This window comes from Trichosurus vulpecula, chromosome 8 (genome assembly GCF_011100635.1).
Source record: "Trichosurus vulpecula isolate mTriVul1 chromosome 8, mTriVul1.pri, whole genome shotgun sequence".
Taxonomy (NCBI): domain Eukaryota; kingdom Metazoa; phylum Chordata; class Mammalia; order Diprotodontia; family Phalangeridae; genus Trichosurus; species Trichosurus vulpecula.
Genome location: NC_050580.1, coordinates 70,959,660 through 71,103,838, shown reverse-complemented (window position 1 = coordinate 71,103,838; position 144,179 = coordinate 70,959,660). Strand labels below are relative to the sequence as shown.

General features: G+C 41.7%; 2 protein-coding genes across 2 annotated transcripts; both read right to left on the bottom strand.

Moving 5' to 3' along the window:
• Positions 1-52,851: 52,851 nt before the first annotated feature.
• RPS17 (ribosomal protein S17) lies at positions 52,852-60,573 on the bottom strand. The gene is made up of 5 exons (XM_036735736.1): positions 60,502-60,573; positions 60,077-60,228; positions 55,259-55,364; positions 53,358-53,423; positions 52,852-52,977 (listed from the first exon to the last, which is right to left on the bottom strand). Exons 1-5 carry the CDS (start codon positions 60,502-60,504, stop codon positions 52,897-52,899), a joined length of 408 nt encoding a protein of 135 aa, XP_036591631.1. The 5' UTR covers positions 60,505-60,573; the 3' UTR covers positions 52,852-52,896.
• Positions 60,574-66,486: 5,913 nt separating this feature from the next.
• On the bottom strand, positions 66,487-138,839 carry CPEB1 (cytoplasmic polyadenylation element binding protein 1). Its single transcript, XM_036769581.1, has 12 exons — positions 138,669-138,839; positions 129,596-129,770; positions 103,466-103,654; positions 84,059-84,285; positions 82,725-82,974; positions 79,042-79,155; positions 78,657-78,746; positions 77,564-77,700; positions 73,817-74,015; positions 71,655-71,749; positions 70,446-70,526; positions 66,487-67,954 (listed from the first exon to the last, which is right to left on the bottom strand). The coding sequence occupies exons 2-12, from the start codon at positions 129,669-129,671 to the stop codon at positions 67,844-67,846; spliced, it is 1,569 nt and encodes a 522-aa protein (XP_036625476.1). The 5' UTR covers positions 129,672-129,770; positions 138,669-138,839; the 3' UTR covers positions 66,487-67,843.
• Positions 138,840-144,179: the final 5,340 nt, after the last annotated feature.

The following is a 144,179-nucleotide window of genomic DNA, read 5'->3' as shown; positions in this document are numbered from 1 at the left end:
CTGGGAGAAAATATTCATGATATACATATCCATGACTTCCAAGTGGTCTAGAAGTCTTGTCCTCCTTAATTTCTAAATCCTGGCCCATATTCTCCATCATAGTTTTTGCCCTTCCCCCTTGCACCTACTTTTGAATTGATATCATTGTAGCAAAGTATATACTGACTTATTTTGGATCTTGTCAAGTTCTTCACAGAATTTCCCTACTTCTTTCTCCTTCTGCCAGAGATAATGGCAAGTACACTACAGTTATCTTCATGATGGTCTCTTTGCTTATGCTCACCATGAGGTGTCCTATTAAATTATGTTCCAGGGTTGCTGTTAAGTGTAGGATTGAACAAGTCCTACCATCTCTTTGATTTGCTTCTCCAAAAAAGAATCTATGAGACCTACCTTCATTTGACTACAATTTCTTAATGTCTTCTACTTTTATCTACAATGAGAATGTCAATAATGATGTGGTTCAGCTCTTCCAGTGCTGTATCAACTCAGTCATTAGAGAAAGATCTCATATTTAAAGTAAAAGCAGTTAAATACATATTTGTAGGTGGTCTAAAATCTTTTTTCCCATTCTTAACATGTTCTTCCCCATTTTCCACCAGTCTATTGCCACCATTTCGGAAGTGGAAGGAGGCTGTTGGAGACTGAGGTCCAAGTCCTCTTTTCTTTGTTTTTTAGGTTTCCAGAGTCAGGCAAGTCAGTACCTGCTGGCCAACCTACTGGTAATAAACTTCTCTGTCCTTAGCTGTCCTCAGACAGCAGATACAGTCTGTGTCCTTGATGATACCTGAAGCCTTTCCAGCTTATTAAAACCTGCCAGAGCATGTGTTTTGCTAGCATAGCCTTTGAGAACCCTGGACCACCTCTGGGAAATGATGAAGCATTAGAGTGGGGTTTTGTGAAGGAAGCAGCCACAACTGTTCTCCTCATGGACCCTTCCTACCCTGCCAAGGGTTGGGGTTACATATGAGGCCCTGTCATGTCACTAGATAAACACATGGTTCTCTTGGGCCCTTTGGTTGTCACAGCTCAGCAGTTATTACTCCTTTAAAAAAAAACATGGGAAGTCCCCATTTCCCTCCAAACCCAAGAAGTCTAGTCCTGATCCCAGTGGTTACTCCCCCTCCTGCAATGGCTGATTATATCTTCTTTTCCCTGTTGAGCAGCCTCTGTTTCCAGCTAGACAGGACAACCCTGTCATAGAGGGAAAGGAACCAGAGTGAACGGAGCTGGGCTATTTTGAGGAAACTGGCTAATAAATCCCTGCAACATGCAAAAAGCTTGTGTGTGAGACCAGAGCGAGGGCAGGAGCTAAGTGAGGCTTGGGGTATGGCTCAGCAGTGAAGCAACCATGGAAAGGAGCTGAGCCATTCTGGACTTGATCCCCGGGTGTGATTATGGGGCATGCTGCTCATACCTCCCCCTCTCTGAGATTGAAAGTCAGGTCCTCTGTCCCCCAGAGATAGGATTTAAATGTGACTCTGCTGTGTTCCCTCCCTGGAGTCTGGGACATTCACACCCAGGAGTTTGATTATGAAATTTTTTCCTTCTAGGAACATGCTTTTGTCAGTGGTGGAGGACCCTTAACAGTTAAGCCCTAGGAATGGTAAGGCTTGGCTAATTAATGACGGAGGCTTATGTTTACCTTCCTACATGATTCTTTATTTTATTGGGCCTATGATGTTAGTGATGGGGATAGGCCCTCCACAGACATTGACCAAAACCTATCTAAACCTCATTGTGGAATAGTTTTGTTCCTTCTTCCACAAAAAAAGCTATGCATGCTGTTCATTATAAGTGGTTTGTCAATGACCATCAGAGCCCCTCTGACCTTCCCCCACCTGTCCAACTGTCCCATATCTTCCCTACACTTCTATTTCTTCCACAGGAATATGGGCTCGAAGCCCACACTGACCTTCTGAATTCAGAAAGGTATCTCGACTCTTTCTGTTTGTCCTTCTGCCTCCCAGGCTCTACCACACAGCACATGGAATAGCTTGGGGATGGGAGAAGCACAGCTAGTTCCTCCTGCACCACGGGAAGGGAACTTACACTAGGAAGATTTTTGTCATCCTCACCATATTATGTGCTCTCCCATCCTCACTATTCTTGCTAGCCTAATCCATCATTCACACTTTCCAGCAAGTATAACTTCACAGCCTATGTGGGAAAGGGGGAATTTCACTGGTCACTGACAAATGGATGGGGTAAAGACTGAAGCCTGGGAACCATAAGCCATGTTCCAGACTAGGAGAGAGGCAGTGGGAATGGAGAGGGGTGGATACATCAAAACAGTATTTGAGAGGTAGAATTGACGGACATAAATGAGCAAAAAGGAGAAGACTTGCTTTTAAATTCACCTAAGTGAAGTCAACAGCCACACACTCAGCTGGTAACTATGGAGGGACCCCTTTTGTAACAAGGGTGAAGGGAAGGTTTTTTCCACTCTGCTCTCAGGAGGGCATATTGTTAGAGCCTTCCCAAGTAGAAAGAAGAATATCAGACTCCATCATACCTTGAATTAGTAGAGTATCTTTGCCTATCATCTCATCCAAACAACTTTGCAGATCTGTCAGCCATTTTCTATTGCAGGGCTAATGTCAGAGCTAAAAGGGAACCAAAAGAATATAGCCCACCCCTCTCATTTTATAGATGAGGAAAGTGAGGCCAAGAAGCCAAGGGAATTGACTTGCCCAAGGACATACTAGAAGTTAAGTCTCCTAAGATCCAGCCTTAGGCTTTTCCTGCTACATTAAATTCTCTCCTTATCTTCTCCCTTCTGCATAGGAATACATCTTTAAAGAAGTGTAAACATATCCCAAGCGTCCCAAGGTTCATGCACATCATCTTCACAAACACACATACACCAATACAAATTCAAATGTCCATACATATGCATATGTAAACGTTTGGTCTGTACCCATTATTTCATCAGCTAGGGGAATTCCTAGTATGGAAATACCCTTCATCAATGCAGATTAGCAACTCGCTTGTGCCTTATTTATTTCTTAGAGAGTCACATGGGGAAGTAAGAGCTTAAGTGACTTGTCCATACCCAGCTAGGGCTTGAACCAAGGTCTTCCTGACTCTGCTATGCCATGTGGCCTCTCCTGTATATCATATAGGCCTCCATCAAAGTCCTAGATGTAGTTCCATGTTCTTAGTGGCTATGCCCCTGGAACACCCACCCTAATAGGCCCTGTCAAGCTGGAGAGGCTTAGACAACGGGCCTGACAATGGATTGTGTGTCTGTCATTCAAGGATCAGATAAGTTCAGAGAGGCTCTTCCCTGAAAGGATTCAACCATTGAAGCTCCCGAAGAGCATCTGACAGGCATGTTCCACACTGACAAGACCATGGACCTTAAAATCTTTGAATTTACATCAATGCAGAGAACCCATGATTTAACCTCATCAATCATTCCTGCAGCTAGCAAGGAGGGGAAGTGGGTTTGCTCACCTGCATACACCTGGGAATCCTGATTATTCACAAAGAAAGTTAAAAGTACTGGGATTGAGATAGAGAAAAAATCAACGAGAGGCTTGCAGATGTAGGTAGAGCCAGAAGGGAGAGAGCTGACTGTGGAAGAAAAACTAATCATGGAAGGCAGATTCAATTTTGCTGGAAAGTAGAATTACAAGAAATAGAAAAGGTTGTGGTTTATCAAATAAACATGACTACTAAGAAGAAAAGAGAGAGGGAGAAATAGAAGGGGAGAAGGAACAACGAAGAGAGAAAATCATGTGGCACAGAGAAAGAAAACATCTCTGGCCCAATGGAGGAATATATTTTTCAGAGTTTCATTAATGCTCAGTTGGCTCTTGTGAATCATTTCTGTTTGTTCACTGACAGTATTCTGACTCTTTGATCTCAACTAATCCAGTTTTCCAGAACAGGTCTATGATTTAAAAGGAAATTCTTCTTGTTTGGTCACATCTAACTCTTTGTCCCCCTTTGGGGGTTTTCTTGGTAAAGATACTGGAGGGGTTTGCCATTTTCTTCTCCAGCTCATTTTACAGATGAAGAAACTGAGGCAAACAGGGTTAAGTGACTTGTCCAGGGACACGTACCTAGTAGGTATGTGAGGCCAGATTTGAACTCACAAAGAAGAGTCTTCCTGACTCCAGGCTCACTCTATCCACTGCTCTATCCACTTAATCTCCTGTAATTGAAAAATACTGGAAAAAAGAAGGGAAAGTTTGAGAATATACTGTGTTCTATGAACAAAGATTCCTTGGAAGTGGCACTAGGCAGAGCTGTGGGGAAACAGACACCCAGATATATTGTTGGGAGAGCTGTGAATTGATCCAACCACTCTGGAAAAAGAACTTTGATTTTGTAAGAAAAGTCACTAAACTGTTCATACCATCTGACCCAGCCATGCCCAAGAGTATCAATGACAAAAGGAACCCCTATATAGAAAATATTCATAGCAGCAAAAACCTGGAAATAAAGTGGATGTCTACCAAGGAACAGCCGAACAAATTGTAGTATATTAATAAAATGGAGTATTATTGTGTTATGAGGAATGATGAGGGGCAGCTAGGTGGCACAATGGCTAGAACACTGGGCCTGGAATCAGGAAGACCTGAGTTCAAATCCACACTCAATAGATGTATGACCCTGAGCAAGTTATTTAACCCTGTTTGCCTTAGTTTCCTTATCTGTAAAATGAGCTGGAAAAGAAAATGCCAAACCACTCCACTATCTTTGCCAAGAAAACCCCAAAAGGAGTCACAAAGAGTCAGACATAACTGAAAAAATATTAAGCAACAACAAGGAATCATGAAGATGAGATATTCAGAAAAATATGGACAGACTGACATAAACTGATGCAGAGAGAAAAGAATAAAGCTAAGAGAATATTATACATAATGACCACAATAATATTAAAAATAAAGATAGGGACTGGACCTGTGGTTTAACTGACCAGTTGAAGAAACTCCTTTCACCAGTTCAGCCCAGCACTTTCTCTTCCATTGATAGTCTTAGTGGCCTAGAGCACTGTTAGGTGACTAGCCTAGGGTCATATAGTCATTTTGTGTCAGAGGCAAAACTTGAACGCAGCTCGTCCTAGCTCTGAGAGCAGCTCTTTATCCATTATGCCACATTGCCTCCTGTAGTAGCAATTTAAATTTGAAGATCTTTCCCACCCATTAATAGACCATGTGACCTGATTACATCACAGGAAGCCTAAGTCACATGGGGTGGGAGGAGCTTCCTGACAGGAAAAGGAAGTTATGTCACAGCAGTTATGGCTGCTAATGGCCGCCGTCGTGATTGTTAGAACTGAACAGGCTGACTTAGCTGTAGTATGAGTTTGTCTTTGGGGAAGACCCCAGCAGGGGGTCAGAGAGGTTTTAGGTTGGAGAGGCTCCATGTTGTGATATTATGTATGGAATGTTTTACTGCTCTGATAGATCAGATAATGGCTTGTGGATCTGGTTCTCCATTGTCTGAATAAATGGTTTACCTCTTCCACCTTCTATGAGGAGAGCCTCGTATACTTTGTGATACAGAACTACATGGGCATTTTGACAATTATCGTCTACACTGTTATTATTGCCTTACTGATACACCTCCTCTCAATACTCAAAATATAGCAATAAAATCATGCCAAACTCAGAAGAATTACAAGGATTAATTTTGGTCCAGAGAAAAGAAAAATATACATAACTCCATCATTTGTACTGGGAAGGGGGGCGGGAGAGGTGGACTATAGGCGTAGAATGATACATATGCCATCAGGCACGGCTACTTCCTCAGATTCTGCTTAAATTTGTCATTGTTTCAAGGAATGAGTCAGTAAAGGAGAAAATAGATTAGAAATTATTCTAATGTTAAAAAAAAGCTTTAGAAAAAATGGTATAAGAGAAAGAAACAAAACTTTGCCTTATTCTCCTTCATTTTGAAAGGATCTACATACTAATATATATATTAGTAGTCTTTGCTTTAAGTTATACCTAAAATATCGAAAAGAAACTATGAAATTTACTCCCAAACCTGCAAGTCTGTAAGAAAAAGATCACTAGTCTGGAAGTCAGGGGAGTTGGTTAAAGTACCAGCTGTGCCACTTAAAAACATAGTGGACAGGCTAATTACTTCTTCTCTTTGGGCCTTGGTTTCCTCATCTGTAAAATGTGTGTAATTACACCTCACAGGATTGTTGAGTATAGAGTGTTTTATAAATCTTAAAGTTCTTTAGAATTATGGTTATTATTATTAATCTGTAAAATGAGAGGGCTGGATTAGATAATTATCCCCCAATATTACCAAATTGAGCAAGCTGTAGCAAAGGCAGTGGCCCTCTGAGAGTCATGTACTACACAGGCTGCTCCATGATAGCTTCAGGAAAATGCCTGATGACAATCACTGGTATTTATCTAGTGTTTTAACGTTTATAACACACTTTAAATGCATCGCCTCATTGGATTCTCATAACAACCCTGGGAAGAGGCAGGGTGGCCTAAAGGCTAGCCAGCCAACCTCGAAGGCAGGTAGATAAAGATTCAGGCTTGTCTCTGACTGGCTTCGTGACCCTGAACAAGTTATTTATCTCTCTGTGTCCTAGGCAACTTTCGGGAGTGATAAATTACAGAACACTTGTCAACCTATATTGGTAGAGGGAGCTCTTTATGTCAATGAGTTTCATAGGCCTGAACCAGAGCACAAAACAACTTTGTGAGGTAGGCAGTGGAACTATTTTTGCCCCCATTTGGAAGCTGGAGAGCCTAAAACTCAGAGAGAGAGAATCACTTATCCAGGGTCACGCAATTAAATGGCAAAATTGGAACCCAACCCAGAGTCTTCTGACTCCCAATCCAATCTCCTTGCCACCATTCTTCAACCCCTCCTTGCCTCTCTTTATGTTTCTTGCCACACACCTCCTGCCGGTAGACAAGAGATGGTGCTGCCTCTGTGGCTACCATTAGTGCTGTTGTTATCCCAGTCTGGAGTGCCCTCCTTTCCCATTTTTACCTATCTGGATCTCATACAGCCTTCAGGGTCCGGCTCACATCCCGCTTCCAACATGGGCCCTTCTCCCACCACGTTGACCACACAGATCTCCCCTTCTTCTAAGTTCTAATTGTGCCGACAATCAGCACCTCCCATCTGGATGCTTTTTTTCCTTATACTTTTATGTGTGTTTAGTCCCTAGATAGAATGGAAGCACCCTAAGGTAAAGAATCATGGCCCCTAATTGTCCCTGTGTTCCTCCTCCCCGACTCCCCATAATGCAGCACTTGCCAGTGGTGAGTAATCAGTAAATACGGATTGAACAGAATTGAAGGCAAAGGAGGGAGATAATCTTTCACTTGAATGAACTAGACTGATCCTGCAGGGATGCCTCCGATCTGATGAAAATAATCTATAGATACTCCAACTCCTAGCCCCTGACCCATTCTACTTACCATGTAGAAAAAACATGAGACCACACAGAGGCTGAGCACTGGTGAATGAATGAATAGCTGAGGTTTTCTAGAAAGCTGATCAAGCTGCAAGATGTCCTGCCCTTAGCGTGGGTAATTGATTAAGGTGGAAGATATCGAACTGTCATAGGAACCAGGGGGATTCCAAAGGACTTTCTAAGCATGAATATGAGCTTGAAGAAGAGGCTTCCCCTCACTTAAACCTCTACATGGTATCTAGGAGCACCACAATTTTGCTGGCAGAATTTCAAAAAATTGGGAAAGATCAGTCTTTATGACCCATTACCAGGCAATTTGACTAAGGTACAGGTCACTTGCCTGAAACTGCCTGAGAAATTATCCTGTTTAAAAACCAAGTCAAGCCCTTTTCCAAGTTCCCTAAATGCCAATCCTACTCATTTAATTGCTCAAAGCTCAGTTCTTAGTCTGTTACGGCCCGAGTTAGAGCCAAGCCCTGCCCTCCTCGGACCTCCACGCCCAGGGGCCTGCTGAGATAAACTCAGGGCTCTGAGATATGGGTGGAGCCAGGAGGAGGGGTCTCGCCTATGTTGCCTCCCTAGCAATTCCAGGTCTTTTCCCGGACCTTCTTGAGCACATGGAACTTCTGGCTCTCTGTCTGGGCTTGCCAGAGCACATGGAACTTCCGGTTCTTTGCCTGGACTGCCTGACGGCAGGGAGCTTAGGGTTAGTGCGGGAAGAGAAGGGGAGGAGAGTAGGTGGAGTTGGGGCGGTCCTAGTACCCAGGTGTCTTGATTTTACCTGTTCTTTCACCCACATAACCAAAGAATGTACTTACGTCACTAAAGATATAAAAATGCTGCTTGCTGAAATAAAATTCGGAGTCATTCACCACCTTTCGGCTCCCTCCCCATACATTGTCCAGGAGATCAGGCCCTTTGCTAGGCAAAGGCCTGGGTGTGGGGGGCTAACACAGACCCCTACGATTTGGTTGCAAGGCCGGGGACTCGCAACATTAGTCCTCTGCTCCTCTCCTTCCAAATGTTCTTCTTGGAGAACTTGCCCATTTTCATGGCTTCAGGGATCCCTGTCTCCCCACCCCATCTGGTGGTGACCCTATCTCCTATTCATTTCAGTGCAATTGAAGAAGCTCCGGTCCCATATCTCCTATGTTTCCACCTTGGATATGACTGGAGTGGTTCACACTGGACATTAGGAGGCATCGTGGTGTGGTAATAGAGCGGTGGGTTTGGAAATGAAGAATTTATATTCAAATCCTAAATCTGGTGCTTACTTTATATGTTACCTTAAAGACATTTCCCTTCTATCGGCCTCAGTTTCTTCATGTGTAAAATGAAGAGGTTGGAGGACATTATCTCTGTTTCCTTCCAACTCCAAATCTATGCTATATCCCAAACCAAATTCATCATCTTCTCACCAAAATCAGCTGATTCCCCTTGAAGTATCGCTGTTTCCAAACTAGCCTCTCAGTCATTAAAACTTGAAACCTTAGTGTCATCTTTACAGAGAAGGGAATAAGCATTTATATAGTGCCTACTGTGTGCCAGGCACCATGCTAAGCGCTTTTTTACAAATATCTCATTTGATCCTTATAACCACCTCCTGAGGAAGGTGTCGCTATTATCATCCCCATTTCATAACTGAAGAGACTGAGGCAGATTAGGTGAAATGACTTACCCAGAGTCACACAGTTAGGAAGTATCTGAGGCCAGGTCTTTCTAACTCTAAGCCTAATGCTCGATCCACTGCACCACCAGCTACCTTGTCAACTCATCCCTTTTCCTTCAACCCTCATATCCAATGGAAATAGAAAGGAAGTCGTTTCTTCCAGGAAAATTGAGAACTGGGGAAAATCCATGTTTCCTTCATTGTACAAAGTTCCAGGGTGATCCTGGTCCTGCATTGGAGTGCTTAATATCAGAGTCCTCTTCTATAGTGGCCTAATTAATCTCCAGGGCCAGGGCAGAGGCCAGGATCATGTCCATAATGTTTATCTTGTGAATTTCCAAAGCAAACATGATTATGTTCAAAACCCATCCCCCAGAGAAATATTGATAAATGTTGGGTAGACCGGGATTTGAGGGCCAGTCTTTGGAGACATCTCTCTATTTCCTTCCCAGCGGCCCAACTTTGGGCTTCTCCATCATAAAACAGGAGATTCATCATCCTGCAGGATCAGCCTGGCTACTCACACCTCCTCAGCACTCTCTGCCCATGGGACTCCTCTAAATGGAGACTGGAGCAAAGAGCTCTTCCCAAAACCTCCATTTAAACAGGGCACCCAGGTCAGCCATCTTGTCATTGTCCATCTGGCTGCACTCCTTTGGACTTTGGTATCTTCCTTCCCTCCACCTCCTTAATAAAAGGATTTGTCCTGGGAAGTTTGGATTCAGTCAAAGGGCTGCACTTGAAGTCCTCATGAGGCCTCAAGGCCACAAGTTCCTCACCTCTGACACCCAAATTCAGGAATATCATGAGCTCTAACTGGATATATGACCTAAATATAAAAAGTCATATCATCATCACAATATTATATTGAATAGTTATAAAGCATTTGACATGGGCAGTGAGTTCTGGGTGGGATATTTTTCTCCTGCCCCTCCTATTGGAGCAATAGAAAGAAGAATACAGTGTGTGCTGTCAAAAATATACAGAGAAATAGGTAAGACTAGTAACCGGGAGAGACTGGAGATTAAAGAAGAGCAGTAGTGGTAAGAGAGAGAAAGGAACATTATCCTAGAGGTTTCACCCTCAGCTGGCACAGAAAGATGGTACAAAAAGACTACAGAATATTAGTGGCTCTTCTTGCCAAAGGATGACCTACATTACTGGAAGCACCAGGAAGAAAGGGACAGAGAAAGAGAGAGGGAGAAGAAGGAGAGGGAGAGAGATAGAAAAAGAAAGAGAAGGGCGAAGGGAGGGAAAGGAAAAAAGAGAGAAGAGAAAAAGAGAAGAGAAAGGAGAGGGAGAAAAAGACGAGGGAGATAAAGGAGATCCACTAAACAAATTGAAGTCCTTGGGGACTACTGATCATTATGTCAAGGGTTCAAGATTCTCTGTTTTGGTTCCCTCCTTTTAATAAAACTTTCTTTGTTAATATCAAAAAACACTAGAGCCTTGCATGAAGGGAGTCAGCCTCAGTACACTGAGAGGTACCATAGATAAATTTGCTCAAGTCTCCTGACTTGGGGACTATGTACCAAAAAACTAAGAAAATCGCCCCAAAAATGTACCCAGGCCCTTTGGATCACAAGAGACTCTGAGACAAGAGTTATACAGGTATTCTAAAAGTCCTAGTAGAGTACCCTATATAAACACTGACACCTATAAGAGTGCTTGGCACTTAGTAGGACCTTAATAAATGCTTATTGATTTGATTGATTATCTCACGTGACCCTCAAAGCAATCCTATAAGGAAGGTGAAACAAGTAGTTTTATCCCCATTTTTCTTGTTGTTATTCAGTCATTTCAGTCATGTCTGATTCTTCATGACCCCATTTGGAGTTTTCTTGACAAAGATACTGGCATGGTTTGCCATTTCCTTCTCCAGCTCATTTTACAGACGAGGAACTGAGGCAAAGGGGGTTAAGTGTCTTGCCCAGGGTCACACAGCAAGTGTCTGAGGCCAGATTTGAACTCAGGAAGATGAGCCTTCCTGACTCCAGGCCCGGTGCTCTCTCTACTGCACCACCAGGAAACAAGTTCAAGGACATTATTAGGTTTGTCCAAGCTCCCACATCAAGTGGCAGAGTCTAGACCGGAACCAGATCTTCTGACTGTGGGTTGACCATCTTTCCACTATACTACACTGCTTCCTCTTAATTCCTTTAAGAGAAGACTGTCTCCCTCAAGCTTGAAGGCGTGCCTGGGTCCCACAGGTTGGTGAACAAGTCTACGTTCAGCCTAGTACATGATTTTGTGAGTTCTGATCTTCTCTCTTCTCTTTCCAAACTGAAGAGTAACAATCACAGCCATCGAATCATTGACGATCAGAGCTAGTCTGACTCTCTAATGTTACAGATAAGAAAACTGAGGCCTAGAGAGCTTCCACGACTTGTCCAAAGTCAATCTGTTGGCTAATGACAGAACCAGGATCTGTGAGCCCTCCATGCCTTTGATCATCTAATCTCCAGTTCTGCAATGTGTTTCTTAACGGGCAGTGACCAGAATGACAGATGCCAAGCACAGACATAACATGGGTTAATAGAAGGCTAGGAACAAAAAGGTGGTGCAGTGGATGGAACGTTAGGCCTGCAGTAAGGAAGACCTGAGTTCAAATCCAGTCTTAGACATTTTCTAGCTATGTAACCCTGGGCAAGTCACTTAACCTCTGTCTGCCTCAGTTTCCTAAACTGTAGATAATAGCACCCACCTCCCAGGGTTGTTGTGAAGATTAAATATTAAATAATAGTTGTAAAATGCTTCACACAGTGCCTGGTACAAAGGAGGCCATTAATAAATCCTTGTTCCCTTCCCTCCTCACCCCTTTTCATCCATTAATTTTCCAACAGATAACTAGAAAGTCTTAAATCTGTTCCTATAGTCTGTGAGGTGATCAATGCAGGGAACAGAAGAAGCTTCACTCTGTCGAGTTGATCTCCCCTCGAATAAGGCATTTAAATTGATCCGTTCTGCCAGTGTAGACAGTGTTAACAGGACCAATATCAAGTTGTACCAGCAGGTGGTGCCATCATCACACAGCTCCTTCCCATGACTGAAGTCCAAGGCATTTCTAGGCTTTCTTCGCCAGCTAGCCCTTCTCATTGTAGCTCCTTGGTGGTTTCATTCCCCAGCCGACTTGACTTGCCTTGCCTTCTGCCCTAGGCAGCCCCGTTTCTCTGCTGGAGAAGGTGATTTGCCTTTTCACTCAAGAATTAGTCCAAGCAGAGTGCGTAGAGCACCACCCCTGGCATCAAAAGGACCGGAGTTCAAATCCAGCCTCAGACACTTGACACGTACTAGCTGTGTGACCTTGGGCAAGTCACTTAACCCCAACTGCCCTGCCAAAAAAAAACAAAAAAAAATTACTCCAAGCATGTTAATGTTACGGTTCTTTTTTTTTTTCTTCAACCTTTAGGAAATAGACATCATTCAATCAATCACCTGGGGCATGGCTGGATTAATTGTGGTAGATGAATGTAATGGAGAATAGGAAGAAGACACCATAGGAAACCATAAGCATGAAAAATACAGGAAGGCATGGGAAGACTTATACAAACAGATAAAACTGAAACAGAAACAGAAAATACAAACCATGATTATAACAAAAATCAAAACAGAATGCTGTGTAATTATAATGACCCAGTTTAGTGCTGAGGAGGAAGTCTGAGATTGTGCCTCCCCGTCTCCTTTACAAAAGTAGAGGACTCTGGCAATGGAACACAGAATATACTATGGGACTTGACTGATTACTTGGATAATTTTGTGGAACTGCTCTCTTTTTTTCTTTTTCTCCTTCCTTTTAAAGGATGGATCTCTGGGTGGGGTAGGGCCTTAATAAATGTGCAATGATTTGATTGATTATCTCATGTGACCCTCAAAACAGTCCTATGAGGAAAGCGAATCAAGTATTTTTATCCTTATTTTTGTCGTTCAGTTGTTTCAATAGTATCCAAATCTTCACGCACCCATTTAGGATTTTCTTGGCAAAGGTACTAGAATGGTTCACCATTTCCTTCTCCAGCTCATTTCACAGAGAAGGAATTGAGGCAAACAGGGTTAAGTGACTTGCCTAGGGTCACACAGCTAGTAAGTGTGTTCAAACTCACATTTGAACTCCTTCTGAGTCCTTCTGAATCAAGGGCTGGCTCTCTATCCACTGTGCCACCTTGCTGCCTCTTGGTGGGGATTAAAAGTGACCAAATGAAAGGCCAATGGAGGTAGATTTTTGCTACCAAGGTATATATTTCCATCAGTGAACTTTTCTCTGGCTGGGCACTCTAGACAGACCAGAAAAGATTTTGTGATACCCATTATCATGGCTCACCAGAAGTGGAGAAAAGAATAAGCAAATTCAGAACAGGGACCCTAAGCAAGCCTAAGCCAAGAGTGGAATAGAGGTGAGAGCTGTGATTTCGTTACCATAGAGAAATCCCCAGATGAGAAAGTCCCCTTTGCTAATGCAGGTCAGCCCTTACTCCATAATTTAGTCTTAAGAGAGTTGCCAAGAACACTGAAGGATGTCAGAGGCAGGACTTTCTGGTTTCCAGGCCAGCTCACCTCAAAGTAAGCAGTTTTAAGTGATGGGAGATTTGGCAAATAGAATCCAGTAGGAAGCCCCTCGGAGGCACTGGCCCTCAGGCAGGTTCTTAGTCTTTTTTTTTTTTCTGTGACGGACCCCTTTGGCAGTCTGGTGAACCTTTGGACCTCTTCACTGACCCATGTTTTTAAATGCATAAATACATAGAATTAGAAACAAATTATATTGAAATAGAGTCCTCGAACTATTTTAAAAACAAAGTTCACAGACCCACAGACTGCTCTGTTGTCTTCCCACTCCTGTAGCAGGTTAAAGACCTCCCTTTTACACCTCCCCCAAAAGGCAGCCATAAGTCTCACCCAAGAGACTTAAAAGGAGGCTCTGGGAAAGAATGATTCCATTCACAGTACAGTGGGGACCAAAGATCAAGCAGTTACTTGTCTTCAGCCAAGCAAGACCTACCTTCTACCAATCTCAACACATCCGTTATCTCATTTGAGCAGGATGACAACAACCCTTTGCCATCGGTGCTGCCATTATAGTAAATCCTCCCTTCTCTAATCTTGAAACCTACGGATGTAATAATAGCTGGCTTTACGTAGCTCCTACCTACATGCCAAGCACTGAGCTAAGTGCTTTACAATTATCTCATTTGATTGTCACAACAGCCACAGGAGGGAGGTACTGTTATCACCCCCATTTGACAGGTGAGGAAACTGAGGAAAATGACTTGCCCAGGTCACACAGCTAATGTCTGAGGCAAAATAAGCTCAACTTTCCTGACTAGAAGTACGATAGTCATTTCCTTGCTGCCTGTAATGATAGTATTGATAGGAGCATATATAGTATGTGTGCATATGTATTATACACATATGTATGTGTATGCTCTCTAGGCACAAACAAGCTTTTCAGCCACGTCACCACTGCCAGGCTAGTTTCTTTATCTCCAGGGGCCAGGCAGCAAGCCCTGAAGTCACTCACCTAAAATAGATTTAGGGAAAACCAGACACCTGTTTCCTTTCATCTCAGATCCTGCCTCCTATCCCACATCCTAGAGCACACAGCTGCTCCCTCTGTCCCATTAGCCCCAATAGTACCATCATCTCACACCCTTTATTCTAGTTTTATCCCTCAGTGTCTATGTAAGTAAGGTGAATTTTAGTGTAAATAAGGTACATTTTAGTGTGTGTAAAGTGGATTTTTGTTATTTTTTTTAGAGTTCAGTTTCCTAGGATCTATGACCATAACAACCTCAGTTTCCCAGGATCCGTGGCCATAACAATCTCTGTTCCCCAGGTATTAGATGTGAGTTCCCAGGCTCATGGTTCAAAACATCTCTACTACACTTGCGCAGCATTATATAAGGATAAATAACATAAATGTGTGCTGAAACTGTAAACATCCACTGCGACTACACAGTGAAATATACGGATGAGGTGATGTAAACTTGTGGGGTTATTGCTGGCAATATGCCTTCTTTGTCTAACACCCTATAAAATAGGTGGTCAGTGGTCAGTGAGTTGGGGAACCTTTATGGTTGAATGCACAAGCTGGGATGCTGTGCGCCTTGATCGGTCCCCATCAAGGATCAGGAGGGGGTGATCTGTGTTTGCCTCAACTGGCCCCCATTGAGGCTTGAGGGGATTTAGGGGAACCCTTTAGGGTTGAATGCACAAGCTGTGCCTGTCTCAGTTGTCCCCATTGAGAGGTAGGGGTAGTTGCCCCCCACCCCCCTTCTCGAGAAGGGTGATTAGGGAATACTGTAGGAGTTTGTAGTGCTTCCGTTATCAGCAATACTGTTAGAGAAAACTAGACTAGAATAAAGCTTATTATTAACCCCTTTGAAGCTGTCTTTCCTGTCTGACCAAATCAAGAGCGAACCTGTTAGAGGCTGGAGTCCAAACCTCCAGTGCCTCCTGTGTATTATCTGTCTAAAGTCTACCAACCAGTTTTTCCCATCTCCTAGGTCCTCATCCCCTTTTGTCTTAGAAAGACAGATTTTCATATGGCATCTGACTGAATCCCCAAAGGCTTACATAACATTCATTTAAATCTCAGAGGAAATTCCAGGCAAATTCAAAGTCCCAGATCTTCACATTGGAAAATAATCTTAAATCTTCCCCTGACATTTCCTCCCAACTGCAAAATAAACACAGGGTTTCTGACTACATTTTTTAACACTCCAACAACTCTCCACAAAAGGCTTGGAAATTGGTACTGGGAAGGACTTTGGGGGTGGGGTGGGGGTCATCTAGTCCACCCTCTCATTAAAATACAAGTCCTTTCCCTACAAGTCAGATGGCAAAGAGAATCTTTAACAATCCTGGGAACGAGTGTCTGCAACACGGTTGGTTAAGGCATTTGGATTTTATTCTGTAGGCTGACCTTCCTCAAACTGGGCTCCTGCGCTTCCAAAAAGAAAAGACTTTTAAAACGTGGATGGGCACAAGAGGGAAGATTACAGCTGCTAGAAATCTCAAAGGAGCACCTGCAAGCTCGTGTCGCTCCTGTGGCTGGATCGAAAGCCCACCCTCTCTGACTGCCGGTCTCCAATCTGGGATGCTGGCACAGACGAGGACATGGGACTGACGAGGACTCAGCTGTCACTGCCCCTGTGCGACTTATCACCACCCAACCCTTTGGTGCACCCCCAGGGAAAACCAACCAGGTGCTGCTCTGTGCTGGCTCTCTTGAGGACACAACCATCTGCGGAGCATTAAGCTGAGTGCAACCAGCAGGTGTCACTGTGGAGGCAAATTTGGCTGGTCATTTGCCTTTTTTCTTTTACCTAACTGCCCCCTTCTCACTGGAAAAGGAGAGAGAGGAATGGAACCTTTCCAGAGCGTGCTTTTCTCCTTCCCCTGGGCAGCCCAAGAGTATGGTTTTACACTGGTCTCTGTTCTATTCTTCCACTTTCTTCTTCCCCTTTGGAGAAAGGTCTGAGCAGTCAGCCTCTGGCTAGCACCCTAAGGCGCTCACGCTTTATGGTGCAAATTGGCCCCAGTTCACATGGTCGTCTCTCTGCTATTTGGAACTTATATGACCAAAAATATTAATAAAATCATAACTATAAAGTTCTTCTTCCCTTCAGTTCACACCAAGCCTCAGGTCAAGATTACATCCTAACCATCAGCAAAAAGTTTTAGATCTCTGACCTGTTAAAATTCTATATATTTCCAGCCAGTCAGTGGCGCCTTCTATTTTGCCTTTCCCTGGGCCGAATATGCTGCAGGACATGTAAACAAAGACTTATAACTGAGCAAAGACATTTTTTATGTGAAACAAATCAGGAAATAAAAACAGCTTAAAGAAAGAGCAAGAAGAAATCCTTTAGAAGTACCTGCTTTAGAAGCAGGCACCAGACAGACAAAGAGGGGAGGGCTTTAAAGGCTTCACTGAAGGAATGGTGGCAAATGATGGGCTCAATCTGAGTTCTCTGTTCCCTAAAGCGGACTTGGCCCTGACACCAGCCTGCTTACTCTCAGTCCGCAGTCATGGAACTCACACTGCAAGATGCCGGCAGGGACCCAATCACCTTGGGGCCACAACCATGGCTCCATTCTCAGCTCTGTCTCCTTTCTCCTTTGACTCCTGGAGAATCATTCAAAAGTTCCTGCAATTCACCTTGACTCAGGATAAAACCAGTCTCTTCCAAGGCTGTAAGGACTACAATTCTCAGCATTCCTAGCTAGGTTTCAGACCTTTTACACCAACTACAAAGCAATTAGTCCAAACAAGTCTCACTTCTTGGTTTTACTAGTACAGGGGCCCCTAACCTGGAATCTGTGAACTCGGCAGAAGGATGGAAAGACAGATAGATAGATAGATAGATAGATAGATAGATAGGTAGATAGATAGATAGATAGATAGAATGATAGATAGTATATTTCAATATAATTGGTTTCTTTGTAATCCTACATATTTAATTTTATGCATTTAAAAACATGATTCTGAGAAGGGGTACATAGACTTCAACAGACTGCCCAAGGGGTCTGAACCCCTGCTCTCATATGTACTTTTCAGGAAAGAATAGCGTCCTAAGGAGCTAAGACCCAAAGGATGGTTTTAATGGGTCTGGGAGGACCAGAGCATAGAAGCTGTCCAAGCCTGATCCATTCCGCCTCTCCTGGGCTGACCCCAGAAGGGGTCTGCAGAACAGAAGTGCTCAGTCTGGGCAGAGCAGCTTTTGGCCCAGTGCCTGGATAGGCTCCATCTGAGAGCTGGCAGGCACAACGCTCCAACAGAGCAATAATCCATAAGTGTGGGGGTGGAGAGAGAACTGGATAGGAAGAAGACCCCAGGCAGAAAGAGAGAAGCACTCACAAGAGGAGCCTTGGTTCTCCCTCACCTATGTTTTCACCCCCAGAGCTGTCTGAGGCCTATCTTTACTATGGTCATTCCCACTGCCAAGCCCAGCTCAGTATCTGTAATTTCTCTACAATTTTACAAAATTCTTAGACATGTTAACATGAATCTTGACCTGAAAATTAACTAGTAGAGCTGAATAAAAAGGGTTGTAGGGAGGAAGGATAGGAAAGAAGGAAGGGAAAAAAGAGAGGGAGGAAGGGAGAAAAGGTGAGAGGAAGGAAGGAAGGAAGGGAGGGAGGGAGGGAAGAGAGGGAGGAAAGGAGGGAGAGAGGAAGAAAGGATGGGAAGAGAGAGAGGGAGAGAGCACTATATAATAAAAAGCACTATAATAAAAGCTATAATAAAGCAAAAAGACCTGAGGTAGGTAACAGAGCTAGAAATTGTCTCAGAAGAACAAATTGGTGGTGAGGGCAGGTCCAGAGCAAGGGAAGGTCTCCTCAGCAGCCTGGATAGGCTCAGTCTAAGCTCTGCAGCCACCAGGAGGTCAAGGAAGCTGTACTATTCTCCCAGGCATCTCTATGGGATCACTGGCAAGTGGAGGCCTCACAGGTGTGCACATAATGCCTGACATTGTGCTGGACAGAAGAAAACCAAAAGTTCTGAGTGACAGTGTAGATTTATTTTAAGCCCTATACATCATCCCTCCGGGCAAGAGTCCATGGTCAGAGTCTAAACTAAGGGAAAGGAAGAGGAAGCCACCTAAGTGCACAGATGATCCTCTGGACTTTCACAGGAACAGTGTAAGAAGGGGCACATTCTAATATTATTTTTTATCAATGAACACAATTTCAATGCTAGAAAATTCTGGCTTGTGTCCTAGACTTAGAGGTATTTAATCTGCCTCCCCAATAACCTGCCACCATCAGTCAGGTAGGTAAAGATGAACCCCGTGTTTAAGTTTGGTAAAGCTTGTTCATCTTGAAGGTACAAATGTGAGGTTTCTTTACAATATCGAAAACACTTCAAATAAACAATTATAATTTCTATCATAAAGGTGGAGGGGGGAGGTTGTCCCTCAGGGGTGGGGAACCTGCAGCCTTGAGGCCACATATGACCCTCTAGGTCCTCAAGTGCAGCCCTTTGACTGAATCCAAACTTCACAGAACAAATCTCCTTAATAAAAGGCTTTGTTGTAAAACTTGGACTCAGTCAAAAAGGCTGCACCCAAGGACCTAGAAGGCCACATGTGGCCGGGAGGCCACAGGTTCCCCTCCTCTGTTCCAGACTCCTGGAAGGAGAACCTGCCCAGAAGGATAGAGAGAGGCCAGCCTTAGCCAGTATTTCACTCTTCCACCACAGCCCACACCTGCCTCTACTAGGGGCCCTGGAAGAAAAGAGTCAGATCTGGGCCCTTTTCCTTCCATGCAGTGCTATGGCCCAGTTTGATAAGAAAGAAAGGCCTGGTCAAAGTTCCAACTAAGTCATTTTGACTATTATAAATACACAAATTATAAATAAAGGATATATAAAGAAAGACGCCATCTGCATCCAGAGGAAGAACCGATAAATAGAAGTATGTATGGAATAATTCATATATATATATATATATATATATATATATACACCTATTTGTGTCTAATGGTAGCCATTTCTAGGGTAGGGCAAGGTGAGGAGGAGGGAAGAAAAAAAGAAATGTACATAACTTTATTATATATTTAAAAGGAATATCAAGTTGTACATAACAGATTTGCAGTTTCATGTGCAATCATCTTTTTTATTATACTATATTATGGAAATGTTTATTCTATTCCATAAATTATTTTTTTAAATGTAGTATTCTGTACCCATCATCACCTACCTCTGCAAAGAAGGAACACACATTCTTTTATTTGTTCTTTGATGCCAAGCTTGATCATTATACTTTCACAGCATTCAGTTGAGAGTGAGAGAGAAATCAAGCAAGAGAGAGATCGAGAGAGAAAGAGAGAGAGAGAGAGAGAGAGAGAGAGAGAGAGAGATTGAGAGAGAATTGCAAGGATCATTTGTCCCCAGCCTGGGGCAGGAGTGGAGCCCCAGACCCAGGGAGGGTAGTAGGGGGACTGAATAAATAAATGAAAAACATTTATTAAGTGCTTACTAGGTGGCCCAATGGATATAACATTTGGTCTGGAGTCAGGAAAACCTGAGTTCAAATCCAGCCTCAGGCAATCACTAGCTTTGAGAGCCTAAGCAAGTCACTTAACCTCCATTTGCCTTAATCCACTGGTCCATGGGGTCATGAAGTCAACTCCATTATTAGGAATAGAAGGGGGGGGGGGAGGAAGAAGGAAGTAGAAGGAGGAGGGCTGCCCCCAGCCAGGCCCTTCTCCACAGAGTCCATTCCCCACCCTTATGGCGCTCCCTTACGTGGGTACTTAGGAGCTGTTGATCCCTAGGGACTCTATATCCTTAAGCTGGTCCTGATGTTCAGGCTTGGGCTGGAGCCTGAAACAAGCTTTCCTTTCGAGTCCTCTTCCTATCCATGCTCCCAGTCTTCCTTGGATAGAACATAGAATCCAGTCCTAAATGAAATGCGTCCCCCTCATCAACACCACAGACACACACACACACACAAACTCCTATACTCTCCTCAGCTCTTAGGACCCTGCCCAGTCAGTTCAGCTTTAGATTTAGGAAGAGGGTGTTGTGTGAAGAGGAAAGAGAAGGGAAATACCACAGAAATGGGAGCATAGAGAATGTTGAGAACATCCACATTGAACCAGTGACTAGGCCCCCTCAAGGTAGCACACCTGGCCCCTTCCCTGAAACTCAAACAATACATTTTAGTGCTCTCAGTATGACCCTCCTACACACCCTTGCTCAAATTGAATTCTGGGAAATCAGGTGGACCCAAAGCTAGACAGTGTCAGATTCTAGGGTAAAGCTTGGCTCCTGGAAGAGCTCTGGAAATGACTTTTCCATCAGGGCTGAACCTATAGAAGGAACTTCTGGGAGAAGAAAAGGTCATTAAATGACATTTGTCTCTAAAATAGGGGATATTTAACCTTTTCTATGTCACAGAATCTTTGGTGAAAAAAAAATAGGAAAGAAATAGTTATTAAGATTTTTAAAAAACCCAAATTCATGGACTCCAGGTTAAGAACTCCTGCTCTAGGAGAAAGGGACAGCCCATGGGAACAGAACTAAGAGCAAGCAGATTCTGTGCCCAGCGTTTTCTTAGACCTGCCTACAGGCTCTCAGGATGCTCTCACCTACTCCTGACTTTGAGCCTGATGTCCATGGTGGGGAGTGAGTCTTCTCCAGCCTCCCTAGCCTTCCCTTGCTTTCTCCTCCCAGCTCTGAGGCCCCCAGTTTATTCCTTTCCCCAGACGATAGTGTCCTTTGGGAAGGTACTACAATGGTGAGCAGAGCTAGGATCATAGATGTTAGAACTATAAGTAACCTTGGGAAGCATCCAGTCCAACCCCTTCATTTCACAGATGGGACCAAGATAAAGATCAACAATAAATAAAGAGTTAAGATGATTGACTCATGGGTCACACGGACCATAAATAGTAGAGTTGGCATTCAAAGCCAGGCCCACTGACTCCTAATCCCATGCTCTTGTCTTGCACCCCGCAACAACAGTGTTATGATAGTGAGACAGGACTGGTGACCTTTGTATCACGACTCAATCACTGATGAGCCCCATCAACTCAGGGATCTGGCACAAAAGAAGCATCACCCAGTGGGACACACCTGCCCAGCTCTATTTCTGACAGCTTAGTTAATGCTGTGGGCGTTCCAGCTGTCATCCAAGTTCATCCTCAGTTCTCCATCCACAGTGAGAGTCACCCCAGCAGCAGGGAGCCGGTTGGATGCCTTTCCAGGACTTCAGGGAATCCTTAACATGGAATCTGAGCTGCAAGGGGATGAAACCATCCTTTAGGTGTGCGTTTTAGGGGAGTAAGAGATAAGCATGGAGAAAAGAACTATTATTAAATATGCCAAGTTGTGGTTAAGACCAGGGTCTGAGAAGTACATCCCTCTAGCTGAGATCTGAGTCATGTTAGAAACACAAGGGGAGTCTCACATTGCAAGGGGGATGAGGGAGGGAATCACATGCCCTTTTTGACATAACCACACCATTCATTCAAGAAGCATTTATGATGCACTTATTGTATGATAAGCATCATGCCAGACATGGGGTGGATACAGTCAATCAACAAAGATTTTCTAACTACATGCCAGAACTGTGTTAAACATTGGGAATATGGAAAAAGACAAAGGTGTAGTCCCTGCTTTCAAGGAGTTCACATTCCAATGTGAGAGACAATATTTGAATAGCAATGTGTATACAATATACATATAGTATAAATGGACAGTAATCTTAGAGGGAAGGGACTAGCAGCAGGGAGGCAAGGAAAGGTGTCCAGAGAAAGGAAAGAATTGAGCTGAGTCTTGAAGGAAACCAGAGAAATCAAGAGGAGCAGTGACCGGGCAAAGCATTGCAGGCCTGGAGGGCAACCAGTACAAACGCATGGAGTGGGGAAATGGAGCCTCATGTGCAAGGAACAGCAAGTAGTTGGATTGTAGAGCACTTAAAGGGTAATCAGGTGTAAGAAGACCTGAAAGGTAGGAAGGAGGACTCTCAATACCAATGGGAAGGTTTTTAATTTTATTCTGGAGATAATTAAAAACCACTGGAGTTTATTTTTTTGATATATTTTTATTTACCTCAATAAATATTTCCCAATGACATATAAAAAAGTTTTTAAACATTCATTTTTTTAAATTTTGAGTTCCAAATTCTCTCCCTCCCTTCTGCCTCTCTTCCACCCCTAGAGAATAAAAATAATATATTTTCCCCAAAATATTTTTATTTATTTCATTAAACATTTTCCAATTACATGTAAATATTTTTTAAATTCTTTTTTAAAATTTTGAGTTTCAAATTCTCTCCCATGCTCCTGTCCCTGTTCTACCCCTTGAAAAGGCAAACTATGTTTTCCTGATATATTTTTATTTATTTTATTAAATGTTACCCAATTACATGCAAAAAAATTTAACATTCACTTTTTAAAATTTTGAGTTCCAAATTCTCTCACTCCCTCTGGCCTTTCCCCTCTCCTTGAGAAGGAAAGTAATTTTATATCAATTATACATGTGAAGTCTGCAAAACATTTCCATAAAAGCCATGTTGCAAAAGAAAATACAGACAAGAAATAAAGCAAAAACCAAAAAAAAAAGTGAAAATAATATGCTTCAATCTTCATTCAGACTCCATAGTTCATTCTCTGGATGTGGATAGCATTTTCTATCACAAGTCTTTTAGAATTGTCTTGGGTCATTGTATTGCTGGAAGAGCTAAATCAGTTATAGCTGATCATTGCACAATGTTACTGTCACTGTGCACAATGTTCTCCTGGTTCTGCTCACTTCACTCAGCATGTTCATATAAATCTTTGCAAGTTTTTCTGAAATCTACCTGCTCATCATTTCTTATCACACAATAGTATTCCATTACATTCCTATACCAGGTATGCACAGTTTTATAGCCTGTTGGGGATAGCTCCAAACTGCTCTCCAGAAGTTGGATCAGTTCACAACTCTACTCATGGTTTTTCCCTTTTGTTCTGTTTCTTCTTTCACAACATGACTAATGTGGAACTATGCTTAACAAAATTGCACACATATAACCTATATCAGATTGCTTGCTTTCTTGGGGAGAGGGGAGTGGAGGAAGGGAAAAAGAAAAAATTTGGAACTTAAAATCTTATAAAAGTGAATGTTGAAAACTATCTTTACATGTAATTGGAAAAAATAAAATATTATTAAGTGGGGAAAAAATAAAGGGAGCTTAAAATGAGTATGCTTCAATCTGCATCCAGAGTTCATAAGTTCTCTCTCTGGAAATGGATAGCATTTTTCATCATGGGTCCTTTGGAATTGTCTTGGATCATTGTCTTGGATCATTGACCAGAGTAACTAAGCCTTTCACAGTTGATACTCCTTACAATATTGCTGTTACTGTGTACAATATTCTCCTGGTTCTGCTCACTTTACTTTGCATGAGATCCTACAGGTCTTTCCAGGTTTTTCTGAGAGCATTCTGCTTGTCATTTCTTATAGCATAATAGTATTCCATCATAATCATATACCACAATTTGTTCAGCCATTCCCCAACTGGTGGACATGCCCTCAATTTCCAATTCTTTATCACAACAAAATGAGCTGCTGTAAATATTTTTGTACATATAAGTCATTTTCCTTTTCTTTGGTCTCTTTGGGATACAGACTTAGTAGTGTTATAGCTGGATCAAAGGGTATGCAGGGCCTTTCGATGTAGTTCCAAACTATTCTTCAGGATGGTTGCGCCAGTTCACAACTCCACCAACAATACATTAGCCACTGAAGTTTATTGAGCAGCATGGTCAGACCAGAACTTTAGGAAAGACACTTTGGCAGCTGATTGGAGGATGAATTGGAGTGAAGAGATACTTGAAGCAGGGAGACAAATGAGAAGACTATTTTAGTAGCCCAGGCAAGAGGTGAAGGGATTAGACTCAGGTAGGGAGTATATGAATGGAGAAAGGGGGACTTAAGTGAGAGATAATCTGAACATAAAAATAATGAGATTTGACAAGTTAGATATGTGGGATGAGTGCAAGTGAGAAACTGAGGATGACATTGAGGTCATGAGCCTGGGTGATCAAGAGGACAGGGGTATACTAAAGAATAACAGGAAAGTTTGAAGACAGGGAAAGAGGTCGGAGAAAATATAATGAGTTCCGTTTTAGACTTGTTGAGTTTGAGATACCTATGGAAATCCAGTTTAAGATAACCAAGAGATAATTGAGATGCAGGATTGAAACTTAGAAGAGAAATTGGGATACGATACACAGATCTGGGAACCATCTGCATAGAGCTGATCATTGAACCCTTGGGCTCTGATAAGATCAGTGAGCGTTAAAAAAAGGAGGGAGGGAAAAGAGAGAGAAGAAGAGAGAGAAAAAAAGACAGAGAGTAAGAGAGAGGAGAGAGAGAGAGAGAGAGAGAGAGAGAGAGAGAGAGAGAGAGAGAGTGTGTGTGTGTGTGTGTGTGTGTGAGAGAGAGAGAGTGAGAGAGAGAGAGAGAGAGAGAGAGAGACACCCTGGATAGAACCTTGGGAAACACTTATGGTTAGCAGGCAGCAGCAATATGAAGATCCAGCAAAGGAGACTGAGAAGAAGCTGTCAAACAGGTAGAACGAGTAGAACCAGGAGAGAATAGTGTCCAAAAAACACCTAGAGTGGAGAGAGTACCCACAAGAGGGTGATTGGCAGTGTCAAAAGCTATAGCGAACAAAAAGGATGAGGATTGAGGAAAGGCTGTTAGATTTGGCAATTAAGAGCTCTTTGGTGACAATGACATTCTTATTTTTACATAGAGATGATTAAGAAATGAGATCATTTGAGAAGGGAGAAACCCCCACCAGCTGGGGATATGGAAAGGTTTCCCAAAAAACATGGCACCTGAGTTGAGCTTTTAAGATAGCTAAGGCTTCTAAGAGGCAGAAATGAGAACATACATTCCAGACATTAGGTACCAACTGTACAAAGTCGGGGAAGCAAGAGATGAATGCCAAATTCACAGAACAGTAAACAGGCCAATTTGGCTGGAATGGAGAGTGTGTGAAGGGGGCATATTTGGAAGGTAGTCTGAAGCCAGATTGTAAATGAGCTTTAGATACCAAACTGAGAATTCTGTATTTTATCCTAGAGGCAAAAGACAGGCTCTGAAGATACATACCCTGCTTCACAAAGATTATTTTGGTGGTTCTATAGAGGCTGTCTTAAAGACAGGAAGGCCTGTAAAGGAAAACCTCAAGACTGAGAGATAGTGAGCCCCTGGAGCCTCCCTCAGTCCTTCATAGAACAAGGATGGAGCTCAGTTGAGTCAATGAATTACCCCACCCCACTTAAAAAAAAAAACTAACAAGATACTCTAGCCCTCAGACCTTTATCAGATAAGAATATCTCTGTTGGATGAATCAAAGACAATAAATAAATGTATGCCTGGCCATGCCCTGTGGGTCTTCTATAAAAGAGCAAATCAGTTTAGTTTGGAAGTGGTAAACCAGGAGAGAACAGATCCAACCAAGCTTGGGTCTCCTCCCCTTCCCCCTTGACCAGAGGACTTTGTGAATTTCAAAGGACTAGAGGATTTGGACTTCTCTTTGGTGTTCCGGAAGCATCCCTGGGGTAGTCTCTGCATAAGGAGACAAGGACAAACTAGACATGCTGAGGAAAGGCAGTTTTAGGACTTCACAAGGAGCATTGCAGAAAACTTTACTATATTAGAAGGAACTTCACAAGGGCCCCAAGAAGGGGAGAAAAAGTCTTCTACCAAAAAAAATTCAGGAACTATAAATTAGTCCCTTTGCCATATGTGCTCTAAACTCCTCTGAACTCTGTATGTGCTTGCAGGAGACTATGGCCTTAGTTTGGATGGACTTTGACCCAATATTTTGTAATATAATGCTTTATCAAATATCTATTTCTAAAAGCTAATTCTTTGGCTGACTAATTAAAATCAATGGCTAATCAATAGGGGAAACCCAGCTGTGAGGGTATGTGAATTATAGTACTATAAAAGCAACCCCTCAGCTCCTCAGGGTCCTCTAGATCCTTGAGGGGAGAAGTAGCATTTACCCTCTGGAGAAAATATTGCAATAGCCAATTCAAATGTCATAGAGCCACAGTCAGGATAAAACAAAATTTAGCAGCTTCTACATTAAAGAATTAGAGGGCTTAGAATATGATATTCCAGCATACGAAGGAGCTAAAATTACAATTATGAATCACCTATCCAGCAAAACTGAGTATAATCCTTCAAGGGGAAAAAACATACATTTAATAAATAGAGGACTTTCAAGCATTCTTGATGAAAAGACCAGAGCTGAGTAGAAAATTTGACTTTCAAATAGAAGACTCAAGAGAATCAGAAAAAGGTAAGCATGAAAGAAAAATCTCAAGGGATGCAAAAAGGTCAAACTGTTTACATTCCTTCATGGGAAGACGATACTTGTAACATGTAAGAATTTCCTCATTATTAGGGCAGTTAGAAGGAGTATAGACAGAGGACATAGTGTGAGTTTACTATAATGGGATGACTTTTTTTAAATACATTATCTCACATAAAATATGCATGCAAGGAAGAACTTTTACAGTGGAGGGGAAGATGGGAGACAGGAAATTCTTGAACTGCTATCACATCAGAATTGGCCCAAAGAGGGAATAACATACACACTCAGTTGGATATAGAAATTTATCTTGCCCTACAGGGAAACAGGAGAGGAGGAGGATAAAGAGGTGGGGGAGCTGATAGAAAGGAGGGCAGATTGGGGAAGGTAGTGGCCAGAAGCAAAACACTTTTGAAGAAGGACAAGGTGAAAGGAGAGAGAGAAGGATAAACAGAAGTAAAAATAGGATGGAGAGAAATACACAGTTAGTAATCATAACTGCGAATGTGAAAGGGATGAACTCATTCATAAAAGAGAAGCAGACAGCAGAGTGGATTAAAAACCAGAATCCTACCATATATTGTTTACAAGACACACGGTTGAAGCAGAGACACACACACAGAGTAAAGGTAAAAGGCTGGAGCAGAATCTATTATGCTTCAGCTAACATAAGAAAAACAAGGGTAGCAATCATGACCGCAGACAAAGTGAAAGCTAAAACAGATCTAATTAAAAGAGATAAACAGGGGAAACTACAGTTTGCTAAAAGGTTCCATAGAGAGTGAAATAATACCAATACTAAACATATGTGCGCTAAATGATATAGCATCCAAATTATCTTTTTTTGGGGGGGGGGAAGCAATGGGGGATGGGGGACTTGCCCAGGGTAACACAACTAGTAAATGCCTGAGGCTGAATTTGAATTCGGGTCCTCCTGACTCCAGGGCCAATGCTCCACCCACTGTACCACTTAGATGCCTCTAGCATCCAAATTCTTAAAGAAATAGTGAAATGAGTTACAAGAGGAATGAGTTACAAATGAGTTACAAGGAAATAGGCAGTAAACCATATTAATGAGGAACCTCAATTTCTCCCTCTCAGAACTGGATGAATCTAACCAAAAAATAAACAAGAAAGAAGTTAAGTAGATTAATGGGATTTCAGAAAAGTTAGATATGATAGACCTCTGGAGAAAAATTGAACACATATTAAGGCATTAAAAGCCTGACAACTAAATGCAGAACAGTAGCTCATTTTGCAGATGAGGAAACTGAGGCAAACAGGATTAAGTGACTTCCCCCAGGTCATACAGCTAGTATCTGAGACTGGATTTGAACTAATGAATATGAGTCTTCTTGATTCCAAGCCCAGTGCTCTATCCACCAGGCCACCTAGCTGCCTCACTTAAAAAAAAAAAAAACAATTAATTCCAATACTATATAAACTATTAGGGAAAATAAGCAAAGAAGAAGTCTTACCAAATTCCTTTTACAACAAATATGGTGCTGTAACCTAAACCAGGAAGAGTAAAAAGAAAAAAAGAAAACTATGGACCAATTTCTCTAATGAATATTGATGCAAAAAAGTTTAAATAAAATATTAGCAAGGAGATTACAGCAACATATCACAAAGCTCATACATCATGTTCCAAGGCAAAATATGGATTTTCAATAAAATAGAGGACTTTCAAGCTTTCTCAGTGAAAAGACCAGAACTGAATAGAAAATTTGACTTTAAACACAAGAATCAAGAAAAGCATGGAAAGGTAATCAAGAAAAAGAACAAGAAAAAGAAATCGCAAGGGACTTACTAAAGTTGAACTGTTTTGTTTACATTCCTACATGGAAAGATGATGTGTATGATTCATGAGACCTCAGTATTAGGGTAGTTGAAGGGAATATGCATATATATATGAGTGTATGTATATGTATATATGTGTGTGTGTGTATGTATATGTGTATGTGTATATATATATATATATTTGGAGAGAGAGAGAGAGAGAGAGGGAGGGAGGGAGGGCACAGGGTAAGTTGAATAGGAATGGATGATATCTAAAAAAATAAAATCAAATTAAGGGATGAGAGAGGAATATATTGAGAGAGGGAGAAAGGGAGAGGTAGAATGGGGTAATTTATCTCACATAAAAGTGGCAAGAAAAAGCAGTTCTGTAGGAAGGGAAGAGGAGGCAGGTGAGGGGGAATGAGTGAATCTTGCTCTCATCAGATTTGACCTGAGGAGGGAATACCATACACACTCAGTTGGGTATCTTACCACACAGGAAAGAAGGAGGAAGAAGATAAAAAAAGGGGGGATGATAGAAGGGAGGGCAGATGGGGGAGGAGGTAATCAAAAACAAACACTTTCGAAAAGAGACAGGGTCAAGGGAGGTCAGGGTCCCCAATTGAGAAAATGTCAAAGGATATGAACAGGCAGTTTTCAGAGGAAGAAATTAAAGATATCTATAGGAATATGAAAAAATGCTTGAAATCACTACTGATTAGAGAAATGCAAATCAAAACAACTCTTATATACCACATCTCTCCTGTCAGATTGGCTGAAATAACAAAACAGAAAAATGACAAATACTGGAGAGGATGTGGGAAAATTGGAACATTGTTACATTGCTGGTGGAGTTGTGAACTGATCCAGCCATTTTGGAGAGCAATTTGGAACTATGCCCAAAGGGCTATAAAAATGTTCATGCCATTTGACCCAGTAATACCACTTCTAGGGTTGTATCCCAAAGAGATCACACAAGAGGGAAAAGGACCCATATGTACAAAAATATTTATAGTGGCTCTTTTTGCGGTAGCTAAGAATTGGAAATCAAAGGGATGCCTACCAATTGGGGAATGGCTGAGCAAGCTGTGGTATATGAAGGTAATGGAATACTATTGTGCTATAAGAAATGGGGGTGATATGGACTTCATAACAACCTGGAAAAATCTACACGACATAATGCTGAAAGAGCGGAGCAGAGCCAGAAGAACATTATACACAACCACAGATATATGGATTCTGTGAGCACCAACCCTGACAGACTTCACTCTTCTCAGCAACACAAGGTACAAAGACAACTCCAAAGGACTCATGATGGAGAATGCTATCTACATCCAGAGAAAGAACTGTGAAGTATGAATGCAGATTGAGGCACACTTCATGCTAGACTTTTTTCTCCCTTTTTTTTCTTTTTCTCTCTTTTGTTTTTGTTTTTGGGTTGGCTTTTTTTTTTTGGTCCTGTTCCTTCCTTCTCATGATTCATTTCACTGATCACAATTCTTCTCCATAACTTGACTACTGTGTAAATTAATTCAATGAGAAGTTATACGTGAAAGTTATATGGGATTCCATGCTGTCTTGGGGATGGAGGGGGGAGGTAGGGAAGAAAATCTGGAACTCAAAATTATGTAGAACCAAGTGTTGTAAATTAAAAATTAAAAAAAAGAAAAAAAAAGAAAATTCAATAAAGGGGGATAGGTTAGGAAGGAGCAAAATACAGTTAGTCTTTCACATCATGAGTATTGTGGAAGGGTTTTACATAATGATACGCATGTGGCCTATGTTGAATTGCTTGACTTCTTAGGGAGGGTGGGTGGGAAGAGAAGAGGGGAGAGAATTTGGAACTCAAAGTTTTAAAAACAGATGTTCAAAAACAAAAAAAATAAAGAAAATAAGATACATAGGCAATGGGAAGAAGAAATTTATCTTGCCCTACAAGAAAGGAAGGGAAAAGGAGATGGGAGGGGAGTGGGGTGACAGAAGGGAGGGCTGACTGGGGAACAGGGCAACCAGAATATATGCCATCTTGGAGTGGGGGGAGGGTAGATATGGGGAGAAAATTTGTAATTCAAACTCTTGTGAAAATCAATGCTGAAAACTAAATATATTAAATAAATTAAATAAATAAATTTTAAAAATAGACTAATTCAAATGGCAAAAGGGCTCCAAAAAGCCAATGAGGAGAAGAATGCCTTGAAAGGAAGAATTAGCCAAATGGAAAAGGAGGTCCAAAAGACCACTGAAGAAAATACTACCTTAAAAATTAGATTGGAGCAAGTAGAAGCTAGTGACTTGATGAGAAATCAAGATATTATAAAACAGAACCAAAGGAATGAAAAAGTGGAAGACAATGTGAAATATCTCATTAGAAAAACCACTGACCTGGAAAATAGATCCAGGAAAGATAATTTAAAAATTATTGGACTACCTGAAAGCCATGATCAAAAAAAGAGCCTAGACATCATCTTTCAAGAAATTATCAAGGATAACTGCCCTGATATTCTAGAGCCAGAGGGTAAAATAGAAATTGAAAGAATTCACTGATTGCCTCCTGAAAAAGATCCCAAAAAGAAAACTCCTAGGAATATTGTCGCCAAATTCCAGAGCTCCCAGATCAAGGAGAAAATACTGCAAGCAGCCAGAAAGAAACAATTTGAGTATTGTGGAAACACAATCAGAATAATACAAGATCTAGCAGCTTCTACATTAAGGAACTGAAGGGCTTGGAATATGATATTCCGGAGGTCAATGGAGCTAGGATTAAAACCAAGAATCACCTACCCAGCAAAACTGAGTATCAGGCTCCAAGGCAAAATAAGGATTTTCAATAAAATAGAGGACTTACAAGCTTTCTCAGTAAAAAGACCAGAGCTGAATAGAAAATTTTACTTTCAAACACAAGAATCAAGAGAAGCATGAAAAGGTAAACCAGAAAGAGAAATCATAAGGACTTACTAAAGTTGGACTGTTTTGTTTACATTCCTACATGGAAAGATGATGTGTGCAATTCATGAGACCTTTCTCAGTATTAGGGTAGCTGAAGGGAATATACATATACATATATACATATATATATATATACATATAGACAGACGGCACAGGGTGAGTTGAATATGAAAGGATATCTAAAAAAATAAAATCTAATTAAGGGATGAGAGAGGAATATATTTAGAGAGGGAGAAAGGGAGAGATAGAATGGGGTAAATTATCTCACACAAAAGTGGCAAGAAAAAGCAGTTCTGTAGGAAGGGAAGAGGAGGCAGGTGAGGGGGAATGAGTGAGTCTTGCTCTCATCAGATTTGACCTGAGGAGGGAATAACATACACACTCAATTGGGTATCTTACCACACAGGAAAGAAGGAGGAAGAAGATAAAAAAGGGGGGATGATAGAACGGAGGGCAGATAGGGGGAGGAAGTAATCAAAAACAAACCCTTTTGAAAAGGGACAGGGTCAAGGGAGAAAATTCAATAAAGGGGGATAGGATAGGAAGGAGCAAAATATAGTGAGTCTTTCACAACATGAGTATTGTGGAAGGGTTTTACATAATGATACACATGTGGCCTATGTTGAATTGCTTGACTTCTTAGGGAGGGTGAGTGGGGAGGGAAGAGGGGAGAGAATTTGGAACTCAAAGTTTTAAAAACAGATGTTCAAAAAAAAAAAGGTTTTGCATGCAACTAGGAAATAAGATACACAGGCAATGGGGCATAGAAATTTATCTTGCCCTACAAGAAAGTAAGGGAAAAGGGGATGAGAGGGGAATGGGGTGACAGAAGGGAGGGCTGACTGGGAACAGGGCAACCAGAATATATGCCATCTTGGAGTGGGGGGGGAGGGTAGAAATGGGGAGAAAATTCGTAATTCGAACTCTTGTGAAAAGCAATGCTGAAAACTAAAAATGTTAAATAAATTAAATAATATATATATTCAGTAAAAAGTAAATTAATTAATTAATTCACTTATTCAGTGCCATACTAATCAAACTACTAAAAAAATTATTTATAGAGCTAGAAAAAGTAGAAACAAAATTCATATGGGAGAACAGAAGTTCAAGAATATCAGGAAAATCAATGGAAAAAATGTGAAGGAAGGTGGCCTAGCAATACCAAATTTCAAACTGTATTACAAAGCAATAATCATCAAAACAATCTGGTACTGGCTAACGAATAACAAATGGATCTGTGGAACAGATTAGATCTACAATGCACTGTAATAAATGACCATAGTAATCCAGCATTTGACAAATGCAAAGATCCAAACTTTGAGGACAAAAATTCACTATTTGACAAAAATTGCTGGGATGACTGGAAAGCAGTTTAGCAAAAACTAGATATAGACTAATATCTCACACAACGTAGCAAGATAAGGTCAAAATAAGTACATGCCTTAGACACATAGGGTGATACCATAAGCAAATTAAGAGAGCATGGAACAGTTTACTATCAGATCTAGGGAAAAGGGAATAATTTATGACCAAACAAGATAGAAAGCATTACAAGAGGTAAAATGGACAATTTTGATCACATTAAATTAAAAAAGTTTTGCCCAAACAAACCCAATGCAGCCAAGATTAGAAGGAAAGCAACAAATGAGTTCGGGAGGGGGTAATTTATAGCAAGTTTCACTGATAAAGCCTTCATTTCTCAACTGTATAGGGAACTGAGTCAAATTTTAAAGAATATGAATCATTCCCTCAATTGATAAATGGTCAAAGGATATCAAAACTATCTTTAGCATACGAAAAAATGCTCTAAATCACTATTGATTAGAGAAATGCAAATTAAAACAACTCTGAGTTCTTCACACCTATCAGATTGGCTAACATGACAAAAAAGGAAAATGACAAATGTTGAAGGGGATGTGAAAAGAAAATGGGACAATAACGTACTGAGGTGGAGTTGTGAATGGATCCAACTATTTTGGAGGACAATTTGGAACTATGCCCAAAGGGCTATAAAACTGTGCATATCCTTTGACCCAACAATACCGCTACTAGGTCTGTATCCCGAAGAGGACAAAAAAGGGGGGAAAGAACCTATTTGTACAAAAATATTTATAGCAGTTCTTTTTGTGGTGGCAAAGAATTGGAAATTGAGGATATGCCTATCAATTGGGGAGTGGCTGAACAAGTTGTGGTATGTGATTTTGATGGAATCCTATTATGCTATAAGAAATGGTGAGCAAGATGCCCTCAGAAAAGCCTGGAAAGATTTATTTGAACTGATGCAAAGTGAAGTGAGCAGAACCAGGAGAACATTGTACATAGTAACAACAATATTATAGTGACAATCAACTGTGAATGACTTAGCTATTCTCAGCAATACAATGATCCAAGACAGTTCTGAAGGACTTATGATGAAAAAAAGCTATCCATGTCCAGAGAAAGAATTGATTGAGTCTGAATGCAGATCAAAGCATACTTTTTTTTTACCTTTTTTTTTTCTTGTTTGTGTCTTTTTGGTCTGTATTTTCTTTTGCAACATGGCTACTGTTTTGTATGACTGCACATGTATAATCCATATCAAATTATTTGCCTTCCCAAGGAGTGGATTGGGGAAGGAGGAGCAAGAGATTTTGGAACTCAACATTTTAAAAAATGGAAGTTAAAATTGTTTTATGTGTAATTTGAAAAAAATAAAATAATTTTTTAAAATGCCCTCACCTTGAAGTCAAGAGACTTTAGTTCATAGTGTACCTCTGACACTTAGTAGTTATCACCATATAATCTCTTTGAACTTCACTTTCCCTGTCTGTATGATGGGGATAATACTTACCCTACCTACTTCACAGCATTATTGGAAGGAAATTATTTTGTAACTTAGGTTCTACTTGTGAGCAATGATCAGGTCTAGGACTCCCTGAGGACAGGACACTGAGTTTACCAAAAAGGAAGGGAGAGCCAAACAGTGGCCAGAAGCTCTTCAGGCTCTTTCTTTCCACCTGTTCTCTCAGAGACAGACTGAAAGGGATACTCATCAGCTGAGATATCCCATGAAGCTTTTGCTGAGACTCAGGTTTTGGTAGTTCAGGCCATCAAAAGGAACCAATTAGAAACTCAAATCCCAGACTCATTCAATTCAAAGTAATGTTTATTAAATGTATCTACTGTATACAAGAAACTGTACTAAGCATTAGGATTACAAAAATAGCTACCATAAACAATCTTATGAGAACTCAATCTTACATGATCCAATTTTACATGAACAAAAGATGTTTGAGGTTCACCTGGAATGTCTCCCATAGTCTTGTCAAAACTGAAGATCACCATCCCACTTTTGGTGGTGTACCAGGTTCATCAAGTTATTTGGGTGAACATTTCTTCATACCTAGAGATACGAGCCCCTACTATGTAAGAGAATTCCAAATAAAGCTGTTACTAGCACAGAGTTAGCAGAGTTTTGTCCCGGGGTGTGAAATAGGGCAAGAAAGTACTTCTTTCCCTGGAGGAACCATTGCCAATGGGACCATCATCTCCATTCCTTATTTTTATCCTCCAACAGCCATGCCACTATGTAAGCACCATTCTGGAGTCACTCCTACCCACCCCTGCCCAATTCCCATTGTCATGGTGTCTCACAGGGTCCCCTTCCCCTACAGACCCCAAGAGGGCAAGAACCAAACCATTCCCTCTCTCAGGTGGCTGTGCCTGTGGTCTGCTTGTCCCTATCACCTGTCCCTTCACCCTCAGATTTGCCCCTTGCTCTTCTCTGCATCCAGGCTAGACTTCTTCCTGCTGGGCTTATTTCTTTTATGCCTCCCTTAAATATCCTTACATTATTTTTCCATTAAAGTGATACCTCATCATGGTGTGATGGTTACCACAGAATTTCAGAGTTGAAAGGAAGCCCGGAAGCCATTTAGTCAATGTATACCTGGGACAAGAATCCCCTCTATAACCTAGAACTTGGCAAGTGGTCATCCAGCCATTGCCTAAAGCCCTATATCCAAGATGTAGGACTTGAACCCACTACAGTCTATATTCTTGTTCAGGATAGTCCAAATCAAGAGGAAATTTTTCCTTGCCTAAAACCCAAATCATCCCTTGTGGAATTTACATCCAGTACTCTTAGCTCTGTCTTTGGGAACCAGGCAGAATAAGTCCATATGATAACCCTTCAAATATTTGAGAGAGCCAAGATCTTGGCTGGGCCATTTCCTAGCTATGGGACCCTAGGCAAGGCTTTTCACCTCACTGGGCCTCTGGCTATGTAACATCTAGTAGAAAAAGTGTTAGATTTGGAGTCACAAGTCTTGGATTCAAATTTAGCTATGACATTTCCTACCTTGTTTGGGCACATCTACTCCCACCCCTTCCACTCAACTGGTTTACCTCCAGAAAGAAATATTCCCAGCTACTTCTTAATGCCAGATGAGATATGAAGTCAAATTACATAGGATTTAATTAAAACAGAACAAAAAGATAAATACAAGGAACCGAATCAGGTAATAACTGTCCTTAGCACCCATACCAAATGGCTTCTATTCTTAAATATTTCCTAAGAGCTTTAGGCAACTCCCCAATGAATCCTACTGTTTCCCAACACTGCAAAAGAACACGACCCAATCACTCATGACTTTGGTGTTGAAGATTAGTCTGAAACCACAATGCTTATTCAATCTCAGTGTGGCAGTCTAGCAAGTTTCTTTCTACATGTCACTGAGGGGGCTGACTTCTCAGATACTTGAGTTTCAGGACTTTCAGAACCAGGTCTATGCTGACCATGTCTGTGCCAGGCATTGGCGTGGTTTAGATGCAGCTGTCTATCCTTTCCATCTCTCCTATATTTACTGCTACCCACATTTTCAGCCACCTGGCTCAAACAATTTTTTTGTGGGATTCTTATAGTGATCCTGGGAACACTCTTCATCCGAAGTATGCATTGGGTAATGGTGCCACACCAAAGGCCTTCTGGGAAATGCAACCCACATACTTTCCCCATCATTTGTGAGGTTCTCTTGGCCACAGAGGTTGAAGGAACATGAAGCCCATGGACATGCCCTCTGCATAAAGAGATAAATGATCTCCGAACTCAGAGGCATTGCTGGTATTACGAAGTCCTGGGCAAGAAATTTAAGACCTTAGGGGAAGCAGCTGGTATTTTCATCACTGCTGCCAATTAAAGGTAGAGTCTTAAAAATAGAAAAGCAAACTTTGAAAGTGAACAAATGGTTAAGAGGATGTTTTCTGAGAACAGGATTTGGATTTCTCAACCCTGGCTTTAAATACAGGAGTGATGATGAGCTCTTGGCCAGGGATGGAATCTATCTAAAGACAGCTGATAATAAATATATTTGTGGAGAGGCTTGCAAATCTGATCAAGAGGGCTTTAAATTCTAAATGGAAGATCTGGGATTATCTATCATAGGGATTTATTGGTAGGAGTTCAGATCTTTAAAATGACCAATGTTCACCCAAATAGCTCAATGAACCTGAGTATAGGTAAGAGGGGTGTTACATTTACATGTGACATGTAAATCTCCAGGAGTGGGTGTTGGTCTTCAGTTTTGACAAGTCTCTGGCGGCTCTGGGAGATATGTTCTAGGAGAACCAAAAGCATCTTTTGCTAGTGTAAAAATGGGTCATGTAAGATTGAGTTCATATAGAATTGTTTATATAGATGAAATCTGTTATCTATTTTTGTAGTCCCCATGTCTGGCACAGTGTCTTGCACACAGTGCTGTTGAGTTGTTTCAGTCGTGTCAAACTCTTTGTGATCCCATTTGGGGTTTTCTTGGCAAAGACACTGGAGTGGTTTGCCATTTCCTTCTCCAGTATAGATAAGGAACTGAGGCAAACAGGATTAAGTGACTTGCCCAGGGTCACACAGCTACTAAGTGTCTGAGGCCAGATTTAAACTTAGGTCTTCCTGACTCCAGGCCCCGTACTCTATCCACTGAGCCACCTAGCTGCCACACAGTAAACACATTTAATAAAAACTATTGTGAATCGAACAGGACTGGGATTTCAGTTTCCATTGGGATCCCATTAATACCCTGAGGTACCAAAGTTATGACAAAAGTCTCAGCTTGAGGTGATGAAGGCCTGCACCAAGTGGCAGTGTCAGAGGAAAGAAGGAGGCATACAAAAGATATTTCAAAGGTAAATGCTACAAGAATTGGCAATATTTTGGAGGGGGAGTGAGGAGTTGAGGGTAACACCTAGGTTGTAAGCCTGAGTGACTAGGAAGATGGCAGTACCCTTGACACCACTAGGGAATTTTGGGAGGTGGGGAGAGTTAGGGAGAAGTAACCGGTTCATTTTGGGACTCGTTGAATTTAAGGTGTCTATGAGACACCCAGTCTGATATGTCTAATAGGAAATTGGAGACAAATCTGAAGGTCAGGAGAAAGGTAAGGGCTGGATAAATAGATCTAAAATAATCAGAATAGAGATGATCATCAAACCCATGAGGTCTGATGGGATCACCAAATGAAAGAATATAGAAGGAGAAGACGAGGCCCTAAGGGATACCTACCTGAATAAAGATGTAGCAAAAGACTAAGAAGGAGCAGTCAGCCAATAAGTAAAGAAGAAAAGCCAGAGTAGTGTTACAGAAACCTAGAGAGAAGAGGATATCGAGGATGAGAAGGTGACTGACAGTGTCAGCAGCTACAGTGAGGTCAAAAAGAATGAGGATCGAGAAAAGGTCATTAGACCTGGCAGTAATGACATCATTGGTAACTTTGGAGAAAGCACTTGCAGTTGAATAAGGAGGTTGGAAGCCAGACTGCAAAAAGTTAAGAGAATGAAAGGAAAGGAAGTCAAATAGAGGGCCTTCTTCAAGGAGTTTAGCCGAAGAGGAGAGATTTGGGACAATAGCTAGCAGGGACGGACAGATCAAGTGAGGAGGGGTTTGAGGGTGGGAGAGACATGGGCAGGTTTGTGCCCCTATCTTTGAGATTATCCAGCTCCAGTCCATCTGTCCTTCTCCATGCTTTCCATCTCAGTCACCTCGGGGATTGTTAGAAGATGCAAAAACTATGCTTTCGGATACACTTCTATAGGAGGCAACTGCGGCTTTGACTGACGTCAGACCCCAGAACTGTGTCCACTGGGGCACAATCACCATCCCATTCCACAGGACTCCATTTACCCATGAAATGAAAGCATTGGGTTAAATAATCTCCAAGATTTCTTCTATCTCTAAATGTTATAATTCTATGAACTCCTCATTCATAATGCATCACTTAGACCATTCCGCTTTCTGATAGTATTAATTATTTGGAAGTCTTTCCTTATATAGGCTTGAAATGACCCCCTGCAACCCCTACCAATTGCTCTTAGTTCTGAGGCCAAGCAGAACAATCCCTCTTCCTCAGAACAGCCCCTCAGATAATTAACGACAGAGATCATGTTCCCTGTTCCTTCTGCAGGAACTCTTTTTTCTCAGCCAGACATCCTCTGTTCCTTCCATTTTTGCCTCTAGGACCTCTAGGCCATTGGGCACCCTGTTTGCCCTCCTCTGGACATACTTCCTTTATATCAGTGTTCTTTCTAAAGTGCAGTGCCCACATCAAAGACAAAGACGACAACCAGATAACATAGCGAAATTTTAGGATGCAGCCAAAGCAGCCCTTAGGGGAAATTTTATATTGTTAAATACCTTCATCAACAAAACAAGGAACACAATGATGACCTACATGTACAAAAATAATTATAGCAATTCTTTTTTTTGTTATAGCAAAGAACTAGAAACTAAGCAGTTGTCCATCAACCGAGGAGCGGCTAAACAATTATTATGTATATGAATTTGTAATTGAATGCTGATATATTCGATGTGAATGTATATGAATATAAATTAATATTGCACAAAATCTAATGAAATGGATGATTTCAGAGAAATCTGGGAAGATCTGTATAAACTGGTGAAGACTGAAGGGAGCACCACCAGGAGAATGATTTATGCAATAACAACCACATTGTAAAGACTTTGTCAACTTTGAGAACTCTGATTCATTCAATGATCAATCACAGTTCTAAAGGCCTGATAATGAAGCATGCTATCCACCCACTGATAAAGAGATGATGAACTCAAGAGCACAGAATGAGATGCTCATTTGAGAACACTGCCAATAAAGGAATTTGCTTGTCTTGCCCCATATATTTACTATAAGGGTTTTTTCTTTTTTTTTCTTTGGGGCCAGGTGGGAGGAAGATGGGGGTAGAGAAAGAGAAAAAAAAAACCAACAAAAAGGTCATTGAAACATATGTTTTTAAATGTACAGAAAGAAGGCCAGAAAGAAACATAAGACAAATAGGACAACTTTGAACAGTCTATGTTGAATTTATTACATATTTATTATGTATTGTGATATCCACAATAGAGATTCTCAGTTTCATGAACAATTCTCTTCTGTTGTATCATATATATGGAAAGACCCATTTTGTTTGGTGCTTTAAAAAGAAAGAAAAAACCACTAAGAATTCTAGAGAACACAGAATAAAACATATCCCCTCCTTTATGGCTGAGAGGTAAAGCACAACAGGACAGAATGTTTTATACAATGTCAGAAGCAGTCATCGTGTTGAATGTTTTTGCTTAGTAGTTTTTCCTTGTCACAGGGAAGGACTCAGCCTTGACAGGCTAAAATGATTGTGATCTATAAAATTTATTAAAAAAAAAACTTCCATAAAAAAAGATAAGTAGTCTGTGTGGATGTCTATTTTATTTTTCAGACTAAGCTTGTTACATTAGCCAGGATGAGGCTGTTTTTGTTGCATACTAGATCTTCTCCTTCGTATTCTTCTAATATAATATTGATTTTGATCTTAGCTCAATAGTCTGACTGCACACAGGCAGCTAACTCAGAAATGACTCCTCCTAAGATAGTGTCAATTTTGTTTCTTGTGATGTCGGATGTTTATCACCTAACACCTCCTGTCTCCCTTCTGGAAGAAAGTGTTCATGGATGGAGGCATGAGGTTTCTGGGTAGTACACACGTCCTTTCTCATTTCTTGATCCTAAGTCAGATTTTGTAAGTGATTTTTCGCTGCCTTTTTTCCTGCAAAAATTTTTTTTTCTTTTGCTTTGAAGTCATAGAGTAGGAAAGTATATGTTGATTTCATTTGGAGAGTCTGATCGAATTCTGCATAGAATGTCTTTACCTCCTCACCTCTGAAAAGAGGTGCTGGTGAATAAGCTGCAATTTTATCCATGTGTTTTTGTTTTTGGCTGGGGCACAATTAATTCTCTCTCCCTCTTCAAGTTATTTTGTACATATTGTCTCCTTTTCCCCCTCCTGGGGAATGTTTTATTTCTGTCTTTATATACCCAGCACTCAGCACGGTGCCTTGCCTAAAGGAGGTACCTAAGAAATAATTGTCTAGTTTACTTTAGTTAAACTTCTCCACTATTAAATATTTTTAAATACTAGGATTAGTTGGATAGTGTCATCCTCCTCCACCCCTAATATTCCCCCACTTTCTGGTGACCTCGGACAAGGATCTCCTTCCTCTATACCCACAGTGTTGCCATCACCACTTAGAACGCAGAACTTTTCGCCCTTTATTTAGCCTTGGGCTTGGAGTCAGATACCCTGGCTGCATAACCATGGGCACAGAGTTTCCCTGAGCTTCAGTTTCCTCATTGGTGAAATGGGAAGGATGTTACTTGCACTACCCTACCTGACAAGATTGTTGTAACCTTCTAACACTGTAGAAACATGAATTGTTGCTGTTTCTCAGTATTCCTTGCTGCTCCAACAACAGTCACAGTAGCAGATGCCAGACCCCCAGAGACCAGGGTCCACCTTCTCGTTGGATACAAACACAAAAACAAGCATGTGCCAATAATAATCACTAAAACTAACAACTAATATTTATATTTACATAACTAATTTTTATTTAGCTAATTAAAATTTATGTAACATTTTAAGTTCTACGAAAGGTATTACATATACTATCTCATTTGATTCTCACAACAACTGGATAAGGTAGGTATTGTTATCCCCACTTTACAGATGGAGAAACTGAGGCTGAGAAAGGTTGTGACGTACCTAGGTTCACCTAGCTAGTAATGGAGTCAGATTTTGAATTCGAGGCTTCCTGATGACAGGTCAATTGGTCTGTCCACTATTCCACACATAATTAGGATGCATGGTTTAGGAGCCCCCACCTACTCTGGAGAGAGCACTAAGTTGCTATCTCTCAAAAATGTGATAAAGAATGAAGACGGCTGTAAGCCCTCCCCATTTTTCACTGAAATGTCTCCTTGGATAGAGCATCAGAAAACAGAATGGCAACAACCAAAAAGTATTCTCTTTCCCCACTGAGGCTAAATTTGACAGCTTAGGAAGGAATAGACCAGTGTTGCAACAATCCAGCTAGCAGCTGCTGTGGGGGTGAAAAACCAACAACCATCAGTTCACAGAACACTGCAAGCCCAGGTTCTTTTGATCTGCTTTACTAAGGAAAGCAACGTTAAGGGGTTAACGATCTCAATTCAATCGAACATACAAATATCATTCACTTAGTTCAGGGGGAAAAGCCACCACCCCTAACTTCAGAGCAAACACAAACAAATTACAAACATCAACAGACAGATCTTGTCTGATTCAAATCTCAATGCATAGTTACCAGAACATCCGGGCAAGCTGGAAGGCTCTCAGCTACAGCTGCCCAGAGTCTCCACATCAGTGCACCACCAAGAGCGAGAGCCCTAAACAAATAGCTCTGTCTTCCCTTTTTATGCACTCTTTAGCCATCATCAAACATCATCTAAGCAACCAGAACTTAAGCTCTTCCTGCTGGCCCTGGAGTTAGCACCTCCCCCTAGGACCTTGAGGGCTTCACGCCCACATCGGTTTAGCACCTAATAGCTAGGGGTTTGGGGCCTATCTGGGAGGGAAGATATAATCAGACCTCCCTTCATGGGCCCACCTGGAGCCCCACCTCAGTTACCTAATTTAATCAAGGACATAAAGGTCAAACTCTTCAAGGGCACTTCATTGAATAAATGCTAAAAGCCTTCCTTAATTTACGTATACAACCAGGTGGGCAGAAAGGAAAAGAGGCGCATCTTAGAAGATGCATGGGCTATGCCCCTAAAAGCCACAGAAAGACAGGATTGCCTTGATTTAGTCGCCGAATTGCATGTCTTAAATGTTTTTTTTTAATTTTCCTTAACTGTTCTAATAAAAAAAAAATTCGCCCCCAGTGCACCAGAAAAGGTGGTGTGTGCCAGGGAGATGTGAACATGAAGAAGGCTTAGCTGGCTGGGGGAAGGCTCTAGCTTTGAGGGTTCCCTTGGGGAGCAAACAAACAAACCAATAAAAACTTGCAAAGCTTTCTGCTTGGAGCTCCAGAGCCTGCAGAGTCCCGCAGAGCCGCCTGGTCCTTTCATTGGCTGGTTTGATGGCAGACATCGGTAGGGCAGGTGATGAGGCTGGAATGTCAATGAGAAAGGATGCTGTACACATGTAGCCAGGCTCCTCCTGACACTTCACGTCTGATGAGCTCAGCAGCAGGCTTCATCCCCACAGCAGCTGCTTTACAAAGCACAGGGTCATTTAAGAAGGCAGGATGTGAAGGAAGAGTAGTCAGCCAACATAAGTGATGGTTGGAACATGGAATAATGAGGCAAGTCGACAAACAATCAAGGGTGCCAAAATCGATTTACATTTGTAGAGGGCAGGTACCCGCATTGCTCCACCTCATCCCCACACACATGTTGACACTGTTGCTAGGGGTAGTTTTCTTCTTTACTGATACTTTTGCCTCTTACCTGGGCTTGAGAAGAGAGAGCATCGGTAGCTATAGGTGTCCCAGGTGGGTGTGGTCTGGAGCATCTACTCAAAGTGCAATCTCGGCATGAGCAAAGTCCCCAAGATTCTTTCATATATGCTCAGACCTATGCAGCTAGCCTGTATCTCTGCACATGCACTGGAAAGTCCTCTAACCTCTTCCCAAGACTTCCCTGGGTCCCAGCAATCCCAATTTAGGGAGTAAAATGTAAAATCATTACCATATGATATTGCATAAATGTATCACAATTGGTTAGTGCCCGCATTTCCCATGACATTCTTAACTTCAGGAGGTGTGAATTGGTCTAGTCTTTTGGAAAGAAATTTGGAACTATGTCTAGAGAGTTACCAAATGGTGTGCCCTTTGGCCCAGCAATCCCATGACTGGACCTATATGGAGAGGAGATCAAGGAATAAGGATAAGAACCCAAATGTACAAAAGTATTCACACACCCCACCTCCCCTCTTAGTTGTGGTGACAAAGAACTAGAAACTAAAGGGGTGTCCAATAATTGGAAATGGCTTTTAAAATTGTGTATACAATTGCGCAGTAAGAAACGGTGAAAGAAACCCTGGAAGATTTGGCTGAAGTGAGCAGAACCAGGAGAACAATTTATACAATAAAAACAACATTATAAATGTATACAACTTTGAATGACTTAACTCTGATTAGTGCAATGACCAGCCACAATTACAGAGGACTGATGATGAAGCATGCTATCCACCCCCTGAAAGAAAAGTGGTGGATTCAGTCTGTAGAATATATATATGTATATAAATTATGTATGATTTGTATATTTATACATAAATTTGTGTGTGTGAATTATGAGGTATGTAGTATAAATTTATGTTTACACATATGTGTGTATATATAATATAGATTTATATGTGCAAATGTATATTATAGAACATATACATGATTTATGTTTATATACACAAATGCATGTTTGCACTGTGCATATGCATACACATGTGCACACATAGATTTGTACATATATGTGCACCCACATGCATGTATATATGTCATATATAATTTATAGTTGTGTGGTGTGTGTGTGTGTGTGTGTGTGTGTGTGTGTGTGAGATTGGCAGCACAGGCCTCGAATCAGGAAGTCTTCAATTCAAATCCAGCCTCAGACACTTACTAACTGTGTGACTCTGGGCAAGTCATTTAACTTCTGTTTGCCTCAGTTGCCTTGTTTGTAAAATGGGGATAATAATAGCACTGACCTCCAGGGTTGTTGTGAGGACCAAATGAGATAACTGTAGAGTGCCTAGTACAGTGCCTGGTGCACGGTAAATGCTATATAAATGTCAGCTATTGTTAATATTACACGTATTTGTTACAAGGATTTTCCTTTTTTTTCAAATGGAGGAAGTAGGAAGGAAAGAAAATGTTTTTAAGAAAATAAATAAAATTTAATTTTTGAAAAGATTCTTATCTCTTTCTTTATTTCATGTGACCCAAAAGGAAAACACCCAGAATGCATTTACTGTCTAGAATCTGAATTTTAAAATAGACATGTAGAATTAATTTCCTTGCCACTCTTTTTTTTTTCGGAGGGAAGAAGGTAGGGCAATTGGGGTTACATGACTTGCTCAAGGTCACACAGCTAGTAAGTGTGTCAGGTGTCTCAGGCCGAATTTGAACTCAGGTCCTCCTGACTCCAGAGCCAGTGCTCTACTCACTGCGCCATCTAGCTGCCCCTCCTTGCCACTTCTCACCCTAGTAAGGATCTGAGATAGTAAAGATGAGGGTCACCCAAGTAACCTTTTAGGACAGCATTCCCCAAACTTCAGTTTCAAAGGCTATGGGGAAAAGAAAGAAAGGAACTTCCCCAACTACCCTGAAGCTCCCAATGGCTTGGTTAGCAGTTCATCAGGAATCCAGGCAAAGAAGGCTGCTTGGTATCTGCACTCCAACACCCTCCCCCTACCCCAATCTCTACACTCATCTCTTTGCTCTTGCCACCTCCATCAGATCTTTCTGGTGTCCGCCATCTGAGGAAATCTATGTGGTCCCAGGACATTCTGGGGGAGATGCGCAATTGGAGACTGCATGTAGGAGAGAGACTAGGACTGACACATAGATTGGGAAGTCACTGCATCTCTGAAAACCGATGAGATCAGTAGAGAAAAGAGAAAGAAGAGAGCCCAGTTCAGCCCTGTGGGGAACGTCCAAGCTTAGAAGGTATGAAACTGATGATGAACCAACAAAGGAGATTCAGAGGGAACAATTTAACAGGTAGGAGAGCCAGGTGACAGCAGGACTATAGAAGCCAAAGAACGAAAGTCTTTTGCAGAAAAGAGGGTGATCGACAATGTTAGAAGGAGCTGAGAGGGGGCAACTAGGTGGCGCAGTGAGTAGAGCACCAGCCCTGGAGTCAGGAGGACCTGAGTTCAAATTTGACCTCAGACACTTGACACACTTACTAGCTCTGTGACCTTGGGCAAGTCACTTAACCCCAATTGCCCTGCCTTCCCCTCTCCAAAAACAGAACAAAACAAAAAGTAGCTGAGAGGTCAGTATTTGACACAGAGAGGCCCCTGGGGTACTTTCTCTGATGTGGGCTCTCAGGACAGCTACCCCTAGTTCAAGGCAGTCTATGTACCCACTCAACACCCCACTTCCCTCCCAAAACTACAACTCATTAATCTCCCCAGTTGTGTTTATTTTTACCAGCCTACACGAAGAACATAGGGTCTAGAGACATTTATTCCAATGGAATAGTAGGTATGAAGGGACTGGAAGAGGACTTGAATAAGGAAGAAGATATTGTTAAGGAGGTTTGAAGGGCTTTGAACTCCTAAAAAATCCAGAGATTGAATTGGGGTGGGAGGGATAGAAATTTTGGAGAACTTGAAGAAAATGAGAACATGAGCTGAGGAAGAAAATGATTAAGATGGAAGGAGAAGATAGCTGATAAAGTAAGGGGGTGGGGTGGGGAAGCGGAGAGGGGGGGTAATGAGTTAAAATAAATCTGTAATTCCAGAAGAAAAGTCTGGGAGAAAAGAGAAAGGAGGCTGGGCGTGGCTCTGAAGTCACTGAGAGGTGACAAAAGGGAATTAAAGAGCTGAATGTTAGGGAGGTGCTAATGAACTTTTCTGGAAATACCCTGAAGCAATTAAACAGACTAGAACAGAAAACTTTAATCAATATGGAGAGCCAGAGAAATTTTGCAGTGACTTGCTCCATGAATGATATTTAAACATTTATGCCTTATCTAAGTGACCACTACCTTTGTTCAATGTGTACACTTGGTCTCCCTCCTGAGGGAGAAGGTGAAGGGGCCCAAGGAATGCCTCAATGCACTCCAGATCATCAGGTACAAAATAAAATCCCTTAAAACACTAGAAACAGGGCCTAAATTGGGGGGTGGGGGTGGGGTATCTAAAGATCCCAGAGGAAACTAAATCTGTGTCAGGAGGTTAGACTATGGGGGGAAAATCAGGCAAAGGAGGAAAGGAAAAAGAACCACAATAAACTTGGAGACTAGGTGGTATGAGCAGGAAGTAGTGGCTCATTCTCCAAAGAATAAGATGTATATAGAATAAGATGTAAATACACCTGTAGGTGTTATCAGGTGAGAGATGATCTACAAGGGTCAGAAGAAGACCAAAAAAAAGTGGTGGCTGTTGTGATTTCTTTTTAAAAGGTTTTTCAACCTTATAATAACAATAGAAAGGCGTATTTTCTTCCCGAGATCGGTATCCAATACATAACTGAGACTTGTCCACATAGGTGACTGCTACTCAGTTCTTATTCACACAAATGGCCAGAAGCAACCTAGAAAATATTACCAAGTCTCAAGAGAAGACACTGAATGCCATAAAGCCAAAGATAATGTCTCCATCCTTGTCACCTATTGAAGGAAAGGGATGAAGGAGAGAGAAAAGCTCTTTTGGTAAATGAACAGCTGGCCAAGAAGATGTTTGAGAAAGGACTGGATTTTTGGACCAGGGTCCTATCCAGGAGTAGAGTATGCCTAACAAAGCTGATAGGAGTGTATTTGCCTGATACCTAACTAACATCTATTGAAAAGAGCTTTAAAAAAAATAATGGGGGAGAAAAATGCCTATATTTATCCACCAAGCCAGATACTCTAGAGAGTAGCTACAGAGTAGGAAGAAGAATGTCAGAAGTTCACAAAATACAAAATTCAAGAAAGGAGTCACAAATAGACACACTGTCTCAAATGTCCATACTCAAATGCTTAGTTTAGACAGCAAGCAAGATATACTAGTGGCCCTAAGGTAAGGCGCCAAGTTTGTCTTCATGGGTATTCCAGACACTTATTGAGATAAGAACCACTACTAGAATGTGGCTCTGCATGAGTATATCTTATTCAAAGAAACAGGATGTTTAAAAAAGAGGGTGAAAAGAAGGCGTAGCATTATATATTTTTAAAATATGTTTGTGATTAAATTGAGAAATCAGAAGGGGAAATCACGTTGGAGAAAAACTAGATGAAGATTAGTGGCAGCAGAAGCTACGTGAACTATAGACCACCTAGTCACAAAGAGAAAATAGATGAAGAGTTTGTAAATACTGATCCACAGTCCAGCACAATGGGATGCCTCTGCAATGAGCTTCCTCTCACTATGAAAATCCACTTTGGCATTCAAATGAAGCTCAGAGCTAGGAAAAAAAGAAAAAATAACTAGGTGAAGAAGACAAGGCTCTCTTCCTCCAGCTTCTAGTCCACAATCTTGTCTTTATTAAGCATATCTGTGAGCAACAAAACTTCAGGGACCTCCTAACAAGCACTAAGAACGAATTAGATCTGTTCCAGGTGGTACTAATCTGTGTTCCTTTTAAAAATAATTTTATTACCTTTTGTTTTAGGTCACCTGAATTTCCCAATGTATCCCTACCTCTCCCTAGCTCCTTCCTAGAATGACTTTGTAACTTTCATTTACATAAATCTTTTATAACTTCTATTTCGTGTTCAAAACCCCCACTCCTATATTTCCAATTTTCTTACACCTTCCCTGACATGCACTCTCAGACACTCCATCTCTCTGCTCTGGACGACCAAATAGTGACCTCCCTGGAGGTTCCGAGGGCTACTGGTTGGTGGAGGGGTCTCGGGGCCCTCTCTCACCAAGAACCAACACAAAGCCAAGAGTGCATGGCCCTTACCATCTCTATTATGTCCATTTCCCCCTATTTCTAGGTAAAGGAGATTGGTGATGGTTATGACCAGCTTTTCTTGAAAGGCCAGCAGAGAGAGAGAGTTTCGCCCATTCAGCAAGTCCAGCATCAGGGAGGAACAATGTTCAGGATTCAACCAATGGGTAGCTGAGACACTGAATCATCCTGTCGCTATGTTTTTTGGACAAGAATTTGGTGGAAGTTTGAACCCACTAACCCCATGAACTAAGGTGATTTAGGGACAAGTGTCCTCTTCCCCGCCCCCCCCCCCACACACACACACAAGTGATAGGGGAGAAATGTTTGCATTTCTGTTCTTGTTAAATCTTCACAGTAAATATCTCTTTGTACAAGGTCTTGATGTTAATTGATTCAATGGAACTGGGATGTTAATCACTGATAGTTATCAGTGGAGAGAACATACTAGAATGTGTGGCTTCAGTCATACCCTAAATGTTCAAAGTTTCAACACACCTGAAGGATTAGAAGTCCTAACCTAGGAAGCCAAATTTTACCTTATGGGTATCACTGATACTTGGTGCGATGAGACATGACTATAATATTGCTTTGAATGTACATATTTAGAGGAAAACACCCACAGTGCTTCAGGGAGGTGTAAACCTTGAGAGAGGAAGAAATGTAGGAAGCCTCACTCTATAAAAGTGAATTGTTACCTAACAAAGAGTAAAAAAGAGGAAGAAAAAAACCCAGTTCATCAAAATTAATCAACACATTGGGAAGTTAGCATTATCTATAGTTTCCCACATCCATAATCCTCAACTTCTACAGAGAAGAGAGGAGGTACCTTCATGCATCTCGAATAGCTATGTGGCATAACGGATAGTGTTAGGCCTAAAGTCAGGAAAACCTTAGCTCAAATCTAGTATCAGCCACTACCTGTATGACCCTGGGCAAGTCATTTAACGTTTGCCTCAGTTTCCTCAACCACAAAGTGGGGATATTAGCATTTATGTCCAAGAGTTATGGTGAATATCAAATAGTAATAATCATAAAGTCCTTAGCATGGTGCCTGGCACATAGTAGGCACTTAATAAGAGCTTGTTTCTTACATTGGGGCCAAGACTAATTATGATGATTTCATAGTATTGTTTCAATTGTTTTGTTTTCATTTCCACTGTTGTAATCCTTGTGCATAATTTTTTGTATTTTTAAAAATATTTTCTCCCAATTACCTGTATTTAGTATACATATAAATGAGTAAACAAGAGGCCAGAATTAAAGCAGAGATATTTCCAGGCGTCGCAATCTTAACTTGAGCTTCTTCTTCTTTTATAAATAAATGGTCAGTTCTATGAAAGCCTGAGTCCAAAAGAAACGACTTTCTTTTCAGTAGCTTTTTCTAAGTCCTCAAGGTCCTGACACCAGGTTGAAGAGTCTCCCTTAACTCTGCTCCTTCTGTCTTCTTTGCTGCTGCTTCTCCCTATATGTGGCCATTGCTCAAGCTTGAGGACTTGACTCTCTGCAATCGATTTCCTCCCTCTCCTGGCTTCCATTACTGCATGTGACTTTCTAATCTGTGATTTCTGATCCTGTTCTTTCTCCAGTGATGCATCTCCAAGTAACTGCTAAATCACCATTTCTACCTGGGTATGTCCCACTTTTGCCTCAAACTCAGTGTGTCCAAGACTGATTTTTTCTTTTAAATCCAGGAGAGATGGCCCAGCATAACAGTAAGAAGGTAAGAACCCTGGACCAAGAACCTAGTGACCTGGATTCTAGTCTTGGTTCTATCAATAATTTAATGTGTGACCTTGGACTAACCATCACTCTCTCTCTGGGCCACTTATCTGCTATTCAGAGCAGAAAAGATGAATAAGTAGATAAGAAAACACCTGAGTGCCCCAATGAGTCGTCATCAGACTCAGATGAACTATATACATATCCCAAGTCACACGAAAAAAATGGCAGATGAAGAGTGATGAGTCACTGTCAACAATCTTCTAAAGACCTTGGAGAATGGGAGAGGTGACCTGGGATCGGAGAATACTGCCTTAATCTTTAAAAAATGGAGTATGAGTGGACTGTGATATCTGTAGGCCAGTAAGTTTATTTTTGATTACTGGCAAAATTCTGAAACGTAATCCCTGCCCTGACTCCCACCCCGTTTTACAGATTAAAATTCTAAGGTCTGGAGTGTTCAAGTGTCTTGCCCTAGGTCACACAGATAATAAGATAGGAATTGGGGATGGAATTCAAATCCGAGCCCTGTTACCATTACTACACCGTTACCACATTTTCTTCTTTGATGGCGGTATTATACTGTTAAGAGCAAGGAAACGCTGTAGTGGTAGTTTACCTACATTTAGCAAAAGCCATGAAGTCTCTCACCCTTGTGAACAAGGTGAAGAGATATGGGCTAGACGACTGAATATCCACATATATTCAGAGCTGGTTTAACAGCTGGACCCAGAGCATCTCAGTATCAGTTTGTAGGGATGTCTCTAGGGGAGTGTCCCAGGGATCGGTTTGGCCCTTTATGGAATGCTTTTATCACTAACAAATTAATGCCTACATGGCATGCTTGTCATATTTGCAAAACAATAAAGACAGGAGGGATAACACAATGAATAACGAGACACCTGAGCTGAATTTGAGATTGAAAATAGGAATAAATGGGTTTTAAAAATAAACTTCATAATATGAGAAGTGTAACTAAAATACTGTATGACCCTGGGCTAGTCACTTAACCCTGTTTGCCAGTTTCCTCATCTGTAAAATAAGCTGGAGAAGGAAAACGCTATCATTCCAGTCTTTACCAAGAAAGCCCCAAATGGGGTCGCAAAGAGTGGGGCTAAGGAGTAACACAACTAGAAAACGACTCTTCTGAAAAAGATCTGAAGGCTTTAGAGGGCAAATTCAGTAAGTCAATAACGGGATATAGCACCCAAGAGCTTATGAAATCTTGGGCAACTTTAAGATAAGCAGCTTTATATACGTGTGTGTACACACACATCTTAATTCACGTCACATCAACCCCCAGGGGAGTGTCTGTGAACACAGGGATTTTTATATTTTCTCTCTAGCACCAAACACACAGTAGGTACTTAATCCATGTCTGCTGGATTTCATTAGTTTCCTCTGGAGGGCATTACCATCTGCTCACAAAACTCTTTGTAAGGAGGGAGGCGGCCAGGACAGAATTCTCCCCATTTCCCACCAGCTGCCCTGCCCATCATGCAGCAACCTAGTGGTATGGCTGGGTCACATCAGCAAACTTAGTGACTTTTGGTGTGACTATACCAATCCTCACCTCTGTCAACAGATCAGTGAATCTTCTGCACCTCCTTAAACAATGTTAATTTTCCTTTTGTGATTGTCACCCAGACTGATAGAGCCTTATTTTAGATGAAGAAAAGTTTAATCTAAGGCACAGATCTAATTAGATAACTCCCTCCCCTGCTCAAGGTCCTCTGGCCTCTGCCTCCCATGCTTTCCACACATTATTCTCCTTCACACAACTCAAACAGACCAACTAGATCTTCCCTGGAATGGGAATGATCTCCCTTCACTTTGGCCTTTTAAAATCCTTTCTTTATAGCCTTGGCTCATTCCATCTCTTTTATCCAATGTTTCCTGACTTCCCCATTACTTTAGACAGGCTGTATTTACTAATCTTTCTTCTCTAAAGACTACAGGTTCCTTGACGGCAAGGACTCTGCAACACTGGTGAGGAGAGAAGAGCGAATTACAGTCCAATACCTAAATGTCTTGGGAACAGAGAATTTTCAGGAAAAGTTGGGAAAGGAGTCCAGAATAGGCTACATCTTTGAAGAATCCCAGGCCCAATATTCTGCATCAACTCCCATGAAGATAAGCAACATGTGAAATTCTGCCCATTGGGTTGATTTTGATTTAAATATAATTTCCTTTTAAGACATTCAAAAGCCCTTGAGATTAAAGGGTAACAGCCCACCCCCACAATTCAATAGCAAGAGTACCGTAATCAGAACAGATTAAAATGTAATTGGAAAATGTTTAAATACAACAAAACATAATGTCAATATGTGGCCAACAGAGATCCATTCTGTTTCGAGTTTGACACCGCTGGGCTAGCAGGAGACCTTACCTTCTATATGCACCAGTCTGGGGTTACATGTCAATAAGAGATTCTGAGTAAGGTCACAATTGCACAGCTTAGATGACTAATTTCAGGGGCCATAAATTGCATACTGTAACTTGTCCTGAAAACCCAAACTCTCTCCACATGTAGGCTTGCGAGTGCATGAAGCAGCATTTAAAAACAAGACAGCACTGTGGGGCATTCCCATGTTTATTGGAAAGAAGGCAAAAGTAAATATTAAACAGCTCCTCTTGGTGTTTTGAAGTTCATCCCAACTGTGGGCTGGGTAACTTGCAGGTTGGACAAACTGCCAAAGTCCTGGAATGATAAGAAAAAAGATTTCTAAATGTGATGCAATCGTGATTCCTTAAGAGATTCTCCTTAAGAGAAATCTCAGGAAGCTCAGGACCCACCAGTGACCTCTGACTCCCTAGTCGCGTCCTCCATGTCTGATACAGGCAAAGTACAAACCTGCTAGAAACTGTTCTAAGTGGGACCTTGAGGTGTGAGTGGAGTCGGGAGAAGGTTGCACTGAATTCTTTCTCATACTCATTACCAGGGTTAACAGAAACAGGGTCATGTTCCAAAAAGCCTGGTTCTCTCACCCACTAGCCCCTGCAGAAATCCTATAAAAGCTTCAACCTTGGACCTCTATCTGGTTACTAGTTCCTAATCCCGAAGTTCAAGATTACACTCACCAGGAGTTTCAACATTTCTTTGGTGTCAGGGTCCACTTCAATAATTTCCTGATCCAAAGCAGAGACCTAAAAAAGAGGAATGAGGTCACTCACTATCAACAAGGAAACACAACCAGATTTTCTAATGCATTTCCCACATACTTTCCCTTATCTCCACATCCATATAAAAATGTCCCTTCAATTCACCAATCATCAATTAAATACCTCTACCACATATGCCATGCAGTTACCCATGGAATAGTGAGAGAAAGCAGGCCTTAACAGTTAAGTAAGGCCTGGGTTCAATTATTCTTTTTTCACATACTGATTGTATGAACCTTGGCAAGTCATTGAGCACTTGGGTCCCAGCAACTTTCAAACTATTAAGTCACTTATCTGCATCAGGAGAGATGTTTCCACCAGATAGTACAGGTTTGCCCCTCTGCAATATGCCAGGTACCTTGCTTCTCAATCAAGTCTACAACACTGCAGTTCTGTCTATCCCAAATCACGTTTTCCCTAATTCCAAGAATCTCAAAAAGATGGGGTCACTCGGAAAGTAAAACATTTGCTTTCTCATCCTGCATGACTCTTGTCCAAGTCTTTCCATAAAACAAGGAAGAAATACTCTTTTCCTTTTGTACAATGTGTAATCAGGCTGTGCAGTTACTGAAGCGGAAAATGTGACTTCCAGGGAAGGGAGAAGGGAAGAAGCACCAACACCAAAAATGCTTCTTTGGGAATTCCCAAGTGTCCACCCCAGGAAGAACCAGAGCTCACCTGTGACTGGTCACAGCACTGTGGCACAGTGGAATCAAGAAACCTGGCTTCAATTCTAGCCCTATGTGACAATTATCAAGTCATGTAACCTCCCTGAGCTGCTTCCTCTTCTGTAAAATGAAATCATCCTTGTCCTCCCCTACTGGTGCAGAATCAAAACAAGCAGGTACCACACAGCCTAGACTACCCTCCTCACAACCCTGTGCAATGGTTAGATGGCACCTTTCACAGAGGAGCAAAGTGGCCCAAATGACCTCTTGCTTCTCCCCTACCATCCATCATCTGAGTCAATGAGCTCAGAATCAGGATTGGGTCCTCAAGAAAAGGAATCCAAGAGACAGTGGGAAGAAAAAATAGAAGACGTCCTTAGTGGTCCAAAGAACAAGCGTCACAAAAACAGGCCTGTGCTCAATAGCTGAGACCCAGGCGGAAAACGTGTTTTCGTTCCAAAGGGTAAAACCAAGATCAATGAACAGAAGTTTTTAGGTGGAATGGAATTACTAACAGAACGAACAGCTTTAAAGTAAGTCGTTCCATCCTCAGAGGTGGTTGATGGAGGCGATCTAGGAGGCTGGGGGATTTAAGGTCTTCCCATCTCTAAGACTATATGAGTAAGTAAATCTGGTCTAGGCTGCTCTACGACACAAGAAATCCAGACAACTGGGCAGAGGCACTCTTCACCTTTGTACCCCTTAAGCATGGTGTCTCACACATCATGGGGATTGTGTTGGTTAGACTCAAAAGCTAAGTGTCTCTGTGCCCCAAGCAAAGGCTAAGCATCTGCTGAAGAAAACAATTCCTTGACTAGTTGGCAAGTTAAATCAGGGTTCAGGTCCTTTCTAGAACTTAATAGTGTGACCTGAAGTAGGTTAAGAAATTCCTCAGATTTGCAGCAGAGAAATCTAGGAAGGAAAAACTAGACAAATACCCAGCAATGACAGTGAAGAGCCAAGCATGCTCAATGCTGAGGGCTTTCTTACAAGCAGGACTAGGCCCGAAAAGGTCAAAGGGCCAGAGAAAACCGCTTTAGAAAAGCCACAAAAGGAGGTTTAAAAAAGCTTATTCTCAATGCTCCGGAACCCACACCTAGTACTCTTCAGGAAGAAAAGAACCAGAGGTTGAGGGGTGACCAGGAAGCTTACCTCTGGGACATAGTTATCCCTCCTTTCTCTTTCTTCTTCCTGCAGTTTGATGGAGATACCTCTCACAGGGCCTCTCTGGATTCGCTTCATCAGATGAGTAACATATCTAGAAACCAACAGCACCAAAGTACATAAGAAAATCACTCATAAACCCGATTTCTAACACCACTTGTTATCAGCTGTGGCATATCTGAACAAAAATGAGCAAAGTTGGAGACACATTAACACACAGCGGGGAAATTTTTTAAATGGTGATGGAAAACCTAACAGCCCAAAAGCTTCATTCCATTTTCCTTTAGAGCTATTAACAGTCCCAGGAAAGGCTACTGCTGATCCCAAATCACTGAAACAAATGTTACCAACAGTTCACTAAGCTGCAGTCCTGGGGGGTCCACTAGCAGTGGGGTACATACAGCTCCCTAGGGATTCCACTACAGGCAACCTCTGGCAAGAAACAGAAGCACATGCACATTTCTCCATTTTGTTGAGGGCAGAGTAAAGGAGTGAAATAAAACAAGTGGTTGGACACCTGCTAATATGAGGTTCGTGATGAACAGGAAATCTGCATTTGGCTCAGTGGGCAATACCAACCCTGTTGACCTTCAAATAAATCTCAACTATAGGTCAATGTCATTTCTACAATAATCTCTCACTAAGCACTTAATACTGCTCTGTTCATAGCATTTCTTCCTAATTAATGTTCTTTACTTTTCTGTTTGCATCCCTAGCAATTTGCACAGTGCTGGGAACACATGAAGCATTTAACAAATGCTTGCTAATCGAATCAGTAAGCAATACAAGAATGGGCAAAAGGCCCCTTAATACAACTGGAAAACTTTCCAAACAGGTGAAAATACCAGATAGACTGGTCAAGAATCAGTTAAGGAGTTCAAGGACATAAAATGTTCCTTAACACAAAAACATCTTCATGCCCACTATCTCAAAAGCCAGTAGAGCAAGATAAACTATGTGAATATTCAGACAAGAAGCTATAGACTAAATCTTAAAACTATTAAAGATTGTGCTAGCATGTACTACTCTTAAAATATCTAATCAGTTTCTGGATAAACCTTCATCTTTGAAACCGGGGTGGGGCAGTGTTCCAGACGCCACTATAAGATAATTACAAAGTTAATTTTGCCCAGTTCAACTTTTCAGTTGGCACTGAATTTGTACATATGGCTGACTTAATTCTCTCAATTTTAGTTAGACAGAAAGAATAATTCAATACAGAAATCAATGAGATCTCCAAGCCTGTATTGTGACATGGCTCAGATATAACCAGCCTCAATTTTTAATCTGTCAAATGGGGATAATTGCTTGCCTGCTTCCAAAAGTTATTAAAGAATCAAAAAAAAAAACACCACAAAAACATCACTGGAAATTGTAAAAAACTATAAAACTGTATGTACTACCCTGCTCAAGTAAATGTTCACTGAATGAGGAAAATGACTCCCCCACTGCCTACAAGCTGCCATCCTCAAAAAACCTTCACCTGATTCTGCCATCTCCCTCCTTCTTGTAAGCTAACCTCCTTGAGAAGGTCATCTACAATGGGTGCCTCCAACTTCTTTCCTCTCACTCTCTTAATTCAGCAGCTTGGCTTCCAGGCTCACCATTCTACTGAAACTGGCCTCTCCCAAATTACCATCGATTCATGTAATTGTCAAATCCAATGTCCTCTTCTGGTCCCTCTCTGCAGTCTTTGACACTGTCCATCACCCTCTTTTCTCCTTAATATCCTCTTCTCTTTGGGTTTCTGTGACACTTCTCTTCATCTTGGTTCTCATATCTGTCTGACCTACTCCTTCACTGTCTCCTTTGCTGGATCTTTGACCCACCAATAACTATGGGGATGCTCCAAGGCTCTGTCCTGGGCCCTCTATCCTATTTTTTGATGATCTCATAAGCCCTCATGGTTTCAATCATCTCCTACTTGTCCAGCCCCAACCCCCAGACTCAAATCTCCAACTCACTATTAGATACCTCAAACTGGAAACCCTGTAGACACAAGTCCCCCTTTTTTCTTCTAGGGCTCTCACCACCCTGGTGCAGACACTCATCACTTCATGCCTGGGCTATTGCAATAGCCCACTGGTTGGCCTCCTTGCCAAGTCTCTCCCCATCTTCAGTTCAGCTGTCAAACTGATCCTAAAACACTGGTATATAATTGTCATCACCACATTTGACAAAACTGCAGTGGCATTCTATCTCCAGAATGAACCACAAAATCTTATAGTTGGCTTTTAAAGTTCTTCATAACTTGGCACATTCCTATCTTTCCAGGCTTCTTACACCTACTTTCACATACTGTGTGTGATTCTGTGACCCTAGCTTCCAGGCTGTTCTTTGCAAATGACACCTCCTCACTCTCTGGCAATCCCATATCCAATCCTGCCATAACACTTCTCCCATATGTCCCCCTTCTTTCTACTTAACACTGTTGAACCCCCCCCATGCACGTCTCCATCATCTTATGCCTGCATTAATAGCCTGCCAGTCTGTCTCCCTGTCTCAAGTCTCTTCCTACTCCAATTCATGCTTTTACCCAGCTACTGAACTGCTCTCCTCAAAGTGAAGACCTGCTCGTGTCAACCTCCTATTTAATAAACTTCTGTAGCTCCTTATTAGCTATAAAATCAAACACAGAATCCTATTTCCCACCCTGCCAGGACACTTACATTCTACTGCTCCCAACAGATGGCCTAGCTCACTCCCCATGGACTCTATGATCCAGTGACAACGGCATCCTTGCAGTTTTTCAAACACGAAATTCCCTGCATGTCACTGGCTATCCCCACACCTGGACCTTTCCTCATCTCCACCTTCCAGCTTCCTTCAAATCTCAGCTGAACCAGTCCTCTCCTCTCAGATCGCCCCCAATTTATCCTTCTATAGCTTGTTTGCACATTGTTATTTCCAGGCTTTCTCCTCAGGGGCTCAACTTCTTCAAACTTTCTTTGTATTCCCAATGCTCAACACTGCTGATTAACGGATTGGTTAAGGTTCTTTCTAGAAAAACCCACCAGAAACCTAAAAACTTCAAAAATGCCAGACAACCCAGACATAGCCCTTTCACAGATCACTAGGAAATCTAGAGTTTCTACCCAGCAACAGAATATACCATCAGTGGTCAAAAATATCATCCTCTTGGGAAATCAATTTATACCACTAGAGCAACTGCCTTCACACTGCTCCCTGACAGAGCAACCTTCCTAACACAGGTTCCTCCCTCAAAAATCCTCAGTAGCTTCTCACTATTTACCTCAAACCTTCCAGTCCCTTGTCAAGTAAAAGTTCCTTCGGATGCTTGCCCCCATTCTCCTAACTAGTCACCTATAGATCCAAACAAAATTCTATGAAGCCAACAACCATTTATTTAGGAATCACGTCCTCCATGCTAGGAATGCAAAGGAAGGCAAACCAAGTCCCAGCTCTCAATGATCTCTGCTAAAGGAGAGACACAACACAAACACTAGGAACACACAAGGCAGACACAGGGTGCACGGGGAGGTCACCTCAGAGGGCAGGCTGGTTAAGGGTTTTGGCAGAGGTGGACTCTAGCTGAGACTTGAAGGAGGTCAGGAGGGAGAGATGGGGAGTTTCAGGCTTAGGGACCAGTGACAATGCCTGGAAGCAAAAGAACAGCCAGGAGGCCAGTGTCAGGGGATCAGAGTATGAGAAGGGGAGTAAGACGTAAGAAGCCCCCAAAGGTAGGAAGAAGCCAGGTTAACAAGAGCTTCAAAAGCCAAACACGGGGTTTGATAGTTGATCCCGGAGGTTACCCGGAGTTCTTGAAGGGGGTTTTAGGGGATGATACGGTCAGATTTTCACTCTTAAGCCACCAATTACACTGACAGACCTTATTCTGCTCCTGGGTACCTACACTCCAAGCAACACTGTCTCCTAGTGCCTAGAATGCCACCCCCTGAGATAGCCCATTAAAAAGTTTTTTTCCTCCAAAACACCACTTTTGGGGAGCCTTTCTCTAACGTATCCACTGAATCTTTGGTGCTATCATTTGACAGCTTCTGTGCACTCCTTTGTTGGATCATAGTCAGAATCCCCCATAACCACCCTCCAGAGACTGCACTAAGCGTTTGATTTATTTATAAGGATTGAGACCAATAAGTCCAATAGTAATTCTTAATGATTGAGGCCTATAGTACCCAGGAAGGTCCCTATACTCCGCGGCAGCCTCATATTCCATAACCCTCAGCGGCTCCCTATCACTACAGGATCAAGCATGGTTGGCACTTGAAGCCTATCACAAGCCAGGCCCTTCCTAACCTTCTATCCCCTGATGCTTTCGCCGCTTTCCACCCTCTATGATCCACGTCCTGGTTCCTCGCACACAAACTCCGGGCATTTCCAGGGCTGGCCCCCACGCCTGGACGCTTTTCCTTTTCCCGGCCCTTTCCCTCCAATACCACCTTCCCTTCGGGCAGGATGCACCCAGCGTGCATTAATTATTGGCTCCCCCGCTAGAATGTAAGCCCCTCGAGGGCAGGGGTCACGCGGCTGCCTCGCTCTGCATCCCCGGTGCTCAGCACACAGCAAAATCGCTTCCTGACTCCTCCTTAACTTTAGGCCTGGGCGCGGCCACGCTCTCTAACTCACGACAGGCCACTTCCCCTTTCTGAGCTGACTCAGTTTCCTCTCCTGTAAAATAAGGGAGTGCACGCCTAGGGTTTCTTCTCCCTCTACAAGGTTAGGTTCTTCCCGCTCAATAAGGTACGCATTGAAGCCCAGCGCTGGGCCCCGGCCGAGCCCCGAGACGCCCCCGCCCCCACCCGGGCCGGCCCCGTCCCGGCTCACCCCGCGATCTTGTTGCGGAGCTTCTTGCTGGGGATGATGGCGATCTCCTCGCACACGCGCTTGTTGGTGTGGAAGTCATTGCCCAGACGGGTGTAGTACTTTTCGATGATGACTCGCGCCGCCTTCTTCACGGTCTTGGTCCGAACGCGACCCTACGGGCGGAGGAGAGTTGAGAGGACGGCGCGGCCCACGGGAACACGGGGCCCCCATCCCCACGCCCGCCCCCGCCCGCCAGGCCCCGGGTCGGCTCAGGCCCGCCGCAGCCCCTCTGGAGTCCCAGCGACAAGTCCCGCGGACGGGACCCTCCCAGCCACGCAGCCCCGAAGGAGCGGCGGCTCCTGGGCTCGCAGCTGGCCGCGCGGGGCCCAGGGGAGCCGCGGATGGCGACGGATGGGGGGGCGGCTCTAGCTCCTAGCAGTACCTACCATGTTGGCTCCTGAGGGTGAAGGGAGCAGAGGCTGCCGGGAAAAGGCCTATAAAGAGACGGCGGCTGCGTTACTTCCGCCTGACCTGGCGGCGCGGAGCAACGAGCTGAGCGCCACAGCGGCCTCCGGCGGACGGGAGGGCAAGTGCAGCGTCCTGCAATCGGAGCTTCGGTTTCTGGGCATGAGTGACCAGAGTCGTCCACATTCTCCAGCCTTGGAGCAGAGAGGAGGGGGCGGAGATTGGTGATAGTGGAGGCAGGAATGAGTGGAGTGAAGCAACCAATCGTCGGCGAGCCGAGGCGGTAGGGGTCGTGCGCAGGTAAATTTGCACAGGTGCGGACCCGCGCACAGGTTAGTTTGCATACAGGTGCGTACGCCTTCTCTATGAGCCCGGGAATTGGGGCGGGGGAGAGAAGGGGCTTTACTCTAGCAGTCTTCTGTCTTTGAAACCCCAGCGCCCGGCCCGGTACCTGGCAGGTAGTAGGTGCTTAATAAATGCTTCTTGACTTCTCTGGGGCGGGACTACAGGCTGACCACGTCAGACCTTGGTGCAAATCCTTACTATTTTTGTTGGGCCACGAGAAACGATGGACCACTCTCCCACTGAGATCCCCACCACCACCCCTGCTCTTCTCCGCCCCGCCCCCGCTCTCGACCCCCCGGTGGAGCACCACAGCGAGGCGTAAGTAGATGTGCTAACAAGAGGTGGTTACTATCCCCGCCTCCCATCCCCAGGTGGCGATACCTTGGGGGAAAAGCCCTCTGTGCTGAGGCCCTCGTTAACCACCAGGGAGGGAGTGCATGTGTCAGGTGTAGAGGAGGGGGGCACAGAAGCCTGTATGGTCGGTCATCTTCAGGTTATCCTGGAGCCGTGGCTGGAGGATCTTAAACTCTGTGTATTTGGTTCCTCCACCCCCACCCCACCCCCACCTTTAGTCCGCATTTCGATCCCAGGGATCGTGGAAAGGAAGCAGGTATTTTCAGCGCTTGCCTCTTCCGTCCCAGAACCACTTCTTTTGGATATGGGAGCCTTCTATCCCAGCAGCCGTGATAGTTGAAAAATTCTCTTGACATTCAGGGTAGAGCAAAGCTGATAAGCTTTCTCCTTTGGTCTTTGCCTCTCTTCAGCATCCGGGCCTTTAACTGGTACCCACGCTTACTTGAAGGCTGGTATAGTATAGTCAAAAGATTCCCAGCTATTAATCCTGAATCAACTAAGAAGGTTTAAAAGGGTTTTTATGTTTCCCTACGTGACACAGCTTTCTGTTCTACTTTATACTGTAGTCCAATGTGAGAGCCCAATGAACACTTTGCCTTCCATGTGCCTTCTCTAGCATTTCAGACTTTCTAGCTGTCAGCTGGCCATTCTGGAGCTTGGGACCCTGGGACCCCCTCAAGTTAGGCTTTGTTCCAGAAGCATTACCTGAGTCTGGATTCAATTCTTCAGTCCTCAGGCAATGCCACATCCCTATTTTGCTCCCAGATATGAATTGTGCCTGAAATTCATCCACTACCATGCTTACCTAGTAGGGAAGGATAAGGGACCTACAAGACATCAACAAAGAATGTCAGCCAGGACTTGCTCCTCGACCCACAGAAAGAACTGGGGCCTCTTAATTTCCTAGGCCACACCTTGATCTGGCACCACCAAGTAGGGCCAACAGCTAGCTCTCCTCCTGACGCATCATGCGTTTCAGGGCCTATTAATTGGAGTTCAGAGTCTATCCCTGCTCATCCCACCATCCCTTATCTTTCCTTTTTACTGTAGATCTAGCTTCCTCAAGGGCCTGGGTAAACCAATGCCCCCATAGGCTTGGGATGAGCTCTGAAAGGGGTATGGCACAAGTCATCTTTTCCTAGGACCAGTTCTAACAAGCTCTAGTATGACAGATGTACCCTTGATTCTTTGCCCTCTGTCTTCTCCAGCAGGTTGCTCCTAGAAAAAGCTGCCCTATGATAATTACCAGAGCTTCCTTTCTTCACTCGCTTTCCAATCCCTTGCATTCTGGCCCCTAACTCCAGTATTTGAGGCCACTTCCTAAATTCACAGGGTATCTCTATTTTCAGTGGATCATTGTATCAGTAAGGCAGTGATAACAACATGGATGAGAACTATCAAAATGCCTATGTAGCTCTGCATCACAAAGTATACGAGACTCTTCACATAAACCATCTATTCAGACACCAAAGAACCATATCCCATAAACCATCTACCCAATCCATCACAGCAGTGAAGCATTCAAAACATATCAACATGGAGCCTCGCCATCCCAAAACCTCTCTGACTTCTTGCTGGGGTCTTCCCAAAGACAAACTCACAGTACAGCTAAGTCAGTCTGTTCAGCTCAGCTCTACCCATCACAAACCAGCCATTAACAGCCATAACAGCTCTCCCAGCATTTCCTGTGACATAACTTTTCCCAACCTGAACCTAACCTCCCTTTTCAGACTTATATTACATTACTCCCTTCCACGTACTCTGTCCAGCCAAATTTGCTTTCTTCCTATTCTTCATTCATGGAATGTCCCTTCTCCGTATCTTTGAAAGAGCTAGCCCCTGTTCATCTCTGTAATCCCTAGCTTCCTGCAACACTCAGCTCAAGGACCACTTTCTACATGAAAACATTTCCTGATCTCCTTTGCTCCCAGATATTTGTGCTTCATCCCTTCCCAAAATTACCTGAATTTGGTATATACTCTCATAGGGTACATTGTCTCCCCCATTAGAATGCAACTTCCCTGAGTACAGAGGCTGTTTTCCTTTGGTCTTTGCACCTCTTAATACCTAGCACAGTGTCTAACCTATGTAGGCTCTGAGATGTCCAGTGACTTACCCAAGATCCAAAAGTCAATTCAAACTTTTATTAAGCACCTATCACATACATACATATGGGAGTGAGATTTTTGGTAATGTATCTGCCCTCAGGAAATTTATACATCAGTAAGGTTATAATATATTTAAGTATCTATAGTACAAAACGAATTTGTCAGGGAAGGGCAAAATGCTATGTTGTATTGGCAGTCAAAATGGGCTCTTAGCACCTAATTCAACCAAGTGCCCTTGAAGAGTTTGGCCTTTATTTCCTTCATTAAATTAAGAGTCCTTGATGACCTCCGTGCCTCAAGGGAAAGTCGAGTTTACATGGGTTTCAGTGACGTTTGTTATATCAGAGGCTTTTAGACCACGTGGGTTTAAGTCACATTTTTGTGATGATTTTAGGTCATGTGGGTGAGTCACATGTGACTCACCCTTGACCCTGAAAAAGATATAAAACCAGAGGTTGGCTTTCTTTTTTCGGAGCTCTGACCCACAGCAGGAGTATTGCGTGACTCTGGGCCAGCCCTTGTCGAGCTCCTGGCTGAACTCAGATGTTGGTAACTATGAATCATATTTGGTCTGTTTGTTGATGTTTGTAATTTGTTTGTATTTGCTCTGAAGTTCAGGGTGCTGGCTTTCTCCCCCGAACTAGGTGAATTATATTTGTATGCTGGATTAAAGTAAGATTGTTAACCCCTTAACATTGCTTTCCTTAGTAAAGCAGATCAAAAGAACTTGGGCTTGCAGCATTCTGTGAGCTGGTTGTTGTTGGTTTTTCACCCCCACAGCAGCTGCTAGCCAAATTGTTGAAACATACGTTAAGATCAAAGGGCCTCCCAAAAGAGGTGGCATTGGAGTTAGGTTTTAAAGGAGGGGGAGAAATTCCAGTGATGATTGTGGAGGAATGAGGAACAAAAAGGGACAGTTCGTGCTAAGCAAACAGTGGGAGAATAGGCACCTTTTCCCTTCTTTATGAATTGTATTCCTCCTTAGATGTCAGTATTTCTTTCATATCTTTTAAACACAGAACTAATGCAAAATAGGTGTTAGTCCCCCATTTTTAGGTTCAATGTTTGGTAAGATCTTGAAGCCTCACCCTGTCTTGCCCCTCGCCCCCACATACATACGCATTTAGCATATTGATCTGTATTTAGTAGCAATACTTGAAATGGACCAGTTGGAAGTGATGATGCCAAGAATATAAGCTATAGAGAATTTCTTTCCCTTTGGCTATTTTTTTAACCTGCATACATGCCTCAAAACTATTTTAGTTCCACTGACCAAACTGCATTTGATGTTCATGGTAACCAGATGGCTCAATGATTTTATCTAAGGCTCACTTCCATAAGACAGTCCTGACCTCCTTTTGGGTATCACCAAAGTTAGGCATAAAATTATCTGAGCTAGAGTATCTTAGTTACCTTTATGCAAAACAGCCTACAAATGTCTGGAGAGGAGGAGGAATTATAACAACTGTCTACCCCAAGAAAGGCACCTCTCCTTCCTCCCCCAGAATCCAGAGCTGGGAAGGTCAGGCCATGAAGAGCTGTCTTCCTAGGAAACACTTCATATGAGTGTCTTGGAGTCCTCCACATTTCATGCAGGTGCTCCCAATAGGAGATGCTGAGTGTGCTACTTCAGGTTATGAACCACAGATAAGACAGAACTTCAACCCAAGGCCTAGACCAAGAGTTGGGAACCCGAGGCCTTGAAGCCACATATGGCCCTCTAGGTCCTCAAGTGCTCCCCTTGGCTAAATCCAAACTTTGCAGAACAAATCCCCTTAAAAGGATTTCTTCTGTAAAACTTGGACTTGGTCAAAAGGCTGCACCCAAGGACCTAGTAAGCCACATGTGACCTTGAGGCCACAGGTTCCCTACCCCTGGACAAGTAGAAGAGCATGGGCAGTAGAAGAGAGGGATGCTAGGAAGGAATAAAGACTTGCAAAGGTGAGAACAAGGTTAATATATGGATAGCAGGTATTTGGAATTAGGTGTGGATTAAAAGGTACCCAATCATTTGGCAATCTTCCCTCTTCAGGGTCAGGCAAGAATACCAAAGGAACCTAGAGATATGGAATAAGGACAGAGACAACTTGGCCTACCTGCTGCTTCCTTATTAGTTTTCTTCCCATTCTCAGACCTGACCCAACCTTCTTCCCCCACCATGACTCTGGTGGGAAAGGGGGACACATAACCATTATAGCCACACTTGTTTATATGTCCGTATCATTTCTGAACTCATGGGATCATTCCTCTACTAGGGACAAACACAAAACTTGGCTGCAACATGATAATAATATTTCAACATTATCACGTAGAGAAGGGACCAAGGTGACTAAAGAATGGCAGCTGACTTTAAGGTGTGGAACTTTGATAAAAATCTTGTATCATCAGACCTACTTCTTCTGACTTTAGAATTTTTTATTAGGACAGTTGGACACCCAGATTCAATGACCTGATTCCAGGACACTTAATTTCCATTTCTACTATAGGCTTTATGATCAGACATTAACTTCATGGGGTTATCCTAGCTGGAAAAAAGTGGAGGATTTGTAGGAAATAAAGGGATTAAAGCCTCTGCCTTTAAATATTTTTCTATATGGGAAGTCAAGGTAACTTGGGCCTCCTGGATGCCTCTAAACACTTTCCTAAAATTAGTCTCCCTGTGATGGACATGCAATGGCAGTCTTTGGGTCCTGGAATGAAGGACAAATCGGAGAAATAATAGGAAAGTGGAAAAGGAATGCACACAGTCTGAAAGTGGGAAAAGACCACACTAAAAGCAACCAGAAAGTTTATCTATGTCTAGCCTTGGACTGGAGTTCCTGTTAGCACCACACCACCCAGGAAAACCCATCCTACTCCAAAAAGTTACTCAGATGTTTCAAGTTACTGATGAGAGAAGGCCATCATTCAGCAGGAGTCCTAAGAGCCTCAAACACTTCAATTTTCAAAGCCTACAAAGCTCAAGGCAAGGGCCCAAAGCCTCAGGAGTTGTTTGGGTGGAGTGTACACATGTAAATCTACCTTGTGGGACCCAGGCCTTAGTCCAAAGTGCCCAGGGCCTAATGACCAGATATCCTAACTTGATTTTCTCACCACATAGGGACTAACCCACCAAGGTGCTCCCATACCCACTATTATCAAAATTAACGAGACAAGCCCAACACTGCTGCAACGTGTTTATTATGTGCCAAAAAAACTACACCACAGCTTACTCCACACATCTGCAGGAGAGTGCAGTCTTGCCTGCATACACTACAATGAGGTAGGGACTTCACAAACAGATTCACAAAAACCCACACAGAGCAGCTGGGATACGCAACAACGCAACATCGGCTCAGCGGGAGGGGGAGGAAAAGGAGGGAGGGTTATGACACTGGTTCTTTGGCACACAGCTTCCCGTAGAGGGGCAAGTTCTATTTTCTTCTTTAAAAAAAAAAGTCAAGTTTTCAAATCCCAGCAGCATCAGCCAACCGCCCTGTTGCTTCATACATTTTTTTAAACGAAAAAAAAAAAAAAACAAAGGGAAAGGTACTTGTCCCCTCTAAGTGAAAGGGCTCCTGTGAACCTTCATCTGCCCCCGTCAAAAAGCAGCCCTTTTTAGCTCAGTTACAAAAAAAGAAAAAATTAAGTCCTGTGACTTTGTGATTAAAAACCTCTATCAACCCCCCACTTAAGTGCAACTTAAGAAAGTGCAAGAAACGGTTTAAAACTATGTACAGCAGCTCCACCATCGTTTATCCGGTCCAGTTTTAAATTTGAAAATCTCATCTTTTTTTCCTGGTTACAAACGCCTCTCTCCACAACTGTGAGAAACCCTAAGCCGCAGTCCCCAGACACAAATTTGCATTAATGTTAAAAGCTGCCAGGAAAGAAAAAAATCTCTTGTTTCAAACTACTTAAAAACTGTTTTAAGGAGTGTAAAAAGGAACCGGTAAAAACCCTCGAGCGTAAAATATGAAATATGATTTTGGTTTAAATGAAGAGCAAAGTCTCCTTGTTGTTACAGTAAAAAACACCAGCTGAACACTCAGTTTATGCCGTTCAGGTGGGGGTTAAATAAATGGAAAGGCACTGTATGGCAACTGCAAACATGGAGCCACTGAGACCTGCGTCATTACCATCAGTATTGCGAGGAATGTAAAAAAGCGCTTTTAATAAATAAAAAACCTAGACGAAGGCATCTGCATAAACACCTTCTCAACACGTGGTCCTTTTTTGCTTGTCATCAGCAAACTGAGGAACTAAAGTCTGGGAAAACTGCAGAGTCACTTGCGGGGGGGTGACTGGGGGGCCCTTCCCCTTACAACACCCCCTGAAAACAAAACCCGACAAAACTCACTGTGCATTAGTGCAGAAACAAAGACAGATCAGCAAGTGCAAAGGTGAATGGAAGATTTTCCCCATGTCCTTTAGAAGTGTGCTCCCAGCCTGGGCCTGAGGCTGATAGCAACACTCCAGCTCTCACCACTCAGGTTAAACCAGCTTCACCAGGGGCAGACAGACACCCACCACCCCTCTAGCTGGACTCTCGACTCTTCTGGTTACGCATCAGAGGGCGATGATGACGAAGGCCCTCCGTGCTATGTCGCCAATGCCAGCAGCTTCGGCAAAAGTACTTGAAGCAGACCTGTAAGGCAAGATTATGAAAATAAGAAGGGGAACGTCACCTCTAGCATGATCCATCAGCCAGGAGCAATCAATTTCTGAGATAAAAATCAATTTTTAACAATTCTAAGTGGGGAAGGGGGAGAAAACAGAAATAAGTCATGGACAATGTCAGGCTACACATTACAGAGCCAAAATCTTGTCCAAAAATCTCTCTGGGGATCCATTTGCTCTGTACAAAGAACCTTCTAAACTCCTTGCCAAAGGCATCTTTGTGGCCTGACGATGTAGAAAATTTTTCAGCATTTTCAACAATTCCTATTCAAATATACGTACGAAGCACTGATAAGTGAGTACCCCCTTCTTCAGCTCTCAAATAGCCTGTCCAATGGTCCTCAACAGCTCATCCAGTCCTCTTACAAACACAGCCCTTGTGTCTTAGGCACCACTCTACCGAGCCGCTAACAGAATCCTATGCAAGCTAGTGCCTTTCTTCCCCACACCATGACCTAGGTCTCTTCTTCATCTCCTCCCAGCTCCTATAGTACACTGCCCTGCATGTCAACGGAGGATGTGTTAGAGGCACATTTCCATAAAGCTAAGGCTTTGAACTCGAGAGTCTACCATAAAGCCAGGCATCAACAATCAAGAGCAGTAGTAGAGGCTAGTAAGCATCCTCCTGGCACAGGAGTGACAGTCATGACACCTATGGTCTGTCCCAATGCCTAACAACAGCAGAGATGCTATAAGCATTTCACCTTCAGGTCTAAAAAAAGGAACACACTTCAGCTGGTCAATTAGTAGCCAAAGTCTTCTCCTCCCCAAAAGCCATTTGCCTCAAAACTCGCTTTTATTTAAAGTAACAGTATTACCTGACCAAAGACTTAGGAATTTGCCAGCTTTTCTTTCACTGTGATCTCAGATGAAGTGTTTCGTTTCTTGTCAGGGTCTACACTGCAGCCTAGCCCTGCCCCCAGGGTGTTAGCCAGCAGCAATTTTCTGGCTTATTCAAGCTCCTTCCCTTGGCCTACCACCTACAACCTCACCCGGGTCTCCTCCACCCTTAAACTCTCCACTGTGACCTTACTATTTGCCCTCATGCTATTCTTCTGTATCTCTCCTCTGTTTCTCAGCTAAACTCCCAGAAAAAGCTGACTATACTTAGGGTCTGGCCTCCTCTCCTCTCTGCAACATGACTCGCCAACTCACTCAAACAACTCTATCCAAGGTTACCAATGATTTTTCAATCATCTAATCTACTAGACTTTTCTCAGTACTCAACCTTCCTGACTTCTGCATCGTTCACTGACCATCTCTCCCTCCTGGATCTCCTCTACGGGTTTTCATGACACTACTATGTATGAATACTTAGTCTTTTGTACTGGACTTTCATCCAGGACACACCCACTACTGTGGGCATCCCACCAGGACCTTCTCCTGAGTCCTTTTCTTTCTTGACTTTCTCACTTGGTGATCCTATCAGCTTCCCAAGGGTTCAATTTTCTCTATGCAAATGATTCCCATATCTTTATACTCAGCTCTACCTCTCTCCTCCTGACTTCCAATCCTGAAGTCATTAACTTCCTATCAGACATTTCAAAAATGAATTCCTGCAATTATCTCCAACTGAACACATCTAAAACAAAACATTATCTTTTCTCCCAAAGCCTCCCCTCTCTTTTTGAACTCTACATTCACAACCTGACTGCTCACTCTTCCTCTACCTATTCAAATGGCCTAACCTTGTCATTTCTACTCTCACATCATCTCTTGCATATGGCTCCTTTTTCTCCACTCACACAGACCAAACCCAGTTCAAACTCTTCCCTCCCCTTCAGATTTTTGCACTAGCCTCCTCACTGGTCTCCCTTCCTCAAGTCTCTTCTCTCCAACCTGTCCATGTAACTGCTGAAGTGACTTTCCTAAAATATTAAGTCTGACCATCTTATCTTCTTCTTCAAGTCCGGTGGACCCTCTAGGATCAATTAAAGCTCTTCAGTCTGGTGCCTTCCTATTTTCTAGTTTTATTCTATATTACTGCCTTCCATAGTCCAATCCAGCTAGAGTGGCCCACTTGTTCCTTGAACACAGCACTCCCTTCTCTCCAATCTCTGTGTTTGGCAATGGCTACTCTGTGCATGAAAAGCTCTTAGTTTCCATAACCTCTGCCTCTTACATGCTCTGGCTTCCTTCAAGATTCATTCCAAAAATCACTTTCTGCAAGAGGCCTTCCCAGGTCCCTCTAGTTGCTAATGTCTTCCCTGTAAGGTTACCTTCCATCTACTCTATATGTAGCTTGTATGATTATTTACACATTGTCTTCATTAGTATAGGGAAAATTTGGAGTCACTGGAGTTCTCTATATTCAATTGTAATTTTGTTAACTATTTCTCAATTCTATTTTAACCTGTCCCTGCCACACTAGGAGTCCTGTGGGCAATCTGAGCATTTGACTCCTCTCCTCCAGGGGATTTAAGCCAGGTCAGCCAACTGGGTGGGACAAGAAGACTCACCTGATCTCGACAGAAGAACGGACCTGGCTGAGCACTACAGATGTGACACAGAGAGTCTTCTAGGTAGGGGTCAATCTGAACCTGTACAAAAGCAAGTTACAGATGAGCTGTGTCCTGAGCATCCATCATCCAGAATGGGAGAAGGATAGATTATTCTGCAGTGAACAATGAAGAGGACATATGTCCTTCAAGAAGAGTTCTGACAGGGCTCCTTGAGGAATGAGGCAAATGATCACAACAAGAAGTGGTTTCCCACTGTCCCCCCAAAAAAGCTACATGGACTACCTTCAGGGAGTAGATGGATAAAGCTTCACACCCTTCAAGCATAATATTTTAGAGCAGGGCTGTCCAACCTTAGATTATCTTAGGGCCGCATTAAAACAATTATCTGAGGGCCGCACCCAAAATAAAAAATACAGTACGCTTATAGAAAGTGGGGGAATGCACGTCATCAATACGACAAGTGAAGGCGTGAAGCACGAAATCAAACATATCATCAACACAACAGTATAAAGGTAGGTGCATATAGACTAGTCTGCATCATACAGATGGAACGCATCCCAGAGATTGATTGAAAATTCTGTGCAGTATGTTCTGTCTGCGATACTGCTTAAAAACACCAAAGAAGATTAACATGAATATGACATTATTTATTAGTGATAGAATTAAAAAAATCTAATACACATTCCATGCAAATTATTATTTTATTTTTTCACTCATGAAAATTAAAACCCACAGGAGGCAGGTTGCATAAAATCTCACTGTGGGCCACATGCAGCCTGCAGGTCATGTTTTGGACAGCCTGGTTTTACAGCTTCTCACATATTGCCAAATGGCAATAGCTGAGTGCTTTGGACAAAAATTTGTAATGCACAAATCCTATTTACTAACTAGGAAGAAATAGGGGATCAAAATTTGGATGTTACGTTGAGATCACTAAGCCTACTCTACTCACTTTTATAATGAGCTGTATTTTATTTCAGTTAATCCTCTCTAGGCTCTAGGTTATATTCAATAGGTGCCACATACCTCAAGAAATCTTCCATAACTACATAGCCCACTAGGGTACCTCAAACTACAGCTGCAGGGCCTCTTTGGTTCAATCAGCCGGACCTGCCATACCATGGGGTAACTCATCACAGGGTAATTTCAAGATGCTGCAAGAGGGACAGTGAGCCAACTCCCACAAGTACTACCCATTCTACTCACCTTCTTGGTGAACTTGGTAGTTTTGATCTCCACAAAAGCAGCACTGACAGCCTTCAGATAACTGCGTTGATTGTTAAAAGTCACTCGGCCAGACCCTGAGAATCACATGAACGTGGTTCACACCAGGGGTGAATAATATACTCTATAGCAATGCAAATTCTAGTCCAGGACAAGAGGGAAGATAGTATTCTTGGATGAAGAAAGGGAAGAGGAATTTCCTTAGATCCAGTTTGACGCCATAAATGGCCCATACAAAAAGAACAAAAGAACGAAGAGAGAGTGGACTAAGGGAAGACTTTAACCATTATCAATAGAACTGTTCTATGCGTACAGGACAAAGCAGAGAATCTCTCAAGAGCTCCACTCTGAGACGGATCCACAATGCCCAATGTTTTTCACCTCCAACTTAAGTCTCTGAAGTCTCAGATTCAGAATGCACAGTATATTATCAGTTAGAACATGTTTGTTTGTAGCCTCATGATGACTCCAGGAACATGAAGAGAAGATAAATGCCTATTTTAATTAACCTGTTAGTAGTATGTATAATGTTTGAGGGAAAGGAGGCAGTACATATCCTAAGGACAGCAACCCAACCTCCAGCTCCCCACACTCAGCACCCCAATCAACACAATCAACAGTCAATGCTCAGTCGAACTGCTGGAGAAATGGGGCACAACAAACTTCTATTAAGAACTCTGGGTTGAGGAGGACAGCAAGAAAGTTTATAGCATTCTCAGTTGGCTCCCAAATCTTCCCTCTTATTCCTTCCCACTTCTGATTTAGTTGAACTCCAGTTGTTCCCAGGCTCACCCACTACAGCTGGCAACTAGGTACAAAATGGTTGTTTCTCTAGGCTCACAAGGACTTTGAGGAGAGAGGGGGAGAGGAGGGAGAGTGTGAGAGAGGGGGAGAGGAGGGAGAGTGTGGGAGAGGGGGAGAGGAGGGAGAGTGTGGGAGAGGGGGAGAGGAGGGAGAGTGTGGGAGAGGGGGAGAGGAGGGAGAGTGTGGGAGAGGGGGAGAGGAGGGAGAGTGTGGGAGAGGGGGAGAGGAGGGAGAGTGTGGGAGAGGTGGAGAGGAGGGAGAGTGTGGGAGAGGGGGAGAGGAGGGAGAGTGTGGGAGAGGGGGAGAGGAGGGAGAGTGTGGGAGAGGGGGAGAGGAGGGAGTGTGTGGGAGAGGAGGGAGTGTGTGGGAGAGGAGGGAGTGTGTGGGAGAGGAGGGAGTGTGTGGGAGAGGAGGGAGTGTGTGGGAGAGGAGGGAGTGTGTGGGAGAGGAGGGAGTGTGTGGGAGAGGAGGGAGTGTGTGGGAGAGGAGGGAGAGTGTGGGAGAGGAGGGAGTGTGTGGGAGAGGAGGGAGAGTGTGGGAGAGGAGGGAGTGTGTGGGAGAGGAGGGAGAGTGTGGGAGAGGAGGGAGTGTGTGGGAGAGGAGGGAGTGTGTGGGAGAGGAGGGAGTGTGTGGGAGAGGGGAGAGGAGGGAGAGTGTGGGAGAGGGGGAGAGGAGGGAGAGTGTGGGAGAGGGGGAGAGGAGGGAGAGTGTGGGAGAGGAGGGAGAGTGTGGGAGAGGAGGGAGTGTGTGGGAGAGGAGGGAGTGTGTGGGAGAGGAGGGAGTGTGTGAGACAGAGTGTGAGAGAGAGAGAGTGAGAGAGAGAGCCAGAGCTGGGGGGGTGGGGAATTGGAGAATGTCAGGCTATAGCTCATATCCAGTGAAGTAAAGGAAGAAAATAGAGAATGATTTTTCTTAGAAGAGCCACCAAACTGGCATTCACAAAAATAACTCTTTTCCTTCCTTGTTGGAGAAGGTCGGAAGTCATTCTTTCCCACCCCCACCTCCCCCACAGGAGTAATCACATACATAGTTTAGACTCTGTTGACCAAAAGGTTTTCCCTACTTAGGAACCAAAGGTTCCAACTAAGGTTTGCCACACAGCCCCATTTCTTTTTTGTTCATTTGTTTTCGAGGGGGGAAGGCAGGGCAATTGGGGTTAAGTGCCTTGCCCAAGGTCACACATCTAATAAGTGTGTCAAGTGTTTGAGGCCACATTTGGACTCAGGTCCTCCTGACTCCAGGGCTGGTGCTCTACTCACTCTGCCACCTAGCTGCCCCCTCACACAGCTCCATTTCTAACCTTAGTTATCACATATTCCTGTTGAGAAGGTAACACTCACCAATAGGATACTTGTGCTTATCCGTGTCAATACCAGCATACACCACTCCTCCAAACAGATCATTTACAATTGCAGCCAAGGCCTCCGCGTTGAGCATCCCATGCAGCGCCCCAACAAAGACAGTTCTGCTGGGATCCAGCCTTTGTGATGGGCTCCGAACAAAGTTGCTATCAGCCAAGACCCAGGGGATAACCTGCACCTGAAACCATCCAGAAACCATCTCATAAGCAAGAGAAGGGGTCACAGAGAGATGACTCATGGGGGGGGGGGGGGAAGAAGGCTCCTCAGGGAATTAGCAATATGTTCAGGTGACTGAAGCTTTTAGAGCCAATTTCCTTACAGTGTTTGCCATCTGGGACAAAGGTTGTGGCTGTATATGTAGATGGGTATCACAGTAAAGAAGATGAGACCTTCTCATGCTGCTCAGGACACAGAATGGTTGATTACTTCCCATCTGTCCTGTTTGTCTTCTCCATTAGACTGGGCTCCTCAAGAGCTCAGAGAATATCTTAATTTTCTTTATATCCCCAGTACTGACACAGTGCCTAGCACATAGTGAGCTATCAGACACTTGGTAAATGTTTGGAGACAAGTATAAGGAGATCTGGGGCATCTTGCCATAAAGCAACAAAGACTTAAGCAATATGAGTATTACATTGAAGGCTTCCAAGCATGATTCACAAATGCCTCTATCAGATACTTTCTCATGATTCAGCAGACAGGTTTCCTGAACAGACCTAGGCTGCAGTTCATTAAGCCAATAGGAAGCTGTGGGAAAATGGAGCAGTCTTTGGCAACCTTCCTCCTTTTCTCAGGTCATCCATCTTTCAATCTGCAACCTGAACATGGCCAAGTGACACCTCACACTGTGCCTCCACCCATTACACAGTATTTCCACAAAGCTTCCCTGGGAAGCTAGCTCAGGAATCATGCCACACCATGGTTCTGGAGAACTCAATGTGAGTAAATTCAACTCTGTGAACTTTAGACAGAAGTTTTATTTAGCCTTTCTAAAGCCTGAAGGATAATAGTATGGCCCCAAGCACACAAGAAGCACTTGAATTTTTTTTTTTTAAAAATAGAGTATGTGCCAGGTTATCATGTTCAGTGCTGGAATATGTGAACATTTTAAGTGTGATCCAAGAAGGGTCTTTGATTTCTTCAGTGAGGGAACTCCCAGGGTGAGAATTCCCACCATTGATGCAGATAGCAACTCATCTCTGATAATCTAAGTTCCAGAGGCACATAATAGTTACATCATTCACTCACATTTGAGGGATTAATCTTACCACTCTAGATTCAAACTAGTGCTATTGATTATGTCATGCTGCTTCCTATAAATAATGCTAGAGATGTAAAGACAAAAACAAAATGATCTCTGCCTTTAAGAAGCATCTCTTCAACTAAGATGAGATATAAACTTCATCTTACTGCAAATTGAGCACTAGATATAAAAGGTTACCAAGTCCAAGCCCTCAGCAAGATTTAGTCTGACAAGGAATAAAATAGTAGTTGTTGGCATTGATAGCATTATATGATGGCAACATAAAAAGTGAATTGTGAGGGATAAGCAGGGCATTTTTCTCAATGGGTTGACATAAACCTTGGGAAGGTAAAAAATCAGTCTAAGAATCATTGGCAACAGTTTCCAGGTGGTCAAACCAGGTCTCAAAAGACTGATCAGGTAATGTGGAGATAGGAGTAGCACATAGAATTTAATAATTGAAGACTGATCAAAAACACTTACGGACAAATGGGACGGACAAGGTACAGACAGATAGAGACAATGCTTCAAAATAAGAAACCAGGATCAGTATGGCAACTACACACACAAAGAAAAGTTGAGGAAAGAAACCCATGGCTGGGAAATAAGGCAGAAGGAAACCACAGTTGTTTCTATTTGGAATGAGGTCAGGTTAAAGTGTCAGAATGAGACTAGCATGGAAGGAGCAGATACAAGATACTGGGAAGGAGCAAAGATTTTAGTGACTGAGTCCAGTGGGTGAAGGAGGAGCCATAAATGGTTAAGACATGTTAAGCCTTGAAGAGGGTAAAATGACAGAAATGGCAAAGTATGAAAAGTGAGCTATGGCTTTGTTAGGAAAGAAAGAAGCTGAAGAGCTGAGGATAAATTTAGAGTTTTGTGCGAAGTGAGTTTGAGACCAGTAGCACAAAATGGTGATATTCTAAAAGGTAACTAAAAATATTTTTCAAGTGATGACAGAACTGAAGGTGCAGATTTACATGTCATCAAACACAGGAGATTAAAAACAAGACAAGTTTTAGAGTCAAGGAATCCACTAAGGAGAAAGAAAAAATGACCAGTGAAGACAGCTAAGAAGGAATGGTCAGAAGAAAACCATGAGAGTGCAATACACAAGTCAAGGGAAGACCAAGTCTCAAAAAGTGAATAGGTCACTGTCAAATGCTACAGACAAGTCCAAGATGAAGCATGAGAAAAGGTTATTAGATCAGATACTCAGGTGGTCACTAGTCATCTTGGAGAACATAGTTTTGGTACATGAAAGTTAAGTCAGATACCATAATGTTAAAGATGAAATTTGTTATGAATAAAAACAAGTCCCAGAATTAGTAAGAAAAAACAAACCTAACTGCAAGGGCCATATAGATCCAAGGGGAAAGCACCTGATTAAAGAAAACAATTGAGAGGGCAGTATGTAACAAGCAATGGACCTCCCTGACGATTAAGAAAGCTAAACATTCAATGACTGCTATCTAAAGAATGGAGAGCAACCCTCACCAGCAATCAGGAACTGAAAATCGACTAACAAGATAAGGAAGGGCCAGACTGCTACTAAGGAAAAGCAGTTACAAAAAAGTCAATAATAAAGTATCACAGGATAATAGACTGAGTTACAAGGTATCCTAGAAGTCTTCTAGTGCAACCCCTTCATTTTATAAGTTAGGTAGATGAGGCTCAGAGAGGCAGGGCCTAAGTCAAAGCCTAAAATCAACACTCTCTCCATTACACATAATAGAAAGAGTTCAAAGTATATATGAGAATGCCAAAGTAGGGAGGACAAAGTATGAACTTCTTAAGTATGAGTTTGTGAAACAACACTGAATTAACTGTTTCATTTGAAGGATAAAACGTCTAGGCAAGAAATGCTGACTATGAATACCATGGACAAAAAAAGCATGGGATATGGTAAAATAAAGCAAACAAAACAGCAGAATCCTTATTTATGGTTATCTTAGCTAGAAGCGGACTGTAATGGCCACACTTCAACCTCCTCATTTTATAAGAAGATGGTCACTGATGCCAAGTGTCTTGTCCTAGTTTCTAGAACACGGCTAAGTGGAAGAGCTGGGACTCAAGTGCAAATCCTTCTGACATGAGGTCCAGTATGAGGCAAATGCACAAGACTTCAGAATTTTCATATTTAGTAACCAAAAAGGTTCCCTCTCAAAACCAAGGTAAATTCTGAGAGAGATCGAGAGAGAGAGAGAGAGAGAGAGGGGGTGTGTGTGTGTGTGTGTGTGTGTGTGTGTGTGTGTGTGTGTGTGTGTGTGTGTGTGTGTGTGTGTGTGTGTGTGTGTGTGTGTGTGTGTGTCAGGGAATGAGGTTCCACTGACCCCCCATTAAGGTCCTAAGCAAAATGAATCAGGTCCTAAGCAAAATGAACCAGTCTCATTTAGATAGTGGCTTTACATGCAGGAAGCACAATGCCAGAACTTTCAGCCCTAGAAGTCCGAAGGGAATTAAGCTAGAAACAATCAACTAACCTCCTTACAACGCATCCTGCGGCTGGACATCTTGAAGTAATACTCGCTCAGGCCATCTGGACTTAGTGGATCTTGGGAACAAGCTTGGAGCAGGGCCCGCACGGATTTCTCCAGCTCAAACACCAGGTACACATACCCTGTTTAATGAGGGAAGGGGCAAGGGGGACAGCAAGTGAGCACATTCTTATATGATTGTGTCCTTGACCACATGACCTGAAATGCAGGCTCAATTTTTTTTTTTTTTGCATAGACTCACTTGGAAGGGAATTGTTTCTGTTTAAGACACAGCTACTGCTATATCTAAAAGATCTTTTCTTGAACGTAAGCTCCTTTTATACCAAATGTCCCCAACACTTGGGTCAGGGAAAGAGATACAGTAATTGTGCTACCAATATATTTACAAATCAAAGAACTGACAAGTTAGAAAAGTGACCATTAGAAAATGAAATGCTGTGATAGGTCAGAAAAGATGGCCATGTCTAAGTCAAAGCCAGCAGTATGGGGGTAAGACTAAGGTAGATTTAACTGGGTTCCAAAGATACTCATTAAAATTCTAATAAAGTCAACTAAAACGCTCCCTCATTTACTTTCTTTAGTGAAGGTGAATGAGGTGGAATTGACACCTGATATCTACAGAGATGGGACTTCACACAATTCAGGAACAGAACCCCAGGGCTCCTTAATCCTGACAACTCCAGTGGGAGCTCAGAATCAGGCCAGCCTCTGAAGAGAGCTAACTCAAAATGGAGTAAAACGACCAAAGAAGCACATCTGTGAAAGCTCATTTCAAAGTAGGAAAAGCTCCAATGGGCTGAGTTTCACTTTAAATTCGGACAAGCAAGTGATCGTTACAATTGCTGTGTTTCAAAGCTAGCATAAGGCATAGCAATTCAGAGTCCAAATGAAAACGGAGAGTAACGCATGTGCTGGATCCAGAGGAGGTGACAGCTAGGGAGTCCGCACCCTGGAGTGCTCTCACCAAATTACCAGCATGCAGCTGTGACATCCCAGCATCCCTCAGTGTGGTCACATACCAGGGAGGAAAAAAAAAAAAGTGGTCCTACCATGTCTTTATTACCTTTAGGCATATTACCTTTGGGAGGGCAGCGGGGGTGTTTGCCATCCTTACCAGGCCATTCCACACTCAAAGAGCCAAATACACGGAAGGTGTTAATCAATCCAGCTGCAGAGAAAGAGGAAAGAATTGTATGGAGGCAGAGAGAAGCAAATGCTTTGGAGAAAGAAATGCTCTCTTCCAGAGCCCAAGAGATTGGTTACCTCTACCCCACAAAGAATTGTCTTAGAAACTACACACCAGACTGGACAGTTGGACCCTTGGGGGACTGTTTCTGCTCTAGCACAGAGCTGGAAATTTAACCTTCCCCTTATTTTCAAGCCCCATACAGTACAAATGCTGAAGCTATTTTCCCCAAAATCAAAAATCCCAAACAAGGAGCAAACTGCTGGGACTAGCTCACCTTCCGTGATGTCCCAAGGAACTCCTCCTAGAAACACCTTACAGGAATAGATAGGGTTCTTGTAGTTTCGAGGAGGGAGTTGACCACTCCAGGTGCAAGTAGCTTCATTCACAGCTTCAAAAGATGAAAAGTGAGATGTCACAGAGTCAACTAAGTTGGGATCTTGCAACAGTTTTTCCTAACTAGTTGGCCGCAAATGTGACTAATTGTGCTGCTTTGGGAGACTTTGGAGGTTTTTGCCCCATTCAGATTTTATAAGTGAGTTAAGGATTTATTTATTCTACCTAATTCATATGGCATTAGATTTTACAGGTGCTTTTGATAACACTACAAAAGGTACAAATTAACAACATAAATAAGACTGGAGGAAGAGAAATGTGGGACAATTTAAAAAATTCTCTTCAATCACCTTCAAATAGCTGATATGGTCTTATGTAATTATGTAATGGTCTCATTGTAATGTTCTTTTGTTTATAATACCATTAGCTAAAAAAATTGGAAACTGAGGGGACACCCATCAATTGGGAAATGTCTGAACAAGCTGTGCCATATGATTACAACGAAATATTATTGTGCTATAAGAAATGACAAACAGGAAGATTTCAGAAAAAACTGGAAAGATGTACACAAACTGATACAAAGTGAAGTGAGCAGAACCAGGAGAACACTGAGCACAGTTAATAGCAACATAAGGTACAATGATCAACTGTGAATGACCGAGCTATTCTTAGCAACATGATGATCCAGACAATCCCAAAGGACTCACGATTAAAAAAAAAAAAAAAAGCTATCCACCTCTAGAGCAAGAACTGACAACATCTGAATACCGACTGAAACATACTATTTTTCACTTCGTTTTTTGAGTTTCCATGCGCAAAATAACTAATATGGAAACATTTTATATGACTGCACATGTATAACCTGTATCAGACTGTCACTGTCTCAGGGAGTGAATGGTGGGTAGGGCAGGGTGGGATAAAATTTGGAACTCAAATCTAAAAAAAAATTTTTACACTCAACTGAGGAAAATTGAAATAATTTTTAAAATTACATTAAAAAACAAATAATACCATTAGCTAGTTTGAATTTATTCTTACTGAAAAAGGCCTCACTGGCTTGAGTAGACAGGCCTACCCACCCCACCCTCAATCTAGCTTACAAAAAAACCCAAAGAAACAAAGAAGATAGGCCTACATAATGCTCTTAGTAATGTGAATAGCAAAAGACAGCATCATACTAAGAAAAATTACAACACAAATTAAGATTTTAACTCAAAGAAAATATATTTTACATTATAATGTATAATCTTTTCCCACATCTACCTATATTTTTTCCCCTTTCAATCTTATTTTAGGAAGGCAGTTGGACTCAACCCCATACAATAATAAAGTACCTATTTATAGCATTTCTATAAATTAAGCTTCTTTCATCTATATGACGCTTTTCCAATTAGCCAAAATTTGTAAATTTTTAGTGTTCCTTTCTGCCCCTGGACTAAAGTTACCAATCTAACGCACAATTATGAATAAAGATACTGTCAACAAAAGATGTATTTAACAACTTCATCAACATACAAATTACTCAACTATTTCAGACCTATAAACTACCTAATCTAGCAACCTGCTATCAATGCCAAGAGATACTTATTCTTCCTTGAGGTCAATGTCAAAGTGAGATAAATTGGCCCAACTTTCTCTAAGTCATAACCATCAGAGAGCTTGTTAAACTCTGACATAAATTAAGTTCAATCTTTATCACTCCTTCAGATAATGCATTTTAAAAATTCTCAACCTATATTTTTTCTACCAAAAGCCTCAATTCCCACCCTTTCACCCACAATCACCTAGTTGTAAAATGTTGAGATTTAGTGCCCAAATATTAAGGACATATCTTCTTCATTCCCATATTGGTCGTTCAGACATTAGTCATATCCTCTTTTAGTCTCTATTCCTGGTGTTTATTTTTAGCTTTCCTTTTTTGGAATTTTTCTAGCATAGTTATGTCTCTTGTAGGACCACATATACCTTTTACAGAACAATTTGCACTATCTAAATCTAGTTTAAATACTCTTCTCCAAAGACCATGGACCAAATGTTCTGCTACAGCCATAAAAGTCTGACATCTAAGAAACATGTTAGAATCAAAAGACAATGTTTGGCCTATGTTTAAAAGCAAAAGTTGGTGTGGTAGATAGATGAAGGCTGCCCAGAAAAAGGTTGCTAAAATGATTAAAGGAATGGGGCAGCTCCTATTTTAGAACAGATTTTCAAAGATGAAAATTCTTCAAATCAAAGATGGAAGGACAGAAGGAAACTACATATAAGAGATAGCAGCACAGTGCAGTGGGAAAAGCCTTAGGTCAGGAGTCAAGGGTGGGGTTGGAGTGGGTGCTGAGTTGAATTCCCATCTCTTACTGGGCAAATTGTCTTATTTCTTTGAGCCTCAGTTTCTTAGAGCCATAAAATGAAGGAACTGGATGAGATGCTATGGTCCTTTCCAGCTTTAAGTCATTCGTAGTAAGAGAATGAATGGAATTAGTGCATATGAACTTGTTAAAGACTGGATTACAGAAATTAAAATATTTCATAGGATAACCTATTTAGAGCTAGAAGGAGCCTTAGTGAAGAAATTGACTCCCAGAAAAGTCAAGTCAGTCACCCAAGGTGACAAAGGCACCAAGGGGCAGGGCTGAGATGTAAATTCAAACAGGCCAACTCCAAAGTCATCTCTCTTTCAGAGGCATCACACTGCCTCAAGCCCAAGAAGCAAACTGAGGGAAAATACAAGTAAGTTTGACTTATACAGCAGGTATAGCTTAGAAATTCATCTCCCAAAGACACGACACAGGCCAAAATAAAGAATGATTTTGATAAATTGATAGATGGCAGAAGGCTAAAATGGATTACTAAGAAACAAAAGGACTGTCTGACATCAAGTTTGACTCTAGGGCATTCATATTACATGCCTTGGTATTTTCTCTCAGAGACAGAAGCCTAGGTCATAAGGACCAATGGGCTCCTATGTCCTTGATGCACAGAACTAGACTCCACTAATTGCATAATTCTGTTTTGAACATGGGGGATACAAAGCCAAAAGGAGTAGAATGTTTTGTTTTGTTTCTAATAATCTTGATGCACAGCAACATTCACTTTGATAGTTATAGCAGCACAATGGGCAAATGTCTTCAGGAAATAGTATCCCTTACTTAGCTACAACCAAGTTCCAACTCCATCTCGTGTGCGTGAGTATGTGTGTGCGTCTGTTTGTCTTCAAACATATACTAGTAGGATGTAAACGCTGGAGAAGCATCAGAAGTCTTTATATCTCTGCCTCGTCTGAGACTACAGTCTCGTCTATTACTGTTCTCCCCACACAACCCTGAAATATCATCCTGTAGTTCATCCACATCTGCATGGCACTCTGCTACCCTGAAAAGAAAAGTCAGCCAGCAAACTTTGTAATTTCACTATGTAATCCTTCTTCCAGACGATTTGTAAGCATATTCAATAGGTCTATCTCCTGGCATTAGACAGCTGGTACTCGCTATATATAGTTATATATAACTAGTCCTCTGTTTATCAACAGGGCTCAGCTATAGTCTCAATCAATTAAACAAGCATTTATTACACACTGTGCCAGACTAGGGAGAAATGAAAAGAAACTTAAACAGGCCCAGCCCTTACCTGCAGCTTGTCTATGGAGTCTGGCCTCTCTCTCAATACTAAAAGGATCCTCTGGAGCTTCTAACAAATCCCAAGAAGGCCACACGGATGCTCCAGGCCATCTCTTCGATGCATTGGTAGGGGAGGGAGTTACTGCAGCCATAGCAGCCTGGTCTTGGTCCAGCCAGGACCCAACTCCCATCTTTAAAGGGTCTCTGGGACTAGCCCCAAGGGGCAGAAAGGGCAGAGGAGGGGAGATGCGAAGGCTGGACTGCAAAAGAAAAATAACTGGATATGAAATACGGTTTTAAGGAGGCAAAGAACAAATTTTTTCAAGTACTTGGAAAGCTAATCCCCTTGTCCACACTTCCACTTGACCTAAGATTGAGTTTTGTGGTTGTTCAATCATTTCAGTCGTATCCAACTCTCTGTGAGCCCATTTGGGGTTTTCTTGGCAAATATACTGAAGTGGTTTACCATTTTCTTCTCCAGCTCATTTTACAAGAGGAGGAAACTGAGGCAAACAGGGTTAAGTGAATTGTCCAACATCATACAACTAGTATCCGAGGGCAAATTTGAACTCAGGAAGATGAGTCTTCCTGACTCCAGGCCTGGCACTATATAAGTCTGTCACCTTGAGCTTTAAGTAAAGAGCCATGACAAAGTTTAGATAAACTCAAGTAACCTCTCTGAGCAAAAGTCAAATTGGGCTTCACCATCCCAGTAGGACAAATCTGAGCCTCTGCCTGCATTCCAATGAAGGGCAACACTGAAAATTGTCTACACAAACCAAGTTGATTTTTAAAATAGCCAGCCTCCAAAGTATTCAGATCTCATGCTCTGGAAGTTAGTCCTTAAAGTAAAAAATCAGCAGGCCATCCTAAGAAAGACTTCTAATTAGAAACCTGCTGTATTCCAGTCCTGTGAGTTCTGATCAAGCATTTCTCCAAGGATATTATCACGGACAGGACAAGTTTATAAGGTAGAGAGAAAGCACAGGTAGGGACTCACCATTAACCACTCCTATTCTTACACCACCACCACCCCCGCCGCCGCCAAATTGTTCAAGGACATTCTAAACGAATTACAGTACATTTTCTTGATAATTTTCTACCTTGAGAAGGATTTCTGGACCATGGGTGGTAATCATTTATTTGGACCCTTCAGTCTAATAAAATATATGTAGACCAAAACCATTTCTCAGCTGTTCTCCTCTATGCATATATCCCTTACCTCACCGATACATAAAGTCAAGTTCCGAGCTTTCCAAAGATGAGGCATAGCTCCTGTACTAGAACATTCACTTATAATACTTCAGGGACCCCAACCACTTCCCCTGAAAGTGAATTACGTACAATTAAATCTGAGAGATGGTCTGATCCAGAGCTGAACCCACTTGTATCCGAATCAGAGGGGCTGCTGGAACGAGAATCCAGGACAGGACGGGCATCCAGGCGGGATCCTCTCAGAGATGATGTTGGAAACTTTTCCACCAAGTCAGAGTTAGTAGGGTCCAGGGGCAAGAAGCCCAGAGGAGGTTTTCCCAGTACATTTCCCAGTGGGTTATTGAGCATGCTCAGTACTAGGAAGGAAACAAAAGGTAAACCGACTTAAAATCATAAAGTTTTTCCTCTGTTCTCGTTATCTCCCTTCCCTTCAAGAGATCCAGAATCAAGGTCATTGTTAGTACTAGACAAAACAGAATAGCTTTTGTCTAAGCTGTGGGGTTTTTTTAAAGGCACCCAAAGCAAAAACAAAACAAAACAAAAACAAACAAAAAACCACTTACCCAATGAGATCTTTCTATTCAGGGAAGGCTTTATCAAGAAGCTAATAACCTATCAAAAAACAAATTCTACAACTAAAGCAGCTGTACAAATTCCCTAGTCATAGCAGATACCCTAGCTGACTTACATTACTATTCCCCCTGTGACTTGAGCTACTCTGATCTTAGTTAAGGCCAACTCTTACAGCTATGGAAACTGAAGCTTAGGACTGGTTAAATGACTGGCCCATGCCATTAATCAGCAAAGCTGGTATTAAAATCCAAGATCTCCAACTCTAAACCAAGCATGTATCACTGCCTTTACTGCTAAGGAGTACATCAGAGGTTTAATTTACCAACTTTTCTTCCTCTTTTGCATTACTCTGTGATGCAAAAAAAAAAACAAAAACCCCACTATTTAGATTCTAAACCCACAATCTCTTTTCATCTCCATCAATCCAACAACGGCTAACAGTGACACAGTATTTTAAAGGTTTTATAAGGGGCTTTCATATCTCATCATACTGAATTGCTAATTGATAAATACAAGTGATTACCAAACTTTTGGGAGGCCAGTGAACTGAGCACTAGTCCTAGTCAGGAAGACCCAAATTCAAATCCAGCCTCCACCCTGAGCCAATCATTTAACCTCTGTTTCAGTTTCCTCATTTATAAAACCCAGATAATTCTAGTACTAGCTCCCAGGGTGGTTGTGAGGATTAAATGGGATATTTGTAAAAATGCTTTACAAACCTTAAAAGTACTATGTAGACACTAACTATTATTATTACTGTTCTGTCATGCAACTACAATTCTGTATAGTTCAAAAACATATTTGGCACACATTAAGCTTCGGATAAATTAATATTTTGAAATTTTCAGGATTGACTAGACCAATCTTCAGAGTACTCCAAATTAGAGTTGAGAATCACAGCTGCATAAAAGGTAGTCACATTTCGAAGCACTCTTCCATGCAATCAAAAGCCAGAGCACCCACGGTTAGGTCCAAAGGACATTACCCGAATATTCTTTAATGTAAAAATCCTGTTAAGTTTGAGCTTTTCTATTGCTTTTGGTAAAAACAAGTACAATTTTTATTTATTGCAACTAATATGGAAAAAGCATGCCGCCCATAAAGCAGAAGGTCTTTTGCCTTCTCCCATAGGTGCATGGGCTCCAATTCATAGCCACAAAGATTCAGATGGAGTACTTCTGAAGGAACTGAGCTGCCCAAGTTTTCACTATATGAAATCCAAAGTCATGCTACATTGTATTATTTATGGAGTATTTATGTGCTGAGCAGTAAAGGTGGGCTAAAAAATAAATGTGTTAAATGATGCTTTCAAAGAGCTTACAATCTAGTTGTTAAGATATAACTAGAACTAATGAAAGCATTAAGGACTAAAAGAAGTAGTGTATAACCAAAGGTTAGATCATGCTTAGTGTTATGGAAGAGAAATGAAGGAGGGCTCAAAGTGGCAAGTAAGATGGCCAAGTCTAGATGAAATCTTACCATCCCCATCAAGGACAAGTATTCACTTAAGTATATACCCAATGATGAGCACCCCCACAACACAGTGTGTTAGGGGCATGGGATGAGAAGATTGGCCTAGCTGGGCTCCTGCAAGAATACTCAGAGGTTTGTTGAAGTCAGGTCATAAAAGACCCTGAATGACAGACAGGAAGCTAGACTTGATATAAGAAGAGATCAATTAGTGATTCTTAAGCATGGAATGACTGGCCTGGCAACCAAATGAGGAATAGATTAAAGCACAAAGACTAAAATGCCAGCTAGAAGGTTTTTAGAACAACCCAGGTAGGAGGTTAAAGGTCTTAACTAGTTTGTCTATAGCAGAAACTATCCGCCCAGGCAGGACAACTGTCAGCACCACTCATATGGCATTCACCTGCATACCTGTCCCATCTTCTCTACTAAACTTCTTGAAACAAGAGATACTTTACAGTATTTCCCACAAAGCAAGCCTAACGAAGTCTTACCCCAAGACAGCTCTCAGTAAATATCAAATCAACAAGAATTATTAAGTTCTTCTTTCCTACTTCAGAGACATAAATGAAATATTATCATTAGGGAAATCTGCCAACTACACTAGGATATGGCCTTCCTGCAAAGTGTTTATGAATGTGGATTTTGTGTTCCCATGTCTATCAGACCTAAGAAGCCATGACTACCTTCCTTCACTGACAATCAGAGCAATTCAAAGTGACCACTTCCAAGCAACATTTGATAAGGCTTCCACATATGCTTATTATTCAACTGTCTAGAGTCAACAAGTGGGACAGCGACACTAACAACTGAGAGGATGCTCCAAACAAAGCCTTTGCATCCTTAAGTCTACTGGGCTATACCACCCCCTCCCCCAAACTGCAGTTAAAGAAATAATTGAGTATACATCAGAGCCATTGCTTGTGCCTCTTATAGGGAAATAAGATGACTTCTCATGGAACCACTTTGGAAAGTAGGGTGATGCTACACAGGCTGCACAGGATCACCATGAGGTTGCACTGTATTAGAGCTGTGTCCAAGATATTTTTTCAGGGCTGCAGAGAGGCTACTGGGGTGCCACAAAGAAACCTAATAGGTAGAAATGAACAGTCTCAGGCCTAGATCAGCTTGTAAGAAGTTTCTCACCAGATCTCAAGTCTCACACAATTTTGGCTAGGTATTAAAGCCACAGTTACACTTCCTTTATGGTAAATTCCACTAGATTTAAGGTTTAAGGGCCTAGATTCACTCAGTTTTCCTTGCCCCAAGGGATGCTAGACTCATGAAGTAGGCACCCTCTAAACCAGGGCTTCTTAAATTTTTTCCCACATGGGGTCTCGACCCACAGTTTAAGAACCACTGCATCTGAAGCCATTGGTTGCATCTTAAGGATAGATGAGGAATGAGTGCCTGGTATTCTGTTTGGCTCTAACCCCATACATTTGTCACAGACAGCCTCAGGTACCTAGCAAACCCAGCTACCTTTAGTTACTCCCTTTCTACCTTTTCAAAGGTGGATGAACAAAGACAAAACTGTACTCAGCTGACATTCATTCCCTCATTCCACACCATCTTTGTCTCCACAAAGACCAAAAGCAACACTGTGACAAGCAGCTACTTCACTGAACCATGAAGGGTATGGCTACAGTTGAATATAGATAAATTCCCTCTCAAAGAAAACCAATTAGCACATTTGTGTCATTTAGATTAGATGCATTTTTAGGCCACCTGTTTCTATCTGGAGCTTGTAAAGTAAGGAGGACTGTTGGGGTCTGGCACAGTTTTAGATCTTAAAATATTCAGTCCACAAGGACTAAGTCTTCATTCTCATTGATAAATTCGTTCTGCAGTCCCACAGGCCTAAATCACTCCACTCCCTGCAGCAGTCAGCCCTTCCCAGAGAACAGTAGTATACGCAGACATTGGTCTAATCTAAACTCTTACTGAGCTCTATTGAAAACCAGGATGAAGAGACTGACTCTGGGCCAGGATGAAATAATCGACTGAGCTTCATGTAAGTGCCTTAGAGTAGAAAAAAAATCCCAACAGCTATTCCAGACCTCTCATCACCACTCTCCCCTTGCGAAGACTAACAGATTTTACCCTTTTAATCACTATTGGTAATGGTATAATAGAGGCACAAGGATGTAACTCTTCATTATGTCAAACTGTAAGAAACCAAGTTGCTACTAGAACTCAGCTAAGACCAAAAACCCTCCAGGAATCTCACTGTTCAGAGAAAATTCTTACTTTAATTCCAGACCACAATGTACCTTTAAAGTACCTCAAAAAAATGCTAAACAATTTAAAAGGAAACCAAATAAGCAGCTATATCACACTGCTTGTTAAGAGCTGAAAATGTTTCTTAGTCAAATAAAGAAAATACAAGGAAAAGAGAAACAACAGCCTCCTATAATCAAAAAAGTCAGTATACAAATCTAACTAGATTTCCTCAGTTATATGTCTGCTGATGGGGCTAGTTGCCATTTTGAGTCAGCCCAAACCAGGAGGGAGGTAGGTAAGAGATTTCATTTGAGATCTGAGCACCTCTACTGCAAAAAAAAAAAAAAATGCAAATTCCAAAACCATCATGGCTGTACCTTCTCCCCCTGTGAAGTATCGTTTCAAGTAGGAAACTATCAAAGCTGACATCAATACTGACAATGAGATGAAACAGTCTCAGGAAAGAATGGTACTAATGTCTAAAGAACTCCCTTCCCATAAGGAAAAAGAGGACCTTCTTCCTGGAGGAATTCAGCATGTCCAATCCCAGCTCATTTTTTACCCCAAACCTCATCTTCCTAGAACCCTGTCCATAAACTTAAGTTTCCATTTGATTCTTACCCCTCTTTCTTATCTCCTGTCCGGTTACCAAGTCCTTTAGATTCCACCTCAGCTACAACTCTCAAATGCCCCACCATTTCCACTTTCATTTCTCCAGCACAGCAGCTCTTCTGGGAGTCCCTGAGACCCTTTAATAGTGTCTACAAGGTCAAAATAAATTTTTTAATACAAAGTCATTTTAATTTCTAATAGACTAAGTATCTATTTATGTGTATATTTTAAATGCATTTATATAAAAATATATGCACATACATGCATACATTTGCATATCAAACACAAAAGCTTCTGGGGGAGTCCTCAATTTTTAACAATGTGAAAGGGTCCCGAGACCCCTTTTAGGGTGTTTTTGAAAGGCTACTCTAGTACATTCCCTAATTACCACCTGCTTGGACCTCCCTTATAGATCATTGCACCTACACTCTCTTCCCTCCAATCTATTGCCAAGATAATCTTAGTACCGATCATGTGATTCCTCTGTCTCACTATCTTTCTAGCTCCCCATTGACTGCAGGTAGAGCTTCTGCCAGGCACTGACAGCCCCACATGATGTCTCCCAGTACCACCCTTTTCAATACATCCTTCCACTCTAGACCTAGATACCTCTCACTCCTACTTCTATGCTTTGGTTCTGTTCCTTATGTACCAGGGCCTTCACTTCATTCTTGGTCTGTTCAAAATCCTACTCTTTAACTCATAAGCCATCTCCTCCAGAAAGATCACCCATATCCCATTAGGAGTAACTTTTCTTCCTCACGATCCACACAACATTTTGGGGAGTAATTTTCTAACAAAATTATGTAATATTGTATATCTTATTTTAATAGTATTTTTAAAAATTCCTTTACTAGACTAACCTCTTTGAAAGAAGGGAAATTTTATATGAAGTATTCATTTCCTCTCCACCCTAACACAACAGGTGCTAAATATTTTATGTGCTGTAGAAGCAGAGTAATATATAGTAAGAGTGTTAGACTGGACTTCCAATACCTGCCAGAACCATTGCAGTCTTCTATGCCAAGATCCAGCTACACTAACCTACTTGCTGCCACTCCCATCTCCCTAATTCAGTGCCTTTTCATCAACTGTTCCCCCACCCAATCTTCCTCACCTACACATAACAGCCTTCCTCTTGGTTTCCTCCAAGACAACTCAAATGCCACCTTCTTTCTGCAGAAGGCCTTTGCTGTTCTACCCTGGCTACTAGTGCCTTTCTTGAGATTACCTCTCATTTAATATAAACACACAGAGGGAAACTGCTATTTGCTTGTTGTGTCTTCTCTCTCTGCCTCTTTTCAATGTGAACTCCTTGAAGCAAGGATCACATTTTTGTCCTTCTTTTTTTAAACCCCCAGTACTTAACTTGGTACCTAACATGTATCAAGTGCTTGTTGACTGACTGACCCCAGCCTCAAACACTTACTAACTGAATGATCTTAGGCAAGTCACAATTTCACAAAGCCTATTCCCTCATCTATAAAATGGGGTTAAGCACTAAATTTATGAAGGTGAATGAGATAATGCGCTTAAAATAATTTAAGTGCTACAGTGTCTGTTTTGTGAAGTGCTTTCAGACAAGACTCCTTCCCGAATTTTTCCAGACAGTTCCCACGTCACGACCCTGAAAGCAGGCCCTACACTACTATATACCCCAAAGTGACAGATGGCAAAAGGCAGGTAAGAGCAAGTGAAGCTCATTTATTCTGGAGTTAGCTGTCATTGGGACATTTTTTGCAGTATGTGACTGCTTTTGGCCACATGAGAAAAACTGGGCTCCCTCGAGGAATGAGGCTCCCACAAAACTGTCAATGCCCTCCCCCTGCTCTCTTTCATCTTTTCCAGAAAAGCTGATGCTCTGTCCCTCCGTTCTTAGGAGACATCCATAGCCAAAATCTAACACTAGTTTGTAACTTACCAACAAAATATCACATAGCCAATAGATCCAGCCATGGTAGAGCTAATCTACTCAACAGCACAAGTGCCAAGTACTAAGGATTAGAACAAGAACAAGTTAAGGCAAGGGACAAGAATGACTTAGCAAAAAGCATTCGATTCCTTAGCTCTAACACACCCCAGGAAGCCAACTTCTCAAGATCAGAGGCAGAGAGAAGGAATGACGGGCAGTTCCAATACAAAAGATAGATACAGCAATGGTGAAAGACCCCAACTACTCAAAGCTAAATATTACCTAGGGCTAAGAAGAAAGCTCTGCTGGGTACATGAGAAAAGGTTACAATGTGGCAAAGATAATGAGAACCTGGAACACATGTCTACATCTAAAGGAAATCCCTCCATGATCTATTTTCAATAGTACATCTTTCTGTTTCCGTAGAGATGTCCAATGTTCAAATCCCACAGCTGTAAGACCCCAGCTCTTGGTCAAAACAAGAGGGAAAAAGATAAAAATCTCAGCACAGCAACTCCCAATCCCCATGTCTTTGGATCTGCACACCATCCTGCCTGAGCTTATCCTCTAAGCCAACACCTGGAGAAGTAACACATTTAGGTAGTATAAAGCTATTCAAATCTAAAAATGAATGAGTTCACTAACTTCCTATACAGCAGAGGTTCTTAACCTAGGGTTCATGAACTTGTTTTAAGTATACATGTATATGCAGATTTCTTACAACTATTTCAATGTAATTTGTTTTCTTCGCAATTTTATGTATTTTACTTTTTTGCATTTCAAAACATTCTGAGAAGCAGTCCATAGGCTTCAAACTGCCAAAGGGAATCCATGATGCGCAAGAGAAAGTTAAGAACCCTGGGTACTAAGAGATACAATAAAGAAATTTTGGTAGGAAAAAAAGGTCCTGTAGAAAAAGTATAAAACAGAAGCTTGGTTCTGAGGTTTGGGAGCAGTTTTAAGGAAAGTGAAAGGAGCCTTAAGAAGAAAACACATGGGGGGAAAACTATTTCACAATTTTGCCAATGGCAACCCTTCCGCATAGCATCTTTTCAGGTACACAAGAAATTTTAGTTGATCCCTTTCAGGATTCTACTCTTCTCTATCCTTCCCCCCTCCAACCTGAGCTAGATAGTGAGAGCAGATGGTTCTTTCTGAGACTTTACCCTTGGTGTCTTAGTTATACCACAGTAACACAGATTAACATGATGTTCTGCAGTATCTTAGTCCTTTGTTGAGTCTTCATCTTAAGCAGGAGTTCTCAGTGAGCCTGATTGTTTTTTTAACATTTCGATAACTATTTCTAATATAATTGGTTTCTTTCCTAATCCTATTTTATTCATTTAAAAAACATTATTTTGAAAAGAGGTCAATAGGCTTCAGACTGCCAAAGATATCCATGATAGAAAAAATGTTAAGAGCCCTTGGGCTGAAGAATAACTGCACCTTTTTACTCACCAGAAGTTCCTACTTCCCCCTGAACCCATGCCTCCTTGATAACTTCCTCTTTCCATCGAGAGTGCCACCCTCCTTTAAATCATCCCCAACTCTTCCCTTTGCTTCACTCCACACGTGCAGTCAGTTGTCAGATTTCTCCCTCACACAGGTTGGGCCTCAGCACTCTTTTCTCCACAGAGAGCCACCTCCTTAGCTCTGGGCCTCAAACACCACTTACCCTACACCATGGCAATGGCCTTAACGGGTCTTCCTGCCTCAAGTATCTCTCCAGAAGTGATCAAATCTGGACTGATCACATTATTTAATTGCACAATATACTCCAATATTAACCCCTGTTTGCCACTTAAAGCCTTTCACCCTAGTTCTATAACCATCTTATTTTCTTTATGCATTCCTTTCTTTCAGGCGCTGTATAGTTCAACCACAGGCCTCCTTGCTATTCTTCGTTAACCACCTTCCATTTCCCATCTCTATGCCTTTGCAGAGGTATCATGGTATAACAGCAACAGCCTCAGAGCCAGAAGGACCTGGGCAAAAAATAGCTGGCAAACATTTCGTAACTACCTTTACAGAGCACTTCAAAGTTTGCACATCACCTTACAAATATTATCTTCTTTGGCCCTCACCCCTGGGAGATAGGAGCTATTACTTGCATTTTACAAAAGGGAAAATTGAGGCTTAGAGAGGTCCAGTGACTTATCCCTGAGTCACACAACTAATGCCTGAGGCAGGATTTCCACTCAGGTCTTCCTGATCCAAATCCCATACTCTATCCGATATTCTACCTAGCTCCAAAAATCATACATCTGACACATCTTGGTCTTCCAACCTTTGAAAATGAGGTCCTTCAATTTTTCGGTGTTGTTGGCAACTCACAAAGACTAGGTCACAGAGATGGTAAGATGAAATTTTCTCATTTGGGGATTTTCCAATAAGTCCATAAAATCACAGATCCAGTTGCTATCCCATTCCTTTGCCAAGCATGTCCCCCATGCTTCTGCCTCTTAGAATCAATCTCTAATTTCCTTCAAAGTTCAGCTTAAATACTACCCACCTACATGATCTGAGGCTGATAGTGCCTCCCTGCTAAAGCTACCATGTATATGCTTTGCACACTGTTCTATGTGTACATCTTCCTTCCTGTGATATAATCTAAGCTTTATCAGCCCAGAGGCCCCTTTCATTTTTGTATCCTTAGGGCCTAAACTAGTGCTCAGAATGTTGGAAAGTTTTTGCATGCTATGTAAATACTAACTCTTCTTAATAAAATCAATCACTGCTAGATGATGGCTGCTTCTTGCACAAGCACTTAGCTTTGCCGATTTCTCTGAGGCCACAAGATTATTCCTGTTTCAGGAATAAGGGGGGAAGGGGAACTAAACTAAAGTTCTTCCCAACTTAATCCCCAGGCATTTATTAAGCACTCTGTGGCCAGACACTGTCCTAGGGATATAAAGACAGCAATGACAGCATCTCTGTCTCCAAGAAGCTTACACTTCACTGGCCTAAGTCCTGCACTCTATCACTCCAGGACTCATTTGCCCATCCTAGTGTAATAAAATGCTAATCCCATCTCAGCTACACTCTTATTTCACCATAGGATTCTCTGTTCTATGGCATGACTTTCCTAGTAATTACTTAAGCATTCCACTCAGCTGCCCACTGCCTCCCCACCAAAATATTTAAGATCTGCATCATCAGGACACAACATAGGAAGTCAGAGCTCTAGTACCCTGCCTGACAATGCCAATTCCCTCCTTTATCAGAACCTTGTAAGATGCCATCAACACTTCACACTCACCAAGAACTTAAGTGATGTTCTTGCTGACACCCCAGAAGCCTCTTGCTAATCAGCCCCAAGTAAGTCATTCTGTACTTGGTCCAATCCCAGGCTACTTAAAGCTGCCAAAGTCACAAAATGATGATATGGAATGAGTCCTTGACCTTCATGGCAGCCATCTTTTTATTCTTCACTTGACTATGTCCTACTTCCCACAGCAACTGTTTAAAACTTCTTACATTTACCTCATTTGTACGCTGTTGTAAAGTTTGAAGAGTACTTTCAAATCACAACAGTCCTGTAAAGTTTGTAGTACAAGCACCACCTCCACTTTGCAGATATAGAGATTTAGGCTCTCAGAGTAATATGTCCATGATCATACAAGTAATGTCGGATTCTACAGAACATAGATCTCCTACCTTCAGTATGCCACAAATACCTTAAAGCCCTGAGACCAGCCAAACCACAACCCTCCCTTTCCAGAAATCCCTTCCTCCTAACTCTAAAGATCATCTAATATAAGTTCCCTTTAATTTCCTTCCTCCAATTTTCCCTGCATCTTTCTCCATTCTTCCTCCCTTGTCTCAGTGGACAAATTATCACATATTTGCAAAGAACCCCATCCCCCCCCCATCTCTTTCAGGACTCCACTCTACAATTATCTGCATTTATACCCTCTAAGTAACTTGGAACTGATGAGTTAGCTCCCATGAGTTTAATGATCATCTCTATGCAGGTAACTCCCAAATCTACATACCCAGGTCCAGTCTCTTCTCTTTACCTCCAGTCCCAAATTTCCAATTGCCTATTGGACACTTCAAACTAGATACTACAGAGATATCTTAAACTCAACATGTGTAAGAAAGTGAACTTTTCCCCAAACCCTCCCATTTTCCAAACTCCATTATTTCCACCGAAGGTACCATAATCCTTCCAGTGTCTCAAATTTCCAATTTCGGCATTATTCTCAACTCTACCCTACCTACCTCAATTCCCTACCCTACATGTCCGATCAGTTGCAAAGTCTTACCCTTTCTCCCACCTGACCAGTCTCTCTACTCACGCAGCTACCACCTTAGGTCAAGCCTTCAGCCATCACCTCTTACCTAAATTGTTGCAACAGCATTCTAATTGGCGTCCTACCTCGGATCTCTCACCATTCCAGTCTACCTGACGTGTTGCTGCCAGATAGAATGCAAACTCATTGAGTGGAGAATCATTCTTTGAATTTGTTATCCACAAGTCTAGCACAATACAGAGCACACAGTAGGCACATGGAATACTTACTGATTGATTATACCTTTATTCCTTTCATTTCCAAGGTCTAAAATCACACTTAGACTTTCACATTAAAAAAAAAAAAAGCCTGCTCTTAACCGTATGTACCCTAAACAATAGGCCTCCTTTCATGGCCAAATTCTTGAATTCAAGATCAACTCAACCTTAAAAATCTGGCTTCTATGTTGTCATATTACTAGAACTGTTTTCCAAGATTAACTGATGTGGAGGTCTAAGCATGTTTTTAGACACTGGAGATGGAAGGAATCAAGCTATGTTGGACATCAAAGGAGAATTATTTAAAAACACTATATAAAAATCAGCTATCGTTACTATCAACTTATATTTCTCACTTTTTTTGCTTTGTATTATCGTGTACTAATAATCAACTTGAGACCACAGACCAGATTTTAGTTATCTTTGTCTGACACATGACGAACCAACATGACATACATCACTATGGTGGGCAATGGAAAGAACCAAGTGGAATCCAGCAACATTCACCTGAACTAGCATTCATAATTCCCAATTACTCAGAATTTCAGTCTAACTAAGCATGTAAAAAAGACCAGAGATGAAAAATGGCTGCTATTTGGACAAGGATATGACACTGGAGGGACGACTTGTAGCGCTTATCTCTAAGAATACTGACTTGGGCCAAGGGCAGGACAGATTGCCTTTGGGAAATCTGTTTATCTTGTAGGATATAAATCAAAATACTTAGTATTCGAAGAACTGAAGCTGAGGCTCACCAATTGGCAAAGAAAAGTACACAGTGGTTGCAAGCAGGCTGAACGCATTATCAACAATGAGCTACTCAGTAAGAAGACTGTAGTGAATGCCCAAGAAGTATGTGGTAAGAAAAAAGGCTAAGTGGGTCATGTAATAAGAGAAATAATCAACAGGTACCCCTGATATTTCATTAGTATCCACAGGTTGTTAAGAGAATCAAAGCACAGCTTCAGCAACAAATTTATGGAAATACATGGACAAAAGTGAACACAACGAAGGATCGTGAATGGGTTTTGAGTCATACTGCTGCAGAGAATATACACCACTAATGACATTAGAGATCCATCTGAGCACTGCAACATTCACCAGGATGTTTAGGTTCTAATTCTTGTTCTGCATTGGACCAAAATCTCTAGGACAAGTCCTCATCCCCTGTGCTTCAGTTTCCCACAAACAATGAAAATGACCTCTAACAGAACAGAAGTGGCAAATTCTATGAAGCAACTTAGCATTTTTAAAAAGAGGTCATCCTAATTTAACCCCATTCATCCATGTTCAAAATGTCCACGGAAACCAAGCCTCTGGGTACATGCTTAATGAAGCATAAGACTTCATAATACGATCAATGTTATTAATGACTACATTTATGTTCAAACAAGTGGCGACAAGGATTCTTCCTTCTGTACCAAGATTTTTTTGTTAGCATTAGGTATTAGGCATGTTCTAATTTATTTTAGGTTTAGACTTCTATAGGAGTAAACGAAAAAGGGCCTTCTGAATTTCTTCCCTCTGTGGGTGAAGCCCTTCATGATCCTGGCTTATAAAGACCATTGCAGAGTTGGGGCCATGCTGGATGGTGCAATGCTGTGCTGAACATCGACAACAAAACCTTCTTCACCCTCTGACCTTGTCCTCCTCATCACTTACAGAAAGAGATGGGCAATGCCTGACTTCTGGGGGAATAGCCATACTTCCAAGGTCTCCCTGACCCAGTTTTTGGATGTGGAATATTCCACGTCAGATAAATTACAGTCAGTGAAATTAGCAGGTCTCTCTTGCCACAGTAGGCAGAGAAATTCTACCACTGATAGATGTCACAGCTGCTACTCTTATGCTCCTCTTAAGCAACCTGCCAAAATCCTAAGGAAGCAGTGTTAGTTGGAGGAGTTGGTGAATAATACAGCTGACATGTACCCAAAAGTCTCATTGCCACTTGTTACCATTACAATTGTAAAGCACAGTAGAAAAGTCACTACATTCTAGAATCCACATTAATTGCAAAAGCTGCTTATGTTCCAGATTCTGAAGTCCTACGTTTCTAACTCAACTGAAAGAAACACAGTATTAAAACATGCTAGAAAAGTCTGCTTTAAATTCACAACTTAAATCTAGTTTTAATGGCTAAAAATCAGCTTGATATGCCCAATGTAATCGATGAAAAGGAGACACTGTTACTGTTGCAGAGGAACTACTGTCCCTGTTCACATCCAGCCTGTGCCTGGCAGGGGCTGCAGATACATCTCAGGCAAGTCGTGGTGAGCTAAGTGCCTAGATCAGGATTGCAGGCTCATTAATACGATAGCACTGAGGCTGTGGGAGACCAAATCAGCAATAATATTTTTAGACTAATTGTTAACTTTCTCTACTTTCATCCTCCTTTGCCAGCTCCTGTGGATTTTACAGCTGAGTCACCACCGGAACTTTCTAATGCATTCCCCAGCAGCACAAAGCCACTAGCGTAGGGAGTGGCAGGATCAGGGTCACAGAGACAACAAATGCTCAAGCTTTTTAAAGGCCCTATCTACCCATCAGTCGTCCAATGTACCCCAATACCATACCAGCCCAAAGCTCATGTAGATAGATGGGAATCTGATCTAAAATAAACACCACCAAATAGGGCTGTCTTACCACTAATCTAGTCCATTCCCTTCCCCCAACATTTCTGCTAAACAACATTCTTCATAACACCAATTCCTCAGGTCAGGATGCTTATTCTAAATCTAGGTGAGTGTCCTAGAAGGGGAATATTCTGGTACAGAATTGAGGGTTTAAATCATTAACAGTGATTCCAGGCCTCAAATGGGCACATTACCAGGAAGTTATGTAGTAATGTAGGTAAAGGAACAAGAACATACAGTTTTCCTTACTATTAAGAGAAAGATCTAATAAAGTAATAAGACAGTATAACCAGTGGGCTCAATTTTATCCAAGTATCTAAAAAGGACAATGCCCAATACATATGGGAAGGCAGAGTTTTTTTTTTAATTAGATAAATGTAGGTGCCACATAGCTAACTCCATCACACAGTATTAAAATTAATCTAAATACATAAACAATATGATTTCTTTCCCCCAGACTTGGGGCCTACTGTAAAGCTGCTATCTTCCCACAAAATTCTTAAACCTTTATCTCCAATGCTGAGCTTCACCATTCTTCTAGCAGTAACTAATTTCCTCCAACATTTCCATGAATATGTAACTCATTCCTGCCCCACTCTTCCCCAGTTTAGCTTGGTTTCTTGTCTCTGTTACTGTCTGGTCCCACCTAGCTAGTTTCAAAAGTAATGCTTCTAAATCCCAGATGTTATAAATCTGTACTTCCCATCTTCTACACCCCAATAACACCCCTCACACCTACTCAATCATCTCCCAGAGCCTCCCAAAAATCTTCTTACAAAGGCTCATTTTTTCTTCTAAGTATAACCAAAGTTTGAAGCCACAAGGTCATTATAACACTTTCCCTTTTCGAGAACAGATACTGCCCTAATCCCAAATACCCCAAAGAACTGTTATAGTATTAGAAGGATATAAGTATAAGCAACCTCAGCCATCACAGAAACATAGATGACTACCTGAAGTATGAATTCTGTCCCATCTATACCAACCCCAATAACTGCCCTAAGTTTTTCTTGAAGATAGCCCAGAGATGTGGTATTCACTCCTACCATACCAAGGCAGCACACATTGCATTTCTGAACTCTAACTACTACAATAGGCCTCGAAATTCCACCAATTCATCCTACTTGCAGCCCTCTGAAGGCTGAATATCCTTCTATATCAGGGGCTTTTAACCTTAGAGTTGCAACCCACTTTGGCAGTCGGCTGAAGCCTATGAACCCCTTCTAAGAATAATGTTTTTAAATCCCTAAGGTAAATAAAATATATAGGGTTACAAAAGAAACTAATTATATTTAAAAAGTTATAATTTTTTTTTAAAAGCATGGACCCCACATTATGCGGTCACCTAATTCAAACTCTCTTACAAACTAGGAACATGAGACATGTACTTTGCCCAAGGTCACAGATGATGGAGGAGTCAGCACTAGAACTCAGATCTCCTTACTTCTAAAGTCAGTGATCTTTCTACCACGTGATTCCTCTAGACAAAGGCTAAGCAAAGAATTTTTTTTACATTTTTAAATAAAGTTTTGTTGTATTTAAAAATGTAAAAATCATTCTTCGACTCTGGCTGCACCAAGTATAGATTAGGCCACAGTGTGCCAAACCCTGCTTTAGGTCCTCCCATAGTGGCCACTGTTTTACTCATAGGGACTGGACATGCTCCTGCCAATTGATTCAAGAACATCATTGGTGTCCCCAGCTACATTTAACATTTCTACACACAGAAAATGTTTCCCCACCGTAAGCTATGCTGACCCAGTGATATACAAAGGGAAGTTTCCATCCAGTTGACCTGACATGATTTTAATCCATCTGGCTTTGGAATATAGGAAATCAAATAGGCAGTATTGACCACGATAGTCCAGATAAGTGAGTTATGTTTATATAAGCAACACATACACATTCCATGTTGGGTATTTCTCTTCAGACCTTGAAAATTAATAAGTACACCAAAACACACACCTCAGAGTTACAGGAGAGCTCACCTATTGCAAGAGCGACATTATCTACAGCCCTAGAATCTAAGATGCTGCAGCAAATATTGATATAGGTTTCGTTGTAATAAGGTTTCATGTGAAAAGCTACTTGGAAGAAATCAGGGCTGCAGCCCCAACCAAGAGTGCTGACAACTCAGCTCTTTCCCTAGTCGGCTCCAGATGGCAGACACTGGACAAGCCTGATGATGGCAGCACCAGTGGATTGACTGATCAGAAATTGGGACAGGTAGCAGAACCAAGGAGGTTAATTTTTAGGATCTTACAAGACATTCTGAGGAGAGATGCAGTCTCCTTTAACATCAAAGGCTCCTTTGACCTGAGAATTTTTAATCACGTTTGCTAGCTATTTCTATCCTAGGAGGTGAGGATTACCAACCTGGACAAATGTCAATTCCCCAGAGATGCCAGCTCTGTTGGTAAATGCTCCTTTATGAAGATAACCCCACTGCAAGAGAAAACACCAGGCTGAATCCTCAGTTTCTGTACTGACTGAGCAAGGATAAACAGAATAGCCCTAACATTAGGAGCGATATCCTGGCCTCCAGGATTCCTCATTTGCTTAGGAGAGTGCTTATTCCAACTTTGAAAAATAATGAGTCAAAAGAAGGTACTTGCCAAAGGTCTAACCCCTCTAGAGAGGTATGCTCATAATTTGATCCTTCAAATTAACTACTTTTATATGAAACTAGACAAGTTTTACTTAGGTGGGCAGAATGACTACTCAATGACTTCAACCAGCTTCCTAAATATTACTGCCCTGAGCAAAGCTGTAGATAACATTTGTAACATTTACATGTCTCCATCAGCCCCATTCCTCCCTCCAAAAAATTGCTCCCAAATGACTTGATCATCTTAGATCTTACTCAGAGCCTCAAGATCTACCCAAAATAAGCCAATCTCCACAAACATGCAATGAACAAGAAACTCTACTCAATCAACCCACCCCAGTATTGAGATGGCAGAGCATTTAATACACAGAAACAAGATGGAAACAGACCAAGGAGAGTTTACATGGACAAACCCAAGTCAGTGCTGACTTGGTAGAGGTACCAGAATTCCTGCAGCCAGTAACACGGAGTTATCTCTTAACATAGATTTGAGATATCAAAAACAAAAACCCATAGCTAGAAGAGTCTCGTCTTTGATAAAGGTTGCTTTAAAGGGCAATTTTTGATTCTCCTTAGTTTTAATAAATCAAGGATTGTCATGCAAATAAAAAAAATCCTTGGAAGGTTTGAGGGAATGTGAGGGGAGACAGGAGATTAGACAATATGTCTAAAATCCCTTCTAGAGCTAACAGTCTAATACTATGAACTTTTAAAAAATCCTGCTGCATTCTAACCCCTTTCCCCAAGCTGTCTGAATACTTGGGGGTTACAGAAAATGGTTAGCAAGTTTCTCTTGGAGGACAAAGCTTCACATCACTGAATACAGACTAAGTAAACAACCATGGGATTTTCGAATTTGTATAGGCACAACTAAGACATTCACCTTGCTTGGAGAGTGCACTTCCAAATGCACTCTCATATCAGATGGCATCACATGTCCAGTAACAACCAAATATCCCATACACTTTTTTCTCCAACCCTATCTTTATGAAGGAGGATGGTTACTGACCTATCAGAACTCCTACTCTCTCTAAAGGAGTCCATCTAGTCCTAGGGCTAGGGAAGCAGTGTGGGCAAAAAACGTGGGCTGAATGTTCTTGCTTTGTTGGTGAGAAAAAGATCTGGTAACACAGCTGTGTGGTAGGAGTTTTACATCCTAATCCAAGGAGGCAGTATACTCACTGGAAGGCTACAAAGAAGGTACATAGTACAGAGATGGAAAAGAAGGAGCTGCCACCAATTCCCAAACTCTAAGAGTAAGGAACAGTTGTTTCGACAACAAATTCAATCTGGCCTATGACAAATTAAAATGTCCCACTATAAGGGCAAGGTCACAGGCTTAATGTCCATGTGGAGCTGTTTGCTGTTCCACAGCCACAGGCTATAGCCCTTACTAGTACAGTCATGTGCTACTGATCACAAGACTGTCTGGGTAGGAAACATAGATGGATTAACATAAATTAAACTCTACTACTGTTAAAATAGCTCAAACGAAAGCTACTACACCACTGAGGCAGAAAAGAGAAGATGGAAGAGCAAATTCTACTGCTAAATACCCAAGTCATGAGCAGGGAGGCATTCACCATCTAGCAAATAAGCTTAAAGCTAGCACCTTCTATAACACTTTTAAGTGAAGATAGTACAAAAGAAAGACATAGATTTACCATACCATCTTTCATATCTAAACACTAAGGAAGGGCTATGAGAACCTTAGGCCTAAAGAGTTCACCCATCATCAATGATCTGACCCCAAAAGAAGTATGACAAAGTTGCTAACCCTCCTGAAAAGGCTGGGTATTGCACTGATTGACTACTCAATGCTACCTAGGAAGGAACAGAGAGAAGAGATCAAACAATCACAGTATATCCTCTCCTTCACCCACACAAATTTTAAAGCCTCTTTTTAAAAACTCTATGCCTCTTTTTTAATCAAAACTACCAATTGGGCATTAAAATGCTCAGACATACAAATTCACCAAGCTTTGCAAAGCACTTGAAGACTTGCACTAGAGCTAGGCCTATCCCTTTCCCCTCCCTCCAAAAAAAGAAGCTAAAACAACATTGCCACATTTTGGAGGGTACTAATGGATATAATAAGAACTTTCTCCCCCACTAAAGCCACAAAGGCTTAAAGAGGTTGTTTCCCCCCCCACCCCCACTTTTCCAAGCCATTTTCAAAGTTAAGTTTCCCGCTACTTATCCTAAACTGGGTCTAATCAATGATCCTTCATTGAAAGTCACATGAGAAATGAGTAAAAAGGTAAGGAAGATATGTTTGCCCATCAATTGTATAGAACTGGGACCTTTGGGATGAGGGGTGGGGCCCCAAGTTAGGAATTTCCTTCCACACCTGCCCCTAAAACCACCACCTCTAAAGGTCAAGTCCCCATCTCCCACCATCTCTCTAGCTTAAAGACAAATACATTCTAAATGCAGCACGGCTGCAATATCAGCAAGTTAAAATTCATCCTGTGCTGATATTCTGAGACCATTCTCTCTCTCCCCTGTCTCAGTCTCAATCTCTCTCTCTCACACACACACACACACACACACACACACACACACACACACACACCCCTCTTTACATGTTAACAAACAAGAAATGTGAGTCTGATGTTAAATGTTCAACCCCCTCTCTCCTTCCCCTCCCCCATCTAAAAGTGTTTTGCTACATCATCTCCAAGATGGAACTAGGCACTTGTGGGTTACTCTAATAATTTCTAGAAAAAAGACAAACATTAGTTGCCTTCCGATCACTTGCCCACAGACCCTCAGAAGTATAAAAACTTTGGGCATTTATAATATTGAAAGGGAAAAAAAAGGCTCTCTACAAACACAAGCTGTTTTTTCCTCACATTCTCATTTCTGCAAAACAACTCCATGATAACAGAGGATAAAGACAGGGAAAGAGAAAATCCGACAACTGTTGCTGCGAATGTCAGCTGCACACACACACCCCCACCCCCCACCTTCCAGGCCCCAATTCACTCACCCGATTGTGGGCTGCTCTGTGCTGCAGCATCAGAGTCCTGGGTACTCCATGGTCTGTCCCACCCTGTCAAGCTGAGGGACTGCAGGCCAAGGCACAGGTCATTTGCATCCGGGAGGCCCCGGGAAGATTCTTGCGCAGAGGTGGGGAAAAGCATCCTGCTTGTAACTGTTCCTTCAGAGTCTGGGAAGTCTGTTTTGGATAGAACAGACACGAGCTCAAGAGTTAAGGGTGGTGTTTAAAATATATTATATATATATTTTTGATCATATATTATGTATATGACTATGTCTATATTAGATATATTAAAGAGAGTTTTCCTCAAGCCGCAGGCTTCCAATCCAGGCTATCAGGGTACTGCAGCCACTGTCCCAGCACTTTTAGGGCATCAGGTCTAGAGCGGCTGCCATACAACCTCCCACCCCCCACCCCACATACACCTATCCCGTCTGCATTACTGACTGGGCCAGCATGTGATCAGGCTGCTGATGCGTACCCCGCTGCCAGTGACATCAGCAACGCATGCAATAGAGCGGCATCATCTCCTAGAACTAGAGGGGTGGGGAGGGGAGGAGAAAACAGCAAGGAGACTTCCCTTCCAGAGACAAGACGGCACAGCAGACAGGAAGATAAAAGGTGCAGTTTGGCTCAGCCAAGCCAGAAAGGCAGAAAAACAGGCCCGTGAGCTATAGCAGAGCTGCTGCTGGCAGCCGCTGGCTTGAAATCCTTTGACCACAATAACAAGAGCACCCCGACAAAGACTGAACCCAATGCTTGTTTGCTGCTGCTCCACTCTAGTACCCTCCCCTCCCTGAAAACCAAAAACACTTTAGTCCTGGACACTCTCCAGCTGCCGGCTTGAGCCCTGATTTAGCAGCCCAATGCAAAGCTTCACAATTCTGCTAGCATAATCTATTTGCTTCAGCTTGGCCCCAGTACCTCCCTGACTGCACTGCTTACCACTGAATAATGTGGATAACCTTCAGAAAACCGAAATGTAAGCCCCAGATCTTAAGTACCTAACCTGGGAGGGCTGGTCTTAAACCAAACTAACAGGGAGGAATGTGGTCAGGGTTCAGCAATTGGTACCCCCTTCTCAAGAAGGGCGCATGCTTGCTTTATAACATTGTCATATTTCAGATGACATTTCCCTTTAACTTATGGAGCAAGGGAAACCCTGCCTAGAAAAGGAGCACCCCCCCCCCCCGCCTCTTGCTACCAACCAATCTCCTCTTTGCCCCAAATAGGGTATACACCCCATTAAATGAATAGCCACCTATCCACAAGGTAGGTTTTCTCTTTTGTGACTCTCCTAGGGAGGATATTCACGAATCAAGACTAAGAAAATATTACATGTTTAGCATCTGAAAAGACAAAAACAAGGGACAGATGCTGCAGGTTGTTAAATCCCACAACAAACAACATTCCACATACAAGTCTGAATCACTAAAAAGATACTTGCTTATAAACTAAGCTGTCTAGAAAACAGAAGAAATCCAAACTTCCCATTGTATCTTCTCTTCTTAATCCGCCTTCAGTAGTCTATGGCTATTCCTAGCTTAGTACTGCAGCAATCACTCATTACTTTGAGGGTCAGGAAGTACAACAGGGACAGCTATCACTCCTTTGAAATGGAACAAGAAAGCCCTTGTTCTTCCTCCATGCTGACCCTTTCTCTTTCAACTTAACCTTCACTGCCCCACCCTGCTCCCAACACTCTTTATGGAACACAGTCTACTTCCAATCTAGTGAGGTTGCCAGGCAAGAGGTATAGTCAGCCATTATTGTGTATGTTGACAGGTACAGTCACTCCCCTATTCAATGAGGTACCACCCTGAACCAGGTATTTATCTCCCATGAAAAACAACTTCCCAACCACTATCTCCCTTTCTCTCTGAAGACACTGGCCTGCGACACTGATCCTCCACTATTGTTTTAACACATAGTTTTTCCCATAGAAAAGAGATCTGCTGATAGAACAAATCCCACCCAAAACTGCTAGCTCCATAAAGCACAGGTTGAATCCTAGGTCCAGGACAGATGGTTCTGAGGTAGCTAGATGGAACACAAGTCACAGTAGACCTCCCCTAAGTAAACTACAGTGGAGACAAGCAACTAGCATATAGAGAGCAACATCATGAATTCTCTCATGCTGGCAGGGAAGGGGGGTGGAGAGGAAAAGGGCAAGAACAGTCCATCTCCTGCAGAAGTAGCTGGCACCAAGCCTCCTGCAGCACTCCCTGTGTAGGGGCCCAAGCTTACAGGGTGGGGAGAAAGGAGAATCATTGTAGCAGACTGAGGTAGACCTATTTGGGATTTAAAATCCCCATGGACTTAAAAAGCTGGAAGGGATCTTAGGTCATCTAGTATAACTTCCTTGTTTAACAGATGTGGAAGCTAAGACCCAGAGACATTCAAGTGACTTGCACAAGTCGACAAAGCTGGAAGCATCAGAGGCAAGTTGCAAATGCAGGTCCTAACTCAAAATCAGATTTCTTCCACTCTACCAAAGAAGTTCCTTCCAAGACATTTCAACGTTGCTTCAATCATGTCATCCAGCATTCTTCTTGGTTGCTGCAAACAACACCCCAGGACTGCAGAAAAGCACTCCTCATCCTGTGCTGCATCATATGCACCAATACACCTTCACCCACAAATGGAGCATCTTTAATAAACTCTTTTCATGTGTTTTTTTTCTTTTTCATTTTTTTTCTAACAGGCTAGGTAAGATCCTCCTTAATGCCATACCATTTAGAATTCCTTGAGACCTCATTCCAATGGAGCTCTCACCTTTAGCAAACATAGCTAAAAATATTTTGCTTCTACTATTCTCTCTTTACAGTCACCTTTAAAATTCTTCAGTAATTCTGTTCCATCAACTTATCTCTATTCATTTGCTCTCAATAGATTAGTTGCTGGTTTTTTTTAAACTGAAGATTTGTGAAACCAGACTATTAGTGAGCCTTGAGAGACTGAAGAGTTTGGACTTGCTCAGAGAGGACCCACTATAGGGTCGTCCCGGGGAATTTAAGCCACGTGAGGGAAACAGTTTTTCTGTTTTTGAAACTCAAGTATTTAGCACAATCCTTGGCACATAGAGGTTTGCTGAATTAAGCAAGAGGAAAGAACTACTTTCTCAAGCCGGGGACTGCTAAAGTGAAAGTGATGCTCTATCAAGATTAATTTGGTAGTAGTATATGATATGGACCAAAATAGGAATTAAGAGGAATTAGCCATTAGGGGGAAAGGGGCTCCCCAGTGAGAAAAGACTTGCAGTGATTCAGAACTTTTTCAATGGGAATGGAGAACTGGCATAATTCAAACAAAGAAATTGCTACTTGGAAATCATTAAGCTCTATATGTGTAGTGAGAAAAACAAGAGTCAAAACATCAGAAATATCAAGCCTGAAGGTACATATTGTATTATAGACTAGAGAGAGGAACTGGATTCAGCCAAGAGGTTGGGGATGAAGAGAATATAATCACAAAACCACTAGTAAAGAAAGATGCTATCTCAAAAAGAAATTTAGATAGAAAAGAACAGACGACCTTGACATCATAGGAATACTCAAATAGGAATAGAGAAGAGGAGATTCACCCAAGAAGAAATTCATCACAGTTACTGGAAAAGATAACAGAAGTCACAGAAAAGGTGGCATGAAAGTGGTGCATCTACAGTCAGGAAGACCCAAGTTTGAATTTGAGTGCCTCAAATCCTTTCTAGCTAGGGGACTCTGGGCATGTTACTTAATTTCTCTCAGCCTCAGTGTATTCATCTGTAAAATAAATGAGGAAGTATTTATCAGGCACTTAGCATGTGTCAAAAAACTGTTAAGCCCTGGAGATACAAATGGAAAAAGCAAGACGATCTCTGTTCTCTAGGAGAACTGACATTAGGAAATAATGCAAAGCAAAGTTTGGTTTTACGGTATATGGAGAGGCCCAGAAGTTCTTAGGGTACAGGGCAGACAGAAGGCCTGATAGTCTTCTGTCTCAGTGGAAAGATTAGAGTTGATTCTCACCTTATCCATGTTATGGGAGCACTCAGCCAAGATGGGCTCTGGGCACCTGTAGTAGGAGGACATTATATGCTATAATAATGAGGATAATAGCAACTACTTCAGAGTTGCGTTAAATATTATTACTGTTGTCATAAAAGAAGAATTATCGTTCATCTCAAATTATCCAAACATTAATACAGATTTTCATCATGGAAAAAGGTTTAAGGACTTAGTTTTAAAAAATATGAGTCAAGAGAAATCTAATATATAATTCCAGTACAGTAACCTCCACAAGTATAAGCAGTTCTCAGAGTCAAAAATAACTTGTCCACAAGGACTATTAAAATGATTAGAAGAGAAACAAGTGATAAATGAAATTAGAATAGAGTCTTAAAGGAACAACACTTTAAAACAGAAGGTGGAAAAGTTTACTTAAATAATGAGCTCCATGAAAAATAAAGTTGGGCAATCACTGACTCCATTAGGCAAGTAAGAAAACACATGAAAATACTACAACCAAAAACAACTGACCTTGAAAACAAATACAGCTATTTTAAGAATCAGACTCCCTAAAATCCATGACCCAACCAAAAAGCCTGAATACTAGATTACCAGAAATCATAAAGGAAAACCACCCAGATTGCTTTTTGATTAAGTAAAAAATAAAAAGCCCTCCCCTTAAAAAGGAAAATTTACCCGCCATCATTTCCTAAAACAAGAAAAGCATGGCCCAATTCCAGAGCTTCCAAGAAAAAAAACTGCAGTCATTGGAGAGGGAGAAAGGGAAAGGAGGGAAAGGGGGAGGCAGAAGGGAGGGAAGGGGGGAGGGAAAGGGGGAGGGGAAAGGGGGGGGGGGGGGAGAGATCAAATACCAAGGAACAACAGTCCGCCTCACACAAGACTCGGCAGAAAACACTATTAAGGAGAGCAAGTCATGGAATATGATATTCCAAAAAGCAAAAGATAAAAAGCTTACAACCAAGAATATCTTCCTTGAAAAACTGAACATCATTCTGTGGGGGATGGGAGAAGCTAGAGCCTTTAAAGGAACAGAGTATTTTCTAGCATTCCTGATGAAAAAAGCAGTACCGAATAGAAATTCTGAAATGCAAACACAACACCAATGTAAGCAGGTAAACAACATAGCAACTGGTAAAAGCCAAAAACTTAAGTGTTTACTATCTGAAGGGGAAGAAGTGATAAGTGTCCCTTCAGAATTCCATTCTAGAAGACTCACAAGGAAGGCAAAGTTGTAGTTAAGAGAGGAAAGAAAATGGGGGAGGGGGAAGAAGTAAAGGAATACATCAGGCAAGGGAAGGAAAGGGAAATAACAACTACTAAGCATCTACTATGTGTCGAGAATTTTGCGAAGCGCCTGACAAATTTTCTCATTTGGTCCTCTCAACAACTCTGTGAGGGAAGTGCAATTATGATTCTCATTTTATAGTTGAGAAAACTGTGGCATAAGTTAAGGAACTTGCCAAGGGTCACAAAACTAATGTCTGAGACCAGTTTTAAACTCAGATCTTCCTCATTCCATAACTTTCTATCCTCTGTGCCATCCAGATGTCTGTTAGGAGGCAAGAAACAGGAAAGAATATTACTGGAGTTCACAAAAATAAGAGCCATTTTGCACAGAGAAAGGAACATGTGGAGTAGTCATTTTGTGAGCCTCACTCTTCATGATAGGAAGGGTAACACCCCTACACTGCGAAGTATACATGCATGCTCGAGCATACATACACACATACATACACATACATACACACACACACACACACACACACACTCACTCTCTCTCTCTCTCTCTCTCTCTCTCTCTCTCTCTCTCTCTCTCTGGGACAAAATATACATAATCCAAAAAGGAAACAAGGAGGAATGAGGAAAGGACAGAGGTAGAATTTAAGAGTGAGGGCCAATCCAGGACAAAATAGTCACAAACAAAACTATCACTGACTCTGGAGGTTAAATCATAAAGGAGAATGTTTAAAATAATCAAGTGAAAAAAGAACCACCAATCAAGCTCTGGGCATGCTGAAATGAGGAGAAGCAGAAGAGTAGGAAACAGACCACTTCCACTGTAGATTACTAGTGTTGATCATATAAATTTCTTCTTTCATCACCTCCTTTGCAAAGACAGGAAGAAAGGAGAAAGTGGAAAAATATAAGAGGACAAGATGAAGGGTATTACATAATTAACAATTAGGGCGAGGAATGTGAATGGGATAAGCTCATTCATAAAGTTGAATAGAGCAGCAAAATAAATTAGACAGCAGAATCGAACAAGTTTGTTAAAGGAAACATGTGAAACAAAGATTTGCCAAGCTAAGATGAAGTTCTGGAGCAAAATTTATTATACCTCAGGTAAAAATCAAGGAAAGCAGAAGTGTAGCAATCAATCTCAAACAAAGCAACAGTTTAAAAAAAAAAAAAGACATGGTCAAAACAGTTGAAAGATTACTAAATGGCACCCCAAGGCAGTTAAATCATTTAATAAGTATGCACCATATAAAATGGCATCTAAATACTTAAAAATGAAGTTACCCAAATTACAGAGAAAAACAGAAAAACTCTAATGAAGGACCTCATTGTACCCTTTTCACAACTAGACACCATAAAGTTAAATACCTAAATAGACTTTTAGAAAATTCAGGGGGCAGAGCCAAGATGCTAAAGAAAAGCCAGGAAGTTTCCCAAGCTCTTCCAAGTTTCTATCAGAATCAAGCCTCTAAAAAAATTCTGGAGTGACAGAATCCACAAAAAGACAGTCATACAATCTTCCAACCCAAGATGACTTAGGACTTCAGGAAACATCTGTCTCACTTCGTCTGGGCAAGCCAGCGGGAGGCTCTTAGCCACAGCACAGATCAGCAACTGCAGCCCCTTGATTCTGGCTCAGCAGACCAGTGGCACAGCAGAGCAGCTGTGAGGCCTCTAGCCCCTGGCACAGCAGGCAAAATGCCAGGCCCAGAATCCAGGACACAACAGGTTTGATGAGGCTGGGCCACCCTAGCACAGTGGGCTAGGGCTAGCCATCAACCCCAGAGGCCTCAGCAGAGAAAGCCAGTGACCAGTCCCCTGGCCCCCAGTGCAAAAAGCGTAGGGCAGTATCCCCTGTATGTCAGGAGCAGAGCTCAACTTTTTAAAATAAGCAAAAAACAAAAAAGAACCTTAACCATAGAGAGCTACTATGGCGAAAGGGAAGATGATCAAAACAAACTCAGAAGAGAACAATAATGTCAAAATGCCTACATGCAAAGCCACAAAAGGCCCTCCTGGAAAAGGTCAAAAAGAATTTTAAAAATCAGGTAAGAGAGGTATAAGAAAGTTGAAAAAAGAAAGGAGAGTTAATGCAAGAAAATTTTGAAAATAGAGTCAACAGCTTTGAAAAAGCACAAATGACTGAACAAAACTCCTTAAAAAAAAATTGGCCAAATAGAAAAAGAATGCACTGAAAAAAGCAACTCCTTTTTAAAAGTAGAATTGGCCAAATGGAAAAAGAGACACAAAAGCTAACTGAAGAAAATAATCCCTTGAAAATTAGAATTGGGCAAGTGGAAGCTAATGACTATGAGACATCAAGAATCAGGGCCAAGATGGAGAAAGTAAAGGCAGGGTGTTGCCTGAGAGCTCTCTCCCAAACCTTTCCAAATACCTTTAAATAATGAATCTAAACAAATTCTAGAGCAGAACCCACAAAAAGATGGAGTAAAACAATTTAAGCCCAAGACAACCTGGAAGGTCAGCAAGAAAAGTCTGTTGCACCAAGGTGAGAAAGGGGCAGTGCAGCACAGACTGCCCCAGCACAGACCAGGCCCCAGCAAACCCAGAGCAATCCTGGGGAGCCACTGAATCAGCAGCAACAGTGGCTGCTTACAGAGCTCTGTCCAGACAGTAAGGGGGTCCAACAACTGGTCATAAAGAGATTACAGGGGTCTCTTTGCTGCCACTGAGGCAGGCTGCTGTTGCTTTGCCCATACTTGGATCAGGGTCACAGTCCTGGGTGACAGTCCCAGGGCAACAAGGAGCACTAGCACAACAGTGCTTGTTGCCACAGTGGAATGGAGACTCTCCTCACAGTTCCATGGCAGAAGAGAGTGCGTGTGGTCACTCGAAGAACAGATCACAGGCCAGGAGAGTAGTTAACACCTCTCTTTAGATCACACCACCTTGGAAGAATTGAAAACTTATGGGTACCTAGAAGTATCTCTGAAAACAGCTGCACAAAACCCCTGAAGCTTAGAACAGTGTGCCCTTCACCCCGGAAGCAGAGCCCTACTTTGACAAAGAGTTAAGTCAAGTAATAGGCTGGGAAAATGAATAAACGGAAAAAAAATCTGACTATAGAAAGTTACTATGGTGATCAAAAACACACAATCAGAAGAAGATAACTTAGTCAAAGCTCCTATATCCAAAGCCTCCAAGAAAAATATGAATTGGTCTCAGGCCGTGGAAGAGCTTTCAAAAAGGATTTTGAACATCAAGAGAGGTAGAGGAAAAATTGGGAAGAGAAATGTAAGTGACACAAGAAAATCATGAGAAGTCAACAACTTGATAAAGGAGACACCAAAAAATACTGAAGAAAATAACAGCTTAAAAAACAGACTAGGCCAAATGCTAAAAGAGGTCCAAAAAGCCAATGAGGAGAAGAATGTCTTAAAAAGCAGAATGGCTAAGTGGAAAAAGACATACAAAAGAAAATAATTCCTTAAAAATTAGATTTGAGCAAGTGAAACCTAATGACTCTGAGAAATTAAGAAACAATAAAACAAAACCAAAAGAATGGAAAAATAGAAGACAATGTGAAATACCTCACTGGAAAAACAAATAACCTGAAAAGTAGATCCAGGAGAAAAAATTTAAAAATTATTAGACTACCTGAAAGCCACAATCAAAAAATGAGCCTAGATATCATCTTTCAAAAAATCATCAAGGAAAAGTGTCCTGATATTCTGGAACCAGAGAATGAAGCAGAAATGGAAAGAATCCACCAATCACCTCCTAAAAGAGATCCCAAAATGAAAACTACGAATATTATAGCAGAGCTCCTAGGTCAAGGAGAAAACACTGCAAGCAGTCACAAAGAACCAATTCAAATTATCATGGAGCCATAGTCAGGATAACACAAGATTTAGCAGTTTCTACATTAAAGGATCAGAGGGCTTGGAATATATTCCAGAGGGCAAAGGAGCCAAGATTACAACCAAGAATCATTTACCCAGCAAAACTGAGTATAATCCTTTAGGGTGAAAAATGGGTGTTCAATGAAATAGAAGACTTCCAAGTATTCTTGATGAAAAGACCAGAGCTAAATAGAAAATTTGACTTTCAAATACAAGAACCAAGAGAAATATAAAAAGGTAAACAGGAAAGGGAAATCGTAAGGGACTTAAGATTAAACTGTTTACATTCCTACATGGGAAGATGGTATCTGTAACTCATAAGAATTTTCTCATTCATAGGGCAGTTAGAAGGAGTACATATAGACAGAAGGTAACGGTGTAAGTTGAATATCAAGGGATAATAGCTAAAAAATATAAAATTAAGGGGTCCAGGAGGAATGTACTAGGAGGAAGGGAAAAGGAGAGGTAGAATAGGGTAAATTATCTCACATAAAAAAGACAAGAAAGAGCTTTCACAGTAGAGGGGAAGAAATAAAACACTGGTGAGGAGAGAGAGGGTGAAAGTAGAGAGAGAAAAAAGTATAAATGGGGAAAAAAAGATGAAGGGAAATACACATTTAGTAATCATAATTGTGAAACTCTGAATGTGAGTGGGATGAATTCTCCAATAAAACAGAAGCAGACAGCAGAGTGGATTAAAAACCAGAATCCTACAATACGTTGCTTACAAGAAACACATGTGAAGCAGAGAGACACAGAGAGTAAAGGTAAAAGGCTGGAGTAGTGTGCTTCAGCCAAAGTTTAAAAAAAAAAAAAAAAAGGAGTAGCTAACCTGATCTCAGATAAAGCAAAAGTAAAAACAGATCTTATCAAAAGAGACAAGGAAGGAAACTATATCTTGCTAAAAGGTATGATCGACAATAAAATAATATCAATAATAAATATAAATGCACCAAGTGGTAAAACACCCAAATTCTTAAGAGAAGTTAAGTGAGTTCCAGGAAGAAATAGATAGCAAAACTGTATTAGTGGGGGACCCCAACCTTCCCCTCTTCTCAGGATTCAATGAATCTAACCACAAAATTAGTAAGAAAGAAGTTAAGGAGATGATAAGAACTTTAGCTAAGTTATATATGATAGACCTCAGGAGAAAACTGAATAGAGATAGATAGAAATATACCTTTTTCTCAGCAGCACATAGCACCTACACAAAAACTGACTATGTATTAGGGCATAAAAACCTCACAAACGCAGAAATATTAAATGCGTCCTTTTCAGATCATGACACAACAAAAATTACCTGAAATGAAGGGTCATGGAAAGATAGACTAAAAATTATTTGGAAACTACATAATCTAATCCTAAAGAATCAGTAGGTCAAACAACAAATCATAGAAACAGTGAGTACTTTCAAATATGAGATATGACAATAGTGAGACAACATAACCAAATTTATGGGATGCAGCCAAAGCAGTACTTAGCGGAAATTTCTCTATCTCTAAAATGCTTACATGAATAAAATAGAGCAAGAGATCAATGAACTGGGCATGCAATTTAAAAAGCTAGAAAAGAACAAATTAAAAAGCCCCAAATAAACACCAAATTAGAAATTCGGAAAATCAAAAGATTAATAAAACAGAAAAAAAACTACTAAAAAACAATAAATATATAAAGCTTTGGTTAATTTTTAAAAAGAAGAAAACCAAATTACCAATATCACGAAGATAAAAGGGTGAATTCACCACCAATGAAGAGGAAATCAAAACAATAATTAGGAACTATTTTGCCCAACTGTATGCCAATAAATCTGTCAAAGTGAAATGGATGAATATTTACAAAAATATAAATCACCCAGATTAACAGAGAAGGAAATAAAATATTTAAATAACTCCATTTTTGAAAAAGAAATTGATCAGCCCATCAATGAATTCCCTAAGAAAAAAATCTCCAGGGACAGATGGATTTACAAGTGAATTCTACCAAACATTTAAACAATTAATTCCAGCACTATATAAAATAGGCAAAGGAGTCCTACCAAATTCCTTTTATTACACAAATATGGTGCTGATACCTAAACCAGAAAGAGCCAAAACAGAGAAAGAAATTAGAGACCAAATTCCCTAACGAGTACCGATACAAAAAAATTAAATAAAATATGGACAAAGAGATTACTAATTTATCACCAGAATAATATACTGCGACCAGGTGGGATATATACCAGAAGTGTAAGGCTGGTTCAATATTAGGAAAATTATTGGCATAATTGACGATATAAATAACAAAACCAATAAAAATCATGATTATCTCAATAGATGCAGAAAAAAGCTCTTGACAAAATACAGCACCTATTCCTATTAAAAACTCTAGAGAAAACAAGAATAAATGATAAGCAGTATTTATCTAAACCCATCAACAAGCATTAATTATCTGTAACAGGGATAAGGTAGAAGTCTTCCCAATAAGATCAGTGGTAAAATAAGGATGCCTGTCATCACCATTATTATTAATATTGTGCTAGAAACGTTAATGTTAGCAGTAAGAGAAGAAAAAGAAAATGAAGGAATTAGACTAGGCAATGAGGAAACAAAACCATCACTTCTTGCAGATGTTATGATGTTATACTTAGAGAATCCTAAAGAATCAACTAAAGAACTACTTTAACTTTAGCAAAGTCGCAGGATATAGAATAAACCCACCTAACTCAGCATTTCTACATATTTCCAACAAAGCCCAGTATCAAGAGCTAGAAAGAAAAATTCCATTTAAAGTAACTGCAGACAATATAAAGTATTTGGGATTCTACCTGCCAAGACAAATCCATTAACTATATGAACACAATTACAAAACACTTCACAAAAATAAAGCCAGATCTAAACGATTTGAAAAATATCAACTGCTCATGGGTAGGCCAAGCTAATATGACAAAGATAACAATTCTACCTAATTTATTTATTCAGTGGCATACCAATAAAACTACCAAAAATTATTTTATAGAGCTAAAAAAAATAACAAAATTCATCTGGAAGAACAGAAGGTCAAGAATATCAAGAGAATTAGTGAAAAAAAATGCAAAGGAAGGTGGCCTAGCCATACCAGATCTAAAACTACATTATGAATCATCAAAACTATTAGGTACTGGCCAAGAAATAGAGTGGTGGATCAGTGGAATAGGTTAGGCACACAAGACACAGTAGTCAATGACTATTGTAATATAATGTTTGATAAACCCAAAGACTCCAGCTTCTGGGATAAGAACTCATCATTTGACAAAAACTGGAAAATTAGTATGGCATAAAACTAGTAAAGACCAATATCTCATACTGTATACCAAAATAAGATCAAAATGGGTACATGATTTACACATAAAGGGTGATAACCATAAGAGAGCAAGAAATAGTTTACCTGTCAGATTTATGAAGAAGGGAAATACTACTTAACAAAAAATATTTAGAAAGAATACAGCTCTAGTGATTAATGGGAATAGAAAATAATGAACATTTTATTAGCTAAGTATGACAACATTACCAAAAGTGAACATGTATTATGGCATAAAGACTACAAGCAAATGCAGGAAAAACTATGAAAAACATCCTTTACTAACAAAAGCATAATCATAATATAATATATATAACATGTATCAATATATAATCAAAAAACGTACTAGAAAGTCAGGGCAGAAAGAATTCTATTTAATGTCTAGAGAGTTAGCCTTAAAATGCAGACCTGGGGGTTTGGGTCCCACATTTGACATGCTGCCCAAGTGACCTAAGCAAGTCACAACCTGTCAGAGCTATAGGCAGTTTTTCTAAGACTAAGTTGCCAAAGTGTTCCACCTGCACTGGTGGAGCAAATTTTTTACCAGAAAAATCATAGGTATTACTAATCACCATTTCTAAAAGGCCTTTGTAGAAAGGATTAAACACAGTCTAAATAACTGGTGGGTCAAAGAATAAATCATAGAAGACAACATATAATTTCATTAACCATAACAAAACTTTTGGGATCCAACCAAAGCAGTAGTTACGAGATAATTTATTTTGCTAAATATTTTCATCAAAAGAAAAAAAAGAATAGATGATTTGAGCATGCAGGTCTTAAAAAAGCAACAAAATCCAAAAGAAAATAAAAATTTGAAATAAAAGCTGAACTGGCAAGTAAAACTAGGAACATTTTTAAGGGGAAAAAAATTAAAATGAAGCATTAGCTAATCAAATTTTAAAAAGAAAAACCAAAATGTCAATACCAAAAACAAAAAGGGAGAACTCAAAATGAAGAAAAAAAAATTAGCAACTTTCACCCAGCTACATGCCAAAAAATTGATAATAAATTAAACGGATGAATATGTGCATAAATGTAAAATACCCAAATCAGAAGTAGAGAATTTAAGTAATTCAGAAAAAGAAATTAAGCCATAAGGGAACTCCTTCCCCTCAAAAATTCCAAGACCAGATATTTACCTGTGAATTCTACCAAAAAACAGTTAATTCCAATATAACACAAATTAAACATAAAAACAAAAAGAAACAATTGTAACAAATTCTATGAGATAAACATGGTCCTGATAAACAAAGGAAAGAAAGCAGAGAAAAAGCGATAGACCAATATCTTTGAGCATAAACGCAAAAATACTGAATAAAATAATAGCCAAAAAGCTATAACATATTAAAAAATTGTACAGTATGACTAGGTTGGATTTGTACCAAGAATGCAGGTTATCCTTCCATTTCCTAAATCTTGTATGCATTTTTGATGTCTTTCCCATTTGAATGTAAACTCTCTATCATCAAACTGACTTAATACTATTTTATGAGAGGTATGTATATCAGTGGAAGATATTAGGTACAAATCATGCAAAAGCCAACAAAAACAATAGCCTGCCCAAGACAAAAGGGAGCTTGAGTGTGGAGTAACATGATTCGACATGACCTCCAGGACTATTAATCTGATTTCTGTGTGCAAGATGGAGTACAAAGAGGAGACTGAAAGCAAGGAGACCAATAAGGAGATTATGGCAACATCCCAGGCAAGAGAGTAAGAAGAGCTAAAATAAAGTGATAGCCATGAGTGGAGAAGAGGGGATGATATGAGGTAACATCAACATGATTTAGTAAAATGACTGGATAAAGGGGCTGCTGAGAGGGAAAAGCTGAACAGAACTCCTGTATGTGGTGAATGTGGATAAATAGAAGAATGGTAGTCACCTCAATGGAGGCATGGGTTTGGGAGGGGGCAAAGATAACAAGTTTTATTTTGAATATGTAGAAACTGAGATGCCTATTGGACATCCAGATGAGAATTTCTAGACAGTAGCTGAATACAGGACTTAGGAAGAATTTGTGGGATGCAGAGAAAACAGTGGTTGAACCCATGAGATCCAATGAGATCACTTGGGGAGTATGCAGAAAGCAAATGAGAGAGCCCTAGGACAAAACACAGTAGTATAAACTAGGGAGAAAGAACAAGCTCAGAAGAGAGGAGGGTTAGGACCAATGACACAAATAAGTTGGTCACCATTATCCTGAGACTAGGATAAAGGGATAATGCTGAAGTGATTTAAAGCATGGAATTGGAAAGAAGAAGGAGCTCACAAGAGACAGCCTCTTTTTCCAGTGAAATAGGATGTAAGGTACTCTGCTGAAAGGAAAAGGCTGTGGTGCTTTGAACAACTGTTGGGAGGGATGTGATAGGACAACCAGACAAGAGTAAAATGACTGATGTGCAACAGTAGGGACCTAACTGAGGGTTGAGGAACAAATTTGTCATGGATCAGTGAATTCAGCTGTGTGACTCTCCTGCAATGTTCAGTAGCTCACAAGGAGCAACAGCAAAGGCACTTAGTGACAGAGATTGAACATCTCTGCAGAAACAGGGCTAAGAATTAAGAAAGGGGTGAGCCACAATGTGACAATGATGGGAGGATTCATGAGTCAAGGTGTGCATAAACTTGAACTGCTAAACTAAGAAATAAGACGTTAATGAGAAGAAAAATAAGGCCAGAGGAGGATAGAGGTACCACAAGTTGTGGCAAGGTCGAACAGGACATTTAAGAGGGACATCTATTTGTGGAGATGAAAACACCTGATGATGAAAAGTCAAGAGTATGAACACTCCTGCATGAGTCTGAGGTAAAATAAAGGTACTAAGGATGTTAAACTGGGAAGAAGAGTGTTTTGATTAAAAATGACTATTGGACTAAAAAATGAAAAACTGGATCCAACCAAATAGCTTCACATAGTTACAACAAGCATTATTAACTCATGTGTCATGCTAGGCACTGGGGATACCAACACAAAAAAATGAAGGAGCTCTGGCGCTTGAAGAGCTCACAAAGTTGTTTGAGATAGAGGAGATAAAATAAAATCAAGGAGGGACTTCAGGAAAAGAGAAGAGGGTGCCAAACATGATGCACAGCCTATGCAAAAGCACTGAGGTGAAACAGGGCCAGTGTAGACTGACCATACAGGGCATTAAAAGGAATGATGTGAAAACAGCCTATATAGCACCTACGTGCCAACCACTGTGCTAAACACTTTACAACTATTATCTCATTTGATCCTCACAACACCCACAAGAGGTAGATGCTGTTATTACCCCCATTTTACAGTTGAGCAAACTGAGGCAAACAGAAGTGAAGTCACTGAACCGGAAGCAATTGAGGCCCACTCTGAACTCAGGTCTTGCCAAGTCTGGAGTCCAGCCTCTGTGCACTATGGCGCCCCTAGCTTAGCAGGTAAAAACAGAAGATCTGCAATTGTACTAGCTCAGGCGACAGAGGGGAAAGGTGCACTTACAAGGTATTCTCAATGTCTTTTGCTTTTCCTGCAGTCATTCCTGGATATTAGCCACATATACTCCTCCTCAGAATGGAACCCACCCTTAACAACCACAGTCCAAAAAAAGTAGACAAAAACCATCAATACGGTGACAACACATCAGACAACGTATGCAACATTCACCCTTGATCGAGCCCAGCCTGCCTGCTGAGGAGGAGGAAGGCCATTGGATGGATCAATAAAGAGATCTTTGATAACCTTGAAAAAAGCTGTTTCAGTGGAGTGGTGGGGTTGGAAACCAGACTATAAGGCATTGAAAAATGAATGGCAGCTAAAGAAGTGCAAACAATGAGTGTAGGCTGCTTTTTCTAGGAGTTTGGCTGTGAAGAGAGAGATACAAAATGACAGCATAAGGGGACAGCAAGGTCAAGAGAAGATTTAAACAGATCTGGATGTGTTTCTAAGGCAGGTGAACCAGTGGATAAAGACTGGAGATCATGAAGAGAAGTGCAAAGGGGCAAGCTTAGGAAAAGATGGGATCCAGGGAACAAGCCAAAGAGGAGAGAAAAGGAACAGAGAATACGGAGAGGCTGAAGGGACTCATGGTAGCCTCAATTTTCTTGGTAAAATAAGAGGAAAGATCCTCTGCTGAAGGTGCTGAACAGACTGCGGAGTTTGAGAGGATATCAGAAGAGTCAAAAAACTGTAGGGCAGCCACAAAAGTCCAGTTGGGATCAGGCAAAACGTGACTTCATCCAAGAAATTCAACAGCAAAGGAGACAGTGCAAAGAAGGGGACATTGGAGAGGGCAGGAGAGAGAGGCTGATTCAGAGATATTTGGCAAACATCAGAAAAGTTCGAGAGATAACGGATGTTAAAGGTCATTTAGTCCAACCCCCTCTTTTACAAATGAGGAAATAAAGTCCTATTATATCTAGGAGTATACAGGACAGCCGAAAACTAACTTAGCTCACCTTGGACTACTAAGAGGCAAAAATGATGTCAAAAAAGAAGTAACTGACTTGTAAAATCAAGGAAGGATAGAGGGAGTGAAGATAACAAGGCTAAAGATCAACCCTAAACTAAAAGCAAAGCACAGGCATGCACACGCGCACGCGCGCGCACACACACACACACACGCACACAAATATATAAAACAAAAATTTGTAAGACAGAAAACAGGTTCAAATCCTCTGACCTCTGTATCTTGGTTTCCTCATTTGCAAAATGGAGAAATAAATATCTCTTAACTATTTACTTCACAAGGTAGTTCTGGCCCTTCAAGTGAGATACCATTAGCTCTCATTTCACACTATATACAATAAATTCCAAGATAAATCAATGATAAACATAGAAAACATCTTTTTAAAAATAAGAAAATTGAATGATCTCAACTGTGAAGAGAATTCTCATCTAGTCAATGAAAATAATTTCTAAGTAACAAAAGGGTGATCAAAGAGGTTTTTAACAAAAGGGTAACTAAAGAGGTTTTTTGCACAACAAAAAGAAATGAATGCAGAATAAAAAAATTATTGCCATAAACATTAAAAAAGTAAGATAAATATAGCCAATTCCTTCTAGATTTTGAGGAATTAGCTCCATTCTCCAATGGATAATTGGTCAAACGAAAATTACCAATAACCCCAGCTGAAAAATTGTTTCAACTCTAGTAAAAAATATAAATTAAAACAATTCTAGTACCATTTTAACCATATTAATTTCTTACAATCTGGCTTCTCACTCTACTGTGGAAAATGCTATCTAAAGTTACCCAAGATCTGTTGAATCCAATGGCCTCTGACCTCTGTGTAGCTTTTTACATTATTGATGACCACCCTTCTGTTTATAAGATCATCTTATTTCCCACTGATTTCTGTGACACTGCTCTCTCCTGATTCTCTTTCTACCTATCTGGCCATTCCTCAGTTTTCTCTGCTGAATAAGCCATCTTATGCTATCCTAGGGCCTGCTCTCAACTACTCTCCTTTGGGGTTCTCATCAGCAACCACGGTTTGAATTATTTCAGGACAGTCACTTTTCAAATCCATGTAGCTATTCATTTATCTTCTTAACTCCTGTCCCCACATCTCTAATTTGCCTGCTGGACATCTTTACCTGGATATCCCATCAGAACCACAAACTTATCTCTCCAAACCAACTTAAAGTTGTCTTCCTCTACTTCCATTTCTGTTGAAGGCCACCTCCCCATTCTCATAGATTTGGCACCTCAGTCATCCTTGTAACATCTCATCCTTCACATACCGAGTCAATGATCAAGTCTTGTTAGTCCTATCTCCACAATATCTTTTGCATGTGTCTATAAATAAGCATCAAGGGTTTCCTCTGTAACAAGCACTGGGGCACAAGCAAATCAAAACAGTCTCTGTCCTTATGGAGCTCAAAGTCTACCAGGAAAACATGTACACAGTAAAATACATATAAAGCACAAACACAAATTCACAGGCAAGAAGAAATTAAGAAATCATAAAGAATAATTTCCCTGCTTCTAGTCTCCCTTTTCCAATTCACTTTCATCCAGCTGCCAAAATATTAAGACAAAGTCTAAAAATGACATTCAAAAGCTTGCAATGACACCTTATTGCCTCTTGGGCAGCTAGGAAACATAATGGACAGAGTACTGGGCCTGGAGTCAAGAGGATCCATCTTCCAGAGTTCAAATCTGGCCTCACACACTTAGTAGCTGTGTGACCCTCTGCAAGTCACTTTACTCTGTTTGCCTCAGTTTGCTCATCTGTAAAATGAGCTGGAGAAGAAAATCACAAGCCAAGAAAACCCCAAACGAGGTCACAAAGAGTTGGATAGGACTGAAAAACTGAACAATACTGCCTCTTGGGTAAGTTATATGCCACCACCCCAGCCGGCCCATCGTAATTTGGCTCTAATCCTTCTTTCTAGCCTTATTTCATATTTCTATTCTTTTCACACAATGTTCCCAATAGGACTTGTACTCCACATTCCATTTCCATGCATTTGCCCAAGAGGCTTCCTAATACCTAGATTACATTCCATTATTAACCTCTGCCTCTCAAAATCTTTATTTTCTTTCAAGGCTTAGCTTAAAGCCTTCCCCAATTCCTTGTTATTAACGTTTTCTCCCTCCTCAAATTATCTTTTATTTATGCATTTGTATACTTGTCACTCTCTTTACCCCCTGGAAAAATGTAAGCTCCTTGACTGAAGGAAGTCAAGAAGACCCCAGATCAAATCCCATCTCAGACACTCCCTGTGTGACCAAGGGGCAAACCACTTCCCTTCTCTCAGCTTCATTTTCCTCATTTGCAAGATGGGGATAATGATACTTACCTCATAGGGCTGTGAGGCTTTGAAAGTCTTAAAATGCTATATAAATGCTACGTATTATCATTTGTCTTTGTATCCTCAGAATACAACAGTGCCATATAAAGGTATTTCAAGTTTCTTTAACTTGTTTAAATGCAAGGCTAGCAAGGCTGTGGAGAAAGAATCATGGTTGGCAAAATTTAAAGTACAATCTCTCTGAAAAGCAGTTTGGTGATATGTAGTAAGAGCTACAAAGCTACTCATTCCTTTTCATTCACTAATCTCCCTAGCTGGACTACACCAGTGATATCAAACTCCAACAGAAACAGGTGCCATTAAATCATATATATATATATATATATATATGGCTCCCTCTTAAAGGCTGCATTAAAACACCACATATTAGCTATATCTATGTCTTGTTGCCTTTATTTTGTTCAATATTCCCCAATTATATTTTAATCTGATTCAGGCCACACTCAGGCACGTTGTAGCCTGCAAGCAGTCTGCAGATGTTTAGACACCTCTAAACTACGTATCACAAGGATACACAAAAGAAAACTATGGATTTAGGGACAGCACTCTTGACCTCAAATCTCTGAGTACAAATTCCTATGATTTATGTGTACAATAATGCTCATATCAAGTTAATAAGCATTTGTTAAGTGCCCATTATGTGCCAGGCGCTATGCTAAGCACTAGAGATACTAGAGATAAAAACTGTGAAGAAATAGCAAAAAATGAGAAACAACCCACACATCCAAAGACTAGGAAATGCCTGAAATATAGTATACTAACACGAATGAATACTACTGTGCCATAAAAAGCACTAATATAAAGAAATTGGGGAGACTTATGAAGCAAGACAATAAGAAAATACTGGGTGTCATGATTCCAAAGGATTCAAGATGAAACATACTATCTGCCTCCAGAAAGAGGGTTGATAGACTCAAAATAAAGACGAAAGCATATTTTTTTTTCTAGCCTTTTTTTTGGGGGGGGGGAAGAAGACAACGTTTAAAATTATTTTTTTAAAAGTTTAGCCTATGAAACAAGGATGTCCATTATCACCCCTATTATTCAATTTGGTTCTAGAAACATTAGCTGTAGCAATAAGAGAAGAAAAAGAAATTGAAGGAATTAGAATAGGAAAAGAAGAAACTAAATTATCACTGTTTGCAGATGATATGATGATTTATCTAGAGAATCCTAGAGAATCAAGTAAAAAACTACTTGAAATAATAAACAACTTTAGCAAAGTTGCAGGATATAAAATAAACCCACATAAATCCTCAGCATTCCTATACATTACTGACAAAGCCCAACAGCAAGAGATAGAAAGAGAAATTCCATTCAAAGTTACTGAAGGCACTATAAAATATTTGGGAGTCTATTTGCCAAGGCAAACCCAGGGCCTATATGAACATAACTATGACACACTTTTCACGCGAATAAAATCAGATCTAAATAAATGGAGAAATATCACTTGCTCATGGTTAGGCCGAGCTAATATAATAAAAATGACAATTCTACCTAAATTAATCTATCTATTCAGTGCCATACCAATCGAACTACCAAAAAATTTTTTTACCGAGCTGGACAAAATAATAACAAAATTCATTTGGAAAAACAAGAGGTCTAGAGTATCTAGGATATTAATGAAAAGACATGCTAGAGATGGTGGTTTAGCCACACCAGATATTAAACTGTACTACACAGCAGCAGTCATCAAAACTGCCTGGTACTGGTTAAGAAACAGGGGTGTGGATCAGTGGAATAGGATAGGTACACAAGTAGGTGAAATCAACAAGTCTAGCAATCTACTCTTTGATAAACCCAAAGAAGCCAGTTTCTGGGCTAATAATTCACTATTTCACAAAAACTGTTGGGAAAATTGGAAAATGGTAGGGAAAAAACTGGGCATAGACCAATATCTTACACCATATACCAAAATAAAGTCAAAATGGGTTCATAATTTAGGAGTAAAAGTTGATACTCTAAATAATTTGGGAAAGCAAGGAATAGTTTACTTATCAGATTTGTGGAAAAGTAAAGAATTCATGACCCAACAAGAGATAGAGAGCATTACAAAATGCAAAATGGATAATTTTGATTATGTCAAATTGAAATGTTTTTGTACAAAGAAAGCCAATGCAACAAGAATTAGGAGGGAAGCAGAAAATTGGGAGAAAATCTTTGCAACTAGTATCTCTGATAAAGGCCTCATCTCTAAAATATACAGGGAGCTAAGCCAAATATATAGGAATACAAGCCATTCCCCAATTGAGAAATGGTCAAAGGATATGAACAGGCAGTTTTCAGAGGAAGAAATTAAAGCTATCTACAGGCATATGAAAAAATGCTCTGGATCGCTGCTGATTAGAGAAATGCAAATCAAAACAACTCTTAGATACCACATCTCTCCTGTCAGATTGGCTAAAATAACAAATCAGGAGAATGATAAATGCTGGAAAGGATGTGGGGAAATTGGAACATTGTTGCATTGCTGGTGGAGTTGTGAGCTGATCCAGCCATTTTGGAGGGCGGTGTGGAACTATGCCCAAAGGGCTATAGGAATGTTCATACCCTTTGACCCAGTAATACCACTTCTAGGGTTGTATCCCAAAGAAATCATGCAAGCGGGAAAAGGACCCATATGCACAAGAATATTTATAGCAGCTCTCTTTGTGGTAGCCAAGAATTGGAAAGCAAATGGATGCCCATCAATTGGGGAATGGCTGAACAAGCTGTGGTATATGAAGGTGATGGAATACTATTGTGCCATAAGAAATGGGGATGATGCAGACTTCATAACAACCTGGAAAAACCTACACGACATAATGCTGAGTGAGCGGAGCAGAGCCAGGAGAACGTTGTGCACAGCCACAGATATGTGGATTCCGTGAGGACCAACCCTGACATACGGCGCTTCTTTCAGCAACCTAAAGGGGCAAGGACAATTCCAGGGGACTCACGATGGAGAATGCTATCTTCATTCAGAGAAAGAACTGAGAAGTTTGAATACAGACTGAGGCACACTACATGCTCGCCTTTTCTGCTTCTCTTTTGTTTTTGTTTTTGGGGTTTTTTTTTTTCTTGTTTGTTTTTTTTTTTTTTTTTTTGGTTCTGTTTCTTCTTTCTCGTGATTCATTCCATTGGTCAAAATTCTTCTCCACGACTTGACTAGAGCATAAATTAATTCAATGCGAAGTTATACATGACAGTTATATGAGACTTCATGCCGTCTTGGGGAGGGAGGGGGGAGGGAGGGGAGAAAAACTGGAACTCAAAACTATGTAGAACCGTGTGTGGTAAACTAAAAATAAATAAAACACCTTTAAAAAAAAAAAGTTTAGCCTAAAGTAATTCTAATTTACATCATTATGAAAAGCTCAGCAACACAAAACTGGGATTATAACTTCTAATTATAATGTTTCATTTATCTAAGTATGTCATATTTTCTTGTAACCTCAACTCTCTAAACATAGCACCATCAACTAACCATTAGATCTAAGTGGGAAAAATCTCAGTACAGTCAGTTCTGCTATAATTCATGTTTCAAAAACTCAAATTTGTTCCACTGCAATTGATATACCAGGGAACATTTTAAACATAAAGACAATTTCAAGTTTGCTTCTGTTTGATTTCCTCCTTTAGAAACGTCAAGAATGCAGAAAACAGCACTACTTCCCAATAATTCAATCCGAAAACCCAGCAAGTCCTCCTGCAAAAATACTTCGGGTCTTTGTCGGACTTAGTTTATTGTGTATCTTCCAGTGCTGTGGTAGTTGTGAGCTGAGAAGGGGTGATTTGAACTTCCCCTGTTCCCTTCAGTTACTGCTAATGACTCCCTACCCCATCCCTGATGACGGCAGCCAAACTTGTTGCAGCCCAAGGAGTAGGGCCATGAGCAACTCAAGGCTTCAAATGCTGCCACTATTTATTTTAGCATTCAAACATTTCTTAACATTTAATGTGTATCAAATTGCGCTACCCATTTATTAGGTTCCTATCTTTTTTAAGATGTCACTAACCCCACTTTCCTCACAAGCCCTATGGTTTTCACCAAATTGCACAGTTCACAGCTTTTGGCAAACGTACAAGTTATAGCAGAACTGACTAGACTCCAAAATGGCTATCAAGACAGTAGTGTGTCAAGATTTACCCTCAGTAAATTACCCTGGCCTTCAGTTTTATTATCTTAAGGTTACTGGACCATTATTATTCTAAAAAACAAATCTGTAAGAACATCCCCCCAAAAAATAACTAACAAATTTTTTAAGGAAAAAATTTGAGGTATTTTAAAAATTTTTATTTCTTGATCTAAAAAACTGAGATTTTAAAAAATTATTTATATTTTTTCTTCTTTGGTATTTAGCAAGAGAAAAAAGTTGCGTTTCAATATCTTATAGCAGCCATGACTTGTGTTTTTTCACCATGTATTCATTTGGCTTTTTAAAAAGTGTTTTTAGGAGGCTCATTATCTCCCCATTCTGTTCCCTAACTTTCCTGTTACTGGGCCACCACCCTTAGTCACACAGGCCTGAAACCTTGGCATCATCTTCGACTCTTCACTATTTCTCATTCACCATGCCCAATCACTCAGCTAATCCTATCCATTCTCTCTCTTCTGACTCAACCACCACCCTTTCTCAACTCTCCCCAATCCAGTCCATCCTCCATATTAGGCTGTCAAAGCAATCCCCCTGGAGTTCAGCTCTGACCATACCCTTAATTCAATAAATTTCAGTGGCTCTCCCTCTTACCCTGAGTATCAAACATAAAACTTGTTTGACTTTTAAAGCACCTGACCCCTTCCTCCATATTCACCTCACACAGACACCCCCAAGGATTCCTGACTGTTCCACCTCCTGCCTTTGATCACTTTCCCCAGCCCTCCCCATGCCTGTGCTTCATGGCTTCCTTCGAGCCTCAGCCAAAGTCCCACCTCCTGCAAGAACCCTTTCCTAGGCTTCCATAATCTTTGCTCAAAGACTATGCTCCATTGACTGTGTGCCTCTCTAACTTCTATGGTGTTATATGCTGTCATCTGCCCTATTCGAGAGTGGTCTCCTTGAAAGGAGGGACTGTTTGCCTTTGTATCTCCAGTGCTTAACACTGTCTGGCACATAGTTAAGCTAAAAAAAAGGATAGTTTTAAGCTTTTTTTACCACTTGCTGAAATCTTAATATTTCATTTATAGATGGAAGCTTTCTACATAGATTACAAAATTCAATGGCTAGACTGCAAAATTTAGTTATTAGTACTCCAAAGGATTGTCAAAGTTGCCTGTTTGAAGTATTTTGCATACTTTCAATCTCTTCTTACTTATCTTTGGCCCACAAACACCTGTATGACGAAATAAACAGAAGTGAATTTTGAAGCTGCCAACAATAACCAACCTTTAGGAAGTTCATTTTTTCTAGGCAGTACAAGCAAGTATTTTCCAACATTGGATAAGGTCTAAGGAAATGTTTCCTAGGGTATCCAAAAAAACAACTGTATTTAAATCAAACTATTCTGCCTGAGGTAGTTTTTAGTCATTTATTTATAGAATGCAAAATGCAACTAGTGATAGAAAAGCAACTATAACTACCTTTCAAAAAGTCCTTTCACATGTTTCTAATGAGTGAAAACACACAGACACATTCTGAGGTCCTTAGGACAAAGTGTATTTTGAAGTACCTCTGTTCAGAGATCACTGAAAGCAGTAACAATTCTTAACATTCTAAATTGAGATATCTGGGATATGAAAAAGTAAACAACTCGTAACAGGTTAACACCACCCATTTCTGATTCTAGGTAGTACTACAGACATCAAGATTCAGGAGCAGGCAGAGAAAAACAAGTTTTCAGGTTTGTTCCATTCACAATTTAATGGATATAAAATTTTACTATTAAAGCCAAAAATAGACTTATTTTGCTTTTTTAAAGATAGTGGTTATATGGATAATCAATATCTAATTGTTTAACTTTTTAAGGCGTGGGCAAGGTTGGGAGGAAGATAATTTGGAACTCAATTTTTTAAACAGATTGTTAACAAGAATTTTACACGTAACTGGGAAATGTTTAACAAAATAAAAACAATTTTAAAAATTAAAATAAAAAATAAAGGTAATGGTTATATAGCCCTTCATGGGGCTATCCTGAAACCCAAAATTTCCACAGACATTTTATACATCAGTGATTTGTAAATCCAGTTGTACATCCCAGAAAGTCTTCAATAATCAAGGTTCATTACAAAATTCCCCCAAAACAAAACCACTTTAATCAAAAAACCCCACATACCAATACATACGTATCTATAAAAGCATTCTTTACATGTTACAACTCTATAAAGGTTAGGTATTATACATCACAGCTATACCGAGTATCTTTGAGATCGTTTGTCTTTAGCAAGTAGCTGCCTCAACATGAATAGGGAATTTTATATGAAGCTTCTACCCAACTTTGAAACCTGGTGAATATTTTACTCCAGTCTCCAACTTAAGATGAAAAGGAATTAAAACTTCCAAAAGAAAGTTAAGACTTTTTTTTCCTACCTAACAGGTCATGAGAAAAGCATTCTGTAAACCCTGAATTATCTAGATACAGTAGACATTAACTAAAAATTTTTCAGTGCTTTTAGAAGTACTCTAAGAGTCTTCTAGAACATTTAAGCTTCAAAATGTCCCCACTGTCCCATTTGCATCCCAAAACAGAAATTCTTGAATATTATAAATAGAAATGCAAATCTTATTTAAATAGCATCATTAACCATCAACAGGTATGGCATTTCTAGATACTCGTGTTAAATCTTCAATAAAATTAAAATTAACTAAATATCCAAGATATAGTACAGTAATCCACCCTACCCCTCATAACTACAAATTTCTTAGTTAGGTGCACCTGGAACAACCCAGTCCATCCCTGCTTTCAGCTGCAGACCAACATCACCTGAAAAGTGATCATGCCTTCCTTTTGTAAGAGGTGTTGTGCAGACTCGACTGAAATCCAGAGAGTTGTCCAACATGGCGTTTATTCTACGGAAAATATCAGCATTGCTACAAGTTGAAAGTGCAGGGGCTTCAGGGCTATCCCAGCAGTCTTTGATCCTCCCTGTGTCTTCTTTCTAGTAGGACAGAGAAAAGAGTCTTTTAGCCCAAATTCATTTAGTTCAAACCCCACATTATCAAGTTAAATCAATAATGAACAAATCTTAGTCCTTACTCAAGTAGTGGCCTGTTATTTTCTCATCCATAGGAGCCACTTTTAAACTCACAAGGTTTTGTTTGGGTTTTTTTTTTGCAAGAATAAAATAAAGATCTCTGAAAAAATGCTTTGGAAATATCAAGCGGGATAAGGAGTAGACCTGGGATTTCAGTGATACAGGAAACTTGATGGAAAAAAAATACTCCCTTTACCAATTCACATCAGCACCTTCTTTAATTTATATCCTCAGGGAGTTGCCTGGCCCATTGAGAGGTTAAGTTGACTAATCCAAGGTCATAAAGCCAGTAAGTGTCAAACATGATTTGAACAAAAGTTTCTTGGCTCCAAGACCAACTATCTACCAAAATGCCTCTCCAATTAATATTATATACATATAAGCATTTATTCATTGGAACACTTCTGTATGTACAGAAGACTGTGTTAAGGTACCAAAGGGGATAAAAAATTGTTGGAAAATATGGTTTGTACCCTCAAGAAATTTGCAGGGTGTTCTAAGTTGTTAAACCAATATAAGAATGAAAAAGGAGGGAAGACATAGTAACATTGGCAGGTCTTAAGGGACATTCAAGTTTTAGTTGAGCAGAATTAGCAAGGAAAGGAATACCAAAATAGAATAAATTCCATGAGCAAAAAGCAAGTAAGGTAGAAACATGGATCCTGAATTCTGGCAATGGTTAAGTGGTATTATATTCACACAGAGAATTCCCACTTAAGGTAAATGGAAAGTTCCACACACCTCCCCCAATCCTAGTGGTGCTCCATGGCCCTTCCGTGACCATGGCCCTCCCAAGTCTGCATGAGTGCTGCAGCACCTGCAGAAGCAAGCAGGGAGTAGAAGCCAGAGACCAGAGAGCTGCTGTCCACACGAGCTGAATTTGTGTAATGCAAATTTGTTTGAAGCAGAAACTCTCTAATTCTCTTAAGAATTCACATAGGATGGTAGCTCCTACAAGAGTATCTATCAGGTTCTCTTCACTCACAACCTTGAGCCAACATCTACCAGTTTGAATGTTCTCACTTTCCAATTCTTTACATTAAAGAAAATGCAGACGACTTTAAAAGGCTAATTAGCTTCTCTTCCCCATTCACCATCCTTTATCACACCAACCCTACCATAAAACTAACTTCAATTCCGACATCAGAGAATTCAGGGAAAAGTAAAGATCCTGGACCAAAAAAACAAAAACACACAAACAAAAAAAAAAAACCATACCATACAGGTACGCCTCGAGGAGTAGTTTCAGTTAAAAATGTAAATCAAGTCAGAGACTAAGTTTTCTCAAATATCATAGGCAGTTGTATTGCTGATTCGTATGCCATCTTACGTTCACACATTCACTAAAAGTAAAAATGTGCTTTCATTCCTTTTGTCTTCCTCTAACAATCTGTACTAGATATTTCTATACTAGTCTTATCAACTCTATTAACCCAATTTTCTTGTGAATAGGAACCATATTGCATACCACATCATCAACCTAAAAGAATGATGACAAAGAATCTTTATCATACCAAAGGAGTGTAGACATCATGGGAAGGAGCCCTTCTCACCTCTTCCATGATGTCTCCAACCAGAGAGGAAGCCTGCCCCACATCACAGGATAATCATTACCAACACATACCATGCTGCTTCTTCGGGCACTAAGAGAAGAGAATGCTACAGCACTCAAGAGCACAGATGCTGCCATCACTGTTGGGACCGGATTGTCCCACAGGATCGACTGAAGAGGAGCAGGGAGGTACTATCCTTACAGCCATATACTACACTGAATTTAAGAGTTTCAAATATTCAGGAACTTTTTTTATTAAATGACCCTGCAATCTCACTATAGGAAAGGCTAGTATAAAGGGAAATTCATCACGCCAGAACAAAACAGGTACTACCTACACTGTTCTCAAGCAACAAAAAGCCAAGGAAAATCTTCCAATTCATTTAAAAATTGCTGTTTTGTCAAACATTTGAGTGCCTACTGTGTACAAGGAATTATGCAGGCACTGAGGAATATGAGGAAATATAGCCATGGTTTCTGTCCTTACTGAATTTAAATTCTAGTTAGGGATATAAGGGAAACGTACAAGGTAACAATCTCAAGTGAGTACCTCAGAAATAAGATGGCCCGGGAGTTTGCTGGAAGGAGAAGTCACTAAGGAATAGTATGTATAGCAGAAAAGGTCTAGGTTGAGGACAGATAATGAGTAAACGAGTCTAGCTGAAAAGAACAGGGAATTATCTTAAGGCAATAAGCTGAAGACATGGCTGGTGGGATAAGTAGTGGTCATACTGCCTCTCAGTAGACAGTTTAGAACCATTCCATGGGAGGTGGTAGTGGAAGGGGAAATTATATGCTTTATAACTATGAAACTGGCAACTGGAGGCAGCTTGGTACACTGGAAAACGCACTGAACTTGGAGCACAGACTGGAGTTACAATCTCACCTTTCACTTAGGACCTGTGAAAACCCAAGTACTTACATCCCCAGGCCTCTTTTAAGAGGTTCATCAAAGAGGGTCCAAGTTTCCTTACATCATCTCTAGATACCATCTCGACGGTCTGGCAGATTCTGAGCTATGAAAATATGCTAGCAGTGAGAATTAGAAAAGGCAGATACCAGAAGAAAAAAAGAATCTGTGCACCTTTTATGACCGTTAGTGAGATAGTAGTTATTGAGGAAAAGATCTGGCTTTTTTTATGGACTGCAAATTCAGTGAGTCAACACAGTGCTAAAGCAGCCCAAAAAATCCCAAATGATCTTAGACTATGTTGAAAGGTATTCCGGAAATGGGAAAAGCAAGAGTCCCTTTCTAGACTCTGCCCTGGCCAGAACCCATCTGGATTATTGTGCCTAGTTTTAAAGCCCTATTTCAGAAAGAGTCATCAATAACCTAAAAAACATCCAGAGAAAAGGCAGAAAAACCAGGTGCATAAAGGACCTGAAGATCAGGCCCTATACAGAGGAGCAGTTAAAGGAACCAACTGGAGATGCTTAGTCTGAAGAATAGAAGACTCTGGGCATGACAGCTATCTTGAAGTATGTGAAGTCCTGTCATGTCAGGGGGATCAGACTTTCTAGTTGACTCTGTAACAGAACCAAAAGCCATGGTTAAAAACTGTTAAAAGAAAAATTAAAACTTGAAGCAATGACACATTTACTGACAACCAGAGCCACCCAAAAGTATAATGGGCACCTACAAAGGCAGCAAACTGCCCCCTCATTAGTGGTCTCCAAGAAAAGGCTCAATGACCACCTCTCAGCTACTTAGAGAGAACTTTTGAATTGTTCCAATTCAGATGTTGTAATGATAATACCAGCTACTTACTGGCTGAGGGAAGTGGGAGAGAGACAAGGGGATGTTCAAAGATGACTGGGATGTTGAACTACAGGAGACAGGGAGAAGGGTGGTTTCTTCACATCAAATATTTATTAGAAACTAGAGGTATAGGCAATAACAGCTCCTCAAGGAGCTTAACATCTAATTCTGATCAGAAGGAGACCTACCAGGAGTGAACCAGACAAAAATGCAGAATATTGAAGATGACACTGCTCAAGATTTTTTCTTTTTGAGGGGGAGGGAAAAGTAAGGAATGTTTTAAGTTCCATGTGGATATGTCTAGCAAGTAGATAGAGTCGTGAGACTTAAGTCCAAAAAAGCAGTCATGGCTGGAAATAGATTGGGGAGTCATACTTAAGCTGAGAGCATGGGGAGTCATACTTAAGCTGAGAGCAAATGAATGTACTATGAGATAAGCAGAAGGCCAAAGACTGAGCTTTGAGTAGACCTACATGTGAGGAACAGGAATGGGGGAGAAGATGCAATGGAAACAAAAATGGAGCAGAGGTTTAAATGGTGAATCATCTTCAAGGTTGCAAAAGCCAAGGGAGAATAATCTCTGAAAGGAGAGTGATCAACATAATTTAATAGAAGTAACACGAGGCAAGTTTTACCAACAGGCATGACCTGGGGCAAGTCACAAACTCTTGGTTTCCTCTACTACTTAAAGGAGGTTTTGGTATAGTGGTGAGGAAAAAGCAAGACTGAAGGAGGCTGCTTTGTCTGCAGATGGTAAAGGGAGATTTAGTGGGGACATTAGACTAAAACCTTATCTTCGATTAACTTCTCTAACACCTGCATCTCTAGACTCACTTCTAAAACCCTCTCACATATCCACACCAACTCCCCAGTTTCTGGCCTTTTGCCAAGACTGAGAAAAATCATTAACGTTAGCCATAGTACACCCCAGAAACAACCAATACATACAGTTGACCAAGAAAGCCATTGGATGTTATCTTTGAAGGTAGAATTCTAGGTCAAACGTGTATTGTAGAATGTCTCAAATAAGTCCAAATATCATAAAAATTAATTTTGTTCGGATTAAAATAAAACAAATTCTATTTCATTAGAAACTGCCACCTCAATCAGGATACAGATAATCCCTGACCTAAGTTAGTGTTTCTAAGTCCAAAAAAGGTGCTAATTACTACTGTTTCATGCCAAACCAAGGAAAAAAATAAAATCCTCTCAGCAGAAGCCTGCTCCTTTATTAGTCAAGATTTCCTGGCTCATCCTTAAGAATAAAGGAAGATCAGACACTCCATAGAAAAGCAGATCTACAGACGAGGCCTTTTCTCAGTCTCCCCCCACCGCTAGTACCTTCTGATTACTTTCCATTTACAGTGAAGGTATCTTATATGTACATAGTTGTCTACATGTCGTCTCCTCCATTAGACTGGTAGCTCCTTGAGAGCAAGGGCTGCTTTCACTCTTTGTATCCCCAGTGCATAGCATAGTGCCTAGCAGCATATAGTACAAGCTCAAAAAATGCTTTTTGACTGATGTGCCCAGGTATAAGACAGAATACGATTGATATGAAAAGGGGATTCTTGATCCTTTTTGTGTCAAGGACCCTCCTTTGGCAGCCTGGTGGAGCCTATGGACTCTTTGTTAGAGTGAATTTTTTTATTAATAATTGAAGGAAATGCCCAATTTCAGTTAGAAGTGAAAATAAAGATGCAAATTTTTTCCCATCCAAGTTCACAGGGCCCCCCCCATCTATCTGACCCATCAATGTATTTCAAGAATCTCCATGTTAGAATAAAAGATTGTCACTTTAAGTCATAATCCTTTCTTCTTCAAATCTAAACTACTAAAGACAATAACCCAAACATTAATAGGTCTGCTGAAAAGTGCTAGAGAAATTCATTTCACCCAATAGAGCTTAATGTTTGTTGAGGTAAATTCCTCCTCTTTAAACAAATAAAAAGTGCTGTAGAAAATGGTCATTTAACAAAAAGGAAATGAAAGCAATAACTGAAATAATTTTACTGGCACTGATATTACTATTATAACTGACCTGAGAAACAAATGACATGGATAACTATTTTAGCTACTAAATAAATCAAGACCGAATTCTTAACATAGTTCCAGGTTGGTATGTGATAGACAACTTGGATGAAAAAGCAGCTAGAGATATAATAGCTATCAGTTTCCAATGCTGTACCAATTATTGCTTTTACAGCTTTTGAGTGAGAAAGCTATGTTTGTATTTCGGCAGGTATACCCACTAGCAAAATCAAATCAGCAAAGCTCATCACACTCTACTACCAACAAATTCGAGTTTGTTCTGTTATTGCAGACTTTAGAATAAGCCCCAGACTATTCCTGGAGGAACTCTTAACTATGAACTGTTCCCCAAAGAGCCTACCTCTGTACTGTTGAAATTTTGATTAATCCTCTCTGGAAATCTGAATTGGCACGGGAATTATAAAGGTAAATTCTACATTTGTTAAGATCCAATCTACCTTTCTTGGCCCTTAAAGTTGTTTTATAATTTAAGATTAATCCAGTTCCAGCAGGGAAACATTCTGGTAATTTTAATTAATGTCCAATCTTCCCACTAAAGGAGCCAGGTCTCCCTTTCAACACTAAACTTTACCTACCTTTCCTGAAACTCCAGACACTATTAGATCAGCTAACTCTGCCTCCACACAAAAGGAATGGTAAATGCAAGCACATTCCTGCTAATATCAGTATTGCTGTGCCAGGGGTTCAGAACAACCATGCTGGCTTCAGCAGCTCCTAAAAATTTTTCTCAAACTGAAGAGGCTTATCAGAACTGCAACCAGTAGGAAGCAGGCAGCTAAAAACTGTCCTATTACGTTATTTACATTAAATAAACAGCCTGGACTAATTCTCTCACCACAAAGTAGAGATGCATATAGAAAGTTTGATTCTATGCTATCTTCCCTCCTCTGTTCATCCTTTTCCTTTTTTTCCATATCTTAAATCTGGAGTCTAAAAACGTCATTCCTTTTTTATATAGTTACAACTCCACTCACCAAATGGTTCAACTCACTGAGAAAATAGTAAACCAAAAATTTTCACTCAAACCCTGTTTTGGTGGTAACCATACTTGTAAAGCTCACTCTCCTACCACATGTACAGTCTGCAACCACATAAAATTTGGTTTTATATAAAGGACAGCATTTAATTTTTGTCATCAGAAAGATCAAAGATCCTTGGAAAACGGGGATGGTCTGCTTTCTTATTCATTGCTATCTAGTAGCAGGGGTAGACATATCTTTTTTGTATCATTTTCATCCCTCCCCCAAACCAAAGTTCTTCAGACTTCTGGGCTAAGATTTTGTAGGAAGCCTCTCCCCGCCCCCCACCACCACCTTTCTTCTTTAGCTGTTATATTTGCTTCCCCTTTCAATGAACCTTGGCTAGTAGAAATTATCCTGAGATGTACATTTGGACTAGGTTTCTGGTTTTTAGAGGTTGCTTAAATTACACTTGACCCCATCCCTAAAAAATAAAATCTATGAACCAAACAACATACAATCAAAACAGTTTCCTTAATTTCCAGGTCTTTTCCCATACATTAGATCAACTGGTCTAAATTATATTTCATACCCAGAAAAGTGCTCCATACAATGTGTTCTGACTTGAGCTGGCTGAAAATGCTAAAAGGCCTGATAAACCTCAATGTTTTGCCTTAATATTGTTCTCCTCAGGGGCTAGCTACAACTAAGTAAGTGCCCCTTTGTTATCTAAGCTCCAGAAATGGCACAAGTTCCATGCACTTTAGTGGTTCCTCCTCTGGACAGCTTCTACCTGAGAGCATTAGAACAAAATCAGGGACATAAACAATTTAATTGTTTTAAGTGCACTGTACACTCCCTTTTTTAAAGCCTATTTCCCCAGACACTGGAGGAAATTTAAAGGCAGATGGTCCTCACAGACACTATTTCTCCAGTGGTTATCAACCTACTTGTTAATATTGTGAAGAAACTTCTTCTTATGAAAGTCAAGTCCTTTTAAAATGAAGGTGCTATAAAACAGTCGGTGCTTGATAAAACCACGCACATTCAAGGTGGCCCTGTGGCTAGAAAGAAGTCCTTGCCAAAGAAAGCAACATTAAACAGACTCCATTTAGCTGGATCTTCCCTAAACATGTAGAGTGCACCTAACGCTTTGTAACTACCTATGTTCCTGTTGTGGGGGCTATTATTCCCCCAATGTAGTGCTTTTGGTTCGGTTTTGACACACAAACCGCCGCATTTCATAGCCCTGTGTCAAGTTGTTGTCCTCCAATGGAGAATAATTCTCCTGCCACAAAAGAAAATATGGAAAGAAAAAGACATCCTTTCAAAGGAATTCGTATTTCTGGAAACCTAGTTAACATAAGTCTCTTAAAAAAAATCAGGCTGAGAAAAGACAAACATGCTTAACTTTTGGTGACCCATCATCGAGATGTTAAGTGATTTTAACCTTTTCTCCCACCCCCCACCCCCCACATTTTCGAATTCTTCAACCCTCCATTAGCACTATTTGGCATGTTCCTTGGGGGGGGGGGGGGAACAAACATGGTCCCCGGAACATCGAAGCTTCACCACCTTAGTACATTGCCAGTAACTAGGGAAAAGCTGAGCCACCTTTGAGGATTAAAACAAGGAACAGATTAAATATTCCATTTCTCTTGGCTAGGTCACCAACCAACAAAAACCGGATGCCACAACGCAGTTAGGGGTCTCCCCCCAACACGGGGAGGGGGAACCAGAATCAAAGGAGTCTGTATTAAGTTATGACCATCAGACGTTTAAAAAATTCGGAGATTTATGGAGAGCATGGCCGGAAGTTGGATTTCGACCTTACTTTGTGAAGCTCAAGCCTCTAGAGGAGTGGTTTTGTTTAGAAGAGCACTACCGAGAGGCGGGATGAGGGTGGTTGCACTGCCTACAGTCGAAGTTAATTCACTCAGGGCACCAACACCAGTGAAAGGATCAGAGACCTCAGGTGAAAGCGGCCCTGGACAGCAACCGGCCCCCCTTCCGCTGTGCGTGCTCGCTGACCCGGCCCGGGGGCGTCCACCCAGCCAGGCGCCGTCCGCTCCAACGCCCGGCACCCCACCGTCGGCCTTCGAGCATCCTTCTGCTCCTCCCCCTCTCCCGGATTGCCACGGGTCTGGCCGCCCCGCCCTGGCTCACCTGGTGGAGGGCCCTCCTGCTGCGGCTCCGAGCCTGGACACGGCCTCGAGATCGGCCCTGCCCTTGCCCAGCCGCAGCCCTCCCTCCCTCCCTCCTCCGCCCTCGCCGCCCCGCCCCCCCCACCCACCCCGAGCTCCTGGGCCCGGGGAGAACCCCGAGGGTCTGCGCTCGCACGTGGACGCCTCCCGCCGGCCGGCTCCTCCCATCCCCACCCCCCAGAGGTCTCCGCGGCGCTGGGCCCGGCCCGGCCCGGCCCAACCCGCCCAGCCGGGCCGGCCTGGAGTTGACGTGGCTGCGCCCCGGCCCCACCCTACCTGGGCGGCGGCAGAGGCAGTAGCGGCCACTTCGGCCGGCCGCGGCCCGTTACTCAGGGACGCTGACTGCCCCAGGAAGGTCGGGCCCCTCCGAACCGAGGCGGCGGCAGCGGCGACTCCGGACAGCCCCTGGCTCTGCGCTCTCGGTGCCGAACGTGTGAACCACGTGACCCTCCCTCCTCCCCCCCCACCCCCCCGCCGGGCCGGGAGGGGGGAGCGCGCCGCGGCCCGAGGGAGAGGCCGAAGCGAAGCCGAACCGCCCTTAAAGGAGACGCGTCGCCCCAGGGTCTGTCGGCAGCTCTCACTTTCTCTCAGCCCCCCACACGCGCTGAGCCGCCCGGACCCGGTGAGGGGCAGGACGCCTCAACACCGACACAACAGAGAGGCGTCAGAGCCTACTGAGGGCCGCCCCACGTGCGCTTCTAGACGCCTCCAGGGACCCTCTCTCTGCCGCGAACCCCCTGGCTGCTCGTGATGCCCCTGCCTCCGGGCTCTGTGCGTAACTCAGCATCAACATCCACAACCATGACTAAGGGGAGCGCGGGTCACATGGAACCGCGACTGAGAGACCCAGCCCAGTGGGGAAAGGGCCGCGGATCGTCTGAACCCGCCTCCCATCCCGCTTGGCCCTGTATGCCCCCTGCCCCATCGAGGCACCTCCTCGAGGCTCTTGTGCCCCCCTCCTCCAACTCCATGCCACCCGCACCTGCACCCGAGAATGCCTCCACCCCAGCAAAACGCGCTTTGCAAGGGGGGATGCCCGTGAGAGCTCCATGACCGACCCCCCGCGGGATCCCCTGGAGGACCCTGGCTCCTTTAAAATGAAAGAACAAGAGAATCACGAGTAGTAACGCGTGTCCCTTCCCTCAAACAAACACACGAGGTTCCACGCTCGCGGACATGTGACTCGCGCCCCGCCTCCTTCCCTCCCCTCTGCCACCCTTCCCCGGGGAACAGCTTTCGCTGCACCTCCGGGCGGGGCCGCCGCCCCACAATGAGTGCAGCGCGCTCAGGCCCTGGGGGCGCGGAGCTCCGGGGAATGCGCCTGCAGCGCCCTGGGCGAGATGCCACCTGCCCGCCCACGCGCCGCCGGAGGCGCGTGGCTCCCAGCCCAGCCCAGACCGCCCGCGGCGGCGAGAGCGAGGCGCGCCACGCGCCGAGTTCGGCGCGCCCTCCACCCCACCCCCACCCCGGCCTCTTACCAGTGAGAACGCCATGGGGCGGCCCGGGCCCACGGCCTGGATGGGCGAGCTCAGCCGCACCGCCGCGGGCCACCTGCGAGGCGCTATCTTTGCAACCAGCCGCGGCGCCGCCCACCGGACGGCTTATGAAGCCCGAAGTGGCGGCCGTGCCCCCGCCCCCTGCGTCCTCCCCCGCCCGCAGAACCAACTCGGGACACCTGTTTCTCCAGGCTCGGGCACCAGCTAGCAAGTGCCGTCCACCCTGGACGCGGCACTGCGCGCGCCCCGCGCCCCCGACGCCCTCCGCAGCCTCGCGTCCCTCCCCCAGGGAGACTGGGAGGACCCCACCCAAAGCCTGGCGCCTCCTACCCCACCCGCTCCGGGATACCCTTAAAGGGGACGCCGCCCCTGCCCCGGAGCGTGGGGTAGAGGTTATGGAGGGGCCAGCGGGTGGGTGCAGGAGGTCAACAGCCCGAAGCTGCGGAGCGTCGGGGCAGGCACCCAGCGCGGGGTGGGGGAGGGGAGAGGAAGGAGATGGGCTGGGCGGCCGAGCTCGTGCCCCCCCCCCCCCCCCCCCCGCTGTGAGAGCCTCCCCACCCCCCACCCCTCCGTGCACACCCTCCGCCATCGGGGTAGCCCAGAGCATTCCAGAAACCCTGAAAAGAGTCTGACCAGGGCCTGGCTGGCTGCCAGAAAAGAGCCGGGGCCTGCAGAAATTCATCCCGGGTGAAGGGCGCATTCGCCCCCGCGTTTCTGCATCCTCACACAGCACAATATGGGGGGAGCTGCTGGGGACCCCCGTAGTTAGGAGCAGCGGCCTTTCCGTGCCTTTGGGGGAGCTCCGCCGACTCCCCTCTGGCAGGGGCTTTGCTGAGACGAAAACCCAAGTGGAGCTTAAGCCCAGGTGCTCTAATAACACAGAATTGGTCTATCATTTTCCAAAGCAAAAGTGGGCCTGGAGCAACTTCCTATCTTTGCGAGGGGAGGGGGGGGGGGCTTCTTTTCTCTTCATTTACATAGCCCTCAACGATTACAAAACTTGAAGATATTTAGAATTTATCAAAGCAACACCCTCCTTTTAAGCTGAGGCCCAAAGAATACCTTGTATAGGGGAATGAAGGGGAAGCGCGAACAAGCATTTATTAAAAGCCTACTGTGTGCTCGACGCTTTACAAATATTACCTCATTTGATCATCACAGCTCCGGGAAGTAGGTGCTGTTGTAGGTGGCTTTTTCTGTTGAGGAATCTGAGGTTAAATGATCATATTTTTAGAGAATTTTCCCCACTTCTTTTGAGATAGGACTGAATTTCACTAGAAAATAGGGAATTCTCTTCTTAGATATAACACATAACGGGGTGAGGGGATGTGAGAGAGAGGGGAACCAGGGGTCAACCATAGAGAAGGGTACTGGAGGTTAATGTGGACCACCAGCCAAGCATTCAATAAGTATTAAGCACCTACTGTGTGCCGAGCACGGTGCTCAGTGCTGGGGATAAAAACAATGGGGGAAAAAACCAATTCTTAATCATAACGAGCTCCCTGGCTAATGGGAGAGACGGCGTGCAAAGAATTACGTCCAAACAAGCCCTGTAGAGGATAAAGTGGAGACCATCTATAGAGGGAAGGCGCAGCATTAAGGGGGATCGGGAAAGTCTTCCAGCAGGGGGTGGGGATTTAGCCGGAACTCGAGCGAAACCAGGGAATCGGGGAATAGAGACGAGAAAGAAGTGCATCCAAGGCATGTGCAGTTATCACGGAAAATGCCCAGAGTCTGGACGTGGAGTATTGTGTGTGAGGGATAGCGTGGAGGCCGGCGTAAGCACCCCAGTCCTCAAACAGGAGACTACCCCCCCTTTTTTTGTCTTCTCTTAACGCGCTTCTTTCTAACATCTCCATTTGAGCTCCCACACCATCCCGCATCTACCTCTGCATCCCCAGTTCACCTGGAATTATTTATGTGCACTCTCCCGTATCATTGCTGCTTGAATTCTAAATCCTTTGCAGGGCCCTTTCAGGGAAGTAGGGGGAGGAGGGAGACGGACAGACAAACAGAAAGAGAGGGGGGAGAGAGATAAAGAGAAAGGGGGAGGGGAAGGAGAGAGGGAGAGGGGGAGAGAGAGAGAGAGAGAGATGGAGCACATTGAGTTTACTTGGACTCTCCCTCTGGCATTGCAATTGAGTCCTCTAGCCCACCCCGCACTCCAAACCAGACACTGAGATGTGGGTTCTGGGTATGAAAGAAAAGATTATGATTGCTAGGGTGTTCCTGGTGCTAGTTAAACTAATCCCCAGCTTCCCTCCTCTATAGAAGCCCTCTCCTCTACTCACAGTTTATGGGCCTGTGATTGGCATCTCCGGGATCATTGAAAGGGAGTAGGCAAGCTCTTTGATCACGAGGAGTGGGTGGGTTCCTCTTAGATGATAACTTACTTGGATGGGGGGAAGGCCCCCTGATAACACTTTGAACAAACTGCACTAGGCAGGAGAGGCTTATAATTACTCTTTGCCCCCAAGAATGATCTTTTTTTTTTTTAACAATATCCCCTTTCTGGATGTTGAATTCTTGACAGTTTAACAAAGTAATTGCCAGTACATGATTTCATTTCATCATCACACAATCCTCTAAGGAAAGCAGGATATTATTTTAAAAAACATTTTATAAATGAAGAAATTGGGGCCCAAACAAATTAATAATAACTCAGTTACACATTGCTTTGGGGTCTTCAAGAATAATATTCCAAGGTAGGTAGCCCAGGCAAGTATAATTGGCCCCTTTCTCAGCTCTCCATACTGCTGAACAATGCTGGAGAAAGTAATACAACTAAACTAACTGGGATACAAAGGGATGTTAGCTAATCTCAGCTGGACCCACGATGCCCCACACCAAACTCGCCATAGTAGTTGTTCCAAACCTCTATTATTCTCAAGTACCCTACAATCACCCTCCTCCCCTCTGTATCCAAAAATATTTCAACCCTTACTTTACTAAGAACATAGAGGCAGCTACTGGGTAATGTAGTAGAATATATCTCGGTGTAGTGGATAGAACTCTAGACCTAGAGTTAGGAAGACCTGTGTTCAGAGCCAGCTGTGTATTGTGGCTTACTAGCGATGTGACCTTGAGCGAGTCACACAACTTCTGTCTGCCTTAGTTTCTTCAGCTGTAAAACGGACTAGTACTAGCACCTACCTCACTGGGTTGTTAGGAGGATTAAATATTTCCTTTTCCTTTCTTCCACATGTAAAAATTCATCCATCTATATCATTCCCCTGCCCTGTCCCCCCATTCTGGCTTCCTTTGATTCAGCCTCTGAGGAAAATAAAGAAAAATTTGGCAATAGCATAGTGAGGTAGGGGTAGTACATTCAATCAGCCAGCTCAGGTATAGGGGTAGATAGGTCATCAGGTCAACTTGCAAAGTTATAGGAGAAATTGAAAAAAATCATCACAAATGTAGCCAGTCAAAACTACTGTAAACCCATATGAGGCGTACTTTGCATATGTTCACTGAGGCATATGCTAATTATTGTATGTTTAAGTATGTTTTTGTTTTATTTTCTTGCTTGTGTTTATGTCCCTTTATGCTAATATCATGCGTATGTTGTAGTTATATTAGTCTGCTAACTATGTGTGATTTTGTTACTTGTTTATTTCCTAATATGCTGCTGTTTTGCATATTTTATTATTTATTAGGCCTACTGATATTATTATGGCTTTACTTTTGCATATTTGCTCTTGTTCTTGGGATATAGACACACTACAGCAGTAACACATGGATTCAATATGTCTTGCCTATAATTTAGACCTGTTTCCCTGAAGCAACTTTCATACATTGTATGATGTCTAGTGCGTGTATTTCTGATGTATATTTGCTGTGAATAGAACCTTGAGAGGCAATTGCCTGAAACGCTGGATTAATCATCCTTATTCCGTTAGGTATGTATGTTTATTCTGATGCTCCTGTTTATAATTACAGATGTCACATGTGCCACCACTGATTTTGCAAGGGACTGAAAAATTCCTGACCCTAGGAATGAATGTAGCTAGGCACTGCACTACAGATCTGTATGTGTCAGTGTATATAAAGTTCCCAATGAGCCCCATGGAGCTTGAAAACACAAGCTCCCTCTATTTATCCTAGAAGGAGAGTGGAGATGAATTTATGATGGGAGCAGGGGGATAGAAGTAAGCCACTCATTTGGGAGAGGATGGATTTCCTTTCTGGAATCTTCACCAAGAGAGATGAGAGGAGCTCCTGGAAATCAGTACCATGACTACTTATTGATGCTGCTGCTGCTGGTATTTTCTAAATCAGAAGGCTGAACTTA

Bases quoted from the DNA above. Each gene is read 5' to 3' on its own strand.
- RPS17 (XM_036735736.1), bottom strand. The intron at 55,365-60,076 runs GTGAGCCGGGAC...GTTGGTTTCTAG, and splicing joins CTCCGCAACAAGATCGCGGG to ATATGTTACTCATCTGATGA. The intron at 52,978-53,357 runs GTGAGTGTAATC...TTATCATTCCAG, and splicing joins AAGAAATGTTGAAACTCCTG to GACTTTGGCAGTTTGTCCAA.
- CPEB1 (XM_036769581.1), bottom strand. From the start codon at position 129,671: ATGTTGGACAACTCTCTGGATTTCAGTCGAGTCTGCACAACACCTCTT. The intron at 78,747-79,041 runs GTGAGCTAGTCC...CTTTCTCTGCAG, and splicing joins TCCTTGGGACATCACGGAAG to CTGGATTGATTAACACCTTC. The intron at 67,955-70,445 runs GTGAGTCTTCTT...CTTGCCTTACAG, and splicing joins CGTTCTTCTGTCGAGATCAG to GTCTGCTTCAAGTACTTTTG.